The following is a 144,179-nucleotide window of genomic DNA, read 5'->3' as shown; positions in this document are numbered from 1 at the left end:
CTCCAAGGCAACGCGCATATACAAACCCAGCTAACTTGCGGATACATGACAAATCCGTTCCCTTTAAAAAGGCGCTACCAAGTATTAGTAAATAGATCACCATCTATCGCAGCACATGGGGCACAAGATCCAAATAATAAAGAAATATACAATACAGTATATATTAAATGAAAAAATATACAAAAAATACACAAAAAATACACAAAAAATACACATAAAAATACATTAAAGAAAAAAAAAGGAAAAAACTGGAAAATTGAAACATTGATTCAAGTCATACTCTGCCATGGGTCCATAGCTACACTATCTAATCTAAATTATAAGAAAGATATCCCTATTCTATAGGAACGGTACAAATGAGAACTCTTCATTAAGTCCATTTGGGCTCATACAGTCCAGCTCATATATCCAAAAACACTCCCTCTGTAGCAATTTACCATGTCGGTCACCACCTCTCCTCATTGGTGTCACATGCTCCAGCGGCATAAATGTAAAGTCATTAAGACAATGTCCACATTGTATAAAGTGCTTAGCCACTGGTGGAGTCCCAGGTTCCATCTTTATCCCTGCTTTTTTAATGGAGCTCCTATGCATGGAAATTCTTTCTTTAAGCATACGTATTGTTTTTCCAACATATATTTGCTTGCAAGGACACATAATCATATATACCACATAGCGTGTTTCACAGTTCATCCTTGTTTTTAATTTGTATGTTTTGCCTGTTTTGGGGTGTATAAAGCTGTCTGTTACCTTAATAAATTTGCAGTTTGCACATCCTGTGCATCGAAAGGATCCCACAAATTTGCTCAGCCAGTTTTGTTTGGGTCCTATTCTAGGACTTACATCTGTATATAGCATCCTTTGTTTAAGGTTTCGACTCCTTTTGTAGCAAAATAGCGGCATAGAGCTACAACTGGCCCCCAAAACTGGGTCTGTTTGGATGATATGCCAATGCTTTGTGATGGCCTTGCGAATTTCTTTTGAAGCAATAGAGTATGTGCTGGAAAACACAATTTTAGAGTCTGTACTTTTCCTTGTGCTGGGTAGCAGAAGATCCTGTCTTTTCAGGTTCATGGCTCGTTTCTTTGCATCTGCCAGATCCTTACTCAGATACCCTCTGGATTTAAAGTCCTGGCACATTTTGTCTAATGTCTCCTCAAGTTTAGTTACATCTGAGGTATTGCGTACGGCTCTAATTAATTGGGAGAAAGGCAACCCATTTTTAAGTGGTTGCGGATGGAAACTCTCCGCCGATAGGAGAGTGTTTCTGTCCGTTGGTTTTTTAAAGAGCGTGGTAGCAAAGCAGTTCTCTCTAACATGTACCGTTACATCTAGGTAATCTATTCTACTAAGACTAAAGTTCAAAGTGAATCTAATGGACCCAGGCAGTATGTTTAAATAATCAATAAATTCATGTAGCAGAGTCAAAGAGCCCGTCCACACCATGAAAATGTCATCGATGTATCTTAAATACATCGATATATATTCAAAAAATCTGTTGTTGGCCAATATTTTGGATACCTCATAATTGTACATAAAGATATTTGCGTACGACGGGGCCATATTCGACCCCATCGCCGTCCCTTTACGTTGGCAAAAAAACATATTATTGAATAAAAAATAATTTTTCTTTAAGATTGCCTCTATCAAAAGTATGAGATATTCTATTGGCGGGCCCTCATAGTGTGGACAGGTACTGACAATGCTACGAATGGCTTGTAAGCCCTCCTCGTGCATAATGTTACATTAGCCATTATGTATTTTGCCCAATAGTACATACCCATGCAGTTTAGTATGGTTTATTATGTCATGTTTGTTTTATCTATACGGCTTTAAAATATTTATTTTTAGTTCATTCTGGCCACCAACCTGGATAATGTGTTTTCTCAATTCGGTTCTTACAGGTGAAAACATTCTGCAATGGTTCTTTTACCGCTCTCAATTTCTTTCTTGTACTGAATATTCCAGTCATGCCTCCTGATCACGATTTCATCTTCAAGATGTGTTAACATAAATGAACTGTGCAAATTCTACTAATACATATATATATATATATATATATATATATATATATATATGTAGGGGAATGAAGCGGCACTCTCGAGTCTTGTTAGAAACGTAGAAAAATCTTTATTATTATTTAGGATAAATAAAGATTTTTCTACGTTTCTAATAAGACTCGAGAGTGCCGCTTCATTCCCCTACCTATATGGGAATTGCTGCTTCCAAAGAAGGCACCGGAGCTGTTCACTACTTATACCTAGTGAGTGCCGGATCGTATCCTGAATATATATATATATATATATAAATTTGGGGGTCGGTCGGCACTCTGGTTGCCTGGTTGCAACGGACCGTGTTGCCTTCCCGGTGTTGTAGTATGCAAAAGCGTGGAAAGAATGGGCGGCACTCACGGGTTTGAATCCAAAAAAACTTTTAGTGGGGGTGTCACAAAGGAACCGACGTTTCGAGGCTTCTCTGCCTCTTTTTCAAGGTGTGTGTCATATATATATATATATAACAAGAAAATGACTCACAACAGCGGCACTCTTCAGGAACTTTTCAACGTGTATTTTAAAAACCAACGTTTCGGGGCCCATGGTGCCCCTTTGTCAAGGTGGGCACCTTGACAAAGGGGCACCACGGGCCCCGAAACGTTGGTTTTTGGATTTTGAAATACACGTTGAAAAGTTCCTGAAGAGTGCCGCTGTTGTGAGTCATTTTCTTGTTATTCACTGCGTCCGGAAGGCACCCAGGCAGCTGCACCCCGTTGGGCGTGTGCCAGGCCGCCAAACAAGTATATATATATATATATATATATATATATATATATATATATATATATATATGGATAAAAAGGGTGGTAACAGCGCTGGTGATTCCCCACTTTTTGGATATAAATGTTCTTGCACTGTCCTGTGTCAGGTCTCAAATACACTCCCCTTCTTTCTTTGGGGTGGCAGCACCTCTCCTATGGGTTCTTCGTTCCAGGGAAACCTGTGTATGGAAGGTCTGAAAAAAAAGGGTGATATGGGCCCCTCTAGTTTAGTATTTTAGTAATCAATTTGTCTCCCTTCGCCACATGAAGACAGACCAACACCCCAATTTTAAAGGTGTACCGTATGAAGTGGTATTCAACCACTGTTTAGTGAGCGTCTTCCAAAGATAGTTCCAAAGGCTAATCAGCAAACTTCAAGGAATTCCAAAGCCTCCTTCCTTGGCCCTCTCCCCAATGTGAATTACCTGCCGCGCTCCCGTACCTCTAGTCTCCGGAAGGTGACACTCTCAGTATATATGGTTCTCATTTGATTTAGATACAACATATAATAAACCATAGCAAACAATCACCCACTTGCTTTCACTGTATAACTTGCACAAGATAGTCTGAAGACAAAGGTCTGTAGAGATGGACCTGTCGTCTAATTTTCAAAAGCTGCCAACACTGCTATGTGGCATACCGTTAACTAGGGCACTACTATGGGGTATAACATTAAGAAGGGTACTTCTACGGAACAGAACATTTAACAATGCACAGAAGAAAAAAGTAAATATACACTTCGGCGCCACTCAACAGGGTGATCCTCAACACAGTAGATTACAACAAAGAGATTTACAGGCAACTTTTGGATGTGAAAACTTACAAAAAACTGAGAGGTAACCCCACAGCCACCATTAGTAAAAAACTAGAAAGCTTTTTAAACATGTATATGCTTAAGGGGGTGCTAGAAGAAAAGGTAAAAGAATATATTATGATAGAAACTCCATCTATACCTGTCTTATATATTTTACCTAAGATACACAAATGCACTAACAATCGCCCGGGCCGCCAGATCGTGGCGGGTACTAATTCGATTCTGTCAAATTTATCACACTACTTGGACACCCTTTTACAGCCATTGGTTCTAAAGACCACCTCGTATTTGAAGGACACAATTGCCACTCTGGAAATGATCAAAACCATAGAGTGGGAGCCCAGTTACAAATTGGTCACGTCAGACGTGACCTCTTTGTATACAATTATTGATCACACAATGGGGTTGAGTGCAGTGGCACATTTTTTGGATAAAGAAGGCACCCCCATAGATGAGAAAAATTTTATTTTGGAGGGTATAGCATTGATACTCAATAATAATTATTTCTGGTTCAATAATGATTTTTACCTGCAGCTGACTGGCACCGCGATGGGCACTAGACTGGCACCGAGCTATGCAAACCTATTTATGGCTCGATGGGAAGAGCATAATATATATGCCAATGTGAGGCACGGTGCCAGTCTAGTGTCCTGGAAGCGTTACATCGACGACATTATATTTGTCTGGAAGGGCGATGATATAACCCTTGAAAGCTTCTGCCAGGAATTAAATAATAATGATATGAACATCAAGTTGACTTTCGATATAAGTTCAAGTCATGTGAATTTCCTGGATTTACATATATATATAGAAAACTGCAAGATTAAAACCAGGAACTTCGAAAAAGCAACAGATTGTAATTCATTTATAAATTATAATAGCAACCATCACGTAAATTGGCTGAGGAGTATTCCCAGCAGCCAATTTCAGAGAATAGGCAGGAACTGCACAGAGATTGATACGTATGAATTTCATGCGAAAAAATTAGAGAACCAATTTAAAAGCAAGGGATATAAAGATGATACCATCGAACGAGCCAATCGGTACAGACAAATAGAGCAGAAATGCAGATGGTGCCCAAGCCCCCAAAAGAAAAGCTAGGTGTAAACTTTATTACAAGATACACATGCCAGTCCAAACAGATAGAGAAAATAATTAAAAAACATTGGGGGATACTCAAAGGAGACCCCATGTTAAAGAAATATCTAAGTGAAAACCCACAATTTATATACAGAAAGGCGAATAATTTAAAAAACCTTATTGTAAAGAGTGCAATAAACACCCCCTCTCCATATAACCACATCAAGTCAAAAGGATTTTACAGATGTGGTACTTGCTCCATATGCAGAGTTTGTAAAGGAGCAGGAGGTGGACCGACTACACAATATAAAGTAGCACAAACTAATGAATGGTTTCCTATTGATGATTTTATTACGTGCAGCAGTAAATTTTGTATTTATTTAATTGAGTGCTCGTGCCAGAAACAGTATATAGGAAAAACAACCAGAATGTTAAAAACACGCCTGGCCGAACACGTCAGAAATATAAAAAAGGGGATGGAGACACACAATGTCTCAGCCCACTTTAAACGCACACATAATATGGAAACCAAGCATCTAATATCCTTTTGCGGTATTAATGTTATTAAAGATAATTGGCGGGCCAACGATAAAGAAAAGAGATTAGCGTGTCTGGAAATGAAAAAGATATACTCGCATAAAACTATTGAGCCCCGAGGTTTGAACATTGGGTTTGAACTTAAGTGTTTCTTATAAATAAATTTTTGTCTGCACATATTTTCTTAGAAAAATTGTACATATATGCACTTTCATGCACTTTCTCTATAAACTTCATATTGGTGCCCCTAATTTTTGTAATTTTTGTATTTTTGTACTCTCTCCATGAATTCCTATGTTTCTTATTACTCCAAAGTAGTTTTAAATATTTTTAAATATTTTTAACTTTTTGGTACTTGTGAGTTATCTGGGCGTCCGATTTTTTGATTGTATGCCTTAAGTTAAGGCATACAATCAGATGCGATGCGATATCGCATCGCATCGCATGCGACCATCGGATGCGATGACCCGATTTTTCCATAGGAATCAATGTTAAAATGGACTGAGTCCATTTTAACATGGAATTCAATGGGAAAAAGGGGTCCTTTTCATACCCCTACTATCCAAGTGGGCATGGAGTTGGATATAAACCTGTGGCGAGCGTAGCGAGCCACCGAGCCCGAAGCGTGGCGAGCGAAGCGAGCCCCGCGAGGGGACGGTATTCAGTGTCCCCTCGCGGGGCTCGCTACGCTCGCCACGCTTCGGGCTCGGTGGCTCGCTACGCTCGCCACAGGTTTATATCCAACTCCATGCCCACTTGGATAGTAGGGGTATGAAAAGGACCCCTTTTTCCCATTGAATTCCATGTTAAAATGGACTCAGTCCATTTTAACATTGATTCCTATGGAAAAATCGGGTCATCGCATCGCATCGCATCCGATGGTCGCATGCGATGCGATGCGATGTCCCGATCCGACCCGATTTAAAAATCGGACGCCCGGATAACTCACAAGTACCAACTTTTTTAATGAGTTTTAAACACTCAATTCCTATATATATTTATTCATATATATTTACTGTTGTAATAATAGAAGTGTAATGACCATTCTTCTACCTGACAAATAGGATAATTAAATGCATAACACTAATTCTCCTTTTTATATGTTGTTTATATGTTGTCTGTATGATGTGATGGTTCCGAGGAGCTAAATCGCCAGTATGGTGGAGAATAAAAGGCGACAATACACACCAAGCGCTGAAAACAACAGATAAAATGGCGCCCGCAAGTTTGGAACGCAAAACCAGGAAATATGCGTTCCAACGACGGAGGGTGAGTAAAAACGGAAGTACAATGACGCACTTCCGCTAGAACGAGCCCCCGCGATCAGCTGATCGGCAGAACCTGAGCAGGAAGTACTATAGAAAACCGGGATTACCGGACTGCAGCGCATATGGACATTGTTTACTTATCTGTGACACAGCGCAAGCCCCTCTCTGTATATGTCCCCTACATGTATGACTATAGCGGTGTAGATGTTTAGGTGGATAGAGAGATTTTGATGTTGTATTAGATAGGTATATAGGTGAATACCGGAAACAGGAATTACCATTCCAGGCCGGGTTTTTTAGACGCCCAAATTGTGTTTTATTGTTTAGAGGGTATAAATACCCTAGTGCCATAACACTCCTCACACCTTGAAAAAGGGCTAACCCCAGAGCCCGAAACGCGTTGGTGAGAGGACTGGACCCACAGCATAGGTGAGACCCTTTACCATTTTTTTCATCTGGTAGAACCCCTCCCAGTATCCGGATACAGGGAGTGAGTTGCTTTTGGGCTCACCTGAGACTGTGTATTTTTAATTGGATCTTTCTGTATGTTTTTATTGTATACGTCCTGGAATAAAACTATTTTTCTGCTACGGCGATATCTGAGCCTCATTACAAGGGGACTGGTGGACGTGGACATATCAAAGATACCTTTCCATGAACATAGGGCCTCATTTTGAGGTGAGTGTGTTTCCTGATGGTTACATGTGGAGTGAAGCTGATATAAATTTTGTTGTGAGAACAATAGGACAAAGATACCCTTATATGAATATAGGGCCTTGACATAAGGTCAGTAATTCATTGATTTTCTACGATTTGCTGAGAGTAACAGTATTTTCCTGGCGAGGACAATAGAAACCTCTACGGGCACATAGGGACCTTCTCTAAGGTCAGTAGGTGCCCCTAAGACGTTGCATAAACACTAGGAGAACCAGGAAGAATTGTGGTTCAGCGAATCAAGACATACCGTTTAAAACCCTGTTGAGTGGCGCCGAAGTGTATATTTACTTTTTTCTTCTGAACGTGTACCCAAGGGGAGCTAGTGCCCCATAAATATACATACGGCTGCAACTCTTGGCGCCGCCATCCTCTCTATACCTTTTTCATCTTTATTTACCACTGCACTACTAAGGGGCAGAACACTAATTAGGGCACTACTATTATTATTTATGTATTAAAGGTTTCTTATATAGCGCACACATATTCCGCAGCGCTTTACAGATTATAGTTGAACATTCATTCAGTCCCTGCCCCAGTGGAGCTTACAATCTATCAGGCAGATTTATTCAGCTCGATGAAGTGATGAAGTGTCTGGTTTTATCACCGGCCAATTAGCTCCTACCTGTGAAGTTACAGGCTTGGTTTGAAAAATTACAGGTTGGAGCTGATTGGCCGGTGATAAAAAGCAGGCACTTTATCACTTCACCAAGCTTAATAAATCTGTCCCTATATTCCCTATGACATGTAAACACACAGAGATATTCTAGGGTTAATTTTTGTTGGAAGCCAATTGACCTACTAATATATTTTTGGATTATGGGAGGAAACCGGAGTACCCAGAGTTAACCAGGTACTCCGGTTTCAAACACGGGAGGAAACCAGGGGTACCCGGAGTACCAGGAAACCTGAGTACCTGGAGTTAACCGGGTATTCCGGTTTCAAACACGGGGAGAATAAACAAACTCCGCACAGTTAGGGCCATGGTGTGTATTGAACCCATAACCTCAGTGCTGTAAGAAAGTAATTCTAACCATGACACTGTACATGATGCCCTATGGGGCATAACATTAAGTAGGGCACTATTATGGGGCATATCATTGGTTAGGGCACTACCATAGTGTAGAACATTAACTAATGCACTACGATAGGGTATAACATTAAATGTGGCATTACTATTGAGAATTACATGAACTAGGATGCTACTCTGGGGTATACAGTACCATTAGCTATGGCACTACTATGGGACATAACATTAACAAGAATACTACTGTAGGGTATAGCATTAACTAGGGCACTACTATTGGGCAATAGAAATCCTGGCTCCCAGTTTGCAGTTAAATATATGTAGGGTGTCCACAATTTGCTGCTGCCTGGCTGTATAGAGTAGTGTCGGCCTTTTAACAAAACACAGAAGAATAGGAACAATTGCAATTACAGCAGCAGGTAAAACTACACATTAATTCCAGATTAATTAGCCAAAAAACAATGGTATAATAATCTTTGGTGAGACTTGGAAATGTGGAATACAGCCTCTATACATCAAAAATACAGTCTGTAGCATATATATCGCTATAGTTCCAGCGTCACTAGTGGCTTTTCCGGCCATCAGAACTTGCCAGTGTAGAGTAGCCACATCTATAGCCTACTGAGCCCATGTCCACACTCGCAAGTCCAGACGGACATAAAAGCCACTCCCCGCGACACTGGAACTAACTATATATATATATATATATATATATATATATATCTCACCAAAGATTATTATACCATCTTTTTTCGGCTAATTGATCTGGAATGCATGTGAAGTTTTACCTGCTGCTGTAATTGCAATTGTTCTTATTATTCCTTCATTACATATAGTTTTATATTATAATCATATACAGTAACTGCAATTGAACTTTTATTAAGTATGCTTAATCTTAAGCGCTGTACACACAGGCCTGTGCTGAGCATGGGCTAAAGCATGATTGCTCAGCACACATCACGGTACACCCATGATGTGTGCTGAGCGATAAGTGCAGAGCTGTTAGGAGAAGGGGACCCCTGCCGGACCCTAACTCCGTTGCCTCAGACAGGAGTCGGCAGCTGTGTGCAGAGCTAGGCTTCGCCTGGGCCCGTCTCGGCTGGGGAGCGAGTTAGGCCCGCTCCGCTCCGCTACAGGCAGGTCTTAAGGGTGGACAACACCTGCTGCCGAGGCCAGGAGAGCGCAAGGGGATAACCTAACTAACCCTGAGATGGCAAGGGACCCTAATCCCACTGAGAACAATGGCTCAACTACGGGCGTAACAATACGCAAAGGTGTACCATAAATCCAAAGCAAGTGTAACAATACACAGAGGTGTCTCAGTATAACCAAAACACAGTAAAGGAGGTTTGGGGGAATACCCCACTTATCTGTGCGCAGCAGGACAGGTCAGCTGGAACCAAGGAAGGACAGGAGACTGCACACCGACCCCGGAATGGCTGGATACTGGATACAGACACTGGGAACAATCTGGAAGCTGCACATGGACACAAGGATGGGCTGGATACTGGATGCGGACTCAGGAACAAGCTGGAAGCTGCACACGAACACACAGATGGGCTAGATACTGGATGCGGACACTTGGAACAAACTGGAAGCTGCACATGGACACACAGATGGGCTAGATACTGGACACGGACTCAGGAACAGGATGGGAGCACAGGAACACTTCTAGGAAAGACTGAAGCTATAACCGGCAGGAAGTAATAGATGAGGAAGGTTTATATAGTGAACACCAGGAAGTGATCAACACACATAGCCTGCAGGTGAGCATAGCAAGCTAGCAGTTGATGAGAACACCTGAGCCCTAATCACACACCCACACAGACAGAGTGAGCTGCAATGGCCCAGGCTGACCACCGGAGGTCACCAACGAGCAAATACCAACACAGACAGGAAAATACACAGGGAGCCAACACACAGGGGAATGCATGAATCTGTGCATAACACCGATCCGCTAGAGGCGGATCGTAACAGTACCCCCCCCTTGAAGAGGGGTCAAGGGACCCCAATACCAAGTTCTCCACTACATGGAGAATACCAAACCCTGGCATGGGGGTAATAACAACCAAACAGGAACAAGCTGTGACTGCAGCTTGTAACAGTGCCCCCCTCTCAAAGGTGGCCTTCGGACACCTAAGTAGGATAAGACAAAGGCAGAACAGAGCTAATGTCTCCGATGAGACTTCTTCTTCTTCTTTGGTAAATTGGTAAAGGAAGCCGTCCCTGGTTTACAATAAGCTTCTTCAAAGACCATAGGGCCTTTATATACCGGATAACCATCAATCTCCGAATCAGAATCAGATACAGACTCAAGCCTAGACCTCAGTGCTCTAGAAGCTAACATTTCAGGGATATATCTGTTAGACGGAGTCAAGAAAGCACACCCCGCGGTAATAGCTAAGGGCTGGGCTTTCCACGCTGAATGACATGAGTTGTTCACGGGGGTAACATCACCAATGATCTCACTTGAGGTTGTGGCTATAGGGACCCCCCTTGAGGATATGGCCTTATGAGCAGATCTTTTGGCTGAATCTCCCAAATCCGAAGAAGGTTCTGCCGGCCAGGAGGTCGGCCCAGAGACATCTGAATCAACCTTATTGGGGCCAAATCTTTCTAATACAGCATCCTTAAATGCTGAGAAGTTCTTTAACAAGGGATCCTCAGACTGAACCAATTTGGACGCCCATCTGAAAGGCACACCTCTGAAGGAATATATTAGATATAACACCAAATTGTCAGAAGTGATGCCTAAAAACGGTCTGGACTCCATGATGATGACATAATGTTCTAATAATGCAACAAATTGGGCTAAGTCCCCATCAAAGACTATAGAGGTAGAAATATCATCCAAGACATCAGACGTTTCACTCTCTGTTACCTGACTGGACTGCATATCTGGGACTATGGCCTGTGGGGCTGAGACCTTAAAGTCTGATGGTCCTTCTCGTGTGGCAGCACTAAGATGAGTCTCTGGCTGAACAATACAGTGATGCATTTCTGACTGGGCAGCACAATGGTGAATCTCCGGCTGAGCAGCACTAGGGTGAAACTCTGGCTGCGCAACACTGTGAAGTGCTTCTAAGTGAGCAGCACGATAATGAGTCTCTGGCTGATCCGCACCATGGAGAAACTCTGGCTGTGCAGTGCTACGAAATACTTCGGAATGAGCGGCACGACAGTGAGACTCTGGCTGAACAGCACAAGGTAGACCAACAGCTGTTCTCTCGAAGCCACCGGCAAGGCTGGAACTTAGCTGAGAAGCAGGACAATCAGGATTCCTCTGAGAGATGGGGCAGACAGAGTCCCCTTCTGGGGCAACAGAACAGACAAAGTCCCCTTCTGGGGTAACAGGACAAAGTCCCCTTCTGGGGCAACAGGACAGACAGAGTCCCCTTCTGGGGCGACAAGACAGACAGAGTCCCCTTTTGGGGCGACAAGACAGACAGAGTCCCCTTTTGGGGCGACAAGACAGACAGAGTCCCCTTTTGGGGCGACAAGACAGACAGAGTCCCCTTTTGGGGCGACAAGACAGACAGAGTCCCCTTTTGGGGCGACAAGACAGACAGAGTCCCCTTTTGGGGCGACAAGACAGACTTGAACCCCCTCTGGGGCGACAAGACAGACTTGAACCCCCTCTGGGGCGACACATGCTTGAACCCCCTCTGGGGCGACAAGACAGACTTGAACCCCCTCTGGGGCGACAAGACAGACTTGAACCCCCTCTGGGGCGACAAGACAGACTTGAACCCCTTCTGGGGCGACACAGGCTTGAACCCCCTCTGGGGCGACACAGGCTTGAACCCCCTCTGGGGCGACACAGGCTTGAACCCCCTCTGGGGCGACACAGGCTTGAACCCCCTCTGGGGCGACACAGGCTTGAACCCCCTCTGGGGCGACACAGGCTTGAACCCCCTCTGGGGCGACACAGGCTTGAACCCCCTCTGGGGCGACACAGGCTTGAACCCCCTCTGGGGCGACACAGGCTTGAACCCCCTCTGGGGCGACACAGGCTTGAACCCCCTCTGGGGCGACACAGGCTTGAACCCCTTCTGGGGCTGCGCACTTCGGGACCCCACTCGGGGCTGCGCACTTCGGGACCCCACTCGGGGCTGCGCACTTCGGGACCCCACTCGGGGCTGCGCACTTCGGGACCCCACTCGGGGCTGCGCACTTCGGGACCCCACTCGGGGCTGCGCACTTCGGGACCCCACTCGGGGCTGCGCACTTCGGGACCCCACTCGGGGCTGCGCACTTCGGGACCCCACTCGGGGCTGCGCACTTCGGGACCCCACTCGGGGCTGCGCACTTCGGGACCCCACTCGGGGCTGCAAACTGAGGCTTCGGGCCCCCACTCGGGGCTGCGGCCTCCGGGCCCCCACTCGGGGCTGCGGCCTCGACACAGGCCTGACCCCCTTTGGGGCTGCATCGGCCTGAACCCCTTCTGGGGCGACACCGGCTTGAACCCCTTCTGGGGCAACACCGGCATCAGGCCGGCTCTGCGGGCCCCCGGCATCAGACCGGCACGGCGGGCCCCCGGCATCAGGCTCGCTCGGCGGGCCCCCGGCATCTGGTTCGCTCGGCGGGCCCCCGGCATCTGACTCGCTCGGCGGGCCCCCGGCATCAGACTGGCACGGCGGGCCCCCGGCATCAGACTGGCACGGCGGGCCCCCGGCATCAGACTGGCACGGCGGGCCCCCGGCATCAGACTGGCACGGCGGGCCCCCGGCATCAGACTGGCACGGCGGGCCCCCGGCATCAGACTGGCACGGCGGGCCCCCGGCATCAGACTGGCACGGCGGGCCCCCGGCATCAGACTGGCACGGCGGGCCCCCGGCATCTGGCTCGCCCGGCGGGCCCCCGGCATCTGGCTCGCTCGGCGGGCCCCCGGCATCGGACTGGCACGGCGGGCCTCTGGCAACAGACCGGCACTGCGGGCCCCCGGCATCAGGCTCGCTCGGCGGGCCCCCGGCATCTGACTCGCTCGGCGGGCCCCCGGCATCAGACTGGCACGGCGGGCCCCCGGCATCAGGCTCGCCCGGCGGGCCCCCGACATCAGGCTCGCCCGGCGGGCCCCCGGCATCAGGCTCGCCCGGCGGGCCCCCGGCATCAGGCTCGCCCGGCGGGCCCCCGGCATCAGGCTCGCCCGGCGGGCCCCCGGCATCAGGCTCGCCCGGCGGGCCCCCGGCATCGGACTGGCACGGCGGGCCTCTGGCAACAGACCGGCACTGCGGGCCCCCGGCATCTGGTTCGCTCGGCGGGCCCCCGGCATCTGACTCGCTCGGCGGGCCCCCGGCATCAGGCTCGCCCGGCGGGCCCCCGGCATCAGGCTCGCCCGGCGGGCCCCCGGCATCAGGCTCGCCCGGCGGGCCCCCGGCATCTGGCTCGCTCGGCGGGCCCCCGGCATCAGACTGGCACGGCGGGCCCCCGGCACATGACTCAACCACCTGGGCTTTCCCTTCAAGGGTTTGCAACTCTGACTCCCTGGTCATTAAAACATCAGCACTGGGACCAGTAGAAAAAGGCAGAGTGCTTTTACTGGGAGACTCGGCAGAGAGCTCCTCTGCCACAGTGGAGACAGGCTTAGATCTGACAACCTGCTCAGACCTGGCCAGAGGAGATACCCTGTCGGCACCACCGGAATTACGCAAGCCACACGTCTGCAAGAAGTGGCCAGAATCTCCACAGTATAAGCATAGATTAAGGTTTCTACGCCGCTGACGCTCCTCTAACGGAAGCTTCGGTCGTAGATAACTTCTATGCTTTACCTGACCCTCTGGGTCTGAGGACTTGCTGCCTAATACTTCCGTAGGCAGGGCCTCATTAGGGGTTAAACGAACCCCAGTGACCTCTGGGAGGACCAGAAAAATATCAGTAATGAGTCTTTGCAGCTGCAGAAGAGACTGCTGCAAAATCTCCCACTGTCCAGGTTTTACGGCATTGAATGCCAAATTTAGAGCCGCTAATGATTCTTGCATGGCCTGCATGATATGGCCATGCAAGTTTATACACCAGCAAGAAAAAACTGACACAAGAATAAACTGACACAAGAATAAACTGACACAAGAATAAACTGACACAAGAATAAACTGACACGGCTGGAAATCTCTGGACTGAGAGGGCAGAACCCAGCTCCAGAGTGCTGTATGGCCGGTTATAATGTTAGGAGAAGGGGACCCCTGCCGGACCCTAACTCCGTTGCCTCAGACAGGAGTCGGCAGCTGTGTGCAGAGCTAGGCTTCGCCTGGGCCCGTCTCGGCTGGGGAGCGAGTTAGGCCCGCTCCGCTCCGCTACAGGCAGGTCTTAAGGGTGGACAACACCTGCTGCCGAGGCCAGGAGAGCGCAAGGGGATAACCTAACTAACCCTGAGATGGCAAGGGACCCTAATCCCACTGAGAACAATGGCTCAACTACGGGCGTAACAATACGCAAAGGTGTACCATAAATCCAAAGCAAGTGTAACAATACACAGAGGTGTCTCAGTATAACCAAAAGCACAGTAAAGGAGGTTTGGGGGAATACCCCACTTATCTGTGCGCAGCAGGACAGGTCAGCTGGAACCAAGGAAGGACAGGAGACTGCACACCGACCCCGGAATGGCTGGATACTGGATACAGACACTGGGAACAATCTGGAAGCTGCACATGGACACAAGGATGGGCTGGATACTGGATGCGGACTCAGGAACAAGCTGGAAGCTGCACACGAACACACAGATGGGCTAGATACTGGATGCGGACACTTGGAACAAACTGGAAGCTGCACATGGACACACAGATGGGCTAGATACTGGACACGGACTCAGGAACAGGATGGGAGCACAGGAACACTTCTAGGAAAGACTGAAGCTATAACCGGCAGGAAGTAATAGATGAGGAAGGTTTATATAGTGAACACCAGGAAGTGATCAACACACATAGCCTGCAGGTGAGCATAGCAAGCTAGCAGTTGATGAGAACACCTGAGCCCTAATCACACACCCACACAGACAGAGTGAGCTGCAATGGCCCAGGCTGACCACCGGAGGTCACCAACGAGCAAATACCAACACAGACAGGAAAATACACAGGGAGCCAACACACAGGGGAATGCGTGAATCTGCGCATAACACCGATCCGCTGGAGGCGGATCGTAACAAGAGCAGGGCTTTGCCTATTGTTTATAGGATGATCGGAGCCCTCGGTGCAATCACAGCATGTGATCGCAGCCGTATCCTGGCTGTTGGCAGCCAGCGGTTGCTAGTGGGTAGCACGCCAGCGAGACATCATCATCAGTCCGGATCTCCCCACAGCCATCGCAGTGCCAAGTAAGTCTCAGTTTTTATGGTGCTTCACTTGGTGCGGGAGAATACATTTGATAATTTGGATTTCACTCAGATGGATAAGCAGCTTCCTGATGGCTGGACTCCGAAGATTTGCAGCCCAGCGATCAGGTCTAAATTAGGCACTAGGGCACTACGATGGGGTAGAATAATAACTAGGACACTACTGTGGGGCATAATATTAAGTAGGGCACTATTTGATTAAGCAAACTCTGGGAAACAGGATCCTGGTAGGTGAACACATTGCTGGACCAGGGTATACAGGCAAGGCTAAGTCAGGATTCAGAATCAGGGTATACAGGCAAGGACTGAGTCAGGATTCATGATCAGACAGGCTTGGCCAATATGCTCCCAGACAGGATCAAGGTTTATCACGATATAACCAGCATCGAGTCTACAGGAGGAGGCGTAATATAGGCACCAATTCCCAATCAGGATGGCTGGGAAAGGTCAAGCCTCCTCATTCACAGATTAACTGCAGCTGGACAACCAGACACATAGGTAATGGCCTAATTATGTAGCAGTTGAGACTGGACAGGCCACACATACAGAAGTAACACAGACCCACTAGAGGTGGCTCGTAACAACTATTTTAACTCTATCATTCCCACAATGTTTAACTACAGATGGTGCAACTCTCATCAGAGTGGCTCCTGGCAAAGCACAAATAACACGGGACTTTTGTGCACGCCCCATTGGATATGGACGTGCGAGCGTGTGAGACAATCGCGCGTCCACAATTACTGGTGCACCAGCCACCAGATCCCAACGGCTGGCGATGCAACAGAAAAAAACGGTACTTATGTATTATCTGGGCTCCCATGTTAAATGCACCCCATTTTTTCATACCCCTACTATCCAACTACGCATGGAGTTGATTTTATATAGTGTGGCGAGCGCAGCGAGCCACCGTGCCCGAAGCGTGGCGAGCGCAGCGAGCCCCGCGAGGGGACGCGGTCTCATAAGAAAAACGGGAGCCCAGATATTACATAAGTACCAAAAAAACGAGTCTGGCTCCATTTGTGATAGGGAAAATAAGGCAGGGGATTTATACTTGCTCCTGAAACAAACAGTGCAATAGAGAATTGTATCCTGCTCTGGAAAATCTTTTCCAAGTTCTAAAGTTCTAAAATATCTAGATTATTCTGCAATTGTAGCAAGATAGAGATTGCAGATTTTAGTTAAGGTTGGGATGAGCACAGGAGAAAGAATTTTACTGACTTTTGACGGTACAGGATCAAGAAGAGAGGTAGTGGAGTAGGAGGATAAGAAAAGTTTTGATACTTCTTCATTTGTGAGCTCAAATGAGGAAAAAGTGCCAGAGGGCTCAGGTAAGGAATGGAGTAGGTCACTGGTTGCAGAAGAGCATACCATCTCATACCCGTGTTTTCAATCCTGTCCTTAAAGTAGGAGGTAAGTTCTTTTGAACTGATGGTGGAGGGGGTGAGGGAGGATATAGAATAGATATAAATGTATTAAAAAGTTGCTTGGGGTTTGAGGCGTGAAAAGAGATAAGAGATTGGAAGTACGTTTGTTTGGCAATGTCCAAAGCATTGCGGTAAGAGTGGTAGGCAGGCTTATACGTGAGGAAGTCACCCAGACTCCGAGATTTACGCCGCTGATTTCGTAGTTTTCTTGTTAATTCGGAGTGAAACAGCTGCCACCTAAGCCTGCGTGGAGTGTAAGAGGAAGCTGGAGCCACTTCGTCGAGGGCTGTTTCTAGTGACTGGTACAGGTGGGAAACAGCAGAGTCAGGATAGGTAAATGTAGAAATTAGTGAGAGCTGTTGCAGGGAGGTGGAAAGTTGTGGAAAATTAATAGTATTAGTATTTCTGCGGGTTAGGGTAGGCTTGCATGATTTCTGTGTTAGTGAGATTGGGGTAACGGAGGAGAGCGAGAGGGTAATGAGATTGTGATTGAGAGAGAGGGAAGGGAGTGTTAGTAAAATCAGAGACTGAGCACAGCCTGGTGAAAACAAGGTCAAGGCAGTGGCCTTCCTCATGAGTAGAGGAGTCGGACCACCGTAAGAGGCCGAAAGAGGAGGTTAGAGAGAGGAACTTGGAAGCCTGCAGAGATTGTGGACTGTCAAAAGAGATATTAAAGTCACCCAGAATGACTGTGGGGATGTCCAAAGATAGGAAGTGGGGGAGCCAGGCAGAGAAATCTTCCAGAAATTGAGATTTGGGTAGTCCACATCAGATTCACACACAGACATTCTAGGGTAAATTTTATGTTGGGAGCCAATTAGCCTACCAGTACATTTTTTGGATTGTGGGAGGAAACCGGAGTACCCAGAGGAAACCCACACAAGCAGGGGAGAATATACAAACTCTGCACAGTTAGAGCCATGGGGGGAATCAAACCCATGACCTCAGTGCTGTTAGGCATAACTCTGGGAGGCAATGGAGTCATCTGCCACCGGGATCCTGCTCCCAAGGGGGAACCTCTCCTCCCCTGCCAGTTTCAATCAGTTAATTGAAAGCAGTCGATATCACTTCTGTGGCTGACTCCCCCTCCTAGCAGGATCATAGACGTCACACTTTATTTATTTTTAACATAATATACATTACATACATACATACATACATGCGTATATTTATATAAGGTGTGTGTGTGGGGTACCACTATTTATCTTGCCTCCGGCCAACTGGGATGAACTTACGCCATTGCTAGCCATTACACCATCCGTATATAAATTACTTATGGCCGCAGCTGAATTTAGATGCAGTTTAGCAACTCAGTCAAATAATATACTATTAAATAGCTCAAGATGATCAACAAGATGATTAATGTTCAATTTAATGATAGGATAAAAGAAAACAATTTACTGTAAATGATTTGCTAAATGTCACTGACTGCTAGAACACCCTAACTGACTTGAGACTACTTTCCTTAGATGACTTTATTTTACTGGTCAAAGAACTCATTCATTTTTAAATAGCCGTCCCTCTGTCACATGAATAGACATTGTTCTCATTAACATCTATTTACCGCCCAAAAACCTTGTCTGTCCCACGAAATTCGAGGTATCTTGGAGGTATGTAAACATATGTACTATGCCTACTGACAGAATACAAAGCAGATACAAATGTACGCTGCTTCTGGTAATGACTTGCCATATACTACAATATTTGATGCTTGATGTGGAGTTGGATTTATTTCAAATGTGTTCACAGTTGCTGATAATCAAAATCAAAACCTCCACCTGCAGGATCCTTGCGTAGTAAACCCCCAGAGGCAGGATTTTATGGAGACTCAAGAGCTGCCAAGAAAAATATTTGTAAGGCAAATACTGTATAACTCTTGTGTTTCCTGCCCATTGTGGGCCTTATTCTAGTTCACTCTGAAAAAATCCTTCTTAGATGGACAAAACCATGTGCACTGCAGGGGGGCAGATGTAACTGGTGCAGAGAGAGTTAGATTTGGGTGGGGTTTTACTTCAAAGTGAGATCTATATTGCAGTGTAAAAATAAAGCAGCCAGTATTTACCCTGCACAGAAACAAAATAACTCACCCAAATCTAACTCTCTCTGCACATTTTACATCTGCCCCCCTGCAGTGCACATGGTTTTGTCCATCTAAGAAGGAATTTGTCAGGAAGAGTGAACTAGAATAAGGCCGTGTGATGTTTATAGGTTAGTGTGCACATTAACTCAAGTTTTATCATGCAGGGAAAATACAGAAATATCTAAATTACTCAGAGAGTGAAACCTGGCGCTTTTTCCATGCTGCAAAGCATGCGCATATTTGGATTTCCCACAAAACATATCAATTGCGTAATAATTCTACAGTACCATCTTCTTCTTTGTTGGCCTCTCAAGTTACAAGTACTTTATGCAAGAAAGCAGTTAACATAAAATGATTGTTAAATGAAACAAATTAAATGGAATTAAAACCATTATTTCATACAGAGCTGGATTAACAATGGGCCTGATGAAGCTATAGCCCTAGGCCCACTCTCCAAATAGGCCCATTTTGTAGCTGAGGGTCAGGGCTTTCCAACGAGACCAGCCCCGCGTCGCTAGCCCCCCGGGAACCGGAGATACCGCCAGGCAAACCTGTAACGTTTTCCCCATAAGATAAAGTGGGACCCGCTAATTCCGACCTCCACCCGGTTCCAACGGCTGCCAGTTCCCGCTACAGCATCACAGAAACTTGAGGTTGATCTCAGTCGAACCCGAATCGCTGGGCCTTCAATCTGATACCTGGTCCATATGGGTTCATTGGTTCTAGAGATATTGCAGGTAAAACTTTTTTTTTTTCATTTCTGAAATGTAATTTCATGGCTGTTCATGTTGTTTGAGGGCAGATTTCTCTGGAAGCAAACAGCCCAGTTTCACGGGACCAAAATCATTTGAAGGCTACATGTAAATGGGTCAGTTGGTTCCGAAGATATAGCTGGTTGTTTAAAGGGGGGTGGGGTGGTTTTCTCTCCCCCTCACACCAGAAAATGCAGGGACTAGGCTGGTGTAAAAGGGGCCAGTCCGAGAATGTCCCTGCATGATCCTGGGACCATATTCGCTGCATTTTCTGGTATGAAAGAGGTATTATTTCAAATAGCCGGGACATGCAGTGCTCTGAATACAGCCGGGCAGCCCCCTGCTCTCTGCCCGGCTGTTAATGGTTGTCATTTCTGCCCGGCGGCGACTGTCCCCCAGGTACCGCGAGCATGTATTATCTTTGGAAATACGGGGGACTCCTACACTTTTTGTCCCCTGTATTTTTGGAACCAGGTCCAGCTCAATGAGCCCGGGGCTGGTTATGCTCAGGAGGGGGGACCCCACGCCATTTAAAAAAAAAAAAAACACTTTTACACATTTTTTTACACAGGACCATGAACAGATCTCAATGATCTGTGCAGGGTTCTGGCCAATTCACCTGTCAGAACCTGGTCTGCATGTGTGGTGATTTTTAGACACATTTTCCCAAATTCGCATTTCATTAAATATGCGAATTGTATACTTTTCAATGGGAAAACATCTGGATGCGAGTTCCGGCGCGACTAAAAATTGCACTTTCAGAATGTGCATTTTTTGCCGTTTTTCTCATTTTCTCATTAAATATGCAGATTCGGGAAAGTGCGATTTCGGCCGTTTTTTGCCTAAAAATAGCAAAAAAAAACAAATTTTTGCATCTCTTTAAATGTCACCCTCTATTTCTTTAATAAGATAGAACCATTCCTTTTAAACAAATGACAAACACACCCGCGGAACCCTTGGGGCGCCATATAAATAAATGCTAATAATTATCTGTCTTCGTACAGCTGTCTGCTACCTGTGATTGTCTAGAAGAGCTGAGTGTTGTGAGCGAGAGTGGGCAGGAAATGTCAGAAATGTTTGATTTCTTTTATAAAACAGGTGTTTTTAACTTTATAAGAATTTGATTCCTGTTGTCTATTATTATACCTTAAAATAAATGTGAGTTTGTATGTAACTGCCATTTTTGTATTTTGCATATGTCTGTAAATCCAGACATACAGTGGTTTGCGTATGAAGGTGGGCGTTATGTTGAAGATGTGATGTTGCTATGTTCGACCAATCAGATTCCCTCTATTATCTTCTAAAGGGTACTAAATAAATAAGAGGTAGATTCTAATTGGTTGCTGTGGGCAACATCCTTTCTTCAATCTAACTTCCATCTTAGTAAAACAAAAACTACTGGGAGCTGTCATGTCTTCCTTTGATAAAATATTTTTTATGCCTTTATATATATATATGTTGGTGCCATATGTTGCCCGTGTGAAACAACACATGGTATGAAGTAAATGATGAACACTGCAACAAATCCTGTAAAGTGTTGTGAAATGCACTATGTCACCACTTCCAATGGACAACAACTTAGGGTGGCTTGGTGTAGAGGCTCGGGGGTGGTCTTCAATGCGATTCGTGGCTTACAGGGCACTTTTTCATGGGTACCATGCAATTTTTCATGAATAAAGTATCATTACTCCCAACCTTATCCCCCTTTGAATCATGACCTGAGGTTGCAGCTGGACCAAAAGTGTGAGAAGCCACTGGATGGGTGGGTATAGCCAGAGGCAGATTTGGACCTCCTGGGGCACTAAGCAAGATACCAGTTTGTGGCATTCATCCCACCAACAGTCCATTGCATTGTATATTTGCTCCTGATTGCAGGTGGCATTGATAGAATACCTTGGGCAGTCTACTGATAAATGCTCAGCGGCATAGGCGTGTGCAGCCCTTTTTCATAGCGGGTGCACCATTGGAGGGGCATGTCCATCACACCTATGGGGCACGTCTATCACCGCCTACTGGACATTAATGCAAACTAAATAGGTGACTTATTTATGTATATGCAGGGCCGGCGCCACCACTAGGCAGCTCTAGGCATTTGCCTAGGGCGCCGGCACCTGGAGGGTGGCAGTTCGCCCCTCACTCCCAGCATGTGCATATAGCTGGCGGCGTCGACGTCCCTGCAGTGCTGGAGCGGGCAAGTGCTGGAGCGGGCAGGGGTGTCCGTGCCGCAGGGGGTTCCTGCGGCGCTGTCACTGTGTATAAAGCTGCTGCTGGTGGCGGTGGCGGGGTCCCTGCAGTGAATAGAGAATAACTAGCGCTATGCGGCGGCGCGGGAAGCGCTTCTGGGTTTGAAAACACTTGCCGCACGCTGATTGGCTGAGATTCAGCCAATCAGCGTGCAGCAAGTGTTTTCAAAATCAGAAGCGCTTCCCGCGCCGCCGTATAGCGCTAGTTATTCTCTATTCACTGCAGGGACCCCGCCACCGCCACCAGCAGCAGCTCTATACACAGTGACAGCGCCGCAGGAACCCCCACGGCACGGACACCCCTGCCCGCTCCAGCACTGCAGGGACGCCGACGCCGCCAGTTTTATAATACAGGTACCACCCCCCCCAACCCCCCGGGCACCGGGGCGCCCCCACCCTGACTCGCCTGGGTTGCTCCGGTGCCTTGCATTGGCCCTGTGTATATGGGCTACGGAATAAATCCACACCAAGACATAGAGTTCCTGAACCTATTTTTACAGAAAACTTGTACTGGCTGCACGTCACAGCCATAGCCCTGTTTAGGGGGGGGGGGGGGGGGGGCCTCCCTGAAGAAGTTTGGCTTCTTGATGACTTTCTAAATACATGTGAGTCTTTTTTTGTAACTACTACCGGTCTCTGATTGTCGTTATTTTCATGGATTTTATGTACTGTATGATTCTTTGAATGTGCACCGGAGCAGTTTAACTTACCTTGATTCCGGCGGTGATCAGCCCCCACGTACCGCCTCTATAAAAGAGGTCTTTGCCAAACACAGCACAGACACCCCACCAACCCTCTCCTGCGCTGATCTGGGGTGTTGAATAGGAGACATTGCCGACAGTTGGGAGGTATGTCACAGGCACACAAATGTAGCATAGTATCCCTTCTATCTCACACATGTAGCCTTCATATTAATATCCCCTGCATACTCCACACGTATTCGCACCACCTCTGTTGGGACCTTTTATGAAGAAATATCAGAATCGGCTTTATTGGTCAGGTATACCCACGTATACTAGGATTTATTGTGGTAACAGTGCAGCACCAAGCAAGGAACACTAGGGGGGGGGGGGGGAATAAGAAGAGAGACATAGCATACATCACATACATTTCACGTATATAGAACAATCGCAGGTTAGAAATAGGCCCGTTCAACATTGTTCAGTTGGTGGACAGCTCTAGGGAATTATAGGAACTTTTAGTGGTGCTGGTCAGCTTTGCAGGGATAGACCTATTGGGTGAAATGTAATAGGATGAGATACTCAGAAAGTGAGAGATTAGTCTCTGGTTATTTGCAGCGTCCCTGGACAGTCAGGATAGTTAGAGACCATACCCTGGTAGTGATCCAGACTATAATGTGCCGGCGGTGAAGCAAATGGCAAAATATCACGGACTGACGCGTTTCCCAGCTTACATCTGTCAGCGGCTTTCTCAAAGATCAAGTGTCACACTTATTGAGAAAGTCGCTGACGGATGTAAGTGGGGATCCGCGGGGAAACGCGTCAGCACGTGATTTTTTGACTGGGTTAAAATTTGTCAATTCTTTATATATTTATTTTGCCTTTTTTTTCTTCTTCTTACACTGGAATTGGTGATCCCGCTCAGATAGCAGCTGGAATAGTTTATGGCTTATTATTTGTTGTTCTTTTGTTTTTATTCTTCCAGTGATACCTGTGTACCTGTTCTGCTGCTGCTGCTGCTGCTGCTGCTAGCAAACCTTCTCGTTACCTCTACCTGCCAGACACTCTGCTGATTGCTACCATCAGCTCCTGAGTAGTATCTGTGCATTCTGGGATTCTGCTAGCAGGCATCATCCTCGGCTCCTAAGCTGCATCATCCTCGGCTCCTAAGCCACATCATCCTCGGCTCCTAAGCTGCATCATCATTGGCTCCTAAGCCGCATCACCATCAGCTCCCTGGCCAGATCACCATCGACTCCCAGGCCGCATCACCAACGGCTCCCAGGCTTCATCTCCTTTTGCTCACAGGCTCCCATGCCTAATACCGTCCTCGGTTCCCGGACCGACACCAGTACACTGATACACCATCATCATATCTTCATTCTCAAGTCATCCGGTATACCTTTCCCCGAGTATCCTGTATCTCCAGCATCCCAGCTCATTGGTAGCAGTACGCAGAGGACCAGGGCAGGGGGTCACAACCTGCTCGTCGGGTGCAGTGAAGACCAAAGCCCCTTGCGGGTTTCTCTGGTGAAGACCACCGGCAGGTTAGACTCCGCACCCCTGTCCCTGGTTTACAGTCAACACTCTGTCCTCGCTGCTTCCTTGTGCTACAGTCTTCTCCAGTTGCTGCATGTCATTCCCCTTCCTAATGCCACCTAGTTTCAAGTATCCAGCACCCTCCACTGGCCCACCAAGGTCACAGCTGGGAACACAGAACTCACCAGTGTTGACATGCCCATAGATATGGTACTTTTTCCACATAAGGAAGCTTACCTAAACAAATATACAAAACCTTCCTTACAGAACAAGCCCAAACACGTCATGATTATTACCGCAATACATTTCACAGATTTCTAAACAAGACCGCAAACGTTTAGCAAATCTCGTCAAGGGACCTCACACTCGTATGTGGGTTAATGCTATCAATAGTTCTGGCACCATCATTACTAGCTCTAACGCTATTTGTGATGAACTTTTATAATTCCCCGTATACTATGGGCCCTAATGATGTGACTGAAGGCAACTACTTTTTAGACACGTCTACTTTGCCCAAACTAAAGCTGGCCATACATCAGAAAGATCGATCTTAAGATCGATTGCGCTCATGATTATGTACAATTTCCCTTGAAATCCCCGGCAGTCCTTGGTGGTTTTTGGACACCCAATCTACTCACAATCCATCATACAATCAGTCATACAATCCATCTGCTGTATGATTGTGTACATAAGATGTGCACACAATCTGCATACAATCCATCATACAATCAGTCATACAATCCATCTGCTGATTGATTGTATGATTGGGATGCAGTGTAAATCCCGGCGGTCGGGATCCCGGCGTTCAGAATCCCGACGCTGGAATCCCGATCGCCGAAATCCTGACACTTTCTCCCTCCAGGGGTGTCCACGACACCCCCGGAGGGAGAATAAATTAGTGTGCCGAGCGTAGCGAGCCCGCAAGGGGGGGCGATCCACGTCCCCCCCTTGTCGGGATTTCGGCAATCGGGATTCCAGCGTCGGGATTCTGAACGCCGGGATCCCGACCGCCGGGATTTAATACTGAATCCGTATGATTGTGTACACAAGATGTGAACACAATCTGCATACAATCCATCTTACAAGCAATTGAGATTGTATGATTGGGTACAATATCTTTCTGATGTATGGCCACCTTAACACAGGATGAAAGGGATATGTTAGATAAAGAGGAAGACGTGCATAATACCATCAAATCTTTACCTAATGGGAAGAGCCCAGGCCCAGATGGTTTCAGTGCAGAGTTTATATATATATATATATATATATATATATATATATATATATATATATATATATATATGGAAAAAAGTACTTGTGAGCTGCGCTCAGTATGAAATGTCCAAAATTGGTCCAGCAAATAAATCCTTAATAGGAATTCCAAATAAACAGTCACCAAAGTCCACAATTAGACCTGCAGCTCCCTTTGAATAAATGTGGCATCCAGGGTCAGGATGAATGGATATCTAAAAAATACAGAGAACAAAGGGGCGCTCCATAGTGCATGTAAATGATGTTTTTAATAGAGCATACACACTCCAACAACAATAAAAGCAGTTGCTCGTACCATATAAAAAACTGCTGTGGGCTGGTTACCACAAGATGTTAAACAAATACTCCAGGCACACAGCTCCTGATGATATGCTCACCACCACCAGAGGGAGGGATTCCGCATACGCTGGCTTGCGCTGCCGGGACTCCTGACCACTTGTCGGGGACGCAAACACCAGGCTGGAGACAGGGTATGGCAAGACGCGGGTATCACAGGCCACGCCCTAACGCGTTTCGTCAGGGACTTCGACGAAGTCCCTGACGAAACGCGTTAGGGCGTGGCCTGTGATACCCGCGTCTTGCCATACCCTGTCTCCAGCCTGGTGTTTGCGTCCCCGACAAGTGGTCAGGAGTCCCGGCAGCGCAAGCCAGCGTATGCGGAATCCCTCCCTCTGGTGGTGGTGAGCATATCATCAGGAGCTGTGTGCCTGGAGTATTTGTTTAACATCTTGTGGTAACCAGCCCACAGCAGTTTTTTATATGGTACGAGCAACTGCTTTTATTGTTGTTGGAGTGTGTATGCTCTATTAAAAACATCATTTACATGCACTATGGAGCGCCCCTTTGTTCTCTGTATTTTTTAGAGAGATATATATATATATATATATATATATATATATATATATATATATATATATATATATTACTGAGAGCTGAAATCACACCTTCTTTAACACTACTCTATAATCATATATTAGTCTCTAAAGAACCGCCACTTTGATTTAACGAGGCCAAAACTATAGTGTTACCAAAACCTGGCAAGGATCCCTCTTTGGTGGGCTCCTATCATCCTATTTCGCTCCTTAACGTCAGATCCTCACTGAATTAATGTCCAAGCACTTGCATAAATGTTTGCCTTGTGTGATCTCCCCTGCCCAGCTGGGTTTAGTAAAAGGCAGACAGTCTGTACTCGGTAACCGTGCTGCCATTGCTGCAATTACTTACAAATGCCATTTGATAAAATTGTCAGGTCCCATCTCAATAGACCAACACACCAAATATTTTAAGGGCCATTTCCTGATCTTATAAAGGTGCCCATACACGTTACAATTATTGTATACAATATTGTATACAATATTGCATCTCATCGCATATCGGTTTTGCGATGAGATGAGATCTAGTACAAAAAGTATGTTCTGCACATACTTTTTGTACTAGATCTCATCTCATCTAATCGCAAAACCGATATGCGATGAGATGCGATATTGTATACAATATTGTATACAATAATTGTAACGTGTATGGGCACTCTTTCTACTGCTTCTACTGCACAAGTATTGGTTAACAATGTCACCTCTTCCCCTTTTTGCCTGGAGCAAGGCACACGGCAGTGCTAAGAAGACGTCAAATACACTGGCACACATGCCAACCATTTATTAAATGTGTGAAATCTGCATCTCATGTATAGAATTTATTTTCTAGAAAAGCAAGCACAGAATAAGTTCATACTTGCCTAGATTATCCACGCCAGTGGTACATTTTTAACCAGCCAATTAAAAGCAGTTCACAGTACTTATATGTTAGTTGGGTGCCCACTAAGCTATTTGCTTAGTGGGCTATTCTGCGTAGGGAAATAGCATTGCATGGGCCATTTTAAGGGGCATGCAATGCGATTTTTCTATGTAATTTATTCACTGCTCTCTTAGCCCCGGAAGATCGCATGCGATGCAATGCGATTTTATAGGGTGTACAATGCCATGACAGGTGTACAATAATAGCATTGTATGATATACAATGATGTTTTAGGCAAACCTCCCCCCCCCCCCCCCCCACTATCCACGCCACCCCGAAGCTTGGCGAGCGGTGGCGGAATGCATCCTCCGACCTTTTCATACCCCCACTATCCATGTCGGCGTGGAGTTGACGTTATATAGGCCCTTATTCTGGTTGGTGCGGTAATGTCCGCGTGCGGTCGGTCCGCCAATGTTTTGTGTCTGCGCATGTGTGAGCGGGACGCATGTCCAAATTCCGCATGAAATGTGTACACTAACAACACTACGAACAGGGGGTGGAGAGGGGCGTGAAGGGCTGTTTGGGCTCATTACCATATGTTTACACCCCGCGTTTCATGGGCGTTCCCATGAAAACGCTGGGCATACGTATGGTAATGCAGCCGTGATGCACGTGTAGGGGGCGGACATATGACATTGCCAGATGTCTGCTGCCCGCCCAGATCCCTGCTTTTGCACGGAGAAATGCCCGTGTGGTCTGAGGTTGCGGGAGCTGCCTGACCACTCGGTCCTGCATTCGATGGTCTGCGACCATCGAATGATGGGGGAGGTTCCCTGAGATGGAGGAGGCGTATTCATGAGAAATACACTTGCGGTCCGTTCGGACAGCTTCTTACCGCAATCGGACGGAGTGAGCGATCCGTACGAAAGGCGGGGTTTAGGACGCACGGTCCTGGCCGCATATTCGGCTCCGTCCGCACCGACCAGAATAAGGTCCATAGTGTGGCAAGCGCAGCGAGCCACCAAGCCCGAAGCGTGGCGAGCGCAGCTTCGGGCTCGGTGGCTCGCTCGCCACACTATATAAAGTCAACTCCACGCCGACATGGATAGTGGGGGTATGAAACGTCGGAGGACGCATTCCGCCGCCGCTCGCCAAGCTTCGGGGTGGCGTGGATAGTGCAGGAGGGGTGCCTAAAACAATGTTTTATTGTATACCTAATGTCATGGCATTGTACACCCTATAAAATCACATTGCATCGCATGCGATTTTGCGGGAGGTGCGATGCGATCCCCCGGGGCTAAGAGAGCAGTGAATAAGTTACATAGGAAAATCGCATCACATCGCATGCCCCTTAAAATGGCCCCTTGCGATACGATGCGATTTCCCTATGTAACCGTACGTATGCTAATTGGGAGCCCAACTAACATATAAGTACCCAGTTCACTAATGGTGGCAAGTTTCATCGTCGTCATCATCATTGTGTATTCACACCTGCCTTCCACTACCAAGAAATGACAAGTCTTCCTGTGTGTTCTGGTAAGCATTGTGCCTCGCCGGCATTGCTCACAGTTACCCTTCCATTCCATGTATCGTTGCACCAGATAAGAACTGGCATAACCTTGAGATTCTCACAAATCTGCATAGGACTATATTTTTTTAATAAACAATTTTTATTAAGTTTTTTTTTTTTTTTTTTCAGTAAATTAATATACAGAAGGTAAACAGTGTGAGACATTTACATACTTATAAGAGAATCAGAAGAAGAGTTCAGTGAACATGTTCAATTTACAGGAAGTACTTGACGCAGGGAACAGAAAAGGCAAAACATCAGGAGTCAAGTCTGCAGTTCCTCTCCATATTGCTATCACATTTCTATTGTATTGCGCCATTGTCTAGCTTTCTGTCAATTTGAATAAATCGCATGTGATCACAACTTAAATCTCAGTATCTTGTCTTTCCTTCCCTCTCAACCCCATTAATTGGGGAGTAACCATTATGATTGGTTTAAACAATATTCAACCAAAAGCTATATGAAACAGTTTGGACTCACAAAATATCTAAATTTGAATCTATTGAAAAGTATCGAAAGGTATATCAAGGTAAATGGGGGGGATGGGTGAGAAAAAAGGAGGGGGGGGGGGGGGGGGGAGACGACAGACAAAATCAGAATCCACTTTGAAATTCCTTATCTAGCTTTTTCCTTCTGTGTGTTCTAGTCATTTAGTCTAACCATTTATCTCACGCAGAAGAAGTCCTATCTATCTCAACTCAAACAGTCACCTCAGTTAGATACTTGTCTGAGGAGGTACCAAGTGGTAGATTCAAATATTTTTTTAATTCGGCTCTGTGTTAACTGATCCAGGCTATTAATAAACAGTTCCCATTTCTTATAGAAGCGTGGTGCACCCTTCTCGAGATCTGTTCTTAAGGTCTGTCTTTCGTAAAAGAGCGTATTTAGTATAGCTTTTTTTAATTCCATTATGGTAGGGGAACCTCTGTGTATCCAGTGCATTAGTATCAATTTTTTAGCTATTGTCAGTATGATATTGAGCACCGGTATAATCATCCGCTTATTAGGTCCAAGATCCCAGTCTCCAAAGTAAAGAAACAAGCATGCAGTCGGGTGCTTCTGGAGTTTCAGGGAGTAGGTGGTATTAATGAAGTTAGTCACCTTATCCCAGAAGAACCTAATTTTCCTACATTCCCAAAAATTGTGGAAATATGTTGCATCAGTTTTATGACATTTGTAGCAACATCCTGTGTCACTAGGGACAAAGTGTGCCCTCTGCACTGGGGCTATATATGCCCTATTTAAAAATTTTGTATGGGTCTCCTGCAAAGCAACCGACTGCAGATGCCTCATGGTGAGTGGAAGCTTCTTAAGTATAACAGGTAGAGGTGGGAGATCTGGTATATCTCTGGCCCATCTAATTTGGAGTTGTTGGTGATGTGTCTCTATCCCTGTCGCTATGAGGGCCGAGTAGAGATATCTGATCCTATAACCTAGTACACATTCCGGCCTCAACAGGTTCACAATGGGGTCCATCTCCCCATCTCTCTCCATAGGTGATAATTGAGTTTGTGCAAAGTGTCTCGACTGGAGGTACATGTAAAACTGGCGATGTGGTAGTTCAAATTTCTCCTGCAAGGCGGAGAATGGGAGTAATGTTCCTCCTGGATCAAATAGTTTACGGACATTTGTAATGCCCTTGTCCCTCCAGCCAAGAAACTCCGCACCCTCTAGACCAGGAAGGAACTGGGGGTTTCCCCAAAACGTGGTGAATGGCGAAGAGGAGAAACGTCTGCGAAGAGCCTTATTGATCTGTTTCCAGGACCTGTAAGTCGCTTTGAATAGAATAGAATCTCTGACCAATTTGGGTATTAATCTAATCGGGGCGTGCAACAGTGCTGCTGGGGAGTATTGTTTAAAAATTTGTTTTTCTAAGGAGGGGATGGTGTATTCCGATCTAGTAGTGAACCAATCAGTAATGTATCGGAAGTGTGCTGCTTGAGAGAATGCTTGTATGTCAGGCATGCCGAATCCCCCATCTGATTTACTGAGTTTGAGTCTATTGAATGGGATGCGAGCCCTCCTCCCTGCCCAGGCGAATTTAAGGTACAGCGATTTAAATTTCTGCAGGTCCGTATTACTGAGCTGCAGCGGCAACATCTGCAGGAGATATGATAACTTGGGGAAGGCTATGGTTTTAAGTACTGTGATTCTACCCGCCAAAGATAGTGGCAAGTCTATCCAACCAGTTAGCAGTTTGTCAATCGATGCAAAGGAGGGGGTAATATTAACACTATATAAGTCTTTTAGTTTTTTAGGAATCATAATTCCCAAGTATTTGAGTGTGTGTGGGCAAGTAGTGAATTGTGAAGTGAGGTGAGATGTTGCTGGTGTTGTGGGGTGGGCTGACAGGGGCAATAGGCGGGATTTATCATAATTTACTCGGAAACCTGAAAATTGGGAGAAGTGAAGTATAATTTGTTGAATGGCTGGTATGGAGGTGTTGGGTCTGGATATAAATAGTAATATGTCGTCCGCAAAGAGACTGATCTTGACCTCGGAAGAGTCCATCCGCACTCCCACAAAGTCCTTTGAGGTTCTCAATGCTATCGCCAGCAGTTCAACCGCCAGGGCAAATAGGAGGGGGGACAGGGGGCAGCCCTGCCTAGTTCCCCTAAATAGTGGTATGGGATCGGACATGTAGTTGTTAGTCAAAATTTGGGAGGACGACCCCGAATACAGTAGTTTAATTGTGCGGATGAACACCTCCGGGAGTCTAAACCGCGCCATAGTGAAGAGTAAGTGGTCCCATGTGACGAGATCAAAAGCCTTCTCGGCGTCTAGCGAGAGCAGTGCATAAGGCTCTGAGCTCTCCGAAGACTCCACCCACTGCATGGCTGTTAGGGCTTTACGTACATTAAGGACCGAGTGTCTGCCCCATACAAAGCCCGTTTGGTCTGAGTGGACCAGGGAGGGGAGTTTGAATTTGAGTCTGTCCGCTAAAATTTTTGTAAAGATTTTATAATCTGTGTTGAGGAGTGAGATTGGGCGGTAGGATCCCGGGAGGAGCGGGTCTCTACCGGGTTTATGTATAATTTTGAGAATGGCCGAATTAAAATATAAAGGTGGGGGGGATCCTTGTAGGATGGAGTTATAAAGGGCTGAAAGGGGTTTAATAAGCTTGGGGGCCAGTAATTTATAATATTCATTTGAGAGACCATCCGGTCCCGGGGATTTGCCTGTCTTAAGCATCTTTATCGTAGCCAGAACCTCATCCTCTGTGATAGGTGTTATCAAGGTATCCGAGGTGTCCGCGTCTAGTGTGGGGTGAGGGAGGGATTCCCAGAACGTTGTCCTTTGGTGCTCATCTATGAGGGGGGGGGAATACAGTGACTTATAGAAGCCATGTAAGGTTTCAGTAATTAATTGCCCTGAGTGGACCACTGTGCCATCCGCTCTGCGAAGAACCTGGATAGCTGAGGGGGGGTGTTGGCCCCTTAGTAGGTTAGACATCAGTCGATTAGACCTGTTGCCGTATCTATGAAACCTGGCCTGTGTGAGGAAAGTGATTTTAGATTCCAGTTGTATTAATAGTGCATCAAAAAGGGTTTTTTGTTCGTTATATATAGTTTTATTTGTTAGGGTGGGGGAAGATTGGAAGTTCTGGTATGCCTTGGTAAGGCGTGTCTGGGCATCAATGTAAAGCGTCTGGGAGTCCTTTCTATGTTTGGAAGTGTAAGATATAATGTTGCCTCTTAGTACTGGTTTGGAGGCCTGCCAGAATATAGAGGGGGAGGTCTCCCCTACTTCAAGGTTATTGTGAGTATAGTCCATCCAGGACGCCTCCAACATGTTACGGAAAGATTGGGCTTCTGTTAACTGGGATGGGAATCTCCATTGCCTAATTGGTCCCCTATCAACAGACGTCGCCACTGCTACCCAGCAAACCCCATGATCCGAAATTGTGATAGGTTCTAACATTGATCCCTCTACTCTCTGGAACAGGGAGGAGGACATTAGAATGTAATCAATTCTAGAGAGGGTTCCATGCGCTGCTGAGAGGCATGTATATTCCCTCTCAATAGGGTGGCATGCCCTCCATACATCTATCAACTGCAGCTGTGTAAGGAGGTATTGAATACCATATTTAGGGTTGGTGCGTCTGGTAGAGGATGTAGTGTTTCTGTCTAAAATCGCGGAAGCTACTAGATTGAAATCTCCTGCCAAGATTATATTTTGGTGGGCATAGGGAAGCAATTTAGCGGCTATGGTGATGAAGAATTGACTTTGGTTTGCGTTAGGTGCATATATATTAGCTATGATGTATCGGGTGTTATATATAGTGACATCAATTATACTGTAGCGACCCTCGGGATCTGTTTGAACTGTGTGGGTTGGAATGTTTCGTCTAATCAACGTGACCACCCCTCTAGCTTTGGAGTTATATGGGGCAGAGGATAGAACCACCCAGCCCCGGGTGTTTAACTTCAGGATCTCTGCAGGGACTAAATGGGCCTCCTGTATTAGGGCCATTTCAAGTCCTAATTTAGATAGATAAAGCAATATTTTTTTGCGTTTAGCTGGGGAGTGGAAGCCCCCCACATTAATTGTACCTACCCTGAGAGATGTCATTTATTGGTCAAGAGGGTTGGTAACTTACAGGTCCTGGAATTCGAGATGAGTTCTGTGGTTGACAATAGCAGCCTAGCAACAATCATGAAAGATCTAAGGATAAAAAATATGACGTTAGACGGATTCTGACATATAGGGGGAAAAGACATGAGGGAAGAAAGGGTAATTAGCAATAATTTTGCAATGGCTAGGCGGCCGGTAAAGGTCCTCCCCGCCATTCCAAACTACTATACACAAACAAATGAACGAATGAATGAATGAACAACTTCCGGTAAATGGCAAGATCAGGCAGTTGCCCCCAAGATCCGAGCCAGCGGTCCATGGGTCACCCCCGCCTCATTGAAGAGGTATGCTATAGCGCCCGCAAGGGGCCAGTTTAGGAATCACCTGCCTTTCCAGACCCGATTAATGAACAGTATAATAATTAATATATATTTTAAACATAACATAGCAAACCTATTTCTAATCTAACTTGGGTTTTCCACCACTGTAAGAGGCGTCAGACCAGAAGAGGGTGGGAGGGGGGGGGGGGAAACCCCCGTCCCCCATCTCCCAATTCCAACACCCCAGACCCGGTGTAGAGTTATTTAAGTCTACAGCTAACTAGATCTAGCTTGTAACTTTATGCATATATGAATGTCATAGTATAGCTATATCTCTCTAGACAAGATTATCCTCAGTTTGGTTGGTCCTGTGAGAACAGGGGCAGGGAGGCCGGTATGGTGGCATAGGACTATATTTATGTGAACAGCTATGTTCTACCCTACTCCGTCTTCCACAGCTCTCACTACGTATCAGCCCCTCAGTGTCCAATTATAATCGTCAGCTCAGTAGAATGCAGATTTACAAATACTTTTGACAGTGAGAGTATTCTAGACTAGTAGCAGTTGTTCTTTAATATTGAAACAAACCTTGACTAGCAGAGGCACAAACTAAGCTGAATAAATAATGTTTATTAAAAATACACCAAGGCAATTCTGCAACGAAACTGATTATCATTCTGTGTGCAGGAAAGATGTGCTTGCAGCATCCAGAAAACCTCAGTCCTTCACTAATAATGCAAGATCATTTGTGCTAGCTGCAAGTGACAAAGGATCGATGGGCATTTCCTCAGGGAATCAGCAAAAGAAGTTCTTGGCAGAGCCATGCTGTTATTCACATGAAGAGAGACATTTCCTAGGAAAGAAATGTTGGGTCAATATTCACCGCCCTTCCCGACTGGATAAACTGTGCAGGATGTAGTTGAATTGAAAGTTGTTGTGGTATTTATTGCTCCCTGTGATCAATCCATTTTGATCATTGGAAATGCACAAACAATATAGCATGCATCACAAGTACAATATCCATAGTGGTATGTGTTGGGACCATGCTATTACCCAGGCCCCATAGAAGGCAGATTGCCTGCAACACCTGATTAAACAGGTGGAATCTTGTCAGTCCAATGACAAGGACAGTATCAGTTTTATTTGCTGTCAATGGGATCTCTGCACAGGATAGCTAACCAACTTCCACAGCTTCCAGTATCTGATTGGCTCTCCATCAATAGGGTGTCTCAGAGCAGACAACAAACATATGCAGAGCGATCTCCCCTTCCATGCGCCCCCTCCCCCGGTTACCTATCACTTGGTAGGGTCCCGCCGGGCATCAAGAAGTCATAATCCTGCGCTGTGCGAGCCCATCCCTATTGCTGCCGCCATGTAGATCCATGCAGGCAGCCGCAGCTGGAAAAATAGCCTGCCATAGGCATCAGCTGCAGTCCCTCCCAGCCCTTTGCTGCCCCTGGCTGTGGTAAGTCGGTAAGTCCCTGGCACTATATATATGGTGTGGTAAGTCCCTGGCACTATATGGTAGTGGAGGGATGTCAAGAGGTTTTTTTGGGAGGGGGCCCAGAGATGTCTATGTACCGGGCCCCAAGATTTTTGTTGCCGGCCCTAGCCCTTACATGACCTTTACCCACCTGCCTCTACTGTTGTGATAATACATTGGGATAGAGGCTCCCAATGGGCAGTGGTGTTACTAGCCGGGTGATTTTCACCTTCCAAAGGGGTGGCAGCAAAGCGTTGGTTCATCTGCAGTGATAGGAGTCTTGCGTTGCACTCTGATACTCTCCCGTGGCACTTGACTACTGCCAAAGAAAAGAGCCGGCCGAGAAGAAAGTTTTTTAGACCTGTTGTAGGTAGAAACTTCGATTCAAAGGATAATCTTCTTGAACTTGTAACCAATCGGCCATAAATCTTATCAGGGAGGCATGATGATAAACAAGAATATTGGGAACATTTATCTCACCATTATATCTAGGTTGAAGCAGCTTCGAGAGGCTAATATAAGCTAGCTATACCACCAATATACCAGCGAGTCAAATGTTTCCAACCCTGAGCTCCTCAGTGATAATTTTGGTCATACAAGATACCTTCATATCATATAAATGACCTGAACTCTTAGGTTAAAGAACACCCAAACATTCTAAATGTGAGGAAGCCCAGGAAAATAGAATGTGCTCCAGGAGGGAATGGTGGGATGAAGGAACATCACCCTTGATTGCTCCACATTAATTTTGAATCCAGAGATATCACCATACTGCTCAAAGCTGTGAAAAATCAAAGGCAGTGTGTGCTGGGGTCCCCAATATATAAAACAATATTACCTGTTTATATCATGAGCGTAAAGCACCCACACGGACTCCCTGAACATTAGACTATTGCTGCTGAATAAGGAGGAGAGGAGCTATTGCAAGATAGAAGAGGAGGGGGGATAGAGTTTATCCTTGACGAGTGCACCGTTTCAGATCCGAAGCATGCCATGCAAACTTTTAATCAGTAATGACGGGAAAGGGGAATGCTATAGAAATTGAAGCAGTCTGATAATGTCTGGACCAAATTCTCTACAACTTAAAACCTCAAACGAATGGGGCCAGAGAATCATATAATCAGTGGAGTAACTATAGCCCCGCAGCCCCCCGCGGTGGCGGGGAGGCACTGAGAGGGTGTGGGCACCGAGGGGTCTGCAGGGCTATTGTTACCCACTGCCGTCTGCCCCTGTTGCCGGCGCTCTAGATTAAGGAGCATGTTTTGAGCATGGGAATCCTTAGTGAAAGCAATACGTATGCCTTTAGGTGGGTGCCTACCAGTCACAAATCCTATTTGATGTTCAGATAAGGGAGTATGTAAAATTTGCTGCAAGTGAATGACCATAATTTTACCTAGGATTTTAAAGTCCCCATTCAACAATGTGATGAGGTGGTATGAACCAAGAAAAAATGGGTTCCTTCTCCAGCTTAGGTTGGAGAATCGTATGGGAGACAATAGAAGACAGAAGAGTTGTTATGGTGGATGTGTTGAGAAGCGGAGACAGATCATCCTGGTGAATTGTATAATACTCTCCTAAAAAAACATCTGGACTTGGAGTCCTATGGGCAGGCAAGGTCCTAATAGTATCTCAAAGTTCTTGGTCAGTGATTTCTAAATCCACGAGGTCACGTTGATCTTAAATGAGCTTAGGTAGAGAACCTTCATTTAACAGAAGTCTCTATTGGGTCAATGGCTGTGGGGAATATAATGTGGAATAATAAGTATTAAATAGAGACAAGAGGCCTGTGAGTCAGTAACAGGGGACTGGGTGGCTGAGAAATGCAGAAATATGTTTCCTACATTTCCATAACTTGGCTATAGTTATTACCCCAATAGTATTATTTGTGTTTCTAAGCTATGCTTCGCCTGTGAAAGAAGGAAATCCTCTAACAATTGCTGGGCCTGTTTGTTACTACAAAGCTTCTCAAGAGATGGGTCTAAAGCAGTGGTAGCCAACTCCGGTCTTCGAGAGCTACCAACAGTTCACGTTTTCTAGATCACCAAGCTGGGGAACAGGTGCACTCATTACTGACTGACACATTATAAATGATCCACAGGTGGAGTTAATTACTTCACTTATGATTCTGTGAGGAGACCTGGAAAATGTTAACTGTTGGTAGCTCTCGAGGACTGGAGTTGGCTAGCACTGGTCTAAAGTTTAGGCTGCAAAAGTTTGGGTAACAGAAACATATACCAGTAGCCCAAATACCGCTATTGGCTGCCTAGCGACTCCCGATTGGCCACTAGGTGCCGCTAGGCGGCCAATAGTGGTATTCGGGAGGAGGAGCCACAGGATGTAAACAAACACATCCTGCGGCTCTCTTCTTAGTTTGTGGGGGTCGCGTTGGTCGGTTTTTTATTTTGCCAAGATCGTGGCTGCTACATGGACATGATCTACGCCGAGGACCTCCGTAAGTATGGTTTCCTTCCACGGGTACCCTAATTGGATTTCTTCAGGACCAGTAGACGGATGGACGGAGACCTACCTACATGTCAAGATAGGTAAGTATCTGTATGAATGGGCTCTGAATGTAATAAAGTTTTATTTTTCTGGTGTGTGTGCATTTATTTAACTATTGTTTCTGCTGTGGAACTAAGTATCTCAGCAAACCCATTAATGGAAAGTAGATTGCATCTTGTGATGTCCCAAGTGCTTGGCCGGCAATCCTCACGTTATGACCGTAAGTGTTGCTCAGCAAATATGTGAAAAGTTTACAAATAAATAAACCAATGTGTAAAATTGTTCAGTGAATGGGATTTATCATGGAGATCAATAATTTCTGAACTAATAACAAATGCATACCTCATTCACCTTTATTTGATGGACAGGAAAAGTATGACGTTGTATAGGATCACCAGCCAAGCATGACAAAGGGTCATCAAGCTCCACCGCCAGTATGGCAATTCACGCAATTTGAAGTTCTTTGATGTGGTAGGCAGGGCTAAGATGAAAGCAATTTACCTATTTAGCCCCTCCCCTACCCCCGAAAAGACGCAAATTGTGGTAATTTAATGCTGCTGGGGGGAATTGCAGGGATGTTGAGCGGTATCCAGGAGGGTTGCCCACCTTTCGGGGGGAGGGGGGGGCTGGGAGGGGGGCCCGATTGTCGGGAGCTTCCTGGCCATTTTGGGAGAGTAGGCAACCCGTTACCCTGGTTATAAATCAACTAAAAGCATGTTGACAGCACACCATGATGGAGTTCTCATGAGTAGAATCCACTTTATACTTGTTTCACATAAAACTGAGTGAATGAAGCAGTATTAGTGATTTCTCAGCAATGTTACAAAACAACGCATGAGTTTGACGTCTTAATTGTGATATTGGAAGCAACCGCAGAAACAATTGTCAGAGATGCAGCCGCTGAAAATTTGAAAACGTTCCAAAAAATGTGTTCTCTGTGAGTCAAATATACTGTATAAAGGGATTTAAGTGAACGGACAAGTATCCAATGCCTTGAACAACTTGTAACTTCCTGAAGCTTTGTTCTTGGCACCAGAGTACAGTGTCACGCCTGGGGTCTGAGACAGACTGACGAGGACCTCAGGCATAGGCTCTGATGGATATATAAATCGGGAAGGCTTGAGCAGACCTTGGTACATGCAAAAGCACCGTAGTGCACCCAGAGGCAGGAAACAGGCAGAGGTAAAAGTACAACCAGTTTTATTATGGAAGCTGGAAACAGAAGGTTGTACTTGACAACTGATGAAATGGTAACGTATGCAATGGGTAAATAGGTAACAGTAATAATGGAGGCAAGGTGACAGTTGCAGTACAGAGCACTGATGAAGTCCATATAAGTCTATGAGCTAATTACCACAGAGTGGCAATACTTTACGTTGAGTTGCAGATAAGAATGTAGAACGATGACAAAACATCGACTGTGGAACGATGTTAGGACATTGACAGGAGCTAGGCTGGGGACTGCTGAGGTGAGTAGCCCTTGCTGGACTCAGGAACACAGGTGCTGGAATACCTGGAAAAAAAAAAAAACACACACACACACACACACGACAATTGAAGCACTAGCACTGTGTCTTGGATCTCCCAAAATACATATCCCCACTGAGAAGCCGGGATTGGCTGGCCAATTATGACAGGTAACCAGACTACACATGATTGGCAGCAGAAGATCTCACACAGAGCTGGGACTACCACAGGTGCTAATTACCAGCAACCATAGTCTCTCTAGGAAGCATGATTGCAGTCTAATTACAGCTGGCTGGAACACACAGAAGTGAATAGCAGAATGACAGGCCAGATGCACAGGATTCAGGCAGGATTGTGACATACAGTTTCCTGTTCATGTTTGTTCCTGTTGCACTTGCCAGTGAGAATTGCTGCTTCACATACCAAAAAAATATCACCATATGCTCCCCATGCGCTTGAGGTAGTTGTCAAACGTCGGTCCACTCCGGAGCTTCCAATTAATGCTTTACTCATACTTGTGTAGAAATACGCCCCGGTGCTATTGCACCGGGACGAAAGGGGCAGTGCCGCCGCCGGGTGGTGCCGCCCCCTGCAGCCAGGGCCAGTGTACTAGTGCGGTCACTGGCCCTGCTGCTGGCTGGCGCCTGCTTCCTGGCCTGGGGTGGCCTGGCGCCACCCCGGGGAGCCGGAAGCAGACCCTCCAGTGACGCCAGGCGTGGGGGCAGCGGCGAGCCTTCGCCGCTGATCCCCACGAACAAAGGGGATTCGAATACGGCGCCAAAGGAGAGCCAATCATGGCTCTCGCTCTGGCGCCCAATGGGAAGTGGCGGCGGCGAGCCAATCCTGGCTCGCCACGTCACGAGCCCCGCCCCCGGGTGCGGGTTTGAACTAACCAGCGCCGGGGGCGGGAAGAAGAAGTCGGCGACGGAGGAGAAGCAGAGCGGAGGCTGGTGGACGAAGAGAGGTCTGCCGCCGGAAGCCCCGGGAGGCGGCAGCTGTGTGCGGAGTACGGCTACACGCTGCCGCCCGCCGGGCGAAGGACAGAGTGCCGGGGACAGCCGGCGAAGACGGAAGAAGCCCGGGTGCGGCGGGGTGCAACGCAAAAGAGCTTGCCCCGGCCCCCGCTGCCCCGGTGAAGACCGCAGGAAGCCCGGAGGTGGTGGGAAGCATCCCACCTCCGGTGAAGACGGACCACCCTCGTGGCTGGACCAGGCTTGGTCCAGCGGAAGGCCCTAGGACGGGTAAGTCCACCATGTGGGTCCCCTCCCTAGACCACCAGGTGTGCGGGCAATAGGTCCGTGGGCCCAATTCAGGCACCAGGCCTGTGGGTATTGTAGTCGGGCTCTAGGCCTGTGGGGACTTAAGGTTTTGTATTGTTGGGCCTCAGGTCCCGGTTGTATTGTTGGGCCTTAGGCCCCTGTTTTGTATTGTTGGGCCTTAGGCCCCTGTTTTGTATTGTTGGGCCTTAGGCCCCTTTTGCACCGTTGGGCCTTAGGCCCTCCTGTATTGTTGGGCATTAGGCCCCTCTAGTGTCGTTGGGCATTAGCCCCTTTGTGTGTGGGTGGGCATTAGGCCCAGTGGTGCTCTGGGCTTTAGGCCCTTACATAGTAGGCCCCCTCGGGCCCCATTGAGTTATTGGGTCACTGGACACCAGGTCCAGCTGGTTGTGGGGCACAAGGCCCTGTTCGTGTACGAGGCTCAGACCCCGCTAGGGCTGAGGCCTCTCAGTAGGAGGAACAGGCCTGTATCGACAGGCCTCGGGTGCAGTTATCGCCGCAAGGGGTATCGCGGCAAGGCTAGGAACAGCCAGAGGGAGGTAGGCCCTCGCTAGGTGTTGGTGCAGTGTGGTCTCTTTACATTGTACTGTTTTACTTGACACCGTGTACTGTATGCTGTACTGGGGTTCACCAATCGTGGCCCTGTGCAGATTGTGTTCTTTTCAGGTTGCGTGACGCTAGGCCGTGGCATCGGAAGATCCGGCGCTGGGTCACAGGTTGCGCGGGCGTTAGGCGCCAGGTTGCGTGACGCTAGGCCGTGGCATCGGAAGATCCGGCGCTAGGTCACAGGTTGCGCGGGCGTTAGGCGCCAGGTTGCAGGACGCTAGGCCGTGGCATCGGAAGATCCGGCGTTAGGTCCTGGGTCGCGCGACGCTAGGCTGGGGCATCTAAGGATCCAGCGCTAGGTCGCGAGTTACGTAAGCCGGCTTCAGGCCGCAGGGTGCGCAGGAGGTAAGTCGCAGGCGCGTTGGTGTTTTGCCCTGCCTTAGGGAGCAGGAGGTTACGTGAGTTCCTTTCAGGTGGCGGTATCCGCACTGGAAGTGTGACGGTGGACCAGTGAACGACTGGTGAGTAGAAATTGTATTGAATCTGTTGTCTTGTTGTTTGTGCTCCTTCCCCTCCCCGGAGCGTTCCCCCACCTCAGTTACGCCTGCCATGTTCCACAAGCGGGCGTAACCACTCTGAGGCCAATAGTGCCTGTGATGAGCATCCCCTCCCCCCCTTAGGGGGTTTTCCCCCTGGTTTCCCCTACAGGTGCAGTCGCTTCTGGAGATCAGTGCAGCAAGAGGAAGGTACCGGCACCGTCACAGGCCCGAAGGTAGGAGGCGGAGCGCAGCGAGGTGAGTACGCGCAGCGAGTGGTGCGTGCCTGGCCCCGCCCCGGGGCCTCCTACATTTTGGCGTAGTCGGCAGGATCTGGATCCACAGTTGCGATGTGGGGCACCCCCAGGGAGACCCGCCGGAGGGACCTTCCGGAAGCACCTTACCCCTGTGTTGATGAAGACGGTTGGGTGACGGTGACAGGAGCGGACCTGATGAGGATTGTACAGAGGTCGATCCAGCGCGACAAGGACCAGCGACGGGAGGAGAGGCTCGCGAAGGCTCTGGTGACCCCTTGTCGGACGTGTCAGCAGGTGGGACACTTTACCAGCGACTGCCCCCAGAGCCATGCTGCAATGGAAACCATCAGATCGACGGAGTGGAAGGGGCCAAGGCATCCAGACTCCCTGACGACGGAGGAGGCTGTGATATCTCCCTTCTGGATCGCGGAAAGGTCCCCATGTTGGGCGGGGCAAGAAGGCACAACAGGGAACTCTCGCCACTCCCCCTGCCGGACCAGTCTCCAACTCGAACGGTTGGGACCAGAAGCTCCGGAAGGTAGGGACGTGCCGATAGGAGGAAGGAAGTCGGCAGAGGACGTACTAGAACGAGACGTCTCGCCGATGGCACAGTGGCTAGCCGATACCAGCGAGAGAGACGAAGGCTACACAGCAAGAGAGGATACCGAATGGGACGAACCCTGGTGCGAACTCTGCAACGAGGTGGACCACGAACCGCCGGATTGCCCCTACGTCTCAGCCCAAACGATTAAGAATTGGTGCCAAGGGTATGTCGACCACCCTGCCCCCACCAACTGGTCCTCAGAGGACGACTGGAGCGAAGAGGAATCTGAGAGGTGCACGGGCTGCGGCGACCTCGACCACATGCGCCCTGAATGCCCCTGGCCTATGGACTACGATTCGCGGGAAGAAACTGACCCTGGAGGATCTGAGGACGACGGTTGGGAGACTATGGAAGAGGAGGACGACCCCCCTCCCTCAAGGGCGGCTGCCCGAGAGGTAGGAAGTGCCCCAGAGGGAACAGCCGGTGGCCAGAGGGCAACCCCTCAACAGGAAAGCCAGATGGAGGCCCCCTGCCGGATGGGGGAAGAATGGGTAGAGGTGATGCCCTTGGAAGGGGAATCTCCCTGTTGGCCTATGGCGGGTGACCCCGGCAAACGACCCCTCCCTCGGAGGAGTCGGCGAAGGAGGGCGGAAGCCAAACGCAGGAGTCCACTGCCCACCGAGGACCAGGACCAGTCCCTGGAGACAACCACCCGTGACACAGGAGACCTATACCCAGAAGCCACACCCCCAGACGAGAAGGTGGAGGTGAGTTTTCCTTCTGCAGATGCTGGCCCAGGCACCCCAGATGGGACACCCGGACCAGGACCGACCTCCCGAGAGGGCCAGGGTGACCCTGACGCCGGAACGCAGGTAATGGCTCACTTTGTGGGGACCACAAAGGAAAAGGGGGGGGCAAGTGTAGAAATACGCCCCGGTGCTATTGCACCGGGACGAAAGGGGCAGTGCCGCCGCCGGGTGGTGCCGCCCCCTGCAGCCAGGGCCAGTGTACTAGTGCGGTCACTGGCCCTGCTGCTGGCTGGCGCCTGCTTCCTGGCCTGGGGTGGCCTGGCGCCACCCCGGGGAGCCGGAAGCAGACCCTCCAGTGACGCCAGGCGTGGGGGCAGCGGCGAGCCTTCGCCGCTGATCCCCACGAACAAAGGGGATTCGAATACGGCGCCAAAGGAGAGCCAATCATGGCTCTCGCTCTGGCGCCCAATGGGAAGTGGCGGCGGCGAGCCAATCCTGGCTCGCCACGTCACGAGCCCCGCCCCCGGGTGCGGGTTTGAACTAACCAGCGCCGGGGGCGGGAAGAAGAAGTCGGCGACGGAGGAGAAGCAGAGCGGAGGCTGGTGGACGAAGAGAGGTCTGCCGCCGGAAGCCCCGGGAGGCGGCAGCTGTGTGCGGAGTACGGCTACACGCTGCCGCCCGCCGGGCGAAGGACAGAGTGCCGGGGACAGCCGGCGAAGACGGAAGAAGCCCGGGTGCGGCGGGGTGCAACGCAAAAGAGCTTGCCCCGGCCCCCGCTGCCCCGGTGAAGACCGCAGGAAGCCCGGAGGTGGTGGGAAGCATCCCACCTCCGGTGAAGACGGACCACCCTCGTGGCTGGACCAGGCTTGGTCCAGCGGAAGGCCCTAGGACGGGTAAGTCCACCATGTGGGTCCCCTCCCTAGACCACCAGGTGTGCGGGCAATAGGTCCGTGGGCCCAATTCAGGCACCAGGCCTGTGGGTATTGTAGTCGGGCTCTAGGCCTGTGGGGACTTAAGGTTTTGTATTGTTGGGCCTCAGGTCCCGGTTGTATTGTTGGGCCTTAGGCCCCTGTTTTGTATTGTTGGGCCTTAGGCCCCTGTTTTGTATTGTTGGGCCTTAGGCCCCTTTTGCACCGTTGGGCCTTAGGCCCTCCTGTATTGTTGGGCATTAGGCCCCTCTAGTGTCGTTGGGCATTAGCCCCTTTGTGTGTGGGTGGGCATTAGGCCCAGTGGTGCTCTGGGCTTTAGGCCCTTACATAGTAGGCCCCCTCGGGCCCCATTGAGTTATTGGGTCACTGGACACCAGGTCCAGCTGGTTGTGGGGCACAAGGCCCTGTTCGTGTACGAGGCTCAGACCCCGCTAGGGCTGAGGCCTCTCAGTAGGAGGAACAGGCCTGTATCGACAGGCCTCGGGTGCAGTTATCGCCGCAAGGGGTATCGCGGCAAGGCTAGGAACAGCCAGAGGGAGGTAGGCCCTCGCTAGGTGTTGGTGCAGTGTGGTCTCTTTACATTGTACTGTTTTACTTGACACCGTGTACTGTATGCTGTACTGGGGTTCACCAATCGTGGCCCTGTGCAGATTGTGTTCTTTTCAGGTTGCGTGACGCTAGGCCGTGGCATCGGAAGATCCGGCGCTGGGTCACAGGTTGCGCGGGCGTTAGGCGCCAGGTTGCGTGACGCTAGGCCGTGGCATCGGAAGATCCGGCGCTAGGTCACAGGTTGCGCGGGCGTTAGGCGCCAGGTTGCAGGACGCTAGGCCGTGGCATCGGAAGATCCGGCGTTAGGTCCTGGGTCGCGCGACGCTAGGCTGGGGCATCTAAGGATCCAGCGCTAGGTTGCGAGTTACGTAAGCCGGCTTCAGGCCGCAGGGTGCGCAGGAGGTAAGTCGCAGGCGCGTTGGTGTTTTGCCCTGCCTTAGGGAGCAGGAGGTTACGTGAGTTCCTTTCAGGTGGCGGTATCCGCACTGGAAGTGTGACGGTGGACCAGTGAACGACTGGTGAGTAGAAATTGTATTGAATCTGTTGTCTTGTTGTTTGTGCTCCTTCCCCTCCCCGGAGCGTTCCCCCACCTCAGTTACGCCTGCCGTGTTCCACAAGCGGGCGTAACCACTCTGAGGCCAATAGTGCCTGTGATGAGCATCCCCTCCCCCCCTTAGGGGGTTTTCCCCCTGGTTTCCCCTACAGGTGCAGTCGCTTCTGGAGATCAGTGCAGCAAGAGGAAGGTACCGGCACCGTCACAGGCCCGAAGGTAGGAGGCGGAGCGCAGCGAGGTGAGTACGCGCAGCGAGTGGTGCGTGCCTGGCCCCGCCCCGGGGCCTCCTACACTTGTCTACCTGACCCTCTCCACAAGGGAGAAAATGCTCTGTTCCTGGACTTCCCTGGTAATGTAGGATTGCCATCACCTGTGGGGAGCTAGGTAATTGGTAAGAAAGGTGTCACCACAGGTGCTGGCAATCCTACATTACCAGGGAAGCCCAGGAGCAGAGCATCGTGTCCTCCTGGAGAGGGGCATGCTGGGAGGTATGGATAATGTATGATTGCCAGCACCTGTGGGGAGCTAGGTAACTGATAAGAAAGGTGTCACCACAGGTGCTGGCAATCATACATTACCAGGGAAGCCCAGGAACAGAGCATTGTGTCCTCCTGGAGAGGGGCATGCTGGGAGGTATGGATAATGTATGATTGCCATCACCTGTGGGGAGCTAGGTAACTGATAAGAAAGGTGTCACCACAGGTGCTGGCAATCCTACATTACCAGGGAAGCCCAGGAACAGAGCATTGTGTCCTTCTGGAGGGGGGCATGCTGGGAGGTATGGATAATGTATGATTGCCAGCACCTGTGGGGAGCTAGGTAACTGATAAGAAAGGTGTCACCACAGGTGCTGGCAATCCTACATTACCAGGGAAGCCCAGGAACAGAGCATTGTGTCCTCCTGGAGTGGGGCATGCTGGGAGGTATGGATAATATAGGATTGCCAGCACCTGTGGGGAGCTGGGTAATTGGTAAGAAAGGTGTCACCACAGGTGCTGTCAATCATACATTACCAGGGAAGCCCAGGAACAGAGCATTGTGTCCTCCTGGAGAGGGGCATGCTGGGAGGTATGGATAATGTATGATTGCCAGCACCTGTGGGGAGCTAGGTAACTGATAAGAAAGGTGTCACCACGGGTGCTGGCAATCCTACATTACCAGGGAAGTCCAGGAACAGAGCATTGTGTCCTCCTGGAGAGGGGCATGCTGGGAGGTATGGATAATGTATGATTGCCAGCACCTGTGGGGAGCTAGGTAACTGATAAGAAAGGTGTCACCACAGGTGCTGGCAATCCTACATTACCAGGGAAGCCCAGGAACAGAGCATTGTGTCCTCCTGGAGAGGGGCATGCTGGGAGGTATGGATAATGTATGATTGCCAGCACCTGTGGGGAGCTAGATAACTGATAAGAAAGGTGTCACCACAGGTGATGACAATCATACATTACCAGGGAAGCCCAGGAGCAGAGCATTGTGTCCTCCTGGAGAGGGGCATGCTGGGAGGTATGGATAATGTAGGATTGCCAGCACCTGTGGGGAGCTAGGTAACTGATAAGAAAGGTGTCTCACCACAGGTGCTGGCAATCATACATTACCATGGAAGCCCAGGAACAGAGCATTTTCTCCCTCATGGAGAGGGTCAGGTAGGCAAGTATGGTGTTACTCCAAAAAAAATAAAAAATAAACATTCTCACATAATATAATACCTCCTAGTAAGTGTATGATAAATACCAAACAAACAATAATGGACTCTTAAAGCTTGTACCCCATTAAATGGTCTACGTTTCGCACAGTAGACATCAATCGCATCTATCAGAATTGAGTAAAGTTCTCCTTCCTACTGGTTCATAGCATACTCCTCCACTTTCTCCTCCAGAGAGTAATGTATAAAAAGAGGAAAAAGCTCCAGACACCCTTTTTATTTTACATAACATTAAAACCAAAGAAGTACGCAGGACTCTCACCCTTTCATATGGTCCACAAACAAGTTGTAGACAGCAATATAACAAACATCACACAGGCGTCCCCACAAGAGGCTGTTCACATCCAGGGTCAGAGATACGGCATTCCCTCTCCAGAGGTCCCTCCTCCAACTAGTTTCCATACAGGGCTGTATCTTTCTCAAGGTATTGGAGGGAAGTCCATAATTCTATATTTATACCCCCAAACTTCCTGATTCCTCCCACATGGCGGTCGGGCCTAATTCCAGACAAAGAGTATTCTAATCGCTAAACCCCATAGGAGAAACATACATTTAATTTTTAATCTATTTCCACCTTTTCAGTTCCCCCAATATAGGCGAACACATGTTTCCCGCCTTCCTGCTTTGTCGCAGGGCGTGTTCTTATCACTGGACACTGATTGGCTGAATTCTCTCAGCCAATCAGCATCCAGCCAGTCTCAGTGTCCCGCCGACACGGCAAATAGCGGGACACTGTGTGTCCAGCTGCTGTCAGGCAGACGGAGCACAGGACGCCCCTCCACTACCCCCGTTTGTCAGGCAGCCGGAGCACAGGACGCCCTCCCATATTCTGGGTGCAGCTAGCCGGAGTGCCACTTCCCCCAGGTACCCAGGAGGCTGCGATGCTGTGATTGGTCGGAGCGCACGCCCGTCAGCTGACGCAGCCTATCCATCGGGTGTGTGTGTGTGTGCGGGTCCGCACTGCAGGAGCCTGAGCCAGGCAGCGGATGCCACAGTTGGGGATCAGCACCACGGACAGCGGCATGCACCAGGCATGACAGAGAACCAGCGGATGGCTGACAGGACCGCCCCAAACTGCCACCTCTGGCTGGAGTGGGTGTATGGGCAGTGCCGTCTTCCCCATTGCGGTGGGCCCTTAGGTCAAAGGGCCCCTGGGCAACTGCCCATCCTGCCCAATGGGAAAGACGGCATCTAACGCCACCCGCCGCTTTGCGAATGGATGATTTGCCTAAACATCCATTTGCAGGCTAGCGTTAGGGGCTGACCATCGAATGAATTCTAACTTGCTAGCACATCTACGTTTGCGGCGTCCGGGCCGAGAACTGGGCGGGTGGCTGACATCCTGTGACATCACCTCCCCCCCCCTCTGGCACGTGCCCACCTGCGTTCGTATGGGGATTCCCAGCGTGTTCCTGGGCGCACCCAGCATTTTCGGCTAAACCGATACAATTAGAATAACCCCCAATGTCACAGACTACAAATATTATTAATTATCTCATTTTGGACCTATTTTACACTTTGTTGTATAATTATTCCGCTGTTTGATTTTTACACCTCTACTGTCAGTTTTTATACCTTATTCATACCTAGCGTTCGTCTTCATGTCAGTGCAACACTCAGTGGTGCCATATAAAAATAAAAGATATCAATAACATATTCTCCGTGTGTGTTTTTTGTGTTGCCACTCCGTAGTCCAGCCACAGAATAAAAATTCTAAATAAGATGCTTCTATGTTTTATATACCCAATATATACAACAGAGAGGTATAGTAGTAGTTTTATTTTTTAAATAGGGACATTGTGAGCCACAGGAAGTCTGGGGACAAATGATTGGACTTCCCATTACAAAAAGTACATATTCTACCCCTTTTCCACTGCAGCTCTTTAACGGTAAACTGAAGTTTTTTAGCATTTTTAAACGGGTAGAGCTGCAGTGGGAAAGCTCCAGGGTGCTTTACCCATCTAGCAAATACCGGTATTTGTTAAACGGGTAAAAAGCAGTGTCCTACACGTTTAAGACCCGTTTTTTTTGGCAGTGGGAAAGGGTCTTAAACGGTATCCCACACTGGTCTTCCCCCTCCCCTGGTACCTGTCCTGCCCCCCCTCCCCTGGTACCTTGCAGCTGGTACCCCCCTCCTCCTCCCCTGGTACCTTGCAGCTGGTACCCCCCCCTCCCCTGGTACCTGTTCTGCCCCACTCCCTTGGTACCTTACAGCTGGTACCCCCCCTCCCCTGGTACCTGTTCTGCCCCACTCCCTTGGTACCTTACAGCTGGTGCCCCTTCCCCTCCCCTTCCCTGGTACCTGGTAGCAATCCTGGGGATCCGGGTAGCGCGGTCTGTGCTCAGGCGGAGGAAGCAGGTCCATTAGGAGAGTGTGATTTCATCGGCGGGGCCCCTGCTACAAATGGGGAACTAGCGGGCCCGCTCTTATATATGCATACCTCCCAACTGTCACGATTACAGCGGGGGGTGGCAGTTGGGAGACCCCCCAATCTAATAGAATAGATGCTGTGCGCATAGGCACAGCGTCTATTCTCGTATGAAAATGAGGTCACCGCTAATTAGCATAAGCTGCACCCTCATTTGCATACGGCCGCCCCCTTTTCGGACGCATCAGCACAGAAGTTGAGAGGTATGCATATGCCCATATGTAATGAGCAGCTAATTCATATGCACATATGTAATGAGAGGCTCATTCATATGCGTATATGTAATGAGCGGGATCCGCTGCCTCCTAGTGACCCGTGCACGCCCGCTGACTACCTCACTGCCAGGTACCAGGGGAGGGTGGGAGTGTTACTAGGTGCTGCCTACTGCATGGTATATTACTGGTTAATTACCGTGTACCTTTCACAACGGGTGCAATGCGAAAGGTACAAAAACGGTAATTAACCAGTAATATACCGTTTACAACATGCAGTGTGAATGGGGTTAAACTTGCTCTGGCCCGGTTATAGAAACATAAAAAAAAAAACGGGTCAGAGCCGGTTTGGCAGTGGGAAAGCAGCATTAGGTAGCACTCAAATGCTTAACAAATGTTACCAAATGACACTTTTCAAAAGGTTACTGCCATCTAGTGTTTGTGCAAGGAAATACAGCACAGTACAATTGGTTTACTAGTCATCAAGTTCAGCTGAGCAATTTGTATAGAATCTTGTAGAGACTGGGGTACTTGTGTATTTTGGCGGCGCCCCCGATGTCCGTCGTACGACGGATACATCACATCGCATGCCATGCACCCGATTGCATGCGATGCGACGCGATTTTTACCCCTTATACGACCAAAAATTGTATAAGCACCCTAAAGGGTGCTTTTGAGCACCCAAATGGGTGCTTACAATGTTAAATGCACCCCCACGCCACCCTTCCACTATAAACGTGAACCCGAAGCGTGGCGAGCGCAGCGAGCCCGCAGGGCGGCGGTACGCGTCCTACGACCTTTTCATACCCCCACTATCCACGTCGGCGTGGAGTTGAGAATAGAATAGTGTGGCGAGCGCAGCGAGCCACCGAGCCCGAAGTGTGGCGAGCGGACGCGGATACCTTCACAGGTAAACGCGTCCCTTCGCAGGCTTCACAGGTATCCGCTGCGCTCGCCACGCTTTGGGCTCGGTGGCTCGCTGCGCTCGCCACACTATTCTATTCTCAACTCCACGCCGACGTGGATAGTGGGGGTATGAAAAGGTCGTAGGACGCGTATCGCCGCCCCTCGCGGGCTCGCTGCGCTCGCCACGCTTCGGGTTCACGTTTATAGTGGGGGGGGTGGCGTGGGGGTGCATTTAACATTGTAAGCACCCATTTGGGTGCTTAACATTGTATAAGCACCCATTAGGGTGCTTATACAATGTTTAATCGCATCGCATCGTATGGCATTGTATGCCATGTACAATGGCATACAATTTCAAAATTGTATGCCATCGTGCACTATCGTACGATATCGCGTCGCATCGCATACCATCGTATACGTTATGGTATGCGATGCGATGGGCGCCGCCAAAATACACAGGTACCGAGACTGGTCAGGGAGTTCGATAAGGCACAGATTAGGCTACAGGCAAGCGGCTGTGCAATTCAGTATAACTAAAGGGGGATAGTCTAAATCAATTGGTCCCCAATAGGTTTTATGTGCATGTGCAGCCGCAGAGTGTGAGCACCCACAGTGTCCACACACAGAGGTCTTGGCGGGAAGGGGGGGCACAGCGGGAGGCGGGCAGGGGAATTTATCTATGGGAACGCCGGCCATTCCCATGGTAGATTGTAAGCTTGCAGCAGGGCCCTCTAACCCTCCATTTCCCTCCATCAATGGCAAAGCATAAGCAACTATTTCTTAATTAGGGGGCCGGGACACAGATCATAGCTCTCACACCTGTAAAGCCCTGGCCCCGGGTTCTGATTGGCACATGGGCCAGTCAGTCAAATAAAAATCTTACAAAAGAGAGAGAAGTATGTCTTTGACGGGTGCGCCTGAGTGGTCTCAATTAAAATATAACCTTTAATAGTCTAATAAAAATTTGCGAAATATGACAAACACACATGTAACATCAAAACGTGAATACAGGGGGAAGGGAAAGGTGTGTTTATTAAAACCGGTGGCTTAGTCGTTGCGCACTGGTGTTATATATAATGGTGCGCTACTGAAGGTTACCTGTGTCGACTCACACATATCAAATAAAATATATTATATATTGTGTCTTTGTATTATTTATTCGTCCTTATCTGGTGTATATACGTGTCCAAATATCTTCTTGATTAGTGTGTATTGATAGGAGTTTGAGCCCTATTACATTTAGCAATGTTGAACAGTGATATTCACATTATCCTTTGTAACCAAGTATAGAAAGAATGTTGCAAGTTCTAATTGATAATCAAATGCAACAATGTATCTCTGTAGGGTTCTCATTTAACCTCCCAATACAGTTATCTAAAACATGATGTGCGTGATGTGAGATAGTGTCGACACAGTGTCGACCATTGCAATTTGAGCATTTAAATATCCACAATTTTACACTGTTCAAACACAAGGAGCCCTAGCTCACAGTGAGAACCCTACAGAGATACATTGTTGCATCTGATTATCAATTAGAACTTGCAACATTCTTTCTATACTTGGTTACAAAGGATAATGTGAATCTCACTGTTCAATATTGCTAAATGTAATAGGGCTCAAACTCCTATCAATACACACTAATCAAGAAGATATTTGGACACGCATATACACCACAACCCTATGTGTTAGCATAAGGACGAATAAATAATAAAAAGACACAATATATATTTTATTTGATACGTGTGAGTCGACACAAGTAACCTGCAGTACCGCACCATTATATATAACACCAGTGCGCAACGAATAAGCCACCGGTTTTAATAAACACACCTTTCCCTTCCCCCTGTATTCACGTTTTGATGTTACATGTGTGTTTGTCATATTTCGCAAATTTTTATTAGACTATTAAAGGTTATATTTTAATTGAGACCACTCAGGCGCACCCGTCAAAGACATACTTCTCTCTCTTTTGTAAGATTATCCTATTTTTGTCTAGTGGTGGCACACCTCCCATACCCTCCAACATCTGGAGGGTAGAAATCGGTGCACATCCGAAAAGGGGCATGGCCAAATGGGCGTGTCAGTGGAAAAGGGGGTGTGGCCACGCCCCCTTTCCGAATGTGGACTGGCGTCATTCACACCATGTACCCGGGGCCCCAGGATGAGCCGGGTATCATGTAAGCAGCGCCCACCCCACTTCCTTTACCCTCCTCAGCCGGCTATCAGCCCTGTATCGGCGATCCCCTTTTGCGCTGTGGTGTGCGCACATTTTGCTCTCCCCTGGAAACGGAGAGGTGGTGCAGGGGTTCCGGGGCAGAAATCACTATGCAAGGGGAGGACGGCCGTCCCGCTGAGTCCCCCTGCAGTGCTACCTGGGAAATGTAGTCTATCAGGCCACTCACACACAAAGAGCAGCCAGCAGTGTAATAGAAGAAAACTACAGTTCCCAGAGACGGAGGAGCTGTCTATCAAAAAGCGGTACATTCGGTACAGTCTGATTTAGCCGGTACAGACCATTAAAAAACGGTACTGTATCGGCTAAATCGGTACAGATGGAGGGTATGACCTCCCGTTAAGTAGAATAGTTGGTTGACACCATATCAATCAATATTTAGGGGGGGGGTCCTCTTTTCCTCTAATTTAATGAGGATCCTGTGTGGATAACCAACCCCCTTCTTTTGCCTCTGTACAGTCAAATAAAAAAGGCCATCGATAGTTAACACCATGGTCATGAACGCTATTGCTGGCAACCATCGATGGTGATAGCGTTGACCATCCCTACATCCAGCACTTGTTTGTGTAGGAACAAATTTGCATACCTTCCAACATGACCCTCTCCAGAAGGGACAGAATTATCCATTTCAGGACTGTCCCTCTTAATTTAAGTCACCTTTTGTGAAACACCTTTGTTATCAATTAACCTATTTCATACCCTCCAACTGTACCGAATTTGCCGGTACAGTACCGTTTTTTAACAGTCTGTACCGGCAAATTCAGTTTGTACCGAATGTACCGATTTCTGACACTCACTGCGCTGCAAAATAATTTCAGCTCCTGGCTGAGCGTTTTACCGGTCCCCGCTCCCCGCTCCCCGCTCCATATACTGCGTATCTCCCCCTTCCGTTCCCATGAGTGCAATGCATTGCAGGGCCGGTCCCGTGTGTCATGATGTCACATGCTGGGGACCGCGCACTGTGCGCACTCAGGGAAAAAAAGACGTCTCTCAACCCTCACTGCGCATGCGCAGACTGAGAAACTGAAGGCACGAACCTCTGTGAGGGAGACTGGTGCCAGGCCAGCCCTGGCGCGCATGATGATCTCCTCATCTTCGCAGCGTACCATCCGGAGACTGCCACAGTTGTAAGCACATCAGATCCAATGCAGGGCAAGTAGATTTAGCTTTGACTAAATCACTTGTCTTATCTATCCAGCATTCCAGCATTGTGTTACGCACCTGTTTGCCTGCAGCTCATGTCACATGGTGGCTTGGTGGGCTGCTGGCATATATAAATAAGTATATTAATATTCTTATTTATTAAATAAGTATATTAAATATACTTATTTAATATGCCAGCAGTCCACCAAGTGACCAAGTGACATGAGCTCAGCTGCATCAGGTGCTGAGCTGGGGGGGGCAGGGTGCTCAGACTCAGGCTACACAAACTTTATCATTGAAAGTATAGGAAAGGAGGGTTTGCCACGCCCCCTTTCCCATTGGCCACGCCCCCTTTCCTGTTGTGTACCGAATTCTTCCCCTCAGATGTTGGAGGGTATGCTATTTATAAAAAGGTGATGGCAAGCATACAGTTAGATGGAAGATCCGAAATAGAGCATTGTGTCCTTCCTGGAACGGATCATGTTGGGAGGTATGAATTTGTGTACATTGGAAACAGCAGCACCGTGTTCCAGTCCACGTTTTCTCACTTCCCCCTTCATTCCTTGCACACTACTAACACGCAAACGTGTCACGTGATGAGTCGCCGCACAATAGAGAGCCAGTCCGGGTTTTCCTTTTGTCCCCGCGCTACAGTCTCCGCATTCCTCGCGCACGACGTAAGGCGTAGGGCGTGTCGACGAGTCAGCGCCGCCCATCCTCGGCCACCGCACGATGGAGAAGCCAGTCCTGGGTTTCCTTGTGTCCCCGCGCTACGGTCTCCGCATTCCTCGCGCATTACGTAACGCGTAGGGCGTGATGACTCACCGCCGCCCACGCCATTGTCGGGCAAAACGTCAGCCCTTCGTTCTTCCTGCGTCACTTCCCAGCCAGCCTCTCCCTGGCGCCATTTTAGTTCCTGTTGTCGCCGAGAGAAGGCGGAAGCTCCGCCATCAGCTAGCTGAGGTTTGCGGTGTAACTTGTAAGACGTCCCCTCGACGCCTTGGGCTGTGCGGCTGAGCTCGGAGGAGCAGTAGTGGCCCCCCTATTCCTGTAGACATGCCGTCCTCCCCGCTCCGAGTCGCTGTGGTGTGTTCCAGCAACCAGAACCGCAGCATGGAAGCGCACAATATCCTCAGGTAATAGCGGCAGCCTGTCACCGGGCGCCCCCACCGTCCTCTCTCTCTCTCCGTGTCCTTCTAGGTCCATGGTGCCTCCTTCAGGCCTAGCGGCTGCTGTTGCACAAGAAGTCGCAGCGCTCCACAGCTGGGGGGAGGGGAGGGTGGAGGAACAGCGATCGCCTGCTTCTGGGTTCCAGCATCCAGGCCTCCAGGCGGGGCGCTGCCATTGTACCATTGTACCATTCCTAGAAATGGCTTACCTGCAGTTCTGTATCCGGTGTACCTCCTTTCATGGGCACATATTGCCTTAGGAAGTAATAGGGAATGCTGCGGTGACAGTAGTAGTGGTCTGGCTGAGTGTATACAAAAGAAGGGGGGGGGAACACTTAATGTGGGGTACACACCAGGACGATATGGCCCAAAATGAGCCAATTTAGATACAATCTCGACCGATGTTTTGGGCCATTTCGCTGCCTTTTTGACGCGATCCCGATGCCCCGCAGGTCGGTCAGTCTTTTGAGATCCTACCTGCTGCAGGTAGGATATCAGAAACGACCGTTGAAGTGGGTGGGGGTCGCGATCACATTTGGGGCGTTTTTCGCGGCGGGTCGGCGGCGCTGTCAGCTCGTGAGCGGGTTGTATGTTCCTGTAATGACCCGCTCATGAGCACCATCGTCCTGGTGTGTACCGGGCATAAGACATAACCTGTATTAGTGCATACATCTATTAGGTCCCAATGTGTGTGATCTGTTATCTCACATGGTACACCTAACATATGTTAGTGACAGTGAAACTAGATTTGAATTGGTAGCTGCGGTAAGTATGAAAAAAGGGTTGCGGCTAGAACCACATCTGTTTTGCGATCATGCACTGTGTCTACATATATAAATCTCCTCTTAGCGAAGCGAGCCCACAAGGGTACAATTCCGCTGAAATAAAAGCAAATTACCTACAGCTAAGTAAGTCACAGATAAAAAAAAAAAAAAACCGCTGTGAGGGCATCTGACAACTTCCACCCTCATTTGGTGTCACATCCTACATACAAAACAGAAGTGGATCTAGACACAACCGTATGAAAGGGGGAGAACAAAAGAAAAAGATTCTGGCACTCCATTGGGTGCCTCACCTGGTACACAGCAGCCCAATAGGTATGTGCTCAGGGGCATCCCCCCAAAGATGCCCTATATATAAACAGCGGTGGTGCATTGGCATTTAAGGTTGTATTCACATTGTGCGATATGAACTGTTTTCTATCAATACGGATTATATACCCCATATCAGTAGTTCATATTGCACCATGTGTATACCCCATTATTCTCCCACAGGGGGAGCAGCTGAGGTATATAGATATATAGAAACATTAACTTGATAAAACATACAGATTTCACTACGACATGAAGAATTCTGTGTGTTCAACCTAAATTGCTTTCAGCCTTCATAGGCTAGAGCTGTTATAAGCAAGTTGCGGAGCCACTCTGGGCTACCTGAAGTGTTCCTTTGGTTGGTGGTCCAGGATCAATGTAATAGGCAAAACCAGTGCTTTTGGTTTCCATTCATACAATATGTGGACAAACAGGTAATGTGGTGAGGGATAAGATTAACTTCTAAAGGTACCCACACACTAGAACAATTTTTTGGGGGCGATTTCCGATATATCGGTCTATGTTGACCGATCATCGCTCGGAAATCGGCCGATTTCGGTCCAATGCGAGCTCCCGTGGATCTTTTGCTAAATCTTCTGATCTTATGTGCTGCATGAAAGATCAGAAGATTTAACCAAAGATCCATAGGAACGCACACGGGATCTTAAGGAAAATCTTTGGTTAAGATGTGCGCTTGCCTGAAATCTTTTGTCCAGGACAGGCAAAAGATTTGAAGGCTAATTTATGCGCACATCTTATGATCGCAGATCTTTCAAGTGTGTGGGCACCTTAAGAATAGCATAAGCACAGTTCACAGAATTTTTTTTTTTTTTTTACAGATCTTTTTCAATACAAAAATGTTAGGCCTAGTGGTGCCCCTACTCTAGGGAAGGGGTTCTTAACCTCAGTCCTCAAGGACCCTCAACAGTGCACGTTTTCCAGGTCACCCGGCAGGTGCACTCATTACTCACTGACACATTTTAGTGTTCAAATAGTTTTATTGAAAAGTATAAAAGTTTACAGCATGTGGAGCAGTTAAGAGAAAATTCTGGAGTTACAAGAATAAGGCTGCTCATCCAGCAACATATAAGGAACATAAAATTGTAACAGATCACATGACCAAACCTATTTTAAGGGGGGTGGGTTGGGGTCTAGTGGAATGAGAGTAGGGAGAGTTAAGATTGGCGGGAGAGGGAGGGGGGGGGGGTGAAGGAGAGTAAAAAAAGGGGGAGATTACGTAAGTGGGGAGGGGAGGGAGAAGGGGGTATAGATGGGGGGAGGGGTTAGGTCAGTCCCGGGAGAGGGGACCCAGTGAGTGAGTACCTGGGTTCCCAGATTTTGTGGTACTTCTCGACAGTGTTGTTTTGTAGGCTGGTAATGTATTCCATTTTTGCAACAAACCAGATGCGGTTTGAGAGTTCTGTGTGAGACGGAGTTTTAGGATCTTTCCATGATCTAGCGATCAGGAGTTTAGCTGCGGATGTGATGTGGAGAATTAGTTTGTTGGTGTGGGCGGGTAACTGGTCGACTGGGCCACACAGGAGCATGTTTGTGGGGGATAGTGGGGGGCAGGCAGGGATAACAGAGGCTAGGACAGATTGAACCATGTTCCAGAAGGTTTTAATATAAGGACAGGTCCACCAGATATGGAGAAAAGTGCCTTCGCAGCCACAGTCGCCAACAGGAGTTGGGGGCGGATGGGTATATGGCATGGATACGTGACGGGACGAGATACCAACGGGTGTAGATTTTGTACGAGGTTTCTTTAATTGCTACACTAATGGAGCACTTAGAAATGGCTAGTCGTATATCATTCCATGCGTCTTCCCCTAGGGGGGTCCCCAGGTCCGAGTCCCAAGCAGCTTCGTGGGATTCTATAGGTGGGCCATCTGGTGAGAGAGTGTAGTGGTATAGATAAGATATAGTGCCCCTGTCCGTAGGTCTGTAAGAGCACAGTTTCTCCATGGGAGTAAGGTCCCTGAGGGTATCAGTTTTAGGGAGTGAAGAGAAGAAGCTTCTGATTTGTAGGAATTGGTAGAAAAGAGAGTGGGGGATGTGGTGTTTCTCTCTCAGGTCCGCAAAAGAGAGGGGGGTATTCCTGTCTTGAAGATGTTTAAGTCGTGTTATTCCTAGCTTGGACCAGGTAGAGGTCATGTGGGGAGATTGGCCTGGAGGGAATGAAGGGTGTTGCCAAATCGGCGTTAATGGAGAGGGATGGGAGGTGAGGGAGAGTTTGTCGGCTAAGGTGTCCCATATAGAGAGCGTGAGGGATATTGTAGGTGAAGATTGAGCTAGGGTGGGTCTAAGTTTTCGAGGAATCCAGGGGAGATGGGAGATAGAGTGGGTCATAGCAAGATCCGACTCCATGTCAACCCATCTTTTCATGCCGGGGGGGGAGTGCCAAGCAACTAATTGGCTGAGTCTGGTGGCTTGATAGTATTTGGAAAAGAGAGGGAGGCCCAGGCCTCCTGATGAGGGGGGTTTGGTAAGTATGCTACGTTTAATGCGTGGTTTCTTGTGATTCCAGATGAATTTACAGCATGAGGTTTGTAGGGTGTTGAGGGTCCTAATGGGGATGCTAATGGGGAGGGTCTGGAATAGGTAAAGGAGTTTGGGGAGCACAGACATTTTTATAACATTAATTCTGCCTATCCAGGAAATGAAGAGTTTACTCCAGCGAGCGAGATCTTGTGTGATGGACTGGATGAGGGGGGTGAAGTTGAATTTGTAAAGGTTAGTGTAGGATTTTGTGAGGTTGATTCCTAGATATTTTATATAGTCCCTGCGCCAAGAGAAATCAAAGTTAGTTTGAAGAAGGTCGAGCGCAGGTCTGGGGATATGGAGGGGGAGTGCTTCAGATTTGTCATGGTTAATCTTGTAACCCGAAAAATGGCCGTACAAGGATAGTTCTTGAAAGAGATTGGGGTGGGAAATGGAGGGGTTGGAGAGAGTGAGGAGGACGTCATCAGCAAAAAGTGATATTTTGTAGCTAGAGTTGCCTATCGTGACACCTGAAATATCAGGATTGATTCTAATGCGGTTGGCAAGGGGTTCTATAATTAGTGCAAAAATAAGCGGGGATAGTGGGCAGCCCTGTCTGGTTCCATTGGAAACACTGAATGGGGCAGAGGTTAGGCCTGCAGCAGAGACAGAAGTAGAGGGGTTATGATAAAGAGCTTGTATGGCCTGTAGGAACTGGCCTTGAAATCCAAATCTTTGGAGTGTGTGGGAAAGAAAAGACCATGATACCCTGTCAAACGCCTTTTCTGCATCTAAGGCTAGTAACAGGGTGGGGAGCTTAATGGCGTTTGCGTGGTGGATCAAGTTGATGGTTCTTCTGGTATTGTCTAATGCTTGGCGAGTTGGTACGAAGCCCACTTGATCAGGGTGAATGAGGGAGGGGAGTATTGAATTGAGTCTATTAGCTAGTATTTTTGCAAAAAGTTTTAGGTCTGTGTTTAGGAGGGATATGGGGCGGTAGTTTGATACCAGCTGTGGGTCTTTGCCGGGCTTTGGTATGACGGTGATTACCGCTCTCGTAGTGTCTGGGTGAAAGAATTCTCCATTTAAGATGCGATTGAAGGTAGCAGTGAGTTGGGGGAGTAGAGATAGTTGGAATGTTTTATAGTATGAGAAAGGGAGCCCGTCCGGACCTGGTGATTTGGAGGGTTTTTGGGATTTGAGGGCGTTTTTTATTTCTTCTGAGGAGATAGGGGAGCAGAGTTTGGAAGACGTGTCTGAGTCAAGTTCTGGGAGAGAGCATGAGGTCAGGTATTCGGGAGAGGACATTGACGTGGGGGTGGAAGAGGGTGGTGTAGAGGAATTGTACAGATTGTTATAATATTGCTTAAAGATGTCATTAATATCGTTGGGATGGTAGCACAGAGAACCTGAGGGGTTTTTAAGGGACGGGATAGCGGAACGGGCTTTACGGCTTTTGAGTTGATTGGCCATGAGAGTCTGCTTTATTACTCTTCTCATAGAAACGCTGATTGGTCCAGCGTAGGGATTTCTCAATTTTTTCTGAGAGGATAGCATTGAGAGCGGCTTTGGCCTTGGAGAGTTGTTTGTAGTTAAAGTCGGTCGGGGAGCGTTTATGTTGCGAGTCGAGGAGGGCGACTTGGTTTAGTAGGTTTTGAAATTTTTGTTTCTGTTCCCTGTTTCTATGGGAGGCGTAGCTAATGATGTGGCCCCGGATTACTGACTTATGCGCTTCCCAGACTAAAGGAGTACAGTCTTGATCAGCGGAGTTGAGAGAGAAGTAGTCTATCAACGCCTCATTGATCTTGTTTTGGAAGTGTGGGATCTTTAATAGGGTCTCGTTTAAGCGCCATGAGGGCTTGGGGATTGGTGTTTCCAAAAGGTTGAAAGAAGAGGTGAGAAAGCAATGGTCAGACCATGTACTGGGGATGATGCTGGAGTTTATTAATGAGGTGGAGGTCGAGGGGTCACAAAATATCAGGTCAATTCGCGAGTGAGAGTGATAAGAGGGGGAGTAGTAGGTATAATCTCTGGTGGAGGAATTCATGGAGCGCCAAGTCTCGACAAGACCGGTCTCTGTGGTATGCTTTAAAAGGGCCCGGGCCAGAGGGTCGGATCTGGAGGAGGGGAGGTGTGGTGATTTATCTAAGTCTGGGTCAGGAACGCAGTTAAAGTCTCCTCCTAGAAATACATGACCGTTTTTCTTTTTCTGCAGGATGGTGAAGAACTTTTTAAAGAAGCGTTGTTGGCCTGAGTTGGGGGCGTATATATTAGCAAAAGTTACCTCCATGTGGCCCAGTGACCATGAGATATCTGCCATCGGAGTCTTTAAACACCGAGTGCATTGAGAAGGGAAGTCTATTGCGGAGTAGGATGGCCACACCATTATGTTTGGACGAGCTGGAGGAGTAGTACACAGTAGAGAATTGTCTAGATTGGAGGGTGGGGTGTCCAGGTGCTCTGAAATGTGTCTCTTGCAGTAGGATGACGTCTGCATTAAGGGTACGAATGGTGCGGAATAGGAGAGAACGCTTTTGAGGGGTGTTTAGGCCCCTTGCGTTCATTGAGGCTATTGTGAGTGGCATCTTAGGTTGCTAGGTGGGGAAGAGAAAGAGGATGGGGGGGGGAAGGGGGGGTGGTAAGGCGGAGGGAGGGGACAGATACTGTGTGTGTTAAAGAGGATAGGTGTGAGCGTTACTCTAGAGCGTTGTGGAGGGGGTGGGGGCTAGGTGTGATAGGAGGTTAGGGAGGACGAGGCTGAGAACAAGTCCTCGGAGAGAGGAGGAGGTGCTCAGTTGGTGGGACGGGTGTGTCCAAAGGGGTGGTCCACCCTTAGGGGGCGTCACCCTAGGAAGAAGGGTTGGGGGGGTGTGTGGAAGGTAAGCGTATCTTGTCGATTCCCCTGGGTGCGGTGGTCAACAAATAAATTGAAACATTAAACATACAGATGTCAAAGAAATCAAAAGGGTGCTGAGGCGAGGGGGGGAGAGCGGCAGAGAGAAGGGGCCCATCTGCTGTCAAATATGTACTGCAGGGATGGGTAGGGTGTGTTTTTCCCGTAGATTGCGGGCAACAAGATCGAAGGTGCTCTCCCAACCGCCCCATGCCCCCCGCCCAGCCCCTATACAATCTAACAAGGCAACTTTAAACACATTCAGTGTCATGGCCTGAACTGAAACAAGCGGTCTGGAATGACCATTAGAGAAGTGAAGTACAATCCTAACTAGTGCTCAAATATGTGAGGAGCAAACTGGTAAACAAAAAGGTAAAAGTCCAAGGGGGTCATTCCGTATTAGCTGAAGGGTCCGAGTCACTCGTGGGTAGATGGTGACCCGCCCTCTGGGAAGGAGGAAGACTCTTCAAGGTGGGAGAGCAGATCCCTGCACTCCCGCATATCTCTGATTAGAACAGTCTTACCGTTCAGGTCCACAATTAGCTTGAAGGGGAAGCCCCAACGGTAACGGATGCCTTTGTCCCGGAGGGCGGTTGTGAGGTCACGAAAGTCCCTTCTTTTTGCTAGCGTGAGAGGGGCCAGATCCTGATAAAACTGGAGATTCGAGGATTCAAAGGTGGTAGATCTCTGACCTCTAGTTGCTGAAAGGACCATTTCTTTGTCTTTAAAGCTTAGGAATCGGATGATCACGTCCCGGGGTGGATCTCCATCGCGGGGTTTTGGTCTAAGCGCACGGTGCGCTCTCTCTAAAGGAAGTTTTCGCGGACCAATATCTTTGGATATGGTGGAGAAGAGTCTGTGGAGGTAGGGCTCTAGGGCCTCTTGCGGGATAGATTCAGGAATGTTGCGTATACGGATGTTGTTTCTCCGCTCTCTGTTTTCCAGATCTTCGTTCTTAGAGCGAAGGTCAGTTCACTGACACATTTTAAAAGATCGACAGGTGGAGCTAATTATTTCACATGTGATTCTGTGTGGAGACCTGGAAAACATGCACTGTTGGGTTGAGAAACACTGCTCTAGGGCACTGTTATTTAAAAAAGCTTGGGAATTACTGGGATGGAGTTCAAATGGCTATTATATTCTAGGAATTCTAATACTAAACATTGGACAGTTCTTCTAATCAAAAGATAAAACCAGAACAGTTTGTTCCCTCACTTTGTGTGTACAGTACGTAGTTTTTATGTGCAATAGACAATACTGTTACAGACTCGTAGCTGGAAGGGTGATTCAAGCTAATACCTCTTCTACACCAAAATCCCTGATCCGACCCGGTGTTTGGAAGACTGTGTTCCCATCCAGGTCGGATACAGCATTTGCCCATCTTACACTGCGGTGCCAAACTGGAATATTCCCGTGCTGGCACAGTTTACACTGCACATGTCATCTCCAAGCGCTGGGACCACCGATCGCCGTGCTGGGGACAAGCCCAGCACCAAGGTGAGCTGCTGGGCTGCACTCAGCCTCGGTGCGCCCCCGTCCACAAGGTGAATGGTTGCCGCACACAGGCAACTATTCACCTCCTCCCTGGCTCAGCCTAACCTCCTTACTGACCGCAGAACGGGCTCTCCCATAGCTGTAAAAGGGAGCTGGGTCGGATGAAACCCGTTTACACTGCACTTCTTTTACACCGACGATGTCCCGGGTCCACGAGGCAAAAACCAGCTGCACTGCGTGATGTTAGAGGTCAAGCTGTGCAAGCACTCACCGGTCGCCCCCATTGCCTCATCTGCCAGTCCCCGCCTGCATGCTCTCCTAGCTGTGCCTCCCCTTCTCCGCCTGCTCACTACTGCTGCCTCTGGTCACCCGCCCTGTCCTCTGTCTCCGGTTGCTTTATCCACCGGGTAAGCCGCAGTAGGACTGCTTCTAAGCAGTTCCCTGTGACAGGAGGCCAATCCCAGAATCTACGGTTTTCAGTCACAAAACCCATTGATTCCCCCAAAAAAAATGGCCCCCATACATTAGTCTGACTTGTTCTAAGGACAAATCAGACCAGTTTGCCCCTTAAACTCTCCGGGAGGCTCGCTAACGATTTTGCACTTGATGTGCCATTTTTACATGCAATAAATCACATGCGATTTATTGCATTTAAAAACTTGAGGGGCTCTGTTGGATCGGTGGCTGGGAGCTAGTAGTTGCATTTGCTGGGAGGCGGCAGAGCGGGAAGTGGCTTGTGAATTTGAAAAAGACTGGCTGTGTACTGATTGGCTGAGAATTCTCTTAGCCAATCAGCGTCCAGCCAGTCTTTTAAAAATATTTTTTTCAAATTCACCAGCCTCTGCCCGCCACATGGACCTGGGCGTTGCACATACGTGTGCAACTGGGGTAATATCCAGGTTAAGGCCAAAAATGTACATAGGACAGGGCTCAACAATTTTTAAAATCTAGGAGCCAGGATAAAAGTGTAGGAGCCAGACAAAATAAAAATAGGGGCAGTACGTGCCGAAGGTGCACACCAAAAATTGACACCGTAATGCCTATTACACATGTCACACCCCTATTACATATTATATCACATGCCATAATGCCCATAACATATACCAAACACTGGAATGTCAATTGCCTACAAGCTCGTTGCTATAGGCTTCATGCATGGTGACAGGGGTAACATGCTCTTTGCCAGGGGTTTCATGCTGGAAGCCGTGCAGCCACCTCTCGTCCAGCAGCAAGAAGCGGTGGCACTGGTGCAGCTCAACGGTGCCCTGGACAAGTGGAGGTGGAGGTGGGGCTGGGGGAAAGACTCTCATCCTGATGGGGGACTTTAGGCAGGGGGTGAAAGATGCTAAGCCTATGAGAAGTAGGTAGCCACTGGCCTGACAGGAGGGGGAGATGGGGTTCAGGCACCGCAGGCCACACTGCCGCTAGGTTGATTTGGGGGGGGGGGCACCGCACTGCCACTGGTCTGACAGGAGGGGGGAGACAGGTCAGGCACTGCAGGCCGCACTGCCATTGGTGTGATAGTAGGATGGCGGTACCACGCTGGTGTGACAGGAGGGGGAGATGGTAGTCAGGCACATTGTTGCCATGCTAGTCTAACAGGAAGGGGAAATGGGGATTGGGCACTGCTGAGCTGACCAACAATTAATTATATATTTTTTAATAAACAAGATGGTGACTGGTAAAGCCCTGGTATTTGAGCCTTCTGCATCCAGACATACCCGAACAGAGTTACATTTGAATACCTCCGATGGGTGTCCTCTAGTGGCTGCCTGCTGCATAAACCTTTGCATTAGGCCAATACTGAGGGGTATTCAACGCCCTGATGGTGAGCTATGGACGGCGAGAAGTGCCGATAGCTCGCCATCAGTATTAAACGCACTCCACTCGGTTTCTGCCTCCTCGCCTGTTCCTTTAGGCATGGTGGAAACGGCGAGCGTGGCCATTAAAATGGTGGGGCTCACCACAAAGCGCAGATGACTCGCTTAATTTATGGTGCACCTCGCCATTGTAGGCAATCCTTGCCATCTTCCCACAGCGAAGACTTGTCCCTTACATTGAATTTAGCGAGGGGTTTGACGGTGAGGATGGCTTGTTTTCATCCTCGCCGCATTGATTGCCATCTTATATCTTGATTGTCAGTGTATGTACTATATTCATTCTGGAGTTTGAGGGACATCTTTAATGATATTGTTGATTGATCATATTGCATAGTGTGTATTGCATAATGTGCTATATGTCTCATGTCAAAGCAGAAGTGTACAGAATTGTGTTTGTACAGTGATATTAAATCTTAGTGCTATAAATATTTTACAGAACATGGTCTGAGCTGAAGGTTTTTTCTTGAATAAAATTGTAATCACTTTTTTTTTTTTTTTTTTTTAATTACCGCACTATAGAGCTGGAGTGTTGTTTTTTTTTTTTTTATTAAGGAAAATGTAAAATTGAGCATTGGGTGTAGTGTACTACTGTACATATTTAATGTAATATGTGCTTACCCAATCCACAATACTTCTGTTTTACAGCAGACAGAGCTTTTATTCATGTTCGCTGTCACCCATAGTGTTTTCATGGGGCAATTTTTTGCTAACCTCTTAAGTGATTTTGACAATCTAGTTAAAATGGCCTGTCCAAACTGCCCTGTGTGTAGACCCCTCATGGGATGGAATCTTGATAACAGGTTGGACTGTAAAGGCCCCCATACACTAGCCGATTTTGGTCAGATTTAGGCCAGTTTTGATGTCCCCTCAGATCCGATGCGCGATCCCGTGCGCTTCGGATCTGCGTCGGGTGGTCGGACCTGCTGCACGTCCGACCACCCAACTTGGGACCTAGTGGGGCGGCGCGGCGGTGGAGGGAGCAGGGGGGGCTGGGGACGCTGCGGGGGACACAGGCGGCATAGAGCCGGGCAGGGGGAGCCGGGAGCTGTCAGCACTGAATAAAAAAAAAAGCCCATACAATGAATGGGCGGCCTGTGATTGGCTGAGCGCTCTCTCAGCCCAGTCAGCAATTGGCTGAGAGAGCACTCAGCCAATCACAGGCTGCCCATTCATTGTATAGGTTTTTTTTTCTAGCACTGACAGCTCCCGGCTCCCTCTGCCCGGCTCTATGCCGCCTGTGTCCCCCGCAGCGTCCCCTGCTCCCACCAGCAGCCCTGCTCTGTAGCGCCCCCCCCCCTGCTCCCCGGGTTTTTTTACATGTGATAAATCGAGACGATTTATCACATGTAAAAAATGGCACATCAAGTGCCAATCTAATCAAGCTCCCCCGGGGAGCAGCCGGGGAAGCTCAGGGGGAAGTCGGGGGCGACTTGTCCTAAGGACAAGTCGCCCTAGTGTATGGGGGCCTTAAACATCAACACTTGAGCTCCAACCATTTTTTTATTTTTAGTTTTGGGTGGTGCTGCTCTCTTAAGGGTATGTAGTCTATATATTTGTCTTCTGAAAGTGTTTCTCAAACCCTGTATTTTGGATACCCAATAATAGATGTCCCTCCTTCAGGCCTTGTAGCTAGTGCGCAGAGGTTTATTTGGGCAGAATCAACTGTTTTTGTGTGTGCTCAAGCATACTTGGCGCCCACCGCGGCTATTCGGGATGCGGTCATTTGGTCTACTGCATTATGGTCGACAGTCATTAGGTCGAATCCATTAGGTCGACATGCTAAAAGGTCGACATGACTCTAGGTCGACATGGGAAAAGGTTGACCTGACTCTAGTTCGACAGGTCATTAGTTCGACAAGGTCATTAGTTCGACATTGTCTATGTCGACATTCACAAGGTCGACATGGAGTTTTTCACTGTTTTTTGAGCCAACATGTGCCGACAGGCGGTATTTCATGCCCTACCATCCACTAGGGCGTGGTGGGAGAATAAAATAGTGTGCCGAACGTAGCGAGGCACCGTGCCTGACGCATAGCGAGCGCAGCGAGCGATGCGAGGGGATGCAGTGCACTTTAAACTGTGTCCATGTCGACTGTGTTGACATTCAGGTAAAAAAACAGTGAAAAACCCCATGTCGACCTTGTGAATGTCGACATAGACAATGTCGAACTAATGACCTTGTCGAACTAATGACCTTTCGACCTAGAATCATGTCGACCTTTTAGCATGTCGACCTAATGGATTCTACCTAATGACTTTCGACCATAATGCAATAGACCAAATGATCCCAACCCGGCTATTCATTTGTTACCTCCGTTGATCACTCACGTCCAATATTCCTGGCCCAACATACGTAATCATTGAATAGGCCCCATTCTTTCTGAGTGGGAAATGTATTTGTTTTATGGGCTCCCTTAATTGCATAACACCCATCATTTTAGACAGGCTGATAAGTAATTGGGCAACCATTTTTATTATTTTTGTGCTGTTTGCTCCCTAAAGTACTAGATCATGGGTCTTCAAACTGTGGCCCTCCGGATGTTGTGAAACTACAAATCCCAGCATGCCTTGCCACAGTTTTGCTATAAGGGAGTGTTAAACTGTGGCAAGGCATGCTGGGATTTATAGTTTCACAACATCCGGGGGCCACAGTTTGAAGACCCATGTACTAGATTTAGCCATGCTAAACCAGACTAAGGTACGGGTGCAATGCAAAAAGTGCTATTTGGGTGCCCACAGGACACTTTTTACACATTTCAACACACACCCACAGAAGTTACTAAGCAGAAATGTTTGTACACCTGTCTGAGAAGATGAATGATTTGCAGTGATTGAATTGTCCTGTTCAGGTCCACGAGTGATCTAGTAAACATGACTTGTACTGAGGACGGAGTTAGAGAAACGCTGTTCTAAAATAATTGAAACTAATTATAAACTTAGATGTAAATGTATGTCCAGGTAATCTGCATCTGTATATTTTACTCCTTTTCAACTGTGTGCCACCTACACAGAAACTGGGTCATCTGTGACCATCCCTGGAAAGCACCTACGGCAGGGAACGTGTGTTCCAGCCATTTGATTGCTGCATTCTGTATGTGAAGGTTATTTCTGCTTCCTCTAGAAATATCATGTATTTAACTTTCCCTGCTTCTGAAATGAGTAGAAAAGCTCCGGTTTTGTTTCACAATCCCTTTTATTTCATCATTAGAATCCTGTGACACAACAACAGCTTGGGATATATCTTAGAACTGTAAAAATGATGTTGGAACATTCGGTGGTAGGATTGTGAGTCTAAATAAACCCAAATAACTTCTCAGATTACTATTATTATGTTATTTATGTAGCTCACACATTCCGCAGCGCTGTGCAGAGAATATTTGAACATTCACATCAGTCTGTGCCCAAGTGGAGCTTACAATCTGTGTTCCCTACTACATGTACACGCACACTCATTCAGTCTGGGGTTAAATTTTTTTGGGGGGGGGCAGGGAGGAGAGACAACCTGCTGTATATCTTCTAGATTATGGGAAGAAACAGGATTACCCAGAGGAAACCCACGCAAACATGGCGGGCGTTTCCCATAGTGGGAATCAAACCCATGTGCTTAGTGCAGTAAGCCAGTAAAGCTCCCAGAATGCCTTCACAGTTTTGCTATAAGGGAGTGTTAAAACTGTGGCAAGGCATGCTGGGATTTGTAGTTTCCCAACATCTGGAGAGCCACAGGTTGGCCTGTCCTGCACTAGGGGATAATTCAATTCAGTGGGAGGTACAGCAGCCATTGACAAAAGTGCTGACACTGCAGATTCGGGGAAAAACTTTAAAAACGATTATGATGTGCTGGTCCAGAAGAGCACTTGGTATCGATGCCTGTAACTGAACACACTCCGAGGAGTTGCTCATCATGTTAATTGTGCACAGGAGGGCTGACAACAAGTGGGAGAGGCTGCCCAGTTATATGCTCACACAGTAACCATGTAAAACTAAATTCTTTGTACTACATCTTTTATTTTTAAGGAAGGTAATTTAGGTAATGGGTAAGTGATTTGTTCTTTCTAGAATATAATGGGATTCAGTATTAAATCCCGGTGGTCGGGATCCCGGTGTTCAAAATCCCGACAAGGGGGAGGACGTGGATGGCCCCCCCTTGCGGGCTCGCCACGCAGCGGGCCCGGTGCCTCGCTACGCTCGGCACACTAATTTATTCTCCCTCCCATATAATGGTCTTGAGCACATTTTAGTATTAAAAAAATGCAAACCAAACTTTGGAGCACAATGGTTGGAACAGATATGAGCAAAATTCTTGGGTTGTTGGTGATCATTGGGAATTTCATCGTGTCGTCCGACTTCTACTCACACTCAAGGACGGGCATGAATACAAATCCATTAGTCTGAGTAAGCAGCACAGTAATTAGAATGGCTGCGGAGCTCCCTCCCGGTGCTAGTCACTACACACCGTATTGAATCTATCCCCTTGTGCTGTGCGTGTGTGCGCGCGCTTTGGTACGGCTTGGTTTATTATGAGCATTTATTTATGTAGCTCACACTGTAGCACTGCAGCATTTAGAGACTAGATCAGTTTCTGCCTCAGAGGAGCTTACAATTTATTTCCTAACATACAGTTGTGCTCATAAGTTTACATACCCTAGCAGAATTTGATTTTCTGGCCATTTGTCAGAGAATATGAATGATAACTCAGACTTTTCTTTCACTCATGGTTAGTGGTTGGGTGAAGCAATTAATGTGTTTACTCCTTTTTTTTTTATCATAATGACAACAGAAACTACCCAAATGACCCTGATCAAAAGTTTACATACACTGGAGATTTTCTCCTAATAACATGCACCAAGTTGACACAAACTGGTTTTAATGGCTACTAGAGGGAACCATCCTCACCTGTGATCTGTTTGCTTGTAATCAGTGTATGTGTATAAAAGGTCAGTGAGTTTCTGGTCTCCTGAAAGACCTTTGCATCTTTCATCCAGTGCTGCACTGGGGAAAGCAAAAGAATTGTCAAAGGATCTGTGGGAAAGGGTAGTTGAACTGTATAAAACAGGAAAGGGATATAAAAAGATATCAAAGCACTTGAATACCAATCAGCAGTGTTCAAACTCTGATTAAGAAGTGGAAAATGAGGTATTCTGTAGAAACCAAATCATGGTTAGGTAACCCAACAAAAACTTCAGCCACAACTGCCAGGAAAATTGTTCGGGATGCAAAGAAATGTCCACAAATAACTTTGGCTGAAATACAGGATTCTGAAAAAAGTGGTGTGGCTGTTTCAAGATGCACAATAAGGAGACATTTGAAGAAAAATGGGCTGCATGGTCGAGTCGCCAGAAGAAAGCCATTACTACTTAAATGCCACAAAGCATTCTGCTTACAGTACTCCAAACAGCACAGAGACAAGCCTAAAAACTTATGGAACAAAGTCATTTGGAGTAATGAGACCAAAATTGAACTTTTTGTCCACAACCATGAATGTTACATTTGGAGAGGAATCAACAAGGCCTATGATGAAAGGGTCATTTGGGTAGTTTCTGTTGTCGTTATGATTTAAAAAGAGTAGACACGCTTGTTTGACAATAAATGGCTTCACCCAACCACTGAGTTACCATCCTGATATCTCCATCACTGTTGACAACTCGACAATCTACCCTACCCCACAAGCTCGTTGCCTAGGGGTCATCCTCGACTCTGAACTGTCCTTTTTTCCCCACATTCAATCTGTCTCCAAATCGTGTTACATGCATCTAAAAATATATCCAAAATACAACCCTATCTCACACCAGACACTACCAAATCTCTTATCTATGCACTCATTATATCCCGCATTGATTATTGCAATACTCTCCTAACTGGTCTTCCCAAGAACACTCTCACCACTGCAATCCATTTTAAATGCTGCTGCTAGGCTGATCTTCCTTGCAAGACGCTCATCGTCTGCTGTTCATCTGTCAGTCCCTCCATTGGTTGCCTGTATCTTACCGTATTCAATATAAAACACTTCTACTTGCATATAAAGCTATTAACCATACTGCACCAGCAGATATCTCTTACTTATCACAAAATATCTCCCATCTCGACCACTCCGCTCTGTACAAGATTTGCATCTCTCTTCTGCACGGATCACTAGCTCCCTTTCACTATGATACCACTTTTACACCAGAATGCCGGGTAGGACCCGGGATATTGAACCCGGGAAATTACCAGGGCATGCCCTGCCTCAGACCCCATTTACACTGCACTTCAATCCAGGTTATTCCCGGGTAATGCCCTTTTACACTGAGAACGGATCAGCCCTGCCTTTCCTTGCTGCTGTCATTAAAAAATGGATTTTTGGCCTGTTGATGAGGTCACAACAAATGGAACATGACACTCCAAGTTTTTTTGCTTTATTAAGCTGAAAATATGCATAAAATCATCATACATTGGAAGCTTTATAGATGCAATGTATTCTCATAAAGAAAGATGAAGATGCGTCTGAATACAAACTTGTAACACACTGGGACACAGTGTGTGACAGCCAGCGTGTGTTCCTGCAGCTGAGGCTGTAAACTAACTGGGGAGAGTGCTTCCAGCACAGACTGTTGCTGTAGTGTAGGGCACAGTCTGCACACAGCGTGGTAACGCTGCTGCTGCTCCATGTGCGGGTCTCCAGCAGATGACATTATCTGCCAGAGCCGCAGAAGCACCAATCAGCTCTTTGCGGCCTTCTCCCTGGCAAATAACCCAGATAATGACCATTTACACCACCCTGAGCCCCGGATAAGCCCCGTGTCCGACCCTGAACATTTGCCGGGTCAGATTCCCGGGGAACAGGACCCGGGTTATTTTTTTTCAGCCCATTTACACCATGCCCTGCCCCTGACTGGAGAGGCAATATCCCGGGTCCAACCTCTGGTGTAAAAGGGGTATTACAGGACTTTTATCTGGCTGCTCCCATCCTATGGAATGCCCTTCCACGCACAATAAGACTCTCCACTAGTCTCCAAACGGTACTTGTGTAGTTTCACGGCGCCACCGCGTGCACAGTGCTCCCTGCAAACCGCTAAGATGGGGGCATCTAAATTTAGCCGCTAAAGCGTCTAAATTTAGTAGGGTCTAGGGGTACACTATAAAAAACCTGTTCACAATGACACTAGTCGATGTAACACGCTTCGGGCTCGCTGCGCTTGCCACACTTTATAAAATCAACTCCACGCCGACGTGGATAGTGGGGGTATGAAAAGGTCGTAGGACGCGTACTGCCGCCTCGCTTCGGGTTGGCGTGGATAGCGGAATTAACAAGGTCGACAACTGTTACGTCGACTAGTGTCATTGTTAACAGGTTTAATAGTGTACCCCTAGACCCTACTAAATTCAGACGCTTTAGCGTCTACATTTTATGCCCCCATCTTAGTGGTTTGCAGGGAGTCTTGATTTAGACGCTTTAGCGTCTAAATCGCCGGGGTGTCCAGTTCAGGTTGTCTGGATTTAGACGCATTAGCGTCTAAATTGCCGGGGTTTCCAGTTTACGTGCCCCCGTTGTCAGCGGTGCACAGGACTGCCTATTTCACTGTGGAGCTACAAGTACCACAGTGACCTGTCAGCGATGGGCTGCGCTGAGAACAGCTAGAGCGGCACGCGCACAGTTAAACAGAGCATCTGGCAGGCTGCCAAGTTTCAGACACAGACTGTGCGCTCAGTGGCGCCGTGAAACTACACAAGTACGCTCCAAACTCACCTCTTCAGGCAAGCCTATCATGTTTAAGTTCCACAAGCATAACCCTCTGAGGCACTTGTGTATTATATAGCTTTTCTTCTGGACTTGCAACTTGGTGGGACTGCTATGCTATTACTGGTGCCTGTCCTTGTGTTTCCCTCCTATGTCCCTAAAAGTTGTAAGCTTGCAGCAGGGCCCTCCTACCTCCTAAGTGTGTCTGTTACCCAGTTTGTTTTATCACTGTCTACTATTGTAAAGCGCAACGGAATCTGCTGCGCTATATAAGAAACCTGTAAATAATAAATAACCATTAACCATGAGTGACAAAAGTTTGAGATGGCATTCATATTCTCTGACAAATGGCCAGAAAATCACATTCTGCTAGGGTATGTAAACTTAAGAGCACAACTGTATGGTCACAAACAAGAGTTCAGGTTTCTTAAGATGCCCACACGTGGTGTGATGCACTGCATTAAATACACTACAACCGGGTATGTATTAAACTAGATATCATCTAGTAGAAAAAGTACGGGCTGCACATACCGTATGCTTTGTGAGGTGTGCAAGACAAACTCACTGTGTATGGGCACCTTAAAGGGGCTTACTTACGAGGAGATTAATACTCTGAGCGAAGTTAGATCGGCCTACTGACGGGGAGATTAGAACTCTGAGCGAAGTTAGATCGTTTAGAGCTGGGCAATCTGTCAGGGCCAGTGTTCTCCAAAAGAACACTAGCCCTAACATCGGCGATTATAGATTTACCTAATGAGATCGCTTAGAAAATACTCGGAGATTGCTATCCGAAACCTTAACCCTGACCCTGGTGAAGGTCGACATGAGATCGCTTAGAAAATGTCGTTTTTACTTTTTGTCCCAAATGTCGATGGACACTGAAACGTAAGCACCACGTGCGCTCGCGTTGCTTTGGACACGGTGCCTCTCTACACTTGGCACACTATTTTATTCTCCCACCACACCCTAGTGAATGGTAGTGCATGAAATACCGCCTGTTGGCACGGCTCAAACAGTGATTTTTTTTTTTTTTTACTGTCGACCTAATGACCCGATCAACCTAATGCTTGGCGACCTAGTGACCGTATCCCATATATACCTGCATTAATGACATTTTTTAGCACAATTTTGGTATTTTATTGGAATACATATTAATGTTCTAATAGGACCTAAAGGGATTATTTATTTGGGTACCCATTAATTATAATGCATTTTGTGCCCGAATACGCTGTTTAGCAACATAAAGCGGCTAAACCAGTCTAAAGTACTGGTTATGCTGCCTAAAAGCAAGGACTTTTTTTTTTGCACATTTCTCTCCAACTTATGGGGCTGGCAAGCAAAAATATGGCCACTCATGGCATGCACTCCCCGATTTTAGAGCTACAATTGAATCGCTTAGTCAAGCACCCATCCATCGGGATCGGTTCAAATCTGGTAAGTGTACGGGCACCTTAACTGCGTACCTAACCAAACATCATGGACTCACTGACCAAAAGTCAACAGCTTCTCTGAGACTGCCGTGAGCCAATACAGAAGTAGTAGAACAGGAACCAAATGGACCTGGCCAACCAATCAGAGGCTATGACCCAAACAATTTTATGGTAGGACAAAGCCGATACCATGCAAAAAATTGGGCATCATCCAGCTCCCACAAGGCCATGCACCATTTTTAAATGTGATGTGGACTAGCTAAATGCAGAATATTTGTTTTATAAAACAAATCTGTGACACATTATCTTTAAACTAGCACAGTTATGATTTTTTATCATCTTTATTTCAAACCAGCAGCCTATTTAATGTATTTAGAACACCTAGTGACACATTTATTTTAATCTTAGCAACCCATTTCAGCACTAGAATATGCCAAATGAGACCTCACTATATTATTCTCTGCAGCACTTAATTGCAGGCTAAGCCTACAGCTGAATCAGTCCCCACCCCTATGGACTAAAGTCTAGGAAAGAATGTGGTCCAATAGGGAAGTGGTTCCCAACCCTGGTCCTCAAGTACCCCAACAGTGCACGTTTTGCAGGTCTCTACACAGAATCACAGGTGAGATAATTAGCTCCACCTGTGGATCTTTTCAGATGTGCCTGAATGAGTGCACCTGCCGGGTGATCTGGAAAACGTGCACTGTTGGGGGTACTTGAGGACCAGGGTTGGGAACCACTGAAATAGGGTGAAGCATTGGAGAGAGCAGCATAGTCACACGACTGAGGAGCTGAAATAAAGATGGCCACTGAAAGGGTCCTCCCTGGCATCTTCTTTTATAATTTCATACAAGCATGAGAGCTGGGTTTGCCAAGGCTGGAAAGATAACCTAGCCCTCCGGTCTTACCAGAGAACTCAGCGGCGTGTCAGTGCGGCAGCTGGAAGAGCTGATAACCGAGACAACAGTGATTATGCTACTTAGTTGTGTACAGGCTCCTGCGCCACTGCTGCTTGCTACCAGTCAGAGGAGGCAAGTAGAAGTGCCGCATGTCCGGGAGCCTCCTCATTAAGAAAAGTGTTGCATGTGGCTAGAGCCATGGGTTGGCCACCCCTGGTGTAGGTGGACTTAGAGCTGCTTAGGGTAGGCAGACATAGGTGAGTATTGGCATGTTTCCAGGGACTTTTATTAAATTGACTGTTAGGTTGTGCCAACGAATTCCATGTGTGGGAAAAGTCTCTGAAATGAAATGGGTGGATTTTGAGTGACGGAAAAACAAATGTCGGAGCTGGCCATGCCGATGTATCTTGTGACAGGGAATTAGTGAGGGAAGCATTATTCTAGCGCTCTGAAGGTGAGCAGCTTTGAATAGGGAACAAGCAAATTTACACAGAAGCGGCTGTTGAGCTAGCAGCATATGTGTTATAGAGGTGATGGAAGGTGCAGGAAAGGCCAAGGGGAGCGATAACTATGAGCAAGCTGAGAAATGATGGCGTGGACCAGGATTTTGGTGTGCGAGCTCAACTGACAAGGATTGGATGTGAGAAGAAGCTAAAAGCAGAATCAAATATGTCAATTGGGCAGTGGGCTTGTGGAGCATGAGTGTTTGAACTTGGGGAGGTGCAGGGATGTTTGTTGGAAACATTACTTCAGATTTGTGTATGTTAAGTTTCAGGAAGAGAGATCCAGTTAGAGAATGCAATGAGGCAGATGGATACATGGTATAGGAGGAAGTTGAGGAGAAAAGTTAGATTGAAACCATCACTTTTGTAGGCAATCCTTCCAATGTGCATATCTGTTTTTTAAGAAAGTAGGCGTATAGATTAGGGCAGAGATCCAAAATCAACTGTGGGGCCCCAATAGAAAGGAAGAGAAAGAAGTAGATCCTAACAAGCGACCAGAGAGGTAGGAATTGAACTAGAAAAGGACAGTGAAACAAGTAGCACGGGGCGCTCAAGTAAACACACTAAATATGGTCAATAAAATGTATCTGGTACATGTAGAAAACAATACATTAATACACATTGAATACGAAAAATAGAAAAAAAAATACTAAATAAAAATTATACCTTGAAAATATTGCTGTTCTTCAATGCAGGAAAGGAATTCAATGCAATCACCCGCGTCCAGGTTATGATGATGATGATGATTTAGTATCCTTTAAAATTGGGCTATAAAGAACTCCTTAAGAGGTCTGCTTAATGCTGAAAAGTTCAGCTTTAAAATAGCAGGTGCATCCAGTGCTTAACAATCACAACCAGTGTGCCTGGAAAACTACTATAGATATTGTCAAAGCAGTAAAGGTGGTATATTACCGGTACTTGTATATCACCAGTCGGCTTGAAGGTCGCCGTTTTGTTAAAAGGTCTTTGGGAAGAACCCTTACAGATGGGCTCACGCCGCTCCCGATGTAGTGCGTGCGGCTGTAGCTTGAAGCTGCACTTAACTCATATGCTGCTCCCCGGCTTTTGGCGTCTGTGGTGCCTGGCTTCAGTAGGTCCCGCCTGCTGAATGCCGTTGGTTTCATCGGACCCTCGCGGTATGGCGGCACAGTGGAATGCTCTGCCGCAGCTCCAACTGTGTAGTGGTGTTGGTAACTTACGGGTGTCACTTGCGGTGCTAAATTTGTGGGCTGCCGGCTTCTAGATATCAGACTCCTTCTAGAAAAGGACAGTGCTGCAAATAGCAAGAGTAAAGGCTGGTAAACATGTCAGTGGTAGAAAGTGGCATTTGACTTTATTTAATGGGCATGGTTAGTGCAGCTTCAATGACAAAAGGTAGTGAAAGTTGGTCTGAATTTCAAATGATTGAATTTTGGAACTGAAAGTGTCATTCATACATTTTGTTCCCATGTGTTGGCCACTGGATTCTCCATGCGTTCACTATAGGAATTTTTTAGGGCAGGATGCTGCCACTGAAGAGGGCACATGTCCACAGAAAGGGCTGTGGCCTCATGATACGCCCTCTATCAGTCACCTTGGGCTGGTGCCCAATTCGGGATGCAGTTAAAATCCCGGCGGTCGGGATCCCGGCGTTCAGAATCCCGACGCCGGAATCCCGACCGCCGAAATGCCGACACATTCGCCCTCCTGGGGTGTCCACAACATCCCTGGAGGGAGAATAAATTAGTGTGCCGAGCGTAGCGAGGCACCGGCCCGCTGCGTGGCGAGCGATCCACGTCCCCCCTTTGTCGGCATTTCGGCTGTCGGGATTCTGAACGCCGGGATCCCGACCGCCGGGATTCAATACTGAATCCGCCCAATTCATCCCTACATCAGACATTTGCTTAATCCTTCATATAACACTATCGGGAGTATCAATTGGCCCACTCACATAAAGCAAGATAGACATATAGTAGAGAAGACATAATCTGGAAACGGGGACAGTGCATGCCCAAATTTAGGACCTGGCTTTGTGGGTCAGGAGCTTTGCCACATAATAGTACATAGCACTGCATTTTTTTGTAATGGATTTAATATTAGTGTATCTAAAAACTTGCACAAATGTTCTAATTTTATGTGCCAATGGATTGGCTTCATTGTGGATTCTAATGTCATAAACCCTTCTCCTGAAGGGACCAAGCTCGGTCAGGAGCTGACTGCAGTGTGTCTAAACCTCATTTGAGCATGCAACACGGTCATGGTAGGGAGGGGTAGAGTGGTCCCAAAATGGAGTACTGATGTGATTTGCATTGGTGTGTGTGTGTGTGTGTGTGTGTGTGTGTGTGTGTGTACAGATTTGGGGTTGGTCAGCTGCATGACGGCATTTGTTCCTGAAGAGACACTTGATGGCTAACCTACTGGATATCAACACAAGAATTTTACTATCCTGGAAGATGCATACCTCCCAACATGACCCTCTCCAGGAGGGACACAATGCTCTGCTCCTGTGCATTCCCTCTTAATGTATGATTGCCATCACCTTTGTTGAATCATACATTAAAAGAGAATGTGCAGGAACAGAGCATTGTGTCCCTCCTGGAGAGGGTCATGTTGGGAGGTACGAGATGCCTATCAAGTCTGGATCAGGTAATTTTGGTTTTAGTATTGCACTCTACCCTAGAGGCTGTGTGGTGGTGCAGCAAATCTGGGTCTTGTCCAAAGACCTGGTAGCATGGATCTTGTACTGGGGATAGAAATGCGCATTCTGTGGCTTCTGATGTGTGGTGATCTTTTGTACCAAGGTATAAATGTACTGTGAGACTGATGGTGGTGAAACAAGTTCTCTTTATTGTAGCTGGTACAAGTAAGGTAAAATGTCTATCAACAAAGGGTTGGGGTAGGGTGGTGGTGGTGACCCTGGGGGTGGGCGTCACTGGACCAGTGGTGCACTGTGGATCTCACTGATGTCTTCCACAGGCTCTGGTGTGTGTGTCGGCCTCCCTGTGTCGACCTGGGTGGGCTGGGGGACCAGTGGGGGCTCCGTGCGGGTGTAAGCACCGGGGTCCTGCTGGTGGGTGGTGGGGGTTTTGCTGCCACCCACCAGCAGGACCCCGGTGCTTACACCCGCAGGGAGCCCCCACTGGTCCCCCAGGTCGACACAGGGAGGCCGACACACACACCAGAGCCTGTGGAAGACACATCAGTGAGATCCACAGTGCACCACTGGTCCAGTGACGCCCACCCCCAGGGTCACCACCCCCACCCTACCCCAACCCTTTGTTGATAGACATTTTACCTTACTTGTACCAGCTACAATAAAGAGAACTTGTTTCACCACCATCAGTCTCACAGTACATTTATACCATGGTACAAAAGATCACCACACACACACATCAGAAGCCACAGAATGTGCATTTCTATCCCCAGTACAATATCCAGTCTGGATAGTTATCTGCTGCATGGTGTGGGTAATCACCCAAACTATATCTAATCTTCCACCTGGGTGGAAGTAAATATGTACAGGTGCTTAAGAGATTAATTACTTATGCTTAGCTGCTCACACCTGGGGGTGGTCGGACCCCTAAAAAGAATTTTGGAAAAAGAAAAGATGGTGGTAGAGCGCTTAATCTTAGAAAAATAAAATGCAAATTTGACCAATTGGGTATCACATAAATGATGTTTAATCTATCATATACATATTAAGACACATTAAAAACACAATTGCATGCAATATTATGCTAAAGATAATAAAATAAAGGCACCCAATAATCAATTTGTGCATGGACTTTGGATAAATTGGATGTTAGAACAATGTCTTACTTGTTCCCAGTGTTACACTAATAATTGAACGATTGTGGTTTACCACTCTGGTTTATGTGTTTAACTGGAATGGCGGGTATCCATCTACCTGACTGGCAGCCTGATGTCTCAGTTCCCGTCGTGAGGAATAGATGGTTCAAGTCTCACGGAATGGAAGGCTCCAATATTCAGCAGGTCCCATATAGAGTCCAGTTAATGGGGAAAAAGAGTTGGAATATAGGAGAGATGTTCCAAGTGATGTAGCAATATTGTAATCCAGCAGGGATGTATACAACTGACGTGTTTCGTCATCCACAGGTGACCTTATCTAAGGTGTGCCATTATGGGTCTGATCTGGAGCTTTATACCATCAGACAGGAAGTGCAACATTTGACACCAAACACAAATACCCAATTGGTCATGAGAAAAATATAAAACTGCACATGTATCTATTCAGCATGGTTAGTAGCTAGTTAATATACACAGGAGGCAGTCAACAGGTAAGCTAAATCATAAAAACTTTTTTAGAAGGTATAATTACCTCTCCAAAGTCATTTGCGTTTCACTTTCGGTTGCTGGAACGCACGCCGCCTCCAGCTTCCGGTATGTGGAATGCAATATTCAACAATCTCATTGGTGGACAGTGAGTGTAGTGTACGCCCATATGGATAATTGCGGGGTAGGAGGAGGTCGGCGGCATAAGTTATCTAAGCCGTCTCGTTATTAGTGCGCTGTTCGTCAGCGTCACTTCCGGCTCATCTGGAACGCATACTGGAAGACCGGAACTTCCGACTCCCATCTATAGAGCTTCCCTGCATGTAAACATAAAAGACGACAACCTCACTGATTCTTTATCTACCCATCTGGACATATTACTTTCCTACCACCCTCCCTGCAATTACCCATATGGGCGTACACTACACTCACTGTCCACCAATAAGATTCTGTTGAATATTGCGTTCCACGTACCGGAAGCTGGATGCGGCGTGCGTTCCACATACCGGATGTGAAACGCAAATGACTTTGGAGAGGTAATTCTACCTTCTAAAAAAGTTTTTATGGTTTAGCTTACCTGTTGACTGCCTCCTGTGAATATTAACTAGCTACTATTTAAAACCATGCTGAATAGATACATGTGCAGTTTTATATTTTTCTCATGGCCAATTGGGTATTTGTGTTTGGTGTCAAATGTTGCACTTCCTGTCTGATGGTATAAAGCTCCAGATCAGACCCATAATCGCACACCTTAGATAAGGTCATCTGTGGATGACAAAAAGCGTCAGGTTGTATACACCCCTGCTGGATTACAATATTGCTACATCACTTGGACCATCTCTCCTATATTCCAACTATTTTTCCATCAACGGGACTCTATATGGGACACCGCCACCTGCTGAATATTGGAGCCTTCCTTTCCGTGAGACTTGAACCATCTATTCCTCACAACGGGAACTGAGACATCAGGCTGCCAGTCAGGTATATGGATAACCCGCTATTCCAGTTAAACACATAAACCAGAGTGGGAAACCACAATCGTTCAACTTGTGGAAACAAGCTTTTCATTGCTATTGCTTTGATTAGAGCCACACATGGAGGACCTGGCATAGAATGACAAACCACTCCTTGTAGCCCATTGTCTATGCCAGTGGTTCCCAAACAGACTACCTCGGGGCACTTGTGGGACTGCCCCTGGATAAAATTATTTTGTCAATGTAATTGACAGCCACCAATTATTATTTAGTATTTTGTCTATCTAAATTTAAGTGAAGAAGCAGTACTGAATAGTGTCCCTCACTAAATAATGGAAATGAAGGCATAAACAATATGGATGACAACCATTGTTAACGAGATTCTCATGCAAATTGTCTAATGTGTACGCACTATAATATTAACAATGCATGCTCCTGCGGGTTGGCGATGTTCTCAGTCTGTACATGCAGGACAATGGAGGTTATCGCTAGAGAGCCATGTTACAGAATGGTCGAATCAGCAAAGTTAAACAATTTAGACAGGAGAGTGGGCGTGATAAAACAATTGAAGGGAACAATCAGTCACTCTGTCCTGCAGCCTTGCTGTCTAGCCTATGCTATTGGGGCGTTCCAGCAAACCATGACAGTCTGTGGTTTTGTTTTTTTTCCAAGAATATAATGGTGACTGTAAATTTTATTTCACTAACGTCCTATGGGATACTGGGAATGGTCTTAAGACATTGGGTATTAGAGGGTATCCGCAGGAGACAGGCACATCTATAACTTTGAAGCTGGGTGTACTGGCTCCTCCCCTCTGATTCCCCACCCAGGAACCAGTTTAGAAAAATGTGCCCTCAGGAGAGGATGCACACGGCTGGAGCTCCAGAGAGTTTGTCTTCAGTTTATTTTCTTTTATTATTTTGTGGTTACTGTGTTGGACTTCACAGTATCCCTGCTTCGAGGGAGTCAGTTGAGGAGGGTTCAGCTGCAGGCCTCTTAAGGTACCAAGCTGTCCCTGCTGCAGGACCACTGTCCTGAGTGGGTGTTTGTACTCACGGGCATTGCGCTGCAGTTATACTCACCCCCAGCATGCCGCACACTCCTGACACAGTCCGAAGACGTCTGTGGTGAGTAGAATCCGGGGTCCCCACAGTGGGGTACCCCGGCTCGTCGTGCGGCAAGATGGCGGCGGCGGCAGACGCGGTACCCTGTACAGGGGCTGCGCAGTCCCCCCGCCACAGACTGGCTGCGGGTGACAGTCCCTGGGCTACCAGGGCAGATCCCACCAAAAAACGCTGTTCAGTGTAAGGGCGCCATTAACTGACAGTCAGCGCCAGTATAAAAATCAGTGAAGCCCCTGCGCCATCACAGGGGGGCGGGGCTTCAGCGGAGCGAGACCAGAGCTCTGAGCGCGCATACACTACTTCCTGCTTCTCCCTGGGCGCCATTACTGCCTCCAGATCACTCCTCAGCGGTGAGGTGTTGGACAGAGGAAATCTGCAGAAAACAGCAAGTGTATTTAGCGCTAAAATCGCTTAATTGATCACACTGTTCTGTGTTTGTGCGTGATACCAACTCCTAAATAGGAGTTCAGGTTGTGCAGGGTGTGCTGGTCTCCTCAGTGTAATCTGAGCGCTCCCCCACGGGCTTGTTAAGCTACACACTTTCAGTGATAGAGCTCACACATATATAGCTGCTATACACAGCACATTGATATATATATTCAATTTCATTGTGATTGTGGTGTGTTTGTGGAAAGAGGTTATTTATTCCTTCACCATGGTAAGGAAATTAACCTGTCTCATTTGCAGCACCAAGTTTGTGCCTAAGTCCACCTCACAGATTACCTGTGAAGAGTGCATGTCCACCCAGACAGGGGCTTCACCCCAGATCAGTGGAACATCACAATCAGACTCTCAAGAGCCTGAGTGGGCTGCAGGCATTAAAACCATGCTGCAGGCAGTGTCGACTCAATTGGCTGCAAATACAGTGCAGACCAAGCAGGTGCAGCAGGACTTATCAGTTCTAGCCGCACGGGTGGATAATATGAATCCCACCACGGGCCAGTCACGGAAGCGTGCTGCGGCCGCAATGTTGCCTGATTCAGATGATGATCTGCAGGCGGGTGACGACACGGATGATAACGTGGACGACGGGGCTCTGATCCCTGATTCACAATCATCCCTCAGGGGCCCGGAACCTCTTATTATAGCAATAAGAGAAGTTTTAGACCTTCCCTTAGCAGACATGCAGGAAGGTGACCCGTTTTTTGGGTCCCAAAGGAAACAGCAGATTGTTTTTCCTGAACAAGCTGACCTTGATGAGACGTTTAAGGAGGCTTGGAAACAACCTGAAAAGCATTTCCAACTGTCCAAAAGGTTTAAGTCCAGCTTTCCCTTTGATCCCGTCACTAGAGGGGTGTGGGAAGAGCCTCCGGTTGTGGACGCCTCGGTGTCCAGACTGTCCAAGTAGGTGGTTCTCCCCGTTCCAGGGGCAGCAACACTGAAGGATAGTACAGACAAAAAGCTGGATACTACCCTTAAGGCCATGTATACAGCGAGTGGGGCGTCATAGAGACCTGTCCTCGCCAGTTGTTGGATGGCAAAGTCCATTTATACATGGGCTTCTCAAATCCAGGAAGGTATGCTGGCCGATATGTCACTGGCGCAAGTTGGAGAGAGACTTCGCCATATCCAGGATACTGCAAAAATCCTATGTGACACTCAAAAGGAGCTTGGAGCTATAAATGCTTGCTCTTCCGCAATGGCGGTTTCGGGTCGCAGGGCCCTCTGGTTGAGACAATGGGTAGCTGATCCAGAGTCCAAACGTAGTGTGGAGAATCTGCCTTTTAAGGGGGAAAAGTTGTTCGGTAGTGAACTTGATGACCTCATATCCAAGGCTACGGCCGGCAAGTCGACTTTTCTGCCGACGGCTCCCACTCACGCTAAACGTCCCTTCCATGGTCAGACGTCTCAGTCCTTTCGGCCTTCCAGGCCCAGGCAGAGGGCGAGGGGCTCCAGCTCTGCCGCCAGAGGGGGCCGTGGTAGGTTCAGAAAGCCCGCCGGCACAGGATCTCAGGATCGTGCCGCTAATGCCACCGCCTCTAAGCCTGCAGCATGACTCGGGTTCCGACCCTGGAGTCACATGCGAGGTGGGGGGTCGCCTGTCAGCGTTCAGCCAAGTGTGGTCAGTCTCTCACCTGGATTCCTGGGTGAGGGATCTTATTTCCAACGGCTACAGGTTGGAATTCGAAAAACCTCCCCCTCACAGGTTCTTCAAATCAGGTTTACCGGCTCTGCATGCAGATCGGGTAAACCTGCAACAGGCAATACAACGCCTTCTGACGTCACGGGTTATCATACCTGTCCCGCTGGAGGAACAAGGAAGGGGTTACTACTCCAACCTATTCCTAGTGCCGAAGCCGGACGGCTCGGTACGCCCCATTTTAAATTTAAAGTCTCTAAACCCTTTTTTAAGGGTATACAAATTCAAGATGGAGTCCCTCAGGGCTGTAATAGCAAGCCTGGAGGAGGGGGAGTTCCTGGCATCGTTGGGTGTGAAGGACGCCTATCTCCACATACCAATTTGGGGTCCACATCAGGCATTCCTGAGATTTGCGTTGAAAGACTTGCACTTTCAATTCAGAGCGCTGCCATTTGGCCTGTCGTCGGCACCTCGTGTTTTCACGAAGGTGATGGCAGAAATGATGGTACTGCTCAGGAGGTCGGGAGTCAACATTATCCCCTACCTGGACGACTTGCTGATCAAAGCAAGGTCAGAACAGGTCCTGCTGCAGGATATAGCAAGAACCAGACAAGTCTTCTCTGACGCCGTCGCGTCGTATCCTCTTTCTGGGAATGTTCCTGGACACAGAGGAGAAAAGGATTTTCCTCCCTCGGGAGAAGATGGAAGCTATACAATCCCTAGTGAAGGTGATTTTGGCAAAACCTCAGGTATCGGTTCACCAGTGCATCCAGTTGCTGGGCAGGATGGTGGCCACCTTTGAGGCCATTCAGTTCGGACGCTTTCACACCAGGGTGTTCCAACTGGATCTACTGTCAAAATGGTCGGGCTCCCATCTCCTGATGTACAAGAGGATTTCTCTGTCGCATCAGACCCGGCAGTCCCTTCTATGGTGGACTCAGGAGTCGAACCTGCTTGCAGGTCGGAGATTTGGCATCCAGGACTGGGTGCGACTCACGACGGATGCGAGTCTGCTGGGATGGGGTGCTGTGACCATGGACAGAACCTTTCAAGGTCAGTGGTCTCGGTGGGAAGCGAGACTCCACATCAATATCCTGGAGCTGAGAGCTGTATACTATGCAGTGTTACAGGCCCAGGATCTCCTCCAAGGTCGGGCGCTCCAGATACAGTCCGACAACGCCACAACTGTGGCCTACATAAATCGCCAGGGAGGCACGAGGAGCAGGACTTGCATGAAAGAAGCTTCCAAGATCCTGGCTTGGGCGGAAATGTACGTGGTGGCGCTGTCAGCCATCTTTATCCCGGGTGTGGACAATTGGGAGGCGGATTTCCTAAGCCGTCACGCCCTCCACCCCGGGGAATGGAGCCTGAATTCTCAGGTTTTTGCAGCAATTGTGGACCGTTGGGGTCACCCATCGATAGATCTGATGGCATCCCGGTTAAACCACAAGGTTCCCAAGTATTGCACAAGGACCAGGGATCCATGTGCAGTGGCTGTAGACGCCCTTACAATTCTGTGGGTGTTTCCTTTGGTGTACCTGTTTCCACCCATACCACTGCTGACGGGTACTCAAAAGGGTACGAAGTCAGGGAGTAGAGGCCATTCTGGTAGCTCCGGACTGGCCAAGAAGGGCTTGGTTTGCGGATCTGCAGAGCCTGCTGATCGAAGATCCTTGGCCCCTGCCTCTAAGGAGAGATCTACTCACACAGGGCCCTTGCGTCTTCCAAGATTTAGGGCGGCTACGGTTGTCGGCATGGAGGCTGAGCGGCAAATCTTAGCTCGGAAGGGTCTGCATTCATCTGTCATCACCACGATGATTCAGGCCAGAAAGCCGGTAACAAATATCCACTACCACAAGATCTGGAGAAAATACGTGGGTTGGTGTGAGGAGCAGAAGGTCCCCCCAGCAAAATTTAACCTGAACAGGTTGTTGTGCTTCCTGCAAGCGGGATTGGATTTGGGCCTCCGTCTGGGTTCCCTAAAGGTCCAGATTTCGGCCTTGTCCATATTCTTCCAAAGAAAATTGGCTGTCATCCCGGAAGTACAAACTTTTCTTCAGGGAGTCCTTCACATTCAGCCTCCCTTTGTACCACCTACACCGCCTTGGAGTTTGGACGTCGTCCTAAACTTCCTTCAATCCTCCTGGTTTGAACCTTTGGAGTCGATTGAATTGCGGTACATTACCTGGAAAGCGGTTGTTCTTTTGGCCCTAGCCTCGGCTAGGAGAGTGTCTGAATTGGGAGCCCTATCCTGTAAGAGCCCCTATTTAATTTTTCACTCAGACAGAGCAGAGTTGAGAACAAACCCGCGATTCCTTCCTAAGGTGATTTCTTCCTTTCACCTTAATCAGCCCATTGTAGTCCCGTCTGCGTCTGGTTCACCGGATATTCCGGTGTCTCTGGATGTGGTGCGTGTCTTGCGTGTTTATGTCCAGAGGACTTCAAGAATCAGGAAGACAGATTGTCTGTTCGTCCTGTATGACGCGCAAAAAAAGGGACACCCTGCATCTAAGCAATCTATTGCTAGATGGATTAGGACTACAATCCAACAAGCCTATGTGACGGCAGGCCTGCCAACACCTTTGGTTCTAAAGGCTCATTCCACCAGATCGGTGGGCGCATTCCTGGGCGGCTGCTCGGGGTGTGTCGGCTCTGCAACTCTGTAGAGCTGCTACATGGTCGGGGCAACACACCTTTGTAAAACTTTATAAATTTGATGCCCTGGCCAAAGAGAATACCCAGTTTGGGCAGGCAGTACTGCAGCAGTCTCGGCACGTACCCTCTCTTTTTGGAAGCTTTGGGACATCCCCAATGTCTTAAGACCATTCCCAGTATCCCATAGGACGTTAGTGAAAATAGGAATTTAATACCTACCAGTAATTCCTTTTCACGCAGTCCTTATGGGATACTGGGCACCCGCCCTGTGCAGGGTCTGACTGCAGCCTTATTCTGCTGTTTAAAGTTCAGAAGTTCATCTTATTGTCTTCCGGTTGTAAGGTCTAGTTTAGTGACCTTGGTTCAAAGAAAATCCACTTAATGAGTGGTATTATAGTTGTTTGTTTGTTATTTTGATTGAATGCGGGTGTGCTGGCATGAATCTCACCACACTTATGTTTACATAGGTGACATATAGATCATTCCTCTCATATGTTCATTCTCCTTCGGGCACTTCTTCGGGCACAGTTTTTCATTAACTGGTTCCTGGGTGGGGAATCAGAGGGGAGGAGCCAGTACACCCAGCTTCAAAGTTATAGATGTGCCTGTCTCCTGCGGATACCCTCTAATACCCAATGTCTTAAGACCATTCCCAGTATCCCATAAGGACTACGTGAAAAGGAATTACCGGTAGGTATTAAATTCCTATATTTTTTTTTTTTTTTTTTTTTACTGCCACACATGTAAGTGCATGTACAGTAGGTGTGTACACACAGTATGCAAATTGTATACAGTTTTTAATATTAGGTGCTGCTAAGAAAAGTATTTTCTGATATCCGATTTTATTCCAGCAGCAGAATGGATAACATGCTTTTGATGGGTGTGTTCATAAAATACAGCATAAATAGGGTATAGCTGGTAGAACTAAAATCAGCATCAGTTCTGAAGTAGGTGTCGAAATTGTCGAGGAGAGGAAGGGAAGAACAGGGCAGGAGCACTGGTGAGGTAAATAGTATAGAACAATACTCAACCCTTGCAATATATCTCTACATTCTGTGCTATTGGCAAATGGCTGGTATGGAAGATGACACACATACACATTTAACATTATAATATAAAACCGCTAGTCTTAAGGCCCTTCCGATGGACAGGCAAAAACGTATGTAATTCTCAAACGTTTATAGGCCTTTAACCCCTTTGGTATGGCTGGAAATGTCTCGAGCTGCGCTGCAGGAGCAGGCTCTCCCAAGATTTTACTGTGTATTGCACTGCAAAGTAAAGGTGCGCCAGTGGTGTATCCAGTGGTTCTGCTGCACTTGGCCGTTCAGGTGTCCAAACACAGGAATGGCTGAGCACCCGAACAGGGGTGGAGCTTCTTCCTGAAGCAACTGGCACACTTTTTGCCTCGGCAGACTTCTGCCACAAGCTGGTCTCTCCATTTGGTGACAGGTCCCGGTCCTCTTGGTCCCTGCTCAAGCCCTCCCTCCAAAGACTACAGGGGCACTATAATTCACTGGAGGGTTATTACTACGCACCGTATATTTGGGTGGGGGGGTTTGTGGTTCCTCTTCATATTCCCACCCAGGCCTAGTTTTTTACTATAACCTTGTGGGATACTGTGTGGGTGTTGTTGATAGTATGATTATACTATGATTATACTATCTGCTCAGGTACACTGCACAATGGCAGGAAGGCTACCTCATCAAAGGCTGCTTTAAAACTATATTCTTGCAAAAACTACAAGGGCAGTATACTCAGCACATTAAGGGTGACTTTATTTGAGACATGCTATGCTGCAGTACAGGTACCTGTTATTGTAACACAACTACCTCATGCTGCACACAGTCACAGGCAATAGGTGATTTGTTTAATTCTGTCCTGTCAAATTTGGCTGCAGAGCTGGCAGCCTCGTGCAAAGATAGGGAAACTTTTCAGGCTCAGTAAAAAAAAAAAAAAAAAAATGGCCTCTACTGAGCCAGCCTGGGCTAAAACACTTATTCAGTCTGTGGATTCCTTAACAGTCTTCTGGTCCTTCTCAGGTCAGACAGGCAGCGCCAGGCCCTGTGACACTTAAAACCATTTCTTCCCTTTACTTAGCAGAGGGTTCAGAGGAGGATTCTTCCCTAGAGGAGGTTGAATTCCCTATAGCCCCATAGGGAACTTCTATTAGAGGAACCTGGTGAGGAGGACCCTCTGGGTGTTGATGGCCTAATTAGGGCTGTCATGTCTACGCTTAATATAGCTGAGGAAAAAACGTCCCAGAACAAGTTTCCATATATGGACGTATTTAAAAACAGTCAGTAACTTTTCCGGATTCTGTTGAATTGGATAGGCCTTTATTGACAATTTGAAGACACCTGATAGTTTTAAATGGATGAAAATGTTGTACCCCTTTTCTCTTGAGTCTGGGGAAAATTTCCCTCCACCTGATGTGTTTAGTTTCTCGCTTGTCAAAGTGTACTACGCTTCCAGTTCTGGGGGCGGTAACCTTGAAGGAGGCTCCAGACTGCCACCTGGAAACTACTTTGAAATCAATTTATACCACCATAGGTGTCCTTTTAAGGCCATCTTTAGCTTCTGCGTGCATCAGTAAAGCCATGGAAAAGTGGGCGGAAGAACTCGCCATGGGTTTACAACAGAATAGGCCTAGGACAGAACTTTGGTTGTGTTCCTGGCAGGCGGAAGCGGAAATTAAAAAGCTGTGGCGGGGTTACCATATATAGGTGACTTGCTCTTTGGCCCCGAGCTAGACAAACTCCTTTCACAGGCTACTCGAAAGTCCACACTTCTCCCATCTTCGGCACCAAAATGTCAGTTTACTAGCACTTTACTAGCTACTCAAATTTTAGAGGTAGAGCCAGGGGAGGGTTCTAATCTGTTAAAGGATGCAGAGGAACAAGATCAGTGCCTGCAGTACCAACTACAGTTCGCAGACAGGACACTAAGTGCACTGATAAGTCAGTGGCATGACGCTTCCTGCTCTTGACTATTTTATTCCACAGACTTGGAAGTCCCACTGCAGGGATTCTTGAGTTCTCTGCAAAACAGATTTTTTTTTTTTACCACAGGCCAACCAGTATTCTCCACATCTCAAACTGATTTGTGCACCTCCATTCAGAAACTCCTGTCTTTAGGAGTGAGTGATTGTTTCAGTTCCTGCAACCCACAGAGGCCAGGGTTACTAAAGTGTTTTTGTAATACCAAAACCGGATGGCTCGGTACGCCCAATCCTCAACAACTACGCATCATTTACAACAAAATCAAGATGGAGTCCATCTGTTCTGTAATAAGTTTGTAGACAGGATGCATACTTACACGTTCCCATATGAGAACCACACCAAAGGTTCTTGAAATTTGTGATCCGAAATCATCACTACCAGTTCAGGGCCCTTTCCTTTGGCCTGTCATCAGCACCAAAGGTATTTAATGGCTTGCATGATTTTGGCTCTTTGTCTTCAGGAGATAACAATTATCCCATACCTAGACAATCTTCTAAAGGCACCTTCCCAGGAAAAACTAATTGCGGATGCCTTAAAATTTTGAAAATTTTACTACAAAACGGTTGGATCTCAAATTTCCAAAAGTCCCAATTACAGCCTGCTCAGAGGTTGCTGTTCTTCGCCTCATCTTCGCCACTTAGTGGAGGAAACAGGTTTTTCTTCCACCGGACAAAGTCTTGACCTTGCAGAGGAAGATACATCTGGTACTACAAGCAAGGTGTCGGTGCATCTCTGTTCCAGTCTGTTGGGCTTGATGGTAGCCTCCTTCGAAGCTCTCCCAAAATAGTATTCTTGAGGGTAGCTTGCTCCTCCCTACAATGATGGCTTTGTACTCCGAATCTTTTCCAATGGCGCAGATTCAGACCCTGCACCTGGACCATTGTCCTGACTGATGCAAGTCTCCGAGGTTGGGGAGCTGTATCTCTAGGCCACACTTTTCAGGGACGCTGGTTCCTCCCGGAATCAAGCCTTCCGATCAACATCTTGGAGTCGGGGGAGGTCCGAATTCAATCGGCCAAAGCAACGGCGGTTGCATATATCAAGGGGGAACCAAGAGTACGATGGCAATAAGAGTTCGCCCGATCCTGTAGTGGGCATAAACCTACACAACCAGTTTCTCTTTTTCTTTTTTTTTTTTTTTTTTTTTTTTTTTATATATCTATCTATCTATCTATCTATCCCAGGGGTGGGGAACTGGGAAGCGTAATTCCTCAGCCGTCAATGGGTACTCGATCCGGAAATCTTTTACCAGCTGACTCAGCGGTGGGGTACACCTCAAATAGACCTTATGGTGTCAAAATTGAACCACAAGCTGCCAATGTATTGTGTATCTACCACCATCATCTAGGTGTGCCAGTTGTGCTGTCAGTGGTGCACGGTCGCTCATCCCTCCTGTCGTTACTCACTCCGACCGCAATCAGCTGTTGGGCGCCCAAATTCCAGCATGCCTAATGGAGAAAAACCCACCACTAAAGCAGTTAATAGTTCTAGTTGAAGCTGGGTGTCACAATTCGAGCTGTCAGACAGACTTTCTTACCGGCTAAGTGCCTCCGCAGGTTCAGCTTGCGGTCCAGACGTCATCTCTGCCTGTCTCCCAGTGACAGTCCCCAGTGCACGGCAATCCACCTGTCCGCCGCCATTGCTCCCAGTATCCAGCATGGTGTGCACAAACACACTTTCCCGCCATAGCAGACATGGGGGCTGCCATGTTCTTTCCAGTCACATGTCTGTGCTGTCCAATCCTGTTGGTTCTGATCTCCCTGTCATACTTCCTCGGCCAATCCTGGCCACCCAGTGGGGATAAGTATGCTGGGAGCTCTCAGAACCAGTGCTAGTGCTTCAGTTGTCTCCAGTGTATGGTCAGCTGTCCTTGTCTCCGTGCAAGTGTATTTCTCTGCTGGTGTTGTTTTCCATGCTGCAGTGTGTTCCAGGTTGTTCCATCTCCTGTGAAGTCCAGGTTATTCCACCGCCTGTGATCCTGCCTCTACAGCCCAGCGACCAAGCCTAGCTCCGGGACTCTGGTCCTTCCGATGCTCCAGCATCATCCACCATCGATGTTTCATCGCTAGTCAGATATTCCGGATCTCCTGCTTCCGTCCGTCATTCCGGACCCACAGTCATCTCCCGTCCGTCATTCCAGACCCACAGTCTCCTTCCATATCCGATACCCGAATCCGATGTTACCACATCATCATCGATAGTCCGATATTCCGGATCTCCAAGCTTCCGTCCGTCATTCCGGACCCACAGTCAAGCTCAAGTCTTCCGTCCGTCATTCCGGACCCACAGTCTTCACATCCGATGTTCCACCATCGATCCCACATCACATCTGTAAAGTATTGCAATCTGCATGAACTCTGTTATTTCTCCTGCATACTTTACTGTCTGTTTATATTACAACCATCTGCAAATAAACTCCGGTTGTATTTTACCTCTGACTGCTTATTGGCTCTGGGTGCACTGTCGCGCCCTCCATGCGCAAGGGTCCTCTCCAACCTCACCGGTCCAGGTCCCCACCAGAGGTCTCAGTCTCGTCGACTGAGCCCCCCGGTGTGACAGTAAGCACTAGCCAAATGGATCCAGCCGCAAACCCAAGCATCTCCACCCAGCCCTGTACAGCAACTGGCTGTTCGCTTGGATCAGCAAGAAGCTGCGCAGAGCCAAGTGATTCATTGTCTGCAAGATCTGTCTTCCCGGCTGGATAAGCTACAGACCACTCTGTGGCCCTGAGCCTGTCAGAGAACTTCCAAGTCCAGTTCATCCTCCTGTAATGGCTGCTGCACCTCGCCTTCATCTCTCTGTCCCCACCAAGTATGATGGGAACCCCAAGACCTGTCGAGGTTTTCTCAATCAGTGTGAGATTCACTTCGAGCTGCAACCCAGCAACTTCCATACTGAAAGGGTCAAGATCGCCTACATCATCTCCCTCCTGTGTGGAGCAGCGTTAGAATGGGCGTCTCCCTTATGGGAAAGATCTGATGCCATCCTGTCCAACTACAAGGACTTGTGTCAACATTCTGGCGTATCTTCGATGAGCCTGGGCGATCAGCATCTGCCTCCACTGAACTCCTCCGTCTCAGACAGGGATCCCGGTCCGTCGGGCAATATCTGGTCCAGTTCCAGATTCTGGCGTCTGAACTCTCCTGGTGTGATGGGGCCTTATACGCAGCTTTCTGGCATGGCCTATCCGATCATATTAAGGATTAACTCGCTACTAGAGACTTACCCTCAGGTCTAAATGACCTTATATCTTTGTGTATCAAAGTAGACCTACGCTTCCGAGAAAGGGCTGTAGAACGTCCAGTTAAAGTGCCAACTCCTCTGCCTTCTTTACCCACTGCTCCTGCGGTCCATTCCAAAGAAGAACCAATGGAGATAAACCGTTTCCGTTTGTCTCCAGGAGAACGTCGACGGTTGGCACAGCTCTGCCTGTATTGTGCCGATCCTGCACATCAAATTTCTGCATGCCCAAAGCGTCAGGAAAACTCCTCCTCCTAGCCCGTCAAGGAGAGGGTAGGCTAGGAGTAATTAAGTCCTCTCCATCAGCAACTGATTGTGTCCTTCCAGTTTCCCTACAAGTTGGTCAGCATTTCAAGACTGTCTCCGCACTTCTTGATTCCGGTGCCGCTGGCAACTTCGTTACTGCAGAACTGGTCCGCAAGTGGGGGTTACCCACTGAAAGTCTTTCCAAGACTGTCTTCCTTACTGCTGTGGATGGCAGTAGGATTCCTGATGCGACAGTCTCCCACAGAACTTTGCCACTTACAGTAAAAGTGGGAGTCCTGCACACTGAACTTTTGTCCTTCCTGGTTTTACCCCGAGCCACTCATGCTCTGGTTCTGGGTTTACCCTGGCTCCGTCTTCACAATCCTCGTCTTGATTGGAAGACATCGGAAATCCTTTCCTGGGATCCTTCCTGCTCCGGTACCTGTCTCCAAAAGGTACTCCCAGCTCGTCATTCTTTAGCCGATGCAGCAGACCTTCCGCCTCTTCCCTACCAAGAGTACTCAGATGTATTCAGCAAGTCTGGCGCTGATGTCCTACCTCCTCACAGACTGTGGGATTGCCCTATCGACCTTATCCCAGGCAAAGAACCACCCAGAGGTAGAACTTATCCTCTCTCTCTTCCAGAGACTCAAGCCATGACCAATTACATCAAGGAAAATCTGGCAAAGGGATTCATCCGTCCTTCGACTTCTCCTGCTGGCGCAGGGTTCTTCTTCGTAAAGAAGAAGGATGGAGGCCGACGTCCCTGCATTGATTATCGCGGCCTCAATGACATTACAGTAAAGAACCGATATCCGTTGCCCCTCATCACCGAGCTGTTTGACCGTGTCAGCGGTGCAACCATCTTCACGAAACTCAACCTGAGGGGTGCATATAATCTCATCCGCATACGAGAGGGCGACGAGTGGAAGACGGCGTTTAATACCAGAGACGGCCACTATGAGTACCTCGTCATGCCCTTCGGGCTCAGCAATGCCCCAGCCGTGTTCCAGCACTATGTCAATGAGATTTTTCGGGACATTCTGTATCGTCATGTAGTTGTATATCTCGATGACATTTTAATCTATGCCAATAACATCACAGAACATCGTTATTGGGTCAAAGAGGTTCTGTCCCGGCTGCGAGCAAATCATCTCTACTGTAAACTGGAGAAGTGTGTCTTCGAGGTGAAGTCTATACCCTTCCTAGGGTACATTGTCTCCGGTTCTGGTCTTCAAATGGACCCAGGAAAACTGCAGGCCATCCAAGATTGGCCAATTCCCTCTTCGCTGAAAGGTATTAAACGTTTCCTGGGTTTTGCCAATTATTACAGAAAATTCATTCGTGATTTCTCGTCTATTGTGGCTCCCATCACTGCCTTAACGAAAAAGGGGTCTAATCCAGCGAAGTGGCCGGCAGAAGCCATCGAAGCCTTCCATCTGTTGAAACAGAGGTTCACTTCCGCTCCTGTTTTAGGACAACCTGATACCACCTTGCCCTTTATTCTCGAGGTTGATGCCTCCTCCGTGGGTGTTGGGGCAGTCCTCTCGCAGAAAGCGCCCGATGGTCGTCTTCATCCCTGTGGGTTCTACTCCCGTAAGTTCCTGCCTGCAGAGCGTAACTATGCCATCGGTGACCAAGAGCTCCTCGCCATCAAGTTGGCATTAGAAGAATGGAGATATCTTCTAGAGGGCGCTGTTCATGAGATCACAATTATCACAGACCATAAGAATCTTCTGTATCTCAAGTCTGCTCAATGTTTAAATCCCCGTCAAGCCAGATGGACACTTTTCTTTTCCAGGTTCCGTTTCAAGCTGTCGTTCTGTCCAGGGACACAAAACCGAAAAGCTGATGCCCTTTCCCGCTCATGGGAGCAAGAAAGTGAGTCTAAGTCCACACATCAACATTTTATTATTGATCCAGTGGCCTTCTCCGCAACGAGAGTTTCAAATCTCACGCCCCCTACAGGGAAAAGATATGTAAAGCCAGCTCTAAGAAAGAAGTTGCTCTGTTGGGCGCATTCTTCAAAATTCGCTGGCCATGCAGGCATTCAGAAAACTTACGAGTTTATCACCAGGTCCTACTGGTGGCCGTCCCTCAAACAGGATGTACAGGACTTTGTTTCCTCTTGTGCTAAATGTGCTCAGCACAAGACCAGTCGTCAGTCTCCTCCTGGGCAATTGATGCCACTGTCAGTGCCACATCGTCCTTGGACGCATATCTCTATGGACTTTGTAACTGATCTTCCAGAGTCTGACAAGTTCACCACCATCTGGGTGATTGTTGACCGGTTCACCAAGATGGCTCACTTCGTTCCCCTCACCGGTCTTCCGTCAGCTTCCAAGCTGTCCCAGCTCTTCATCAAAGAGATATTCAAGCTTCATGGGCTGCCTCTTGAAATCATCTCCGATAGAGAGTCCAATTCGTAGCCAAGTTCTGGCGAAGCCTGTGCTCCCTGCTTCAAATCAAGTTAAAGTTTTCCACAGCCTACCACCCTCAAACCAATGGCCAAACGGAGAGGGTGAATCAGGACCTTGAAGCATTTCTCCGCACATATGTCTCTTCTTCCCAAGATGACTGGGCTCAACTCCTTCCATGGGCAGAGTTCTGCCATAATAACCAATATCATTCTTCATCAAATGTCACTCCATTCCTTGCCAATTATGGGTTTCATCCTCGAGTTCCTGACTTCACTCTGCAACCTGTGTCCTCTGTTCCAGCGGTCGACACGACCATCCGTCAGTTCGTCAAATCCTGGAAGCTCATTCGTTCTTCACTTCTGAAGGCTTCAAGCAGGTACAAAAAATTTGCCGACAGGAAACGCAGAGCTGTGCCAGCCCTCCGTCCAGGAGATCGTGTCTGGTTGTCAACCAAGAATCTTCGATTGAGAGTGCCATCGATGAAGTTCGCTCCCCGATATTGGTCCTTTCCCAGTTGAGCGAGTCGTCAATCCAGTAGCTTACAAGCTCAAGTTGCCGCCCTATTTGAAAGTGCCAGCTACATTCCACATTTCGCTGCTCAAGCCGCTGGTTCTGAATCGCTTTCATTCCAAGCTCCCCAAGGCTCCTAAGGTTTGCACCCAGCGTGGAACAGAATATGAGGTCAGTAAAATCTTGGACTCTCGCATCCGATATGGTCGTCTGCAATATCTGATCGATTGGAAGGGCTACGGCCCCGAAGAGCGATCATGGACCAATGCCATCGATGTCCATGCTCCCAGACTCATCCGGGCGTTCCTGTTGGTTCTGATCTCCCTGTCATACTTCCTCGGCCAATCCTGGCCACCCAGTGGGGATAAGTATGCTGGGAGCTCTCAGAACCAGTGCTAGTGCATCAGTTGTCTCCAGTGTATGGTCAGCTGTCCTTGTCTCCGTGCAAGTGTATTTCTCTGCTGGTGTTGTTTTCCATGCTGCAGTGTGTTCCAGGTTGTTCCATCTCCTGTGAAGTCCAGGTTATTCCACCGCCTGTGATCCTGCCTCTACAGCCCAGCGACCAAGCCTAGCTCCGGGACTCTGGTCCTTCCGATGCTCCAGCATCATCCACCATCGATGTTTCATCGCTAGTCCGATATTCCGGATCTCCTGCTTCCGTCCGTCATTCCGGACCCACAGTCCTCTCCCGTCCGTCATTCCGGACCCACAGTCTCCTTCCATATCCGATACCCGAATCCGATGTTCCCACATCATCATCGATAGTCCGGATCTCCAAGCCAAGCTTCCGTCCGTCATTCCGGACCCACAGTCTTCACATCCGATGTTCCACCATCGATATCACATCACATCTGTAAAGTATTGCAATCTGCATGAACTCTGTTATTTCTCCTGCATACTTTACTGTCTGTTTATATTACAACCATCTGCAAATAAACTCCGGTTGTATTTTACCTCTGACTGCTTATTGGCTCTGGGTGCACTGTCGCGCCCTCCATGCGCAAGGGTCCTCTCCAACCTCACCGGTCCAGGTCCCCACCAGAGGTCTCAGTCTCGTCGACTGAGCCCCCCTGGTGTGACACTGGGTAGGCACTGGAGCGATGTCTGGCCGATCTTTTTCTTAGCTACAGTGTGTGCAGTTTATTGCACGCTCCTAATTGCTAGCAACTGATGCTGGTTGTCCATGCTGCACATCAAAAAACAGCACTAGCAATTTTGCGCATGTCGTGCACTGTCTTTGGCGAACCAGCTGACCAACAATATGGCAAGATTGCAGTGTGTGTGTGTGTGTGTGTGTATGCACTTGCTTTTTCTGAGCTTGAGGTGAAACGTTACTAAATTGTAATATACAGTATTGCTGCGTGCTCCAGTCTGTACCCAGTCTGTAACATTGTTTAGGCAAAATGCTGTTTCAATAAAAAAAATGTATAGTCCCCAAACTGGATTTTTTTGGGATCCCATAATGCATTTGGTGTGCCGTTGTGGGGCCCATGCAATATATTCAGACTAGCTTAAATTGTCTTGGCAGAAATGTACTTTTGTGATTGGAAATCCCAATGGTGTCCGTTCCTGTTATTGAACCCTTTATGCTCTTCTCTGGTCAAGTATTCTCTCTCCCAACCGACCGACCCCCCCCCCCCATTATACTCAAGCCTCCTATTCCACACTTCTTTGCCACCCCATAACTTGCCTTGCCTCACCACCTATCCAGTATTCCCCAGCCTCCATGCCCTTATAACCTTCGAATGTCCTCTTCCCTCCCTTGAACACCAGGTTACTGTAATTGAACCCAACCATTACCTCTGCACCTCTCTCAAACCTAATATCTGTGTAACTTTGAAGTCTCCAACTGATACCACCTGCCCAGTGCTCCCTTTTCTTCTATGTACTTGCCAATCGTTGAGGAAATCATGCTCTTGTTGAATTAGTTTCATCCTTTAGCTTTGCTCTACTTGCTAAATAGTCCAGGTTCAAATCTGTTGATTGCCACCAGCATTTGCCCCTCACCCGGAGTCTATCTACAATAACTAGTGTCGCTGCTACGCTGTTTTAGCGGGGTGCTGCGCCCTGCCCGATTTTTAAAGGGCAAAATGCGCCATGCCCCTCTCGCAGCGCCACGCTAAAAAAGCCTTACAGGGAAGCCCAGCGTCGCCGCAGATGGCGATGCCCGGCGCTTCCCCGGCAGCACAGTGGCTTCGGAGGGGCCGGGCCCGCCCCCTTTGACGGCGCCGGCCCGGGCACGCCCATTTCATGACGGGGGTGGGCCGGGCATGCCCCTTTCATGACGGGGGTGGGCCGGGCACGCCCTCAGCTGTGCCGTCGGCGTGCCCGGTCCGCCCTGCCCGCTGTCACTCCTAGAGTGAACACTATATAACAATGTCTTCTTTTAGGCTTCGTTCCTCCCATCTGGACTACTAAGGGCTGTATAAATGCCCTCAGTAGTCCAGAGTACACAATTGATAGAAGTATTCTACTGGATGTGACAATGGTTTCATCAGTATTTAAACTGAAGTCACGGCCATTCTCCCAGCCAAGTACCCCTCGATCAGGCATGTCCAAACTATGGCCCTCCAGCTGTTGTGAATCTACGATTCCCATCATGCCTTGCCACAGTTTTGCTATTAGGAAATGCTAAAACTATGACAAGGTATGCTGGGATGTGTAGTCTCACAACAGCTGGAGGGCCACAGTTTGGACATGCCTGCCCTAGATGGTTAGAGGAAACAAAGGTACCTGAGGAAACTCGCATAAGTATGCAGAGAATACACAAATTCAACACCTTTTGGGCTTCTTCCAACCCCCACACCCTATGACAAGAACTGGCATAGCCCAAATGTGTGCAAGCACCGCTCTAAGGCCTCATGTGTGAAACTAGTTTGATAGGGCCTTTAATCTAATGTTTACACTTTGGACAGTTCCATAGTGGGAGATTTTGTTTTTGCAAGCAGTGTGGGTCCCATTCCTCAGGTAAACTGTTACTGTGTGTTTTATTATAAGGTGTCTTCTTTGCAGGGACCACCATTAGAACCTTCATTCTTGCCTTAGATTGGTGCTCCCTAGCACTGAGGTTATACCACTGTTTTTTTTTTTTATTATTATTTAATTTGGATAGTACTGTCAACATGGGTGTGCCAAAGAGTGGGTATGCACTTCATAAGATTTGTCGCTTGGAACAATGGGGCAGAAATATTAAGCCTGGTGTAGTGATAAAGTGGAAAGGGATAACACGCCACCCTTTAAACTCATTTTTTTTTTTTTTTTTTATTCATCTGGCTATTGGGATCTAGCAAAACTTGGGATAGATGGTAAATATTGGTGTATAGGTAGCACCCAAATGAGGGTGTTGGATTCTTTCTCTATGGAAATGTTGCCTGGTCTCTGCAGGTCTCCCTCAAAACCATGTCCATGACCTCCTGAAGATGGGGAAACCTTAGGAGGCGATTTAGGGCCTCCTAAATCATTATTTTACATTAGACTGATGCAAACTGAGAAATTAACTGGATGGAACAGTCCGTTGGCTCACTAGTCCCAGAGTATTGTGGTTTGGGGCGTATAAACGGGGTGTTTATACCATGGGATTGGGAAGTCAATTGGTTTTCTACAGTCATAAAAAGTTGTGTTTATACATCTATTATAGGACTTCTGGCCATGCTAGAACGGTTTGGTATGACCATTTAAAAAAAAAATATATATTTTTTTTTTATTTAAATTTTACATTAGAGCTAATATTTAGGTATTTGTATATATTATGTATTCTGATTGCAAGCATTCGTTTGCTGAGATCTTAATTGCATCCTGGCAGAATCAGTGTTCAGCTCCAGCCTCCGCAAGCCCATAGACGGGAGCAATGCATTCTAGACTCAATCCAGGGCATTGGTAGAAATTGGTAGAAGCAGGCCTGGCCCACACTTCCCACATTCCCGCTCACAGCCAGCACAATTCTTTCTGTGCCCCTTATATTGGGGTGGTCGTACTTTCCATCATCCATCACCACTCCTCCTGCTTACTTCTGCCCACAGGAGAAAAGCAGGCCGCTGACTAATGGGGGGGGGGGGGGGGGGTGTATTTTCTGTTGTGCTGTGGATATCTAACTTTCCTTGTATAGGTACACTCAAGCAGGGTTGGACACCCTTTTTGTATGTGATGCAGGCCATGTGAAGCGATTCGATTTGTAATTGTACAATCACCCTGATGGGTGCTTACAATGGTAAATGCACCCCCATTGTCAACACCACCCCCACTATCAACGCCAACCCGAAGCGTGGCGAGCGCAGCGATACGCGTCCTGTCGACCTTTTCATACCCCCACTATCCACGTCAGCGTGGAGTTGCTTTTAGATAGTGTGGCGAGCCACCGAGCCCGAAGCATGGCGAGCGCACGCGGAACATATGTAAAGTGATTTGCGGGGCTCGCCACGCTTCGGGCTCGGTGGCTCGCTACGCTCGCCACTCTATCTAAAATCAACTCCACGACGACGTGGATAGTGGGGGTATGAAAAGGTCGGAGGACGCGTACCGCCGCCCCTTGCGGGCTCGCCACGCTTCGGGTGGGGGTGGTGTTAACAATGGGGGTGCATTTAACATTGCGAATCGCATGCCACTTGCTGGCATGCAATGCTATGCGATATTTAATAGTACAATGCACCGTGATAATACACAAGTACCAAAAAATGTAATTCTGTTTGAATACTGTGAAACATTGCTAAAGTATGTATTACATTTTGATCAACCATATTTTTAATGCTTTCTAGTATTTAACAATCCAACGTTTATTAGGCTTTGATATGTTTTATTTGAAATCTTTCTATAAAATACATTTTAGACTAAACTAATTAAAACATGCAAAAGTTCCTTTCAGAGAATTAACTACTTTTTATTTTTATTTTTTTGTCTTGCAGTAAACGGTCCTTCAATGTCCGATCCTTTGGGACAGGAACACACGTCAAACTCCCCGGTCCTGCGCCAGACAGACCAAATGTTTACGATTTCAAAACTACATATGAACAGATGTACAATGATCTCCTTAAGAAAGACAAAGAACTGTATCCCCGGGAATGCATTTTATTTAAACCAAAAAGGTTTCAACTCTTAAAGGTGTAAATCATTGTTGCATCTGCAGCGCATCCATATGTGATAGTAGGAAGGTATATAACATTGGTATTGTGGCAGCAGAAGCCAATTACTATTCCTAATGCATGTGTGTATCTGATATTTAACAGTTGAACGAATGTTCCTTCATGTTCTAGTATTGAAGCAGGTTATTCTATAGCGATAAGTGTGACCAAAGAAATTGTGGACCTCTAGGCTTAAGGCCCCCATACACTGGGCCAATTTCGGACGATTCTGACTATTCAGGACGTTGAATCGGGTCAGTTTGATGTCCCCTCAGGTCCAATGCATGGTCCCATGCGCGTTGGGCCTCCTGGAGGTTTGACCTCAGACCTCTCTCCAGGCGGTGGGCATGGAGCAGGATTGCATGCGATCTATCGCAACACATTGTTATAGATCCCATGCGTGCTGGGCGGACCGCGTGGTATCAGCTCGCCGTACACTGCTGTGTGACATTGCAGCAGTGTGTGGCCACCTTTACTCCTTAGTATGAATAACTGATGAGTCAGATTAGAGTTTGCCAGCTTGTTGATTGTACATAAGGTCATCTGTGTTATGGCTTGCTGATGGGTAAGTATGGCTTTACAGTAAAACTTGTCCTTTTATATTACCAAGTGAAACATTCACTATACATTACAAACTTCTTGGTGCACAATGAAAGTGACTGGCTACTTAATTTCACATATGATCAAGCATATGTCCCACTAATGCCTACTTCTATGTAAGCAGCTTAGGTGGGTATTCAATCTGGGCCTTTTTCTCTATCCTCCATAAGGGATACCGGGGTCGTTTAATATTATGGGTATAGATGGGATCCAAAGAAGCCAGTGCACATAAAAATCCTCAACAGGGTGTGCTGGTTCTTCCCCCGCCCCCACAAACAGCCCAGTTTAGAAAAATGTGCCCTCGGGAGAGGTTGTGCACTCTGGAGCTCTATCGTTTTTTTCGTCTATTTTATTTTTACGTTTTTTTTTTTTAATTTGGACTTGCAGTCTAGACATACAGCATGCCTGAGATGCGGGACCTGGGGGGGGGGGGGGGGATCGGATACTCATTAGATGCTGCTCCGGTACCCGCTGACAGAACCCTGTTTCTGGCAGGGTTAGTGTACTGCTGGGCATAGTGCCAGTAGCATGCCGCACATGCCTAAATGTCTGAAGCTCTCCGGAATGGTGAGCTGATACCGGGAGCCCCGCTAGTGGGATCCCCCGGTTTTTGCATTGTGCGGCATTCGCATAGTTGGGCATACAGACACTCTTTGGGGGTATCCCATACCCAACTTGCGTACACTGGCAGGGCTAGGTGAACTGGGGCTTTTCACCCATCACTTCCCACTGTTTTACTGGAGTTGTCCGTATAATCTCAGTAGCTCCAGTGCCATTACAGGGGCCAGAGCTACCTCAGAGCGGGAACTGCAGCTCTCTGCACCATTTCCTAAGCAGAAGACAGCGTGTAGACTCCTCCAGGGCACTCCAGTTACAAGTGGATCATTGGTACAAGGGTGTTAGTTGGGGGAGAGTTGCTAAAAGGGCTTTTTGATATATATAAAAACCGAAAACTAGCCTCAGTAAACATACATACCTACTGGGTGTGCTGGCTCTTTCCCCTCTGGGTCTCCTACACGGTTTGGGCTGGGGAAGACTTGCTTTCTCCCCTCTGTGTCTATCTGTTGTGTGAATGTACATCTGTATTGTTTTCCTACATTATGGGGGAAGTTCTATGAAAAGCATGGTGTCCCAAATGTCACAGCAGATAGCTGCTAGCGGGCAGCAAACACCCCTCCTTACAAGTGTCTGTGGATAGATAATATGAGAATCAGATTCTCAGGCACGCCCTTCCACTGCTCCATGTAAACACGCTGGTGGTTGATTCTGACACTGGTGATGAGGAGGTTGATCCACCTATGGCTGAAGCTCCCACACAAGGCCTGGAACCCATTATTGTCACCATTAGAGATGTTTTACACCTCCCTGTTGAAGATACTGGGTCTCCGCAGTCCTTTTTCTTCACCCATAAGAAGTCTAGTGTCCCTTTCCCAGACTCCCAAGGATTTGGAGGATCTGTTCAGACAGGCCTGGGATTCTCCAGGTAAAAAAAAACCCCTTAAGCGCTTAGTCTCCACATTTCCTTTCGCCTTAGAGGCCAGGAAGATATGGGAACACCTGCCAGCAGTAGGCGCATCAGTATCTTGATGGTCTAAAAAGACAGTGCTACTTCAGCCTAACTCCATGCCCCCTTCCAAGGAAGGCTTGGATGTAGGAGCAAGATTGCAATTTTTCAGCCATATATGGGATCTTTCTTGCCAGGATACCTGGGTAAGAAAGGTAGTTTCCCAGGGCTACAAGCTGGAGTTCGACAAAGCTCCTTCCCACAGATTTTTCAAGTCTGGGCTGCCAGTCTCCGGAAGCTCGGGTTTCGTTGACCACTTTGGGCAAGCTGGTTCGCACTGAGGTGATTATCCCAGTCCCCGCATCTCAGAGGAGTCAGGGCTATTATTCAAACCTGTTTGTGGTCCCCAAACTGGACGTTGAGACCACCTTAAATCTGAAGTCACTGAATCCTTTCTTGAAGGTATCCAAAATTCCACATGCCTGAGGGGGGTGATTTCAGATCTACCTTCACATTCCAATCTGGCCACCTCATCAGTTATACCTCAAGTTTGCCCTCTTAAATGTCCAATTCCAGGCCCTACCATTCGGCCTGTCTACAGCTCCGAGCGTGTTTACGAACGTAATGGCAAAAATGATGATGCTGCTGTGGTTGCAGGGTGTAAATTTTATTCGTACCTGGATGATCTTCTGATAAATGCGAACTCCAGGGAACTCCTCTCGATGAGCATAGGTCGAATGATGCAACTGGTGGCTTACATCGTCCCACTTATTGTAAGAAGGGCAAAGCTTTGGAATCCAGGACTGGGTTTTTCTCACAACAGATGTAAGTCTGAGAGGTTGGGCTGCATTTACCCAAGGAAAAAGGTTTTAGGGCAAGTGGTCAAGTCTTTAGGCCCTTCTTCTGATAACATATGTCTCTAGTTTAAATATGTTTATTGCGCTAGGACCAGAGACCTTCAGGTGATGGCGGCAGATGCCCTGTCAATACCTGAGCCAGACCAGCTAGTATACTTGTTCCCTCCGCTCCCGTAGTCTCGGGTACTACGGAAGATTAGGTTGGAAAGAACACAAGCGATTCTCATAGCTCCAGATTGGCCGAGGAGAGCGTGGTATGCTGACTTTCTGGCCATGTCTGTAGACGAGCCTTGGCTACTGCTGCTGAGGGAGAAGGATACTCAAAAACAGGGTCCCTTTGTCTATCCAAACTTGTGTCTTCGTTTGTCCGCCTGGAGAAATGTAATTTTCCACTGCGATCCTTGCGAGGAAGCCGGTTACGTCAAAACACTACCATCTCAGAGAAACTGCTCTCCAAAGGTTTTTTTTGCCTAGGACCTTCATTCAGGCTCCATTTTAAGGTGCAAATTCGTCCTTATCTGTCTTCTTTCAGAAGAAATTTGCTTTGCTTGCAGAGGTTCAGACCTTTTGTACAAGGAGTCCTTCACATCCAACCTTCTTTTACACCTCCTACAGCTCCGTGGGATCTGGCGGTGGTTTTGAATTTTCTGCAGTCCTCATGGTTCCAGCCGTTGGTGTCGGTGGAGGAAAAGTTCCTTAATTGGAAGACTGTAATGCTTCTGGCTTTGCCCTCCACGAGGAGGGTGTCTGACTTGGGGGGCCTTGTCATTCAAGAGCCCTTATTTAGTCTTTTTATGAGGACAGGGCTGAGCTTAGGATTTGTCCACAGTCTCTGCCTAAAGTTGTCTCAGCCTTTCACCTGAACCAGCCAATTGTGCTTCCGGCGAGGTACAGTTCCTATGACTTCATGAAATCCTTAGATGTTGTGAGGGCCTTTCTCTTAGAAGACCTCACTATTCAGCAGGCTCATACATCGGCAGTTTTGCCAGTTCAACAGTCTGTTCATGCCCACTCTACTAGATATGTGGGTTCCTCCTGGGTGGTGGCCTGTGGAGTGTCAGCATTGCAGCTCTGCCGAGCTGCTATATGGTTTGGGAAGAACACATTTGTTCGATTCTGCAAGTTTGGTACGCTGGCCAAAGAGGATACCCAGTTTGGGCAGGTGGTGCTGCATACGTTTCACCACATTCTGGAAGATTTGGGACATCCCTATCGTATTACGTTACCCCATTTTCCTTTATGGCTGATCTGTAAATCCTTTTCTCTGAGTCCGTAAGGGATACTGGGCACCCACCTCTGTGGTTGCCGTTCTGCAGGTATCATTGTTGATTTACCTTGCTGTGCCAATTTGTGTAACCACCTTTTTGTTTTAGTTATGAATGTTGTGTTGACTGTTGTCACCACTTGTGTCTAAGTTCCTCCTCTCAAGTAGGTCTACATCCTTCGGGCACAGTTTTACCTATACTGGGCTGTGGGTGGGGGCATAGGGGGGAGGAGCCAGCACACCCGGTTGAAGATTTTTATGTGCACTGGCTCCGTATTAAGTGACCCCAGTATCCCTTATGGACTACGAGAAACGTATTTACCGTACATCGACAGCTGGAATTCAATGTTCCCAGTCTCAAAGTCGGAGGATTGTCAAACTGCCCGTGAAGTCGACAATCCGTAACTGCCTACAATGTTGTTGGTAACTGCAACATTGAATAGGCGAGGGGCACGATTTCCGCTGGCTGAAATAGCCTCCTGGATTGAATACCCCCCTTTAGTGTATAAATAACTTCAGGCATCTTAAGTCATATTTTCAGAATTAGATACTTGTCACAACAATTATCTTCAAATATTTAAGTTCATTGCAAGGATATAGCTTATAATGCCTTTGTCATTGTTGTTCACTAAATATTTATTATTTATAAATAGTGAAGGTTTAATGATGGAACACAGATTAAAATAAACATCTCTATACAGTTCGAGGTTTTTATTTCATTGGGATGCATCATTTGTAATACACAAATATGGGTGTTCTGCGTCCCGCCCCTCCCCATGCATTTGGTATGGATTGCCTATATGCAGTGTATAGTCACGGGTACACTTTGCTGACTACACTAGCAAATGAAGGAGCTATAGTTCCAGTGCTTCTCTAATCTAAATTATCTATGATCAGTGGTCTGAGTTCATATTCTGACATTCAAAGCCTGGTAACAAAAACTGAAAAAGTGGGATTTGGTATACACTGTGTGATTAATGGAAAATACAAAGAGTAATCTGTTCACCACTTACGTGAAGAATCCTTCCCATTGTTCTGGAACAAATGAGAGAACCGTGTGCTCATTTCACATTCATTTGTAGATTTCACCCTTTAAAGGTAGGTTATGTGCATTGGAAATTCATTTTTAGTCCTAATGTCTGTTTTCAGTGGTTCCAAAACTTTCTTGACCAGGGCGCCCTAGAATATCAGCATTTGTTCAAGGCACCCATAGTCAAAAAGTTTCTTATGGATAAAGAAAAAAAAAATACAGTAAACAGTGCTTAATTGTTACCCTCAGGTTCAGTTATGTGGTGGGGAACATAGCTGTTCTAATTGTCCACACATTTTATGATTGGCCGTCACCAGCATTGGATTTGCCTATCACTGAGCATAAATAATTTGTTTTGGTCATGGACCCCCCAACCCAAGGCACCCAGTTTGGCAGTCACTGGTCTATTTGTTTAAATTTACAAACTAGTCGACATTGATAAACTGGCAGGTTGTTAGACCTATAGGTAACCAAATGCCGAAAAGTGAAAGGCCAATTTTATTTTTATTTATTTTTTGCAATAGGGAAAGAAATACATAAAGCTAAAATAGTGAATGTAAAAGATGGGTAACTTCATCAGTGTTCAATATGTTTTTCTGTATAAGACTTGTGGCCTAGGGGTGCCATAGTTTGAAAAAGTTTGTCAACCTCTGTACTACAATGTTTCACTGGACATGGTCTACGTCCCCAGGTAGGCATTACCAAAATGAGGGATTTATGTAGTAGACGTCTTAAGAGTTCAAGATGATCGGTTAGGTCAATGCCGCTAAAGTTTAAAAAAAAAAACATTTTCAATTGTGGACAACACTGTGCACTAATAGTGTCAATTTATAATAAAGTAAATTTTTTTTATGAATTGACCATTAAATAAAGTACCGGTTTTATATCTTTTGATACTGAGCATATGTAACTCTATGGTAAAGATTTGCCAGTTTTCATAACTGCTCATCTCTATTTCAAGAAAACAAACCGCATCAGACTAAAAATGAATGGTTAATGTGCATAACCTCCAGTTTTAAAGGGTGGCTGCTCCCAAAAAAGGAATCTGTAATGGATGTCCACCTGTAACAATGTAAACTGTTCTTTCTGACACTTCCTGAATGCTGGAACGAAGGACCCTTCCCGCAAGATGCAAATTAATGCACCGCGACCATCAACTGGCAACACTTCAAAATTGTGATATTGGCCATGCCTGAGTTTTGCTAAACGCCTGGTGAGTTTGACACTTTAGTATCTTCCAAGTATCTCACTGTATACACTATATTCCACTTTTTTTTAATATATATTTTTGCGGCATCCTGTTCTAAATTTTTCTGAACTCTGCTGATAGTAGTGCTGGCACATCTTCACTTAGCAATTAAGTGAAACCTACATTAAGTTCCATATTTAACAGCGTAACACACCTAGTGTGGGCACATTTCCAGTATAGCAAGTCAATTTTTTTTTTTTTTTAGTATGCTGCCACAATTTTTAATTATACTAAAGGGGAACAGAGCATAGTGCAGGTACAGCGGTGGTCTAACAAGTAAAGTATGTAACTTTCGGAAACTAGCCCTCCATTGATGCCAAGAAAGGGGTCTGTTGAAACGATCCATAAGTAAAGAAGCTTGGAACAGGAATATGACTCTCCTAAACTGTTTTTTTTTTTTTTTTTTTATTATTGGCAAATAGACCGATTGGGTGGTTAAGAATATGCCGCTACCTTACTGATAGTACATTTGTAAAGTGCGGCTGTGGGCTGGGTACGGTATTCGTGACCATGTTGTTTAGCTATCATGCTACATAGTTATAAAATAATGGTTCACACCAGAAAGTTGCTGCCTCTGTGTGCATTTATATCTCTATCCACTGGGGTACACTGGATTTACACAAGGGCATAGATGGTGATATATGGCACTTCCCACTTAAATCCATAGATTATTTGAAATGAACCCATAACTACTACTATATTATAAGTGCCTATTGGAGCCAGTCTTTTACCTCCATTTTTATTTATCTGTATTTCCATCACTATTCCCTTTGGGCAGACTGCCTATAGTAGCAGCCTTCTACGGTAGATACTGTCTACTGTCCGATAGCGGCAATTCACAGCAACTGTGTCTACACCGCAGCAGCAGTTTGAAATCTGGAGGAGCTTGGCTTATCGTCTGCCAAGGTTTTTAGGCTGCCCTTGCTCAGTGTTTCCTGGGAATTCTTCCAGTAGAAGGAAAAAAAACAAACGCTCTCACTGGGTATTTCAGCCTATCTTTTAACCCAAAGGGGGAAGCCTTGGTCTAACCTCCCCCACTAAGTGCATATCCATACTTGAAATGCTTGGATTGGCAGCAGCAGTTATATGTAGGGAAGTCCTACATGCATCACAGAGCTCCCATTCAGAAACCGTATCTGGCTATAACACCTTCCTTTGGGAGGGAGTTCCACGCATTCACTGCCCCCACCGTAAAACAGCCCTTTCCTTATAAGTGCATGAAACCTCCCCTCTTCCAGTCTGAGCGGATGCCCTTGTGTCATGGTCTCTGACCTTAAGGTATAAGAGGGTGCTTGAGAGTTCCTTGTATTGGAACTTGATATATTTATTCATGTTAAGCATGTCCCCTCCTAAGCATCCTTCTTACTTTTTTTTTTCGGGAACATTCCTAGTTTGGCTAATCTGTCCTTGTAACACGTACTCCATTGTACTCTGAATTCTAGATGAGGCCTAACTAGTGCCTTTATAGAGTGGTATAATTGTCGTCCCTTGCTTCCATGCCCCCCTTATACAAGCTAGTATACTATTGGCCTTATTTACTGCACCCAAGTTTATTGGCCATCTGTATTCCTCCTTTTCCATAACCAGGTTACCTAACTACTCCATTTAGATTATACCTAGCACACTGGTTAGGTCTCCAAAGATGCATGACCAGCCACATGGAAACACATCTTCTGCCCACTCCTCAATCTGTCCAAGTCCCTCTGTTGCATGGATCCATCCTGGCCCGACCTAATCAACCTACACAATTTTGTATCATCCGCGAGATGGACACTGCTTAAGAAGTCCTTCCTCCATATCATTGATACATGCATTGAATAGTAGAGACCCTAGTACCGAACCCTGAGGTACACCACTTGGTACAGGTATCCAGTTTGAAAAAACACCATTTGTACCCACTCCGTCCTGTCTAGCAGCCAGTTTTTTACCCAGATACAAATTATTTTCCCTAGAATCTTTCAGAACTCGACTGCATCAGTATTCGGTCTCTGAAATAGAAGTTAATAACTACTAACGGTGTTCAGACATCCTTGTGTGTCATTTTCTGGACTCCTTTCGATCTACATTCACAAATATTCTTTCATGTGGATTATAAAGCATTTATCTCTCCCTTCATATCTGAGATGGGGCACCTATATTTATACTCCCCCTCATTTCACGGTGGCCATCGGACTCTTCATCGGCATACCCGGTCCCAAGGATGCCACAGAAGAGGAATCTGATGGTCGCCATGGATTTTGGGTGGACTGTTGGAGGACCGCCAGGGGACTAGGTGATTTTATGTTTAATAATAAAAATTATCCAGAATAATTGTTTTTCTCTTTCGTCCAGTCCGGTGACACCGCTCCGATGGGATGTAGGAGGGGTCCGCAGGAGCCAGGCACCTATGCTTCAAGTCTTTGGGAGCAGGCTCCTCCCTTCTGCATCCCACAATGCCTCAGTTAGTTTTAGGTGCCCACAGGAGTGGGTGCTGCACTGCAGCTGCGTTTTTTTTCTTTGGATTTTTTACTAGTGGAGATAGGTTTTTATTAACTAGTGCAGGCTTTTCCAGCGTGTAACTCCTTTCTGAAGTTAACACACGCTGAGAGCGCAGCAGAGGCTGACAGAAGTGCGTCCTGTCAGCTCTCTGTGTGCAGAGGGAAGAGCCTGCTCCCTCTGCACAGCGCTTACCTCTCAAAGAGGTTTCCTGGTCTCCGGGGGGTCCCAGCCAGCGCCTTGCGTAGAAGGAGATCTTGGGGACGGACTCCCCAGTGATGGCGCCCGCCATCTTGGATTGAGCTTGAAGACTGAAATTCCCTAGGGGAGTTGACGTCTTCTACAGGAGTGGTCCCATTGTAGGGGAGTTACTGGAGGTGAGGAGAGGGACTTGTGGGAGCGGCTGAAGGGGGAAAGGTGCCATAAAACGCTGAAGCAGAGACTTGGTCTCTTCCTGTCCTGTGGTGCCATTTCTCTCTATGCGGAGCTGAAACTGGGCTTATTTTGATAGAGGTCTCTCCTGGTAAGCGCTTCCCCTGCTGATCGCTGGCAACAGAGGAATCACAGATAAGTACACTGTTACATTACTCTGTGCTTTGCCTGGCATTTTGCATTGTGTTTTTAACATGATTGACGAGTGCACTTCTGTTGCTGGGGAGGAGGGAGCGAGGGACATGTTCTATTGCAAAAATATAATGCTATATTAACATGTGAACAAGGAGACCAGGGGGAATTGTGCCCTTCCTGTGCTGCTGTTCCCTGTGGGTCACAGACCCTGAGGTCTGAGGTAGCTGAACCTGCCTGGGCTGTTGCCTTAGGAAGGTCCATGAATGCCTTAACAGAGGCTTTGAACAGGCAAATGGATTCTTTGTTAGGGTCTCCTGGTCATGTCCATTCATCTCAGGCTTCTGGGGGGTCGGGTAAATGGGACCCCATTTTATTGCAGGATACTGCACAGGGTGTGCATAAGATGACATCCCTTATGGAGCAGTTTACCAAATCCTCTGAGGATATGGAAAATAGACATGCTTTCTTTACCCCTCCCTCTTTTGAATTTAGATTCTGATGATGGGGTGTGTGAGGAGGATTTGGGTTGGAACCAGAGCGAGGAAGCAGATACTTCAGTTTCTGGCATTGAGGATTTAATTTTGGCTTTTAAGCAGGCTTTAAATTTAACTGGCGAGGAAAAAACCCCTGTGTACTGTGTGTTTAAAAAGAGTCGGAAGGATCCTGTTTCATTTCCTTCAGATGAAGGGATGGTTTCTTTGTTAGGGGAAGCAGGAAAGTCCCCAGACAAAGGGTTGTTAATGACTAAAAAATATGCGAATATGTATCCCATGCCGTAGGATCATATTAAGATTTGGGAAAAGATCCCATTGGTTGATGCATCTGTGGCCAGATTGTCAAAGGCCACAGCCTTAATGGTGCAAGGTGGTGCGGCCTTTAAAGACCAAGTGGATAAAAAAAGTAGAAGGTTGCCGTAAAGCAATTTTTGAAGGCGTGGGTTTCACGCTGCGTCCCATTATTGCTTCGGCTTGGGTTGCAAAAACAGCAGTCCTTTGGAAACTCTGCCCTTCAAGGGGGAGTTACTCTTTGATTTGGAATTAGGACATTATAAAACCGGCTACAGGGGGAAAGAGCACTTTTCTCTCTACTACTCCTAAGCCTTCAGGTTCTAAATTTGGAGTGTTTTAAGCCGTCCTTTCGTCCCCCCTTCGATGTGGAGCGTCTCACCATGGACAGGCAGGGCGTGGAAGATTCCAGGCCAGTAAAGGAAGGACTCCCAAGGCAAAATTTGGAGTCTTTGCAAAGAAACATGCAGCAAAAGGTGAGGACAAGTCCTTTGCATGACGGGGCGGTGGCTCCCCAATCTGGGATCAGAGTTGAGTGTCGCCTCCTGCCGTTTCGGGACAGTTGGAAAGAATCCACTGGAGATACCTGGGTTTTTTCCATGGTCTCCGAAGGATACATGGTCCTCCCCCTCGCAGATTTCTCCCTACTCCCTTGCCGCGGACCACATCGCTGAGGTCCACGCTTCTGGGAGCAGCGTGGCACGTGGACACCTGTGAAGCCCGTGAGGGGACGCGTATACCTGTGAAGGTATCCGCGGGGCTCGCCACGCTTCGGGCTCGGTGGCTCGCTGAGCTTGCCACACTTTCTATTCTCAACTCCACGCCGACATGGATAGTGGGGGTATGAAAAGGTCGTAGGACGCGTACCGCCGCCGCTCACCACGCTTCGGGTTCGCGTTGATAGTGGGGTGGTACAGCCTCAAAAATGCCATTTGGGGGCCATTGAACATGTTTCATACTAATTCCAATGCATTTGGATGCTTTTCAGTGAAAAATCTTATGCAATGCGATTTTTTTTTTTTCCGCATACGATGGCCATCGTGGGAGCCGTGATAATCCACAAGTACCCAGAATTTTCCAATGAACATCCTGTCGTGTTGGTCGGGAAACGCAAAGACCATGAAACAGGAAAGATTGCTTCTATCTCAGGAGTCGACAGAATCAATGATCTGGTGGACAGTTGTGGAGATTTTACAGCTGGGATGATCCTGGGATTGGCTGGTCATCACGACCAATGCCAGTCTCAAGGGTTGGGGGGGGGTAGTTTTTCATCTACGGCTTCAGGGCCTATGGTCAAAGGAAGAATCAAGGCTTCCTATCAATATTCTGGAACTTCGAGCGGTCTGGAATGCGTTGCTGCAGGCGGAGGAATTCCTGAAAGCTTTTCCATTGCAGGTACAATCCGACCATGCCACGACAGTGGCCTACCTGAACCATCAGGGCGGTACACGCAGCATGATGGCAATGAAGGAAGTCTCCCAGATTTTCACTTGGGCAGAGAGCAACGTTCCTGTGTTGTCGGCTTTCCTCATTCCAGGGATCAGGAATGTGGAAGCGGACTTCCTCAGCAGGGAGACACTGCTGGAAGGGGAATGGTCGCTTCATCAGGAAGTGTTCCAGGAGATTGTGGACTCAGTCTGCTTTCTTTGAAAGTTCAAATATCTGCATTGTCGATTTTTCTTTCAAAAAAGGGTGGCTTTGTTACCAGAAGTTCAGACCTTCTTACAGGGTGTAACTAGACTTAAACCTCCTTACAGGCAGCCGGTGGCGCCTTGGGATTTGTCTTTTGGTTCTGTCAGTTTTGCAAACTCTCCCTTTGAACCTTTAAGATCAGCTGAACCTAAATATGTCTCTTGGAAGCTTACGTTTTTGTTGGCCAATGCTTCGGCTAGGCGTGTTTCAGAGTTGGGTGCCTTGTCCTGCAAGTCACCATTTTTTATTTTTCATGATGATAGGGCTGTGCTTAGAACAGTACCAAAATTCCTACCAAAGATAGTGTCTTCATTTCATTTAAACCAGGACATTGTTCTTCCGGTGTTTTCCCTGAAGGGGGGAAGTTTAAAGTTAAAAAAAATTGGATGTGGTTCGTGCCTTGTGAATTTAAATCAGATTTGCTTTTGTTTTTGTATGATGTGCATAAGATTGGGTGGCCTGCTTCTAAGCAGACCATTGCTCGTTGGTTGAGGTCAACCATTGCCTTTGCCTACTGTAAAGCAGGTAGGCCTGTTCCTTGAAGGATAAATGCACATACCACCAGGTCAGTTGCTTCCTCGTGGGCGGTTTGCCATAGGGCTACAGCGGAGCAGTTGTGTAGGGCTGCCACCTTGTCCTCTGTTCACACCTTTACAAAATTTTACAGGTTTCATGAGTTTGCGTCGGAGGATGCTTCTTTTGGGCGGGCAGTGATGAGAACTGTCAGTCTGAGCGTACCCTCCCAAAGGACCGGCTCGTGAACGTCCCATCATAGCGATGTCACCGGACTGGACGAAAGAGAAAAGGGGATTTTTGTAAGCACTTACCATTCGGACCCCCTTTCTCTGAGTCCAGTCCGGTGACAGATATCCCTCCCTTACGCTCAGTAAGTTATACCGTTCATGTGTTATGTTATGGTGCTTTATGTTTGCATATAAGATGTTCAGGCATTGTACTGAGTTTTGTATCCTAGTGTGCTCTTGAGTTGAAATGAGGCATTGTGGGATGCAGCAGAGAGGAGCCTGCTCCCACAGACTTGAAGCATAGGTGCCTGGCTCCTGCGGACCCCTTTTACATCCCATCGTAGCTGTGTCATCGCACCGGACTCAGAGAAAGGGGTTCGAACGGTAAGTTCTTACAAAATTCCCCTTTTCCAAAATGCTCATGGTCCCAAGCACTTTGGATAAGGGATACTCAACCTCTATTTATGCAAAATAAAATGTTCTCCTGCACTGGCGAGGGGTCTACAACTCCTGTGAGCTGAATTCAGCCTGCAGCAGTACCTGCAAGTCAACGTCTTATGGAAATGCCAAACACTAACAATGGCTATGTCAAAATTGTCACAGCAATTCGTGGCTTCTAGGCAGGTGCCACCAACCCGTCATGCTTTCTCAAGCAGTCCTGCGGCATCTTCTATTCCCGGTACCACAGGGACTTGGAATTTGTTTGAGCCACCTTGGGCTCAGAGGAAACAGAAGAAACCTGTTTTGGTACAGGTTTCTTCCTCTCTAGAAAGGGTATTGGGGGGGGGGGGGGGGATATAGTTCTGAGAGGAAGTACTGGAAGAGTCACATGTGGAACTCTTTAGCTCCATAGCACTACACTACACTGGTTGATTAAGGCTAGTTGTTAAACAGCTGAAGGTGTTTCTGTGAGACATGGACTCATGCTATCAAGACCCTTCTCTTTTATACAAGATGCCACCTAGAGACAGAACTAAGTTGGTTTCTCCAAAACACCCCCCCCCCCCTTTTTTTGGGTGGATACTTCAGTCTACAGGTTGCCCAAAGACTACTATCTTGGTCCCTGAATCTACTGATCTATGGACCGGTCTGACTGGGGCATACCTGCAGCTATATAGATGAACTCCAGTTTGCCGTCAGACCCATTTTGGTGTCCGCTTTGTTAAACAAAGCGGTTGGAGAATGGGCAGACCACTTGTCAAACTGCTTTTTGCTCATGTACTCCTTCCCCTGGTGGAACACATCCACATGAACATTTATTTGGGAGAGATGGTGTTAGCGCACACAGGTCCAGCATCTAAGATTTTCTCTTCAGAACTTGGCGATTGCCAGACATTTACTTTGAATGGACCATCAATCTGCCCTTTTATGGTTAGTGTATGTGTGGGGTAAGCTTCTAAAAATGAAGAGATGTTGCCCATAGCAACCAATCAGATTTCTATCATTTTTCTATTGTATCCTAGAAAATGATGCAGTATTATATCCGGGTGGCTTGACCGCTGCAGCCACCCGTCCCTCCTTCCATTGCCCGCCGACGCTTCCCTACTGAGGGGAGAAGACTGCGTTGCGCATCTCTCATTCCTCTCACTGTGTATCCCTGTGACTGGGCAGTTGGCCAATCAGGAGCCGGCCCGCAAGCTTTGATTGGCTGGCAGCCCAGTCACAGGGAAGTGAGGGAAAGGAGAGACTCTCGATCTGCTAAGCTCTCTTGCCCTCAGAAAGTAAGCGGAGGAGGAGACAGACAGACAACCAGCCAGCAGTGAGTTGTGTTGCTGCTGGGAAATTGGGAGCATACCTGTTCTGGCACTATTGGGGGCATATATGCGTGCCTTGTACTATTTGTTTGGCACGTGCCGCACACAGTACTGACAGTATTTCTTTAGAATGGCACCACAATCATGCGGGCATTGTATATCTGGCACTGCCGGGGGACATTGTGTTTATGGCATAATTGTGGGTATTGGGGGCATTGTGTAACTGGCACTGCTGGCATGAATATAAGGCACAGCGTATATTCATAGAGTCTGGGGGCATGGCAGCTCTTAGAGCGCTGGCCATGCCCCCATAGCGGGAAAAAATGGGGAATGTGGCCTCGCAAGAGTACCATGATAGTACGTCTATTTATTTATTAACCATTTCTTATATAGCGCAGCATATTCCGTTGTGCTTTACAAAAGGAGACTGTGATACAACAAACAGTCAAAAGGTAGGAGGGCCCTGCTCGCAAGCTTACAATCTCATGCCCCTTCTCCTCTGCCTCCAGTGTTGGGAGGTATGTATGTGGCATATTGGACATTGCAGTGTATGGCATAATGTGTCTGGGGCATTGCGGTATGTGGCATAATGTGTCTGGGGCATTGCGGCATAATGTTTAAAGGGCATTTTTCGATTTATTATCTCTTCAGGCGGTTTATTTTGTCTTGAGTAGCTCATGCCCCCCAAAAAAGTTGGAAACCACTGGGTGAAGGTATAGGGGTATGAAGTTTGGGTTAGGATGTGTGGGGGTTAGGTGTTAAGGTATTAGGTATAGGATATTATTATTGTTTAAGGTATTAGGGTTTGGTGTTATGGTAAGGGAAAGGTTTGGAATGATAGTTTGATTTAGGCTATTAGATTTAGGTGAGGGTTAGCATAGGGATGCTCTGTCTTGAATTTAGTGTATTTGTACCATTTGGAGTATGCGTCAAAGCTCCTAAATTCTATGGATTCGGACTTGGAAGCCAACTTTGCAAGCATTCTTTAGATGATCCAATGTTTCCTGGGGAGGTTCTTTTAGTCTGGAACTAGACCATATGATTGTTTTTAGCCATATAAGGAAAGCGTTCCTTCATACTGTTCCCAAAATATCTTATTTTGGTCCTTTGCTCCTTTTTGAGTCACCCCTAGGTCTTTGATTTCCTTCCTCTTGAGGATGAAGACATTCTTTTGATTCTTCAAAACAAAGGGTTGGACGTCCTGGCCCACTCATTGACACCTAGAATGCTGTTTTGTACCCTTCCTGGGGGAAAAAAAAATGTTCTTCCTTATTTCTTTACCACTGGTCTCCCTGCCTTTTCTTAAAAATGGATGGGCTTGTGAGAGGCAATCGTCAAACTCTCTCTTCCTTAGGAGTGGTGGTTCCAGTCTAGTCCAACGAAATTAAGAGCTCATGGTTATATTCTTTGTAGCTCTGAAACCAGACTGTTCTTTAAGTCACTGAATGCACATCTGCTGTTCTAATGCGAGTGTTTAGTAGTAGCATGCAGGCAGAGACTGTCACATCACAATCTTGGACATCATCAAGCGTTAATTTGGTTTGCAATAAAGGACAGCCACTTTAAGTCCAGTGCCCTTCCCTTGGTATTCCCCTCCACTCAATGGGTTTTTGTCAAAGTGAAGATGGCTGACTATAGATCGCTGAGGGTAACCATTGTCTCTGGTCTTGACTAGACTTTTAAATGCTCAGCCAGTTGTCTTTGAGCTATAATTCATCTGACACCTCACATTCCTATCACTTGCCTGGATTGTGAACTTCCGAAAAGTCTAATAGCCTACCATCCTGGAGAATGACTTACCCTGGGCATGCTACTCAACATGTCCTTACAGAAGGTAAGCCTTCCTTCCAGCCAAAATTCTGGCTATCCAGTCCATAGTCCATTACTGGTGAAGCTAATTGTTTCGTTATGTTCAATTTGTGGGCATTTCAGTTGGACCTGCTCTCTAACTGGAATGTCTCACACCTTTACTTGGCCCAGTTGATTGACCTATCGCAAGAGCTGGTTTACCTCTAACCCTCTCCATGTCTGCATACCCTTCATGGTATGAGTTTGGAGGCTGGTGTCCTTTGGTACCAGCATCTGGATAAGGTGCAGTAGTTCACCAAAATCCATTTTGGGAGTTTTTCATAGAAGTCTGTTACCAATAAATGTATTGGGACTCTGCAATCTTCAATGCATTGTTTGAAGCTTATCCACACTTAAGAGGTTGCCAAGGAAAAGCCCTGTTATAATCATAATATTGGTGTCATACATCAATTGTCAAGGGTTTGGTGGGCTCCCTTGACAATAGAGCCAGTTGTTGGTTTCTCCCTCACATTCGAACAAGTTTTTAGTTCTTGACAGTCTTTACCAGTTTATTATATTCAGACAGTTGCAGAGTTATTGCTGCTCCTTTTCTGGATAAGTTAAATTAATACTGATGCTATGGGGTTGCAGGGTGACGAGCTTACTTTTAACATTCTTTTTAGGTGCCAGCTCAAGCCCAAACCTACAATCCCCATGGAGCAGTGTCTCACAGCCTGCTTTGTTTAGGGTTTTTTTGCTTTGCAGAAAGTTGTTTCCAAATTTCTGCCCTTATTCAGATCTGATCGCAGGACAAATTTGTTCTCAAAATGGGCAAAACCATGTGCACTGCAAGTGGGGCAGATGTAACGTGTAACACCTGCAGTGCACATGGTTTTGCCCATTTTGAGAACAAATTTGTACTGCGATCAGATCTGAATAAGGGCCTTCACCTCAACTAGCCTACCTTGATTCCAGGTTTTAGCAATGATTTTGAAAAACTTTTCTTGGACATGGTTTTGGCACTACGTTTGTATGTTACCTCATACTGTAATTCGTTATGGAAGACAAATGATCTGTTTTTATTATATGAAGGCAGGATTTGCAGCCTTTTTTAAAAAAAAAATAAAGAAGATCTTGTTTGATCTGTTATGAGATGGGTTTACAGCTTTGTGCTGTCCAGAGTTTCGGTTGGTGCTTCTTAAGTTGCCAGGCATGGAGCTTTTGCTTAGCTGTATCTCGCTGCCTCCTGGTCTACACTGCACACTTCTGTAAAGCGCTGTGCTGAGCGATGTACTAAAGCACACATGTGATGCACCGACGATGTATGCCGAGAACTGGCAATCTGACTTCATTTTTAACTCCATGCAGTCAAAATCTGGTCAGGTGACATGCGGGACTGTGCATCATAATTGCAGTGGGGTGTACACACTGGACATGTGTGCTTTAATTTCTAAGCAATCTAGTCAGATTGCTTAAAGCCCCCATACACTAATCCAATCCTCCCAAGTCCCATGCGTGGTACAATGTGCATCAGATGGGAGGTTGGACCTGCAAGCAGTTCTGACCTCCGACATGGACACCCCTTCCGGTGGCGGCCAACAGGGTTGCATGCGATACGTCAAATAGTCTATTGGCAGCTTTAGAAATTAGATGGGATGAGCCAAGTTCAAATGATCTTTGTATTAACTTATAGTCTCCATACACTGCCATCTATACCCCAGTGTAACTCAGTACACCCTGGAATCGGCAGCATGGAATTTACTTGTACATCCAAAAATCCTGGATTTCCTATATTTAGAAATGGATTTATTTAAAGCAATTTTAATTCTTTTCTAGTGGTTATATTTCGCCTATTTACTCAGGGCTCAATAGATATAGTATGATGTCCCTGTCTGTGTGGCCAGGGCTGGAAGACTTTAAAACGGGTGGGGAACTTCCGGCCCGTGGACCATAAACAGCCCCTGTAGTCACGGTTAGTGGCCCCCTCTCCCACCCGGCGATCTACACGTAAGAGAGTCTCGCGTGAGGTGGTGACGCGGGCGGGAGCGCGACAGGCATCCAGCAGCAGCTAATCTGCGGCGTCCGGAGCATGGAACAGGGGAATCAAGGTACTGGCCCCCAGAAGGATTTCATGCGTTTAAAATGGTTCGGGTAACAAAAAAAGTTCCCCACCCCTGCCTTAAAATATGGCAGAGACTGGACAAAACTGTATCCTATTCTGCACATAAGCGTAACACAAACCTGCCTAGTATGGTATACTCTCCCTGTGGAATAATTAAATAGACACATTTAAAATCCAAATCCTTCTAAAATTAAAAAGTACAACTAATACAGTAATGAAATAGTTCATTCCAATATTGAGGCCCAACTAGGGATGGCCATCGATGATTCAAAATCACCGATGGGGAGAACCAGATGGTTTCCCTACATCAATGGCATAGTAGAAACAATGTTTATTTTTTTTAAAGGAGCCGGGACACTGAGCATAGCTCCGCCCCGAACACCCGGATGCCCCACCCCACATTTTGATTGGTCCTCCGGCCATTCAGTCAGTGGTGATGGATATCCATTGATAGCTAAAATCATTGATGGTTATCAATCACAGTTTCTGACTATCAATGACTAGGTGCAGAATCTCCATCAATGGCGACTGCACCGATGGCCATCCCTAGGCCCAACTAATATTTGCACTTGAAGGTCACAGTTGTTTGCTACAACTCTGTCTCTCTAACCTATCCATATAGATTATGGTTGTGTTAGAGATAGATCTTTAGTTCTATAGATCTCTCCTACATCACTGAGTTGCACTGTGCCTATGTTAGTGACAGCACAGTAACAGAGATCCCTCCCCAATCTTTAAGAGGTAGGGTGCAGTTTAAATGATGGGACATTTTGTAGAGCGTAAAGACCTACATTGTGTCTGTGTGCATTGATGGACACAATTGTGTCCAGCCAACAAGTGCACAATATATGCACAAGTCTTTAAAAATTCTAGTAGTGTCGAAACATATTGCACTGCCCCAACTGGCTACTTTTTTACGATAGAAAAAAGATCACGATAGTATATAAAAAGGAAACAAAAATTGTTAGGTCTTTTTAACACACATGCAAACCAAAAAATACATGGTGTCTAGATCTATGTACTCTCTTTTAGAATAAACTTGGTTATGTTGGGTACACATTCAGCAATCCCAGATTGTGGTCGGTGAATTGACCAATGTAAAGGTACATTGATCGATTTTATACAGTCACCATTATTGCGTTCAGCTGCATGTTTTGGGCCCCATGCTGTCCCATCTGCTGTGAAGCGCAGCAGATTGGCCAAGCCTGGTGGTGCGCAGTAGTGCACACACACTACCTGATGTGTGAGATGTCTGTCTGATCCACTGGATCGGAAGAAACCGCTCCAAGTGTGTACCCAGCTTTAGAACTTAGCCACCCCTCCCTTTCAGAAATGGTTAAGCTGAAAAGCTATGGCATTTAGAGTGTTCATGATTTAATAGGACATGCTTCAATAAAATCAGTAACGAAACGAAGGCCTTGGTTCAGTCTGCATGATACTGTATTCATCACACGACAAGACTTTGTTGCTTGAAGGAATGTTTCTGCAAGCTCTAATACATCAACTTAATGACAAGTGGCAGCAATTCTCCTATGTAAGTGCAGTTATTTATATAGCAAAGATTCACAGTAATGGCAAAGGTGAATATAGGATCTAGGCAGTTCTCTTCATTTACTGTGTGTCCTTAATCTGTGGAACATGCATGATCCCCTCATTTTCTGGGAAAAGCCTTGGACCTGTCACCAGACAACTACAATCTTCTCAAAAGTGCAGCACATAAGGCTGCTTAGTTGTGTAGATTTAAAGAACCTTTATACGGTCTCCGTTTAGTTTCTGCCCCCCCTCCCCATTAGTCCAGCATTCACATCCGTTCTGCTTTTAGCATCCTGAAAATTCTGAGCCCTACACTGCAGCACCCCTGATGCCAGTCTCATGAGATCCAGCCCTCCTATGTGTAGCCTGTGAGATTTCCGTAGCAGGTTGGGTATCCTGTTCACATGCATACCCATCCAGCTTCTGTAACAGTACATGTGGTACTTGTTTCCTAGCACGGCCACACCGATTTCCATCGGGGTGGTCGTGTCGGAAAAATCGCGTCCATCGCATGCGATTTGGTCGCATGCGATGCGACCGACCCGATTTTTTTTTTTTATTGAATCAAATGTGAGTAGGATCCCTGGGACCCGATTTTACATTGGATTCAATGTAAAATATTCCCTAGACCCCCAATTTTACAGCGTAAACCCCACCCCACGATTGACGTGAACCCGAAGCGTGGCGAGCGGCGGCGGTGCGCGTCCTCCGACCTTTTCATTCCCCTACTATCCACGTCGGCGTGGAGTTGAGAATATATAGTGTGGCGAGCGCAGCGAGGGGACGCGTATAACTTCACAGGTATACGCGTCCCCTCGCGAGGCTCGCTGCGCTCGCCAGGCTTCAGGGTCCACACTATATATTCTCAACTCCACGCCGATGTGGATAGTAGGGGAATGAAAAGGTCGGAGGACGCGCACCGCCACCCCTCGCGGGCTCGCTGCGCTCGCCACGCTTCGGGTTCACGTCAATTGTGGGGTGACGACGGGGCCATATATAATGTGAAATGGGTCATATTGGCCCATTTCACATTGTTTCCTATGTGAGATGGACTTAATCAAGTCCATCTCATCTTGTGCCATTATAATGGCACAAGACCGACGCGATGCTCCCGATTTCAATGTTAAAAAATATTTTACCATTTGAAGCCTATGGCAAAATCGGGGGCATCGCTTCGGGGCCAATGTTAATGGTCCTGACCACCGCGATGCCCGCGATTTTCCCTTTGACGGCAAAATGGACCTGATTTCAAAGGAAATCGGGTCCATCGCGGCCATCGTGTACCTTAACTTAAAGGTACACGATGGCCGCGATTGTGGCCGTGCTAGGAACCAAGTACCCTACATGCTTCAGCTGTACCCAGGGACATCGGTTGCAGCACTACTAGGTATGTAAAAGGGGGGGTAAGTATCATTTGCCTTTGTAATGGCTTTATATTAGACTTTTTCCTATTAAAGTAACTATGCTAAGTTAAAGTAACTTGCCTTACACTACAATAAGGGTTTTCTTAGAACTAGGGCTGTTCGAGAATTCTTATCTGTAGAATTTTTTTTCCAATCTACTGAACGCATTCTTACGAAGCCCTACTGCCTTGGAGATCTTCATCTACTTGCACTTTTTTTCATTTGCAACTACTAGGAGCACGAAAATTGATGCGGAGGTACTTTTTTTTTTTAAATACATCCCCACACACACACACACACACACACACACACACACACACACACACACACACACACCCTTGAATGCCCTATAAAAGAGGTAGCTGCATATACTACTGTATATGTACTGTAAATGAGCCATTATATTGGTGACACACACATGATCAGATAGTATTATTACAAGCTAATCCGGTTTGAGAACACCAAATTACGCAGATCCGGATTATTACAATAAGACCTATATAAAATGTAAGCTATGCACATGTAACTCCTGACCATACTTTGTATGCCCAGTAATGAAACTATGAATACAGATCGCATTCACCGATAGTGTTCTCCTTGGTACCGCACTCACGGTGGGGCAATGTGCACGCTTGTGTGGTTGGCCTTCTCCAGTAGTAGACTGCTGATCGAGAGGTCTCCACGTGGTGCAACAATGTGAACAAAGTCCAACAAACATGTTTCTTTGTGTTGACACTGTGGAGCTTTGTATATACTCTCCTCAACAAGATTTCTGGTCTCTGTATTTTCAAATTCCTATGGCCCCCAATGCTTGACAACCAATGGCAGAACATTATAAAATCACGTACCTTCTAAAATGTTCGGTCATACATGTTATGTCCACGTTCACAAACGTTCAGGATGATTTTTTCTGAAGGCTTTTTACGTTATTAGCATTTTGTTGTCTTCTTTGTAAAGTAACCCATTTTTTTCTATTTTCACACTTGAACACTGTTCTATACCTCATTTATCTTGCTTTATATACAGACTATTGCTTTCATGCTTTTTATTATAGCATTTGTTGAGTGTCTACTTCATGGCTTCTCAAACCCTGTCCACAGGAGCCCAGACAGTTCTTGTTCCCAGGCCTCAATACACACCCTGTGGGAAAGGTCTGTGCGTAATGCAAGGTGACCTGGAAACAAGTGAGCGGTCTGGTGTCCTGTGGACCAAGCTTTGGAACACCAACCTCTATTTCATCAAATAAATGTAAGATCACACTTGTGCATTCATGTAAAAATGGCTCTAATACGGGCAAGAAATATAAACTAGTAGTATTCCAATAAATGGCGCAGTGTTTCTGATATGGTATAGTGCAAATCTTATTCACTGCACACAGTGGTGTAATGATATGCAGCCACTCTTGTGAAGTACAGTGTGCTGGGATAAATCACTGGTTACCCATATGGTTTATTAGTATAGTCAACAGATTTAGTGTAGCTTAACCCAGATCACTTTATCAGTATTGTCAAAGTCCCAAAACATCCGTTGTTTTTTTTTTTATTATTATTTTTTATTACATAAATGTTGACCAGACAACAAAAAAATACAATTTTTTTTTTCTCCTGATAGTTGTGCCTTTCACATGCACTGGCTCGATGACTGAGTGCAGTGTGAATTTGGGGGGTACCTATGATGTCATGTTCGGAGTGGGGATAGCTAAAACGTCACACTAAAAAAACCTGTGTGAAAGGTCCCATAGCTCCCTGTGCAACCCTGACCTGTTTGGACGGCCCGGTAGCTGTTCTCTTCAGGTGATAGATACAGCTGGGGCGTGTGACATCCCCCCCCCCCCCCCCACACACACACACAATCCTCACTTTACATTATAATCCCTGCACAACTTATTGTCGCCCGGTGTCTGGCTGTTTAGAATAAGTTGGTTGTTGTGAAATTCAAATAACCCGTAGAATTGCTCTCAGTTCACTGTAATATTGGTGGTTAAGTGCTAGGTCCCTCTTATCTAGAGCTGCTGGTGATTTCTAGTACAGTGCTGAAAGGGAGGGGAAGTTTTTATTCCATTTGTCCCACATGAAATGTTTGTCACACAACAGGGGAAATTTTAACTTTTTTCTCCCCCTCCAATGAGGTTCACTGTGGCTTGGTCAGACATTGTGCGTAAGAACTTTCCTCCCTGTTGGTTGTGTACTAGGATTCGTCCAGCAGCTGTAAATAAGATAGACCAGGGCTGGGCAACACCGGCCCTCCAGATGTTGATGAACTATACATCCCAGCATGCCTTGCATCAGTTTCAGCAAGTCCACATAGCAAAACTAATGCAAAGCATCCTGGGATGTGTAGTTCATTAACATCTAGAGGGCCGGTGTTGCCCAGCCCTGAGATAGACCACACTAATAACATTATTTATTTACAGGTTCTTATATAGAGCAGCAGATTCCGTTACAGCGTCTTATATAGTGCAGCAGATTCCGTTACAGCGTCTTATATAGTGCAGCAGATTCCGTTACAGCGTCTTATATAGTGCAGCAGATTCCGTTACAGCGTCTTATATAGCGCAGCAGATTCCGTTACAGTGTCTTATATAGGGCAGCAGATTCCGTTACAGTGTCTTATATAACGCAGCAGATTCCGTTACAGTGTCTTATATAGCGCAGCAGATTCCGTTACAGTGTCTTATATAGTGCAGCAGATTCCGTTGCGCTTTACAATTGGAAACCGTGATTAAACAAACTGGGTAGATACAAACCGACATAGAGGTAGGAGGGCCCTGCTCGCAAGCTTACAATCTATAGGGAAAATAGGAGGGAGACCTAAGTATAGGATTCCATAGCAATATGGCTGCAACTGACCAGTGACTTTACTGAGCTTTTTATCTCTGTACTTAATAAAGGTGACATCATATTTCATTACATTATGGATGTGTGTTGTGAATAAGGATTAGCAACATTATACCTTGAGAGTGCCATTGACTGGACTAACTATTATTTCTCGCAATTAGAGACCTTTTTGGTTGAGAGTATAATGGTGTGTTTTTATAAATGTTATAAGTATCTGGTGACCTGTGAATAAATGGACATCTAAGTAAGCACTGTATCCTGTAGGAAAGTCTGTTTTTTTTTTTAACTGTTTAGAAATTGGGGGGCAGATTTATTAAGCTCCGTGAAGTGATAGTGTCTGATTTTTATCACCAGCCAATCCGCTCTTAACTGTAGTTACAGGCTTGGTTTGAAAAATGACAGATAGGAGCTGATTGGCCGGTGATAAAAACCAGATCCTTTATCATTTCTTTAAACTTTAAAGGGGCCCATACACGGTCCATTAAACTGATCCGTTTGGGTCTTAATTAGCATGCATCGTATCGGATCGCAAGCCTAGTGCATGCAATCCGATACGATGTTTAGCTAGTACAAAAAGTATGTGCAGCACATACTTTTTGTACCGTACTATGTGATGCGCGGGAGCGCGCATCGCATAGTACAAAACGGACGGTCCGGGAACGGACCGTCTATGGGTACCTTAAGAGTTTAGTGATCTCTCATTTAGGGGAGCTACAGTTTGGTGCTGGTCTTACTGGTGGCAAATCATTAGTCTTCTGTATTTCCTCTTTACCAGACTCTCACCCCTTGCTTGCACCCCTACATACTGTTGCGATGTCTGTGTTCCGGTGGTATTTTTTTCACAACCTTTATAGTAAGTTGATTGTCTCCCGCTAGTAGTTTATAGGTTTTATACCCAGATAGCTCCAGTTCTGGTAAGCCCACCCTTTGGGTTCAGTGTTTAGAAATGGAGAACTCTAGCTTGTTTAATATGCTGCAAGAACAATTTGTCTCCATTTTTAACCTTCAGGGTTGTTTTATTGAAAAGTTGCTCTTCTGTCGGCTTTCATAAACTGTTCTCCACTGCAATGGGGATATTTGTCATGACGCAATCAGTCCATGGTGGGAAATTTCAGATTGACTGAAGTGCTGTGCTCTCCATTCTGTAATCCGCACTTTTGTTTTAGTTTATACACAAGAATGTCGGAAAGCCAACGTTTTCTAAAGGCTTCTACATGTGCCGGGGGTACGAGTCGTATATTGGCGCAGGTGTCATCAAAGGAAAGGTCATAATAGCCGTCATCAGTTATACGGGGTATTCAATCCCAGGTCACTACTGTCCATCTGTCCTGACAGCCGTGACCCTGGTCCATTTCTGTTTTGCTTGACCTCTTATTCTAATAGGATGATGATTTAATTAGAGGCATATTCAATGGGACTCGTTCCTACGTTTTCATAGGGTGATTGTTGGAAGATTACATACGATGTACTCTTAAAATCCATACATTTACTCTGGGTCCTGAAGGCTTTATAGGTAACGGCAATGTTTGTATCCTGAGGCAATCCAGTTTGGTAACGAAAGTCAAAATAGAGGCTAACAAATGCATGTATGGGGTTGTAAAGGACTAGACAATCCAATAAGACTTACGATTTGGTAATCAAAGATATTTTCAAGTAGGACATGTCGTCATGTAAGCGTAGCTGGCACCCTGTATAAATACTAGACCAAAGTGAAGGATTGAAGGAGATTGTCGTATAACATATTATGTAACGGTGACAAATATTCAGTTGGTTGCTGCGGTTTCAAGACCATTTCCTGTCCACTGGGTCTCATTAGTGCTCCGCCCCGTAAGTTTGTCATCTGCAGTCTAATTGGACAGTGTGTTATGCACTGAATAATTATTGTGCAGGTACACACAAACACACAATCCTGTTTCACTGATTAAACCTCATCATGTTTTACCCGGGGCACTGTTATGCATGCCAGCTGAATGTGACCATGTCGTCCTGCCAAACTATTCAGGAAAGCGATGACATTCACAAAACAGTGCTTTGTGTTTTGCGACATCTGTGAGCTGTTTTTTAACAATCTTCGCCTCAGTGAGGTCATTTCATGTTCCTCTAAGTAGATGATTTTATGGATTTTAATTTCGGTGTTGAGATTCATTGACGATCTATATTTATAGTCTAGTAATGGATATTGCTTGCACAAGTTTCCAATTAGTAAAAGGATTGACCGGTGACCTTGGAATATGTGCCAGGGCAGCGACCTTGGCATATGTGCCAGGGAGGCAGGCAAAGGCCACCAGCATGTACCCTTGTTGCAATAAATGGGAGGATACGTAGTTTACCATATGTTTGTGTTATTGATCTTGCACTTCTAACCAATTTTATATTTTTTAGTGAAATTAGCCTAGTAATTTACTAAAAACCATGTGATCCTGCAGCAGCCATTGTGGATCTCCGTTCACTTCATTCACTGGTTACACTGATTTTTATATCCTGCCAAATGAAGTGATTGGTTCATCTAACTAATTTGTTCACGGAATATCTTGTGCTGTACATGTGCATCTGGCTATAAAATGTCAGAATAGTAAAAATATATATTTTTATGGATACATTTTTGACTTGACAATGTTGTGGCAAACTCCATCCATGTGGAAGCAACGTATATTTGAGATTCCAGATGCTTTGGGAAAGCCGGTTCCTGTCTGGCATTTATTTAGCGCTCGTTTCTCATCACTATTAATGCCATTAAGTGGGACTTTTTTATTTTATGAAATAATGTTCTAAAGTAGGCATGTCCAACGTTGGCCCTCCAGCTGTTGTGAAATTACACATCCCAGCATGCCTTGCCACAGTTTTGCGATTAGAGAATGCTAAAACTATTGCAAAGCATGCTGGGATGTGTAGTTTCAGAACAGCTGGAGGGCCAACGTTGGACATGCCTGTTCTAAAGAGTCCTTTACGGAACTCCACATGGTATCCCCCCAAAAAAGGTAAGACCACTTCACAGTTCCTGCTTTCCTCCGGTGGAAAAAGGACTTTTTGTAAACCCGAGTTTGTGCGCGGAAATCTTCAGCTGACCTGTTTTGAAGTGAGCTACAAACAAGTCAAAGCTTTCACACCTCCGTCCCTATTGTCTACAATACAATCATGCTGTTCTACTTTGTGTAGCTCTTTGGAAGTTAAGACCGCAGGAAGATTATACTAGATTTTTTTTTTTTTAGAAGACAAATTAACTTGGCATTCATTTCATATGGTGTATGGCAGAGTAGGTGGTTCTACACTATATAAAGCTGCTCTTATTAATTTGGACATGTATAAATATACTCTAAGTCAATCTCCACTGACATTTATATTTGCGTGCCGGAGATTTCTTCTGCTGCAGGCACATACGGGATGTGTCTTTGTGACGGCGATGCAGGCCCTCAGGGACTCCCCCAAGTGTGGGGGAGAATGAGTGAGTGAGCTTGAAAGGAGATGGAAAACGGTACAGTACTGTGGATGCAAGGGAGATCCTGTAGTATCAAATGGAGGGAGGTAGGATTGTATGATGTAGCTATGCAGCTGATGAAGTAGCGCATTAATACCGTGTGCATACACCGGACTAAATGCAGCATTGATAACCTAAAGGGCCTTCTACGGTAGTGTCACTAGTCTCAATAAAAACAACTTAAAAGGACTGCATGCAATTATTTGTTCTTTGTTTTTATTTTTTTTTATTTTGTAGTTATTTTGGTACTCTTTACCTAGAAGGGCGCCCATCGCGGTGATCGCGGGCATCGCAGGCAGTACATTAACGGCCGCGACGCGATGCCCGCGATTTCCCATAGGGGTCAATGTTAAATTTAGTGGTGACCGCGATTTTACATTCAATGCTTCAATGGCCGCGATTTGGACATAGTAATCAATGTTAAATGGGCTACAGAGCCCAAATAGGCACAATTAACCCTTAAATGTCCCCCCAAATTTTTAACGCCACCCCACGATCCACGCCAACCCGAAGCGTGGCGAGCGCAGCGAGCCCGCGAGGGGCGGCGTGACGCGTCCTCCGACCTTTTCATACCCTACTATCCACGTCGGCGTGGAGTTGAGAATAGAATAGTGTGGCGAGCGCACCGAGCCACCGAGGCCCGAAGCGTGGCGAGCACACGCGGATACCTTCACAGTTATACGCGTCCCCTTGCGGGCTTCACAGGTGTCCGTGACGACGCGGACACCTGTGAAGTCCGCGAAGGGACGCGTTTACCTGTGAAGGTATCCGCGTCCCCTCGCGGGGCTCGCCACGCTTCGGGCCTCGGTGGCTCGCTGCGCTCGCCACACTATTCTATTCTCAACTCCACGCCGACGTGGATAGTAGGGCATGAAAAGGTCGGAGGACGCGTGCCGCCGCCCCTCACGGGCTCGCTGCGCTCGCCACGCTTCGGGTTGACGTGGATCGTGGGGTGGCGTTAAAAAATTGGGGGGACATTTAAGGGTTAATTGTGCCTATTTGGGCTCTGTAGCCCATTTAACATTGATTCCTATGTCCAAATCGCGGGCATTGAGGCATTTTACATTAAAATCGCGGTCAATCAGCCTTATTAACATTGTTCCCTATGGGAAAATCGCGGTCATCGCGGGCACCCGATTTTTATGTACCCGCGATGACCGCGATTTTTTTACCCCCGACGCCCGCGATTCCAATCGCGGGCGCCGTTCTAAAAGAGTACCGTTATTTTTTAACTTCAATTTAATCAAACTTTTTTTGTGTTTGTGCGTTCTGTTAATACGGCATACAACCGATATCAGATTGAGAAACCTTATTGCTGCAGAAATAATGGTATGTTGCCTTTTTTTTTGTTTGTTTAGTATTTTCCCAGGTGGTGGTAAAGCTTTAAATAGCTGATCACCTACATCAATTATAAAATGTTAGAAATCTGCTTGCGAAAGTGTTGGATATAGGCTATAAATATTTTCATATAGCCTTTTGCTTAGAATTCAAGTACAGAACAATAGCTCCAACCATCTCCATATGAAGTCTACAGTGCTTTATCTTTATCAATTTCATTTTATCAATACATTTTGTTTACCGTAGCAATAAAGACAATGGTTTTCCTTTTGTGGCCTGGATGAATCCATTCTAAACGTACAATATTTGATTAGTTTAATGGCGTAGATCCCAGGGTGTGTGCCAGATCTGTTCATAGCCCACACAAGGAAAAAAATTAAGTTTTATTTTTGGAGAATGATTTCCAACTATAATTCATAGTTCATTTCAGTGGTGATTCTGAATACAGGTGGATGGCGGCAGTGGTGGGTTGGAGCTTGCTGGGGGCTATTTTACGGATTCCTCTAAAAGCACACACTTGAAGCATTAAGGGCGCATCCAAAATAAAGTTGACTTTAAATCTGCTTTGTAACTTACAAGGCCTACACACGGGAAGATGTGCTGAGCGATGCTAAAATGTTCAGCAAGATTGCTCAGCACACAGCGATGTGCTGAGCAATCGGTCAGGGTCAGTGTTCTCAGATGTGAACGCTGGTCCTGCCCGGCGATTGACTAGATATATCCAGCATGCTGTATATTATTGTCTGGCGATAGTGACTTGTGGGGCCACGCATCACTATTGCTATGGTCCCTACAGACGAATGATGTAGGGGCATTTTGTAAGCGAGCTAGTGAGAGCACTTAAAAAATGCCCAGAAATCTCCCAGTGTGTGGGCCCCATTAGCCTCATCTCTGCTTTTCTTATAAAGTTCACTTTCTATAAAAATTTAAAAAATTCCACACCTCCGGAGGCTGCGAGGGGAAAAAAATAAAGTGCATTGCAGGTAATATCTGATCGGAACTGAATAGTGGGGTGCACAACAGAATTTAATTCCCCCCACCCCCCAATGAGCCCTATATCATTCCATTAACATGTCAACATTTCTAGCACTCACTTGTAAGTCATATAATAGTCTAGTACAGGTTTTTTTGGACTCAAATCCTCAGCTACAGCCTTTGGTATGCCTGCATGAGGCAGATTAAGCAAAATGCCAAATAAGCCGCGACACGTGCCTGCTTATTGGTACAAATTGTAAAGTTTACTTTCAAGCCAATTTTCGTGGGTAATTTGACACCACCCAATGTACACTGAAGTAACCCTACCACCTAAATACACTTTTTATAATGTATCCCAATCCTTATGCTGCTGCAGTTTTGTAAGTTTATGAATTTGTACCATAAATGAGCATCGTATCAATAGCGCATATGTTCTGCGACTAATCCTCTCCTAGAGAATGCAAATCCAGACTAGGATACGGCTGCTTTCTAAATTCTTGCATATTCACATCCTTTAAGCTCTGTTCATATTGATTAAGAACAGCAATTTGCTAGATTGGCTGTTCCCAGCTGATAACGGTTAATGCACTTTAATGAAAAAGCCTATTCATACATTGATTTATGTTCTTTCGCTTTGGTCAAGCCTTTCAGTGCACAATCAGCCCTTTGTACAAATATAGCCGCTTCATCTTTTAGTCCCTATATATGATCCTATGTTCAGATAGGATTTTATCTACTGTATCCAAACACTGTTTTGTTCATCCACCGTGATGGTCTATATCATTCTACGGAAGATCATTCTACAGCTACATTGGTCCCCTAAACCTAGTAACCTCCACTTACATTGTCCTGCTTCTGCTTCCTTTATGAACCTGAACTCCTTTTAATGTATTTGAATGAGTGTTTCCATTACTCCCTTCCCTCTGCTCCAACTTTACATGTGAGAGCTTCTATGGTTTCCTGAAATGTAGTTTTGGTCTTGAACACTGTTCTAGGTGTCATTGCACTAAAGGTGTAGCCCTACATTACAATCCTTTCACCAGCTTTTATTGTAGGGATGTTAGTACTATACTTGGCCTTTCATTATTTACAAGATTCGGGCTAATGATTGTCTGGCTCTCGACTGTCGAACCCTATACCACACCCGTGTGAGGGACTTAAATATGATAAGCTTGCCTGAAGAGGTGAGTTTTCAGGGAACGCTTGAAAGTCTGGAGGCTAGTGGAGAGTCTTATTGTGCGTGGAAGGGCATTCCATAGGGTGGGAGCAGCCCGATGAAAGTCCTGTAATAGGGATTAGGAGCTGTAGAAAATAATTTGCAGTGGTGAGAGTCTGTTCTTAGGAAGACCAGTTAGGAGACTATTGCAATAATCGATGTGGGATATAATGAGTGCATGGATAAGAGATTTAGAAGTGTCTTGTGTAAGATAGGGTCATATTTTTAATGTTTTAGATGCATGTAACATGATTTAGAGACAGATAGATATATTTATATTCTATTATTCCTGTAAAAATGTCCTTAATTAGAGCAAATTCAGATATACACAGAACGGTATTTTACACATGTTGGACAGAAATAAGCGGATCAAACCACGGCCAGAGAGGTTTCAGAACTGCAAGGACTATTTTGACTTAGTGATTACATGTGAAGAGAGAGTCTACGATCAAGTAGTTGAAGGTAAGAATGTTTTTGTTCTGAACAAAGAAAACCAAACTTGTATAGCCTTTTACAGTGCGTTTTAAACTGGAAGTTGACGTTGGTTATTGCAAATGGAAAATCAGATTTTTGGCACTTACTACAAAGAATTACTGATGTATTCTTTTTTTTTTTTTTGCCTGTTAATGATAAACCGGATTAACAGTTGTGAATTATTGATCTTTCCTTTGAAATGCTGGTGCAGAGCTCCATAAGTATTATTGCTCTCTAATACCCCTTTCACACGGCAGTTAAAACTCTGGTTATTGCCGGGTTGCTGCCTAGTCAACCTGAGTTGAAGTGTAGTGTGAAAGCACCAAACCTAATAACTGGGTCAACCAACCTGATGCAGGTTAAAAAGAATTAAAACGGTGTGCAATGGGCGACCCGGGTTTAGTGTTAAAGTGTTAGTCCCAGGTCTGACTAACTGGGATGTGAAAGCGTTAGGTATAGAAGTTGTGGTTTCTTCTGAGTCGCCAGTCCAAAAAGTTGAAAAGGTGAAACCTTTATATGTAAATAAAACTAGGGTACTTATATGTTAGTTGGGCGCCCGTTACATAGTGGTGTATTGAGAATACCAATACACCACTATGCTAGTTACGTAAACTATGTAAGTTACGTATTTGGAGCTACTTTAATGCATAATGTTTCATATCCCCACTAACCAGGTTATACCCCCACTATCCACGTGTGCGCGGAGTCTAATTTATAAAGTGGACTCACTCGTGGACTCCCACGCGCTGCGCTCGCCATGCTTCGGGCTCGGTGGCTCACTGCGCTCGCCACACTTTATAAAATTGACTCCACGCACACGTGGATAGTGGGGGTATGACGTGGTTAGTGGGTCCGCCATGACAGTCCCAGCACTTTGGCCATAAACCATCAATGTTTTGTAAACTTTGATGGCCATCCCTATGTCGAATAGTTTTGACATCGATGGGGGAGAACCAGATGGTTTCCCACCATCGATGTCACCATCCCTGGATGACCATCGATGTGTCAAAACATTGATGGTCATCCATTGCATACTTATACACCATCGATGGTCAGTTGCACTTTTGCCATCGATGGCAAAGGTGACTGGCTAGTGCCACTGGGGGATCCCGGAAAGCATGTGATGCTCCCCCAACAGACGTGTCGCCGCCACCCTCCCGCCTCACCTGCTGCCTAGCCGGCCGCCTGGCAATCGCTACGCTGACAATGTAGCCAAAGCTACGTTGTCAGCATAGCGTAGCCGGGTGCCCGGCTAACCTATAAGTACCAAAACTGGTCAGCTATGCTGGGAGCAGTGCAGTAAACGCACCGATTTATTAAAATGTCCACATTTTTCTGTTCAATGTGAAGCTTGTAATTACCATAGATATACGACATACTGTATGGTGGCTACAATATGGTAATAGTGGGAAACACCCACTGAATGGTTACATGGTGTTCCTATAAGCATTACCAGAAGATAGGAGGTGCTTGGAACATAGTGATCGTATTGACCATATTACCTTTGAATTTAGACTTTTTCTTGTAGATTAGCTACAATGTTGCTTGATGACCATGCCGTGCGTTCTTGTGCATTAATTGTATCCTGTTTTTGTTACAGATTTGAATTCTAGAGAACAAGAAACATGTCAACCCGTGCATGTGATAAATGTTGATATTCAGGATAATCATGAAGAGGCTACACTAGGGGCATTCTTAATTTGTGAACTTTGCCAATGTGTAAGTGTCAAAATAATAAATATATAAAACAAACCAATCTTAAATAGGGACGCATTAACCTTTTCTAACTTAAATGATCTTTAGTCATTTAACACAATGTCTCTCCTCCTTGGGGCTTAGTCAGGGCGCTGTGTATAGAGGATCCTTGCGGCATGAGCCGTGTAACAGGCACTGCACTGGCTGGTATGCTCAGCCTCGCAGATCCCGCTGGCGCAGGCTCCCCGAGCCACTGCGAGGTCTGCGGCACCGTAGTTAGGCCACTGATCCTATTGTCAAGTAGCAGTTATTTAACAGTAACTCCAACATCAAGGAAAATGGGTTGCTGAATGTGGAAGTACTGAAGTACATGAAGAAAGACTATCTGGTAGAAAAAAAGTAAAATTGTTTTATTTGCCGTTGTCACAATCTCAGTGGTTACTAGGCACTTATGAAGACTGATGTGACGGAGTTGGACTTAGCAGAATTTTGCGTTCTACGTTCTTGATTTAGTTGATGTTGCACCACGCACTGTTAACATGTAAGCTGCTTCAGTATATATATATATGTATATATATATATATATATATATATATATATATATATATATATATATATATATATATATATATATATATATATATATATATATATAGGATGAAATTAAAACTAAATTAAACGCCACTGCAGTCTCCTTTATAGGCTTGCGGTTACCTGGTTATGTATTCAAGGGAATGGTTTCAAAATGTCTTGTATTCAATTTTTTTCTAGTTGACCTGTAGCACAAAGCTGACGTTACTGACCTGTTCAGTCATTTTAATGGGTTATGAACTAGCATCCTAATGAAAAGACAACTTGCCTGTTCTTTATGTGGTTCAGCACTTTCCACTTGCATAGCTTGCATTGTCTATTTGCATTGTGTAGAAATCGATGGAAAAATAGCCCTGAGCCGTTTTTCCCTGCGATCCACACTGAGCGCTCTAGTGCTCAGACTCCAAACAGCTGCTGATGCGGAAGTCACTGGAAAAATGACCCCTGCGATATATTTTCTGAGGTCTGTGCATGTGCACTATGGTCTGAGCGCTCTAGGGCTCAGACCCTGCTACTCCCGGCAGAGAGGGGACCCTGCAGGAGGAGGGCGTAGCCTCCTCCTCTTAAACGCCCCTGGCAAGAACCTAGAACAATTGATGCTGTTCTGAAGGCAAAGGGTGGGCACGCTAAATATTGATTTGCTTCAGATTTCTCTTCTCCGTTCTTTCTCATTGTGTTAATTGATTAATAAACGATTACAAATATCTGTACATGTATATAGATTATGCACTGCAATAATAAGCATTCCTTATAGTTAGTGAACATATTTAGCCAGCTTTTGTGGAACTACAAGTTCTAGCATGACCTGGCAGATGAGAATAGCTGGAACTCGGATGGTTATATGCCTTGTGACTAAGGAATATAGGGACAGAAAACTGTCCAGTTAAGTAACCCTTGGAAGAATGTAATGGCCACCTTGTGGCCTAAAGTGGTAATGCAGGTTTCAATGGTTTTTTATTTCCTCTTTCTGAACGGCGGGGGAATTTTGTTAGATTATCCTAGATTACTGATAGATTAGAAGATTAGTTTATGAAATGCAAGATTTACAATACAATATATATTGTGTACTGATTAATGCTGTACAGTCATAAGTCAGAGGACATAGTACATTCACAGCTGGTGCTGTTCAGGAAACATGAGCTGCTGGCTCCAACCAAGCAGTAAAAACAATGTAACACCTGCCCTTTACCTATTGCTGTAGGTTGTATTTAACTGAGGAAAAGGTTATGGCTGTATATAAAAGGCATACTTCCCTACTTTTGAAAACTGGTTTCAGGGAGATTATAGTTGGTAGGAGAAATTTGCACAGCTCCCCATTGAGGGGGCGTGTCATGCTTCACCCAAAGGGCGTGTCTAGTTCCATATATGGAGAGATTGTGAACGTGGCACCTAGAAGCGTGGGTGTGTACTGCTACATCTGAGAGGAATATTGTAAAATTACTGTATATACAAATGTAGATGACCCCAAACCAGTTAGTAAGAGCTACTATACTTGGTAAAGTGCTGGGAAATGGTGCTGATGATTCATTGTAAATTGATCTATCTCTCATTCCTTTTTTCCACATAAATATAACAGTGTAATGTGGGCTAGGGAAAATGAGGGAGATTGCTAGACTAATGAGGGAGAGAGGGAGACTAATGAGGGAGAGAGGGAGATTGCTATTTCAGGGAGTCTCCTCCAGAATGCAGGAGGGGAGGTAACTATGAGGTAACTGTGTAATGTGAGCTAGGTGACACGAGGGAGATTGCTAGACTAATGAGGGAGAGAGGGAGATTGCTGCTATGTCATCGAGTCTCCTGCAGAATGCAGGTGGGGAGGTAACTAGGATGTAACAGTGATGTGGGCTAGGTGACATGAGGGAGATTGCTAGACTAATGAGGGAGATTGCTGCTATGTCAGCGAGTCTACTGCAGAATGCAGGAGCGCAGGCAACTATGATACAATGTCTGTACTATGTCATAAAGATGTCCAGTCATGCACAGCCCTGATTATGTATGTCCGTTTGCCCTCAGATACAACACACGGAAGACATGGAGAATGAGATAGATGAACTGTTACAGGAGTTTGAGGACAAAAGTGGCCGGACCTTTCTCCACACGATCTGCTTCTATTGATACAAAACGCGCTCATGCCTTACTCAGTATGACTATTCTGCATTTCCAAGGCTTTTTTTTTTTTTTTTTCTTCCCCATGTTTTCTTCTGCCAAGTGTTTTTCCTTCAGGTATTTTCCAAAAGGACAGGGATGTACAAACCTTTGTGTATATATATGGGAAAAAACAGACTATGAAAGAGCTATAAAAAAATAAATAAAAAATCATAATTGCCTGCATTGTGCTGGATTAGTGTTATTTTTAATCCTTTTTTTTATTTTATTTTTTATTTTATTTTTTTGTAAATATTTCCGAACGGGATGATTTTGTTGTAGTTCTAGTTGCTTTTTAATTATTTTCTGTCCTAGAGGAAAACAGCACATTGATGGATCCGCGGTCAGTCCAGGGGGCTACATGGCTGGAATGGCAGATCTACAAATATGAATATTAATATCTGTAAAATAATAGGTAATAAATTGGAAATGTACTCAAGCGGTGCGGGTTTGTGTATTTATTCAAAAGACATTGTTACAATGGAATCCTTTTGTGATTAATTCTATCCAGCCTTCAGAAGCATAAAATAAATCTGACTTTTGTACACCGAAGACCGATATTGTCAAAGCTTGCCCCCTTAGCTCAAGTCAGTGACCGGTATCAATACATTGTCATGTTGATGGCAATCTATTACAACGGTGGACCTTTTTTTTGTTTTACCTTGTTTTATAGCAACTTTTTTCTCCTGTAGCTGTCTGAATTTGTCATGGCTCTTTGGCCCCTACATGCGGTGATTTGTGCCCAGCTACAGTGAGAGCTGTCAAGACCAACCGTCTCTTGAATGCTAATGGGTGCTAACACAAAGCTTGTGGATTCAATTTTCCACTGACCTAAAAATCCTGCACATAACTGGCACAAACCCGGGATTTTTTTTCAGTGGAAAAGGTGATCAGGTAAAAATCCCGGGTAAAGTTACCTGGGCAGGAGCGGCTGGCCATTGCAATGGCTCCTCCTGATGCCCACCTGCTGGTCCCCTCATGCTGCTTTCCCTTTTCAGTGGAAACTGTCAACCTGGGAAAACACCAGAAAAACTTGGCAGTGGAAACGGGGACATGGGTAGGAGACCCGCCAAAATCCTGTGATCCAGGATTTTGGTACTCGGCTTCAATAATACTAAAGACTTGGCTGCCAGGACAATGGGCTGGTGCACTTGAGCCTGAAGTCTTCATGGAACCTGCAAAAGTAGTTTAACATTGTTTCAGACTACTGTTCACTCTAGGAATTTATAGGGTTGGGTGTAGTATAACGGCCTGACAGTCGGGATTCCGTCTGTCAGTATACAGACATTGATATCCTTAATGCCGGCAGAGGGGCAAAAGCAAAATAACGAGATAGAATTGCCTGTCAGAATCCTGACTGTCGGGCATTTGACGGTCAGGTCGGTCCAACGTCTGTATACTGACCATCGGAATCCCGACTGTCGGGCTGTCATCTGGCATCCCAGGAGGCTGACCACCGAGCAGGGCATTACCCCAGGACACATTTCAACCAGCAGGAAAGGAAGAAGCTGGTAAATGCACAGAATACATATACTGTAGCTGCTCTTATCATCCGTGACCATTGGTCGCAGCAAATTTGCACCCTAAATAGATGCTGGGGCGTGGCAATTGGGCAGCGCCAGTCGTCATGGTTTATCGCACATGGTGATTGGCACAGCATTGTGTGTGGCTACATCTGCGTGGCATCAGATAAGAACCACTTGGCCCATCTATACACCCACTTACACACCAGAGTTAATTTTTGTTAGGAGCCAATTGACAGAACCTACAACCATATTTTTGGACCATGCCGAGGAAACTGTAGCACCTGAGTGAAACCCACACAAGCAGGGGAGACTATTCAAACTACGCAGATAATCAAACCAAAGCGCTGTGAGACCGTATTGCTGACCTCTACAACAGCTGTACTGCCTGACGCAAGACTGATTACCATTCCCAGTGAGTCCTCCATTTTTTTCAATCCCGTTATTGTATTGAAGGAAGTATTTGATTATGTAACAAGAAAGTTGAACCTTAGGATGAAGGGTCAACTTTTTCTAAAAAAAGATAAAACCCTCTGCAGAAACTTAGGGCTGGCACATAAGCGCACTGGCCACAATGAAGACAGTCTTCAGGGAAAAAGAACATGGAAGGCTGAAAGTGGCTTAATAAGGGCACCAACAGCAGAGACCAAATTTGGGGGACACAAGCTGCACCACAGTTATAAGTGGATCTCTTCCCACACCTTCAGCTTACGCCCCATTACACCCTGTAAGACCCATCCTGTTTAGTGGAAGTGGAAATGCCTATAGTTCGGACTCTCCTGTAGATGTGCCGTTACAGAGCACGCACAGTTCATATGTATTTTTGAATATGTATGTAGATTAGATATAAAAATATAGATATTGTGTATAACTCAGGGTAGGGAATGTTTTTTTCTTTCTTTCAGAAAGTTACATTTTTTTTGCACTACAATGTCCCCTCCTAATGACAGGCATTTTCAATTTGTTACACCGCAAAGTGGCCGCCATCCCCCCCCCTTCCCACTCTCTAAGCCAGCATTCATGTCTGCACCCCCGCCTGCTCCCATACTTGCTGTCTGTGTCTGCAGCCCCGCTCCCTAACTCTGTGTTCATGTCCCCATCCACTGTTCAACCTGGTAGCTGTGTTGGCATCCACCCCATGTTTTGGCAACACCTCCCTTTGTATATTTACCAGCTTTGTTTGCCCCATCTCCCAGCACCACTCTCCTACTTGACGACTGTGTCTGCTCCCCCTACCTCTTCCACCTAGCGGATATGTTTGCGCCCCACACTCCTGCTTTCCTGTGTGGTGGCTGTGGCTGCACTACAGCTCTGTCGGCCCCCCCTCTCCCATAGCCTTCCGCAGGTCTGTGTCCCCCCAGCTCTGTGTCCTCGTAACTCCCACTGTCCAGCTATCTGGATGTGTATGCACACCCCTAAAATGCTGTTTCTGCACCTCCCCTAGCTCTCCCACCCATTGCATGTGTTGGCCTCTACTCTCACTCTCCAACCTTGGGACTGTGTCTGCACCCCTCTAGCCAGACACTAGTGTTGTCTGCCTCACAACCGCCCCCTCCACTGGCTATCACTGCATCCGCCGCTCCCTATCCCAGTGCCTATATCAGCACAACCACTCAACCGTCCCTGCTTTCCCATTCATGACCCCTCCCCACTCCGCTCTCCCAAGCGACCACTTTGTCTGCCTCCCCTCCTGGTCTCCTACCCGGTAGCTGTCAGTATCCCCCTTCTCACCAACTCTGTTTCTGCACCCCCTACTCTCCAGCCCGTGACTATAAAAGCATCTCACCTTGTGAGTGTGCCTCCACACCTGCATGTGCCTGCTGTCCACAAACCAGCTCCACCTGCACACCCCCCCCCCCCCACTATCCAACCCAGGGGCTGTGTCTGTACCTGTTGTGTCGCACCTCCAGCGGCTGCTATTTCTGTGTCAGCACCCTCCCCTCAGCTCTGTGTGTCCACTTCCTCCACCACCCAGCCCCATGCATCAACACTTCCCAACCCAGAAGCTGTGCCACACCCAGCCCTGGGTGTTTGAAACCCCCCCCCCTGTTTTCCAAACCAGTGACTAAATAGGCACCCTCCAAGCTCTGTGTTTCCGCATACTCCCCCACCCAGCTCTGTGTACCTGCACTCCTCACTCTCCAACATGGAAACTGCCCACCCTTGCTGTGTCCGCCAACCCAGCCATTTACCTCCCCGAACATACCTTTGGCTAGACAGATTGGTGTAAATGTGAAAATACAGACTAATGCAAATCGGAGAATGCCCAGCAGTAGGGTTTGGGGAAGACCGAAGCATTGATGCGTATAGGGGAAGTGTCTATATCAATAGATAGAATATTATAGTTTAATCAGTTAAGCAAGATGTTTGTGGTAGCTGAATGTTATTCTATTATTGTGGGGTAGACATTCAGTAGTTTTAAGATCGTGGGTGAAATGTAATTGGATGAGAGATTCAGAAATTGAGAGATTCGGTAAGAAATCTCCAGGGGTTTTTTAAAGCGGCAATCATTTACACTAGTTTGATTTTGAAGTGTAAATGATTGCCGCTTTAAAAAACTGGAGATTTCTTACCGACTCTCTCAATTTCTGAATCTCTCATCCTATAAAATTTCCCCCAAGATCTTAGAAGCCCTAATGGGTATGAACTGTAAGGTTTTTTTTTTTTATATGGAATATATATATATATATATATATATATATATATATATATATATATATATATATATATATATATATATATATATATATATATATATATATATATATATATATATATATATATATATATATATATATATATATATATATATATATATATATATATATACTGAGGAGCACACTAGTACTTGCAGCCAGGAGTGACCCAACTTCTTTCTTACCGTTTATCCATCTTCTCAAGGAGAAGTTGTTCCTCAGTTTGAGTTGAACCAGATATTGCTCAGGAGAAGAAGTGAAGAAATAATATATGGTGGAATACAATTTTATTTGAACACACATATATAAAAAAAACAGAGTGGCACGATGGTAGAATATGGACAATTAATTATGTAAATGGAGAACCAAGATGACACCAGTTCTCAAAAGCACATGATGTAGGTAGCGACAAACCCGGGATACGCCTTCCACATCAGCGAAACTGGGCAAAAAGTCCAAAGTCCGTACAGGGTCCCACCATGGAATGAAGAAAGGCTTCAAATGTGTTTTCGACCACCCCTGTGGTCTTTCTCAAGGAGAATGTCTCACACTTAATATTTGTTGAATATATACCAGTAACATCCAATCAGGGAGTATTATTCGATGAATGACAGCACAACAACAGCAATACAAAAAAAGGGATTCAGGAGGGCCTCCCTCCCGTTGTCAAGGTGATGTTAACTTTCTGTCCCCAGTCAGGCCGCGGGTGCAGATACACAAGCGACCTTGTTCTTCTGGGTCTTGTCACTTCTGGCGGAAGTGAGTCAGAATCTGGTCAAATGTCCCCAGAGGTGTTGCGCTCCCAGATCACAGTCCTCCGCCCCACTTACGGTTTACATTATTACTTCCGCCTGATGCCATTATTGGTGTAATAACAACATAATTAATCCTGATCTAACTTGCCCCATTCGCGATGATTCTGTTACAGGACCCAAAGTAAGGTGCTGAGCATCATAGAATAGTGTCGCCCTCCAACAAAGCTCTTAAATATCTGGTTTCATTCTCAATATTAGATGGACACCAATCTCAATATGGGGATGAAGCCTCAGGTAAAACATAGAAAAAATATGATAAATGTGGGTTTTACCCATTAGAGAGAGAATTTGCTTTTGCAAATAAACCAGAATCAGAATCTCATAATCTGAATGGGCTCATTATTGGGAAAGGGCATGGGACTGTCCTGCACCTCAACTGATGCATCTTCCGAAAACTTATTGAACATGACAATGGGTGTCCTGACAGCCTCAGTAGGAGTCAGGGGAGATGAATGTGTTGACATGCCTAATATGTGGTGTCAGTTATACTCACACAAATCACCATCAGATTGGATTACTTAGCTGGATCCCTGCACCATACCTTCTAACTTCTGTTGCCTGTGCACGTCCAGAAAGGGGTGTGGTCTTCTTGGATTCATGTGGGCGTGGCTTAGTGCATCATGGCACATCCACTCATTTTTGGACATGCCCATCATTCCCTGAGCTGCTGCCAGCCCCCCCCCCCCTTCCTGTACTGTTTAGTTGTCAATTGCATGCGTACAACATCTGATAAAACATCACTCGCTGCTTTATAGAGCAGAGCCACAGTTGTCAAAAGCACCTTCAATTTACTCCTCAACAGCAAAACATTGCGGCTCACTGGTGGGACTGCAGGACCGTGGGCGGTATTCAATGAGCCTGATTCGCCATGTTTTATGGCGAATTTGTGCTGTTTGGCGAATTTTTGACAAAAACGGTGAATCACCCTATTCAATGAGCAGATGGCGAATACATTTCAAGGTTTTTTTCGCCATGATTCACCGAGTAGCAATCGCTATCTTTTTATGGTGAAGTGGAATGTGAACTTTTAAAATAAAGTGTTTTGTTTTTTACATTTGGTGTCAAAAAATCAGGAATTTTATTCTGAGGAGGGGCATGCTATTTTTATTCATGTGCTGTAAGCACATGAATATATATTTAATTTAAATTTAATTTTTTACACAGCAGCCAGCAGGGGGCGCCGGAGCCGAGCCGCTCATTACATATTCATATATTCACTGCACCCGATCGTTACATATGCACGATCGGGTGTAGTGAATGTGCCCGGTCCCCTGCTGGCACCCCCGGGGGGCAGCCTGTGCTGCCTGGCACCCGGGGAGCCCACCTCCCCCCCACATACGCTCTGGGGCAGGCAGAGAGACTTCCATCTCCCTGCCTGCCACTGTCCTCAGGCTCCCTGCGGCGTCCGCCGCAGGAGCTCATATTCGCCGGTCAGGGGCATCGAGCCCCTGACTCGTTGAATACCGGAGCCGGCGAGGCTCCGGATTGTGGCGAATGTGCAGCGAATCCTAAACAGGATTCGCTGCACCTCGCCGGTATTCACATTGAATACCGCCCCGTGTCTGACTAGTGGAGAATAGGAGGGAGCTTAGAAATTAATTTGGAAACAAATACGATTTAAACAATTTATTAACAACACATGTATGCACAAACAGAAATAAATGAATGATAAAAAAAAAAGGATATATAATTAATAGATTAAAAAAAATGAACCTCCTGGGGGGGGTCATAAATAGTAAGTCATAATTAAATGGTAACAGGCTAATTGAAATAGAGGTTTGATACACTCAATATGTAAGAGGCCTTACATCTTCAATCTGACAGTAAGAGATGCTGGTTGTCCTTATTAGGAAGGGAAACGTCCTGACGCTGGATGACTGGCCAACAAACAGTTAATAATCACACGGGGGCATCCTTTTTTTTTTTTTAAAGTCAGGGTATTGGGTTAAATGACCTCCATATGTAAAATGTGAGCATCACCATGTGGGAAGGCTGGCACGGCCTTGCGGTGTACTGTTGCCTTAGCGATGTTGGGGAGCTCCTTACTGTTGGGTGGTTGGGAC

At 46.7% G+C, this 144,179-nt stretch overlaps 1 protein-coding gene across 1 annotated transcript; it reads left to right on the top strand.

The window, feature by feature from the left end:
- Positions 1–54,637: 54,637 nt before the first annotated feature.
- SSU72 (SSU72 homolog, RNA polymerase II CTD phosphatase) lies at positions 54,638–137,521 on the top strand. Its single transcript, XM_083163394.1, has 5 exons — positions 54,638–54,918; positions 100,755–100,898; positions 132,500–132,639; positions 134,252–134,370; positions 136,951–137,521. The coding sequence occupies exons 1-5, from the start codon at positions 54,839–54,841 to the stop codon at positions 137,050–137,052; spliced, it is 585 nt and encodes a 194-aa protein (XP_083019520.1). The 5' UTR covers positions 54,638–54,838; the 3' UTR covers positions 137,053–137,521.
- The last annotated feature ends 6,658 nt before the right edge of the window (positions 137,522–144,179 follow it).

Source organism: Crinia signifera, chromosome 19 (genome assembly GCF_055691185.1).
Source record: "Crinia signifera chromosome 19, ASM5569118v1, whole genome shotgun sequence".
Lineage (NCBI taxonomy): Eukaryota > Metazoa > Chordata > Amphibia > Anura > Myobatrachidae > Crinia > Crinia signifera.
This window is presented reverse-complemented; position numbering and strand designations above follow the sequence as displayed.

What these genes read in the sequence shown, in the direction of transcription:
- SSU72 (XM_083163394.1), top strand. Translation starts at nt 54,839, where the DNA reads ATGCCGTCCTCCCCGCTCCGAGTCGCTGTGGTGTGTTCCAGCAACCAG. An exon ending in CTTAAGAAAGACAAAGAACT is followed by an intron (nt 100,899 to 132,499) that starts GTATCCCCGGGA and finishes GAGCAAATTCAG; the next exon opens with ATATACACAGAACGGTATTT. An exon ending in TTTGTGAACTTTGCCAATGT is followed by an intron (nt 134,371 to 136,950) that starts GTAAGTGTCAAA and finishes GTTTGCCCTCAG; the next exon opens with ATACAACACACGGAAGACAT.